Source organism: Columba livia, chromosome 1 (genome assembly GCF_036013475.1).
Source record: "Columba livia isolate bColLiv1 breed racing homer chromosome 1, bColLiv1.pat.W.v2, whole genome shotgun sequence".
Classification (NCBI taxonomy): Eukaryota; Metazoa; Chordata; class Aves; order Columbiformes; family Columbidae; genus Columba; species Columba livia.
Window position 1 is genome coordinate 71,838,557 of NC_088602.1, and position 121,896 is coordinate 71,960,452.

The window sequence follows — 121,896 nt, forward strand, 5'->3', positions numbered from 1 at the left end:
GACCTGGCATCAGCATCCATTGGCAGCTTCTTGGGAGGCTCTTGAAAAGACACGGCTTCTCACCAGCCGCTAGCCACCCCATTTCTCTTTTCTGATCAACCACATCCCTGCAGAGAATATTTAGCTTTGAAACCACAGCGCCAGCCTCCAGCGCAACTTTGTTGCTGTTGGGGAGGCATCCCAAGCTCCTATCACTCGGCTTCATTTCCCCCATGCAGACTTAGCCCCACTGGGTTTGTGTCGCAGGCAAGACAAACAAAGGCAACCACAATCTTTTTCTGTGGGTCATGTACGCGCTCCTAATCCTCCATCAGCCTTGAGGGAAGAAGCTGCCGCTCCCTACCTGAGCTCATGCTTTGCTCCAGCCTGTCGGGATTTTTTCCTGACATGCACTGTGGGGAGGCAGCGTGGGGTTTCATCTCTCTTGCTCTCCAAAATCTCTTGGAAAGATCCAGCTGTGATTTCTCCCACGCACAATCATTCAGAAGATTTAGTAAAACAAAGCCCATGCTGATGGGGAAACAGCCACAATTCAACTGGCATTAGTTTCAATGTAAAAAGGACATGGAGCAAAACTAAGAGGTTGCTCAACCTTCTGATCAACACAGGGAGAGTAGAGGGAGCCGACGGGCATCATCTCCCAGGAGGGAATACTCACTGCTTAGTGACTTGCATCGGTGATCCTGCAGTTTCAGAAGCTCTATGAGGAAGGAAACACTCTCTGTCAGCTGCAAGGGAGGATGTTTTGAAATGCAGAGGAAGAAGGAAGCTTCCTCCAGCAGAGGAGAGACAGGAGGAATGCAGGTCTGTCAGGTGGGGAAACAGTGTAGCATTTATAGATCTAGATTCACTTCTTTTGTTGCCTGACCTTCCCTGTGACTTCAGGCAACACGCCATAATCTTCTTTGAAGAATTTTTGAGTATTTTCCACATGGACTGGAAGGGCCAGTGCTCAGCATCCTAGCAGATGGTCTGCCTGTCCACCTGCTCTCCATTACCCAAGCTGGGGACAGCACAGCACCACAGGAACATGGAGAGGAGGCCCATCTAGAGCAGAGACACCTTTTGTTTGCAATCCTTTACAAAACAAGAAACACCCCAGCCATGCAGAACATGTCACCATCAAGAAGACTGTAGTCAGCTCTGAAATGATGCAGGAGTCTCATTCCAGAAACCAAACCGTTCTTCACCACTCTCCCAATCCTAAAATAACAGACAAGAAAGGAGACTGATACCACTGCTGCAAGATGTTATAAGTCTTTCCAAACCATCTGGCCAACAGGCAGAAGAAAAGCCCTTGCTGAACCATAACAAAGAGTATAGCATGTTCACTCTGATTCAAACCTGGTCTTGTAGCCCTTCTCCAAAATTATGGAATATCTCCTTACCTTGTGTGAGTCAGCAGGAACAGATGGATTCTCCTTACCCTACGTGAGTCAGCAGGAAAGTGGATTTCCATGGAAAGGAGGAACAATTCCCACAGATACACAATAAGATGTAACTGTACACTTTTGGTAGGCATACCCGTAGTAACCTGTTAGCCAGAAACATGGGCTTCAACAAGATATCTGAAGAAACAGGCTTGCAGTTTAACTTTTGACAGAGAACGAGCAACGGGATGGGTCCTTGTTTCAAGCCTATGCCTCTAAGACAGGCCTCGGAGATTTATTGCCAAATGTGAAACTATTAGCTGAAGCTAAACAATAGAATCAGGAAAGTAATTTGAACAATTACTTGTTATACAAATACTCAGGTTTCAGAATACACAGTCAAGAACTGATGCACCTCTGAGGGCTACAACATGTATGTAGAAATACGAAGTCAGAAAACTGAAGGCTTAGCTGTACACTGTGTGCCACCACAAGGCTGCTCACATTTGCCTGGCAGACTTCCCAATCTCATATGAGAAGGAGTGTGAGAATAAGCTTTTGCTATCAGATTGAGACTTTTTTTTGCTTGTGCGATTGGGTATAGCGGGGTTGTACATCCAACTTCAACTCACTGTGGCGCATGGATGTTTGGATTCTGATTTTTCATTACCAACAGGAACATCTCTCAGCTGATTCATGCTAAAAGCAACAGGGGATTTTTGATATTACCACAACACATCATCTTCCTGTGCCGGCAAGGGTTGTTGAAAATGACCAATGTGACTTCATAAAAATATCAGCACGCGTGTGTGTGGTGTGTGGTCTGTTGCTCTTCCACACTTGTGTTCCCTGTGGTTTCTGGGCACACAGCAGCTGTCTGCCCACGGCAGACCATAAACCAAAATACAGGTTAGGAAACCAAGAAAGTGGGAGAGGATCCATGCATGCACAGACATAAGATTTCACAAGGAGCAAAAGATAAATGCCTGGACAGACCTGCATCCAGTTGAGGTCAGCTAATATTTGTGGCTGAATCAGTACAAAAGAAGTACATTAACAGGAAAAACATCAGTTCCTTTCCTTCAGAAAGAGCAACAAAGTGTCGGGCACAGGAAGTACAGGTTTAGATTTTCAAATAAATGTCACACAAACTTAAATCAAAGAGGAGAAGGAAAAGCCTGGGAAAGTGGGTTTTTTTAGTTCTTCCTGTGCTTTGCTATGTATAAAGGCAAGGTTTTGCCTTATTTCTACACTTGCAGTTTCATCAAAATCATAGAATCATAGATCATTTTGGTTGGAAAATACCTTTAAGGTCATCAAGTCCAGCCATTAACCTAACACTGTCAAGTCCATCACTAAACCATGTCCCCAAGAACCTAATCTATGCATCTTTCAAACACCTCCAGAGATGGTAACTCAACCACTTCCCTGGGCAGCCGGTTCCAATGTCTGGCAACCCCTTCCATGAAGAAATGTTTCCTAATACTCAATCTAAACCTTCCCTGGTGCAACTTGAGGCCATTTCCTCTCATATCACTTGCTACTTGGGGGAAGAGACCAACACCCTCCATGCTACAACCTCCTGTCAGGTAGTTGTAGACAGCGATAAGGTCTCCCCTCAGCCTCCTTTTCTCCAGGCTGAACAGCCCCAGTTCCCTCAGCTGCTCCTCATCAGACTTGTGCTCCAGACCCCTCACCAGCTTCATTGCCCTTCTCTGAACTCACTCCAGTCTGTTATCTCCTTATAAATACTTCACCAAGAGAAAACAGTGACAGGATCCAGCACACAGGAATTAATTTCTCCAGCATGAACATGAAAATATTTATTTTAAGTTGTTTTTCCTTGAATAATCTATCCCCCATCTTCCTGCATGTAGATCACTTTTTCCACACCTGGTGGCACCTTTCCAAGGTCCTTGCACTGCTTTAAAGTGCTCCTATCATATTTAATGGGCTCGGTGGAAAAAAAAAAAAAAAAAAGAAAAGAAAAAGTGAATGTTATTTGTTTCTGCATTGCTCCTTTACTTCTGGTGCACCAGGTTTACAAGCAAAAGGGGAAAGGCATTCTAGATAAACTGGGGATGTTTTTGCCAATGATCAACTGCGAACATTTTTTTCTGAGAGCTGAAGGATGTTTCCCATGTGTGATTTGAGGTTGGGACAGTCTTTTCAGTTTCCAGTTCAGCTTTAGTTTTTTTCCATTTCTTTTTTGTCCAATTTTAATGTATTTCTGGGTATCATTTCAACTTTGTTCCTCTAAAGGCAGCTTGTATGGACTCAGTGACCCTTCGCTACTCCACTGATGGTCTGAGAGAAGGAGCAGAGACCTCTGGCTGGGAAGGATCTGGCCTTGGGGATGGCAGGCAGTGAGTCAGAGGTAGACTCATTCCCAGCATTTCATGCTGAGCAGCAGCTGCTGGGAAGTTACTATTTCACAGGCCTCCTTCTTGGGGATGCTTCGATCCTGCCAGGTTTTAGGGCTAATACTGAGAAACCCCGTTTCAGCATGAAGTGGCACAATACAATGACCTCCATGGATAGCTAGGGTGGTAACTTGTGCTACCAGAAACCAGATATAATCTGAACTCTTCCACTGTGCTCAACCTCAGTCTGATAGCCAGCGTGCACCAAGCACTCACACTGACAGCTGGCAGAAAGGAGAGGCAGCACTTATGATAAAATCTTGTAAGTCAGGTCTTGCATGTAGAGATCTGGCACTGCACAGGAGGCATCAACACCTTGAAGTAAATATCTAGCATCATCTTGCTCCCTATATGGTCTTCTCCCCAGTGCATCAGGTTAGGGATAAATCTGTGAAAAAATAGCTTTAAAGGACTCATACCCCAAACTCACCTCTATCCTGAAAACAAAAGCTAAAGTCTGCTCAGGTTCACTTTTTGAAGAGCAGAAGAGAGGATGGGTCAGAGTCCGTGTCCTACAATCCCACAGGCTTGTTCCTGGAGAGTCCTTCTCCTTGCCAGCCTGGGGTGGTGTCTCTACTGACTGTAGCCTGCCCACACGCCATGGGATTTTCCTATCAAAGGATCCCTCTTCACTGCATTTGCTGCTTAGCCAGTGCTGAAGCACTATCATCTTATTTGCATCCATCATATGGCAGAGGTATTACTACCTTTAAAACAGTGAGCACAACCTCTATGCAAGATCACAGCCACTGAGTTCAACATGGCTCAGCCAGAGCAAGGTCTGAGCAAAGTCAGCTGCCTTCCAGCAGCAGCCTTGAGAATCAGAGAAATTCATATCTAGGGAAACCCTGATTAACATACCAGCTCCTTTAAAATCACAGTGCTTTTAGGAAGCAGACAAGATGTTCATATGTCTCAACCTATTTCAAGAGAGCTTTTGCTGAGTAATTCTTCCACAGATTAGTTTTCAGCAAGATGGCTTAACAAAGCCTCCCGCATCATATAGCAGTATGCAGTGATCCCCTTTGTCAAACAGAACCTTCTGTTTTTAAAGAAAGAGAGAAACTGAGAATATCACTCTCATTTTTTTAAGATACATTTATTCTGTTTTCAGAAGTGTAGGAAACTGACTTCAGAAAGGTAGGTTGGGTGATTCAACTGAGCCAAGCATCTTGGTAGTCACTGGTTTCCCCTTCTCTCTTGTCACTTCCTCTTTTGTGGGATTTATTCATTTTGAAAGTGTAGAGTAATGCCTATTTTAAAAGATAAAAAACACACAGACTTGTGTTTTTCTTTCCCTTTTTTGAAACCAAACCAGCTGCCAGTGGGTACTGGAGTTGCAGAAGCCAGGTGGAGCTGGAGGAACAGAAGCGTCTTCAGGTAACCTAAGCACCCAGAAAGGTACAACCTGCCTGCACACACAGTGCTTCTCTGTCTCATCAGAGAGAAACACAAGAGTAGAATAAGATGAAAAGGCAGTGGAAGGGGCAATACTAAACAAATACCCTTGAACCAGCCTGCTTCAGGGTTTAATGCCTAGCATCCAAAGTGGGGCAGCTGGTGTATGGGTAAGAGGCTGCAGGGTCTGAGCCCTGTCCTTTTCACGCAGGAGTTCCCCTGAGCCCTTTAATGCCTGGCAATGCCTGTGCTTGCACCTCTCACTCAGATGATTCCTCCTCCTCCCCATGTCTGTTTGCGTGCCATGCCAGTCTCCTGCCCTCAAGCAGAGGCTCACCAGCAGCCAAGCACTGCAAATGAGACTGACTCAACAGATCTGCAGGAATTGCTCCGCACACCCACATGAGAGGATGGGGAGGTTCATTCTGTTGCCAAATCCTGTCTCTCGCTGTCCTCAGCTCAGCACCCAGCTCACCTCCACAGTGTGAATAAACAAGCCCCTCTCATGAGTCAGCAGCCACCACTTCCAGCCACAGTGCAGCAACGTGAGCTGTGAGGGGGGATTCACTACCCCTGATTAGGGCCATAGCCTCCTTCTGGCTGCTTGTTATGCACCTTGCCAATACTCTTTCTGAGAGAGGAAGACAAGACTTGCTGTGTAAGAAATGAAGAAGGGAGAAACCTCAAGGTGAGCTGATGGGTGGAAGCAGGACCCAAATGGAGACCCCAACACCCCCAGTCCAGACACTCCTGTGCCAGGAAAAGAGACAGCCAGCGAGGGAGGACAACACTCCCTCTTCCTATGCCATGTTCCCAGAGAAACACCAGGCCTGTGTGGGGCTCACTTGGCTGCTACCAAAGCAAATTGGAAAGAAAAGCAAATAGGAGATGCTTGCTATGCTTTGGTTCAGGTTTTTGTGTCAAGTTGTGGCTGCCTAGCTCCTCTCTCCTGCACACTTCCCTGGTGCTCCTGTCCCAGCTCCTGCGGCTGCTGTTCCACATTTCTCTTCCCTCTCCAGTTACACAATCAGCAAAGCTCTTGTTAGAGTGTGAAAACAGCTATTGTCTGCCACACCACCCAGATGTATCAGATGCAATGATTAAATATTTTGCAAGACCTCATCCTCTTTCTGTGTAAGTCTGGTTTAAATGAGAGCAGTTTTCACCACCTCCGGGGTTCAGCAGAACATTAGTGGAAATAACTCCTCAAATCTGGACAAACTCTTCCAGCCTTGCTTTGACAGGTGTCTCCTGCAAATCACATTAAGCATGTCCAGAGAGAGATGTGGTGTCCCTCAACAATGCTGCAAATGCCAACCCTGACAGAAACAGTGGAGGGATGAGCTTGGTTTCCCACCAGGCTCCCTTTCCATCCCCTGCTGCTGCCAAATCCTGCTCTTCCCTCTCCACCACACTGCAGGCACAGTCCTGTGGCTCATGTGCACGTTAAAGCCACTGGAAGAGCTGGAAATCAGGCCCTGGTTGCTGTTTCAAGGCAGACCTGTATCTGGAGCAGCATGCTGAACTGCAGCCTCTCCACCTGCCACATTTGCAGTCTTGTTTGTGAATATGGGTGTTTTGAGAGGAGAGCTCATCCTCAAGCCAGAAATTCATTAGGGCAGTGTCAAGCTAGTTAGGACAGTAGAGATCTGCTTTGGCCAGCTCACCCTCTCCCTCGGATGCAGTCAGGCATGAAGGGTTTAGATTTTAATTTAATTAACAAGCAGGATATTTTCCTGCAGTTACAATGATTTGCTTTCATCAAAGTGTGATTCAAAAGTTTTCATGCCATGCAGCTGCTGAAAGGGAAACCCCTTGACACATCTTAAGTAGAAGACACACTCCAACTACATCATCTCTGGCTAGTTGGAAAGGAGTCCAGAAGCCTCCCACCTGAAGGTTAGTTGCAGGAATGCAAGGAGACCACTGGTTCCTGATTACGATTACTTGCAGAGGGACATTCCAGCATTTTTCCCTCCTTTCTTTCTTTGAAAAGCTAACTGTGAAAGCCTCACTGAGACCATCAGCTAGTTTCCACTTTGGTAGGTCCTGAGTGCTTTAGAGTAAGAGAAGCTCAAAGATGAACCGCAGGAATGATACATCTGATAATGAGAAACTATAGATTCCCCACTCTCCAGTAACAGAATTACTCTTACATCACATACAGAAGAAGTAACTCTCTGAGCTGTGAAATGTCTTGTTTGATGCTGAAACAAGGAGTCACCCTAATATGTAAAGATCACAGGCAAGAACTGAAATTACTTTGGTTGACTTTCACAGAGCCTTGTCACAGAGCCCATGGAAATCCAAACACAGATGTCAGCATTGCTTCCATCATATGCAATATCATTCTGCGACTTTGAGTGTCTGAGAGCTCAGGGTCTACTTTAACTGCAGCAGATACCCTAAGATTTGCTGCTCTTTCCCTCCTCCACCATTTAGAAGTACCATCAGGCACCTTCCCATTGCTGGGGTTACAAGCAGATTCTCTTGTTTCCAGCCCAAAACTACTTGTGGTTCATTTCACTGCTACTCACTGCAGCCTGCTCTAATTCTGAAGTCAGGGATGGACAGGACTTCCACATCTTGTTGTGTCAGCTCTACAGCTTAGCATCCTAACATGCCCATAACCTGCTTTTCCCCTTAATGTACTGCAGTCACAATGTGCTCATTCAAAGAGTTTAAATAGGCAAACGGGGCTCCTTTCATCTCTGGTGGGTTGCAGATAACAAGCTGTTTTGCTGGCAGATCGAGTCAGGGCTTCATGTTGTCTTCCTGCCCAGCAGCTTGCCCTGTGCACTCATGCTGAGGGCAAACCCTCAAACCTCCAGAGCCAGCTGCTTGCTTGAGGGAGGGGGATCATGCCTCATAACACACCAGAGAGAGCTGTCACACTCACAGCTGCCTCCCTCTGGCACAGAAGCATTAACCAGCAAGAAGGCAATGGTAATATCTTCCTTTAGCAAAGGTGGCTTAGAGTGAACTTGCCTTAAATTGTAACTGAGCAAGCAATATTGCTTAGCCAGGTATTTAAAGAAAAAATTAAAAAAAAAAAAAAAAGCCTTTTCTGAAGCAGCAACCAATTTATAGTTCAGCTGTTGCTCACACAATTGCATCTTCATTTTGAGGTTATTAGTTTTGAGGTTGAAGACTCTTTTGTGCAAGATTCAGATGGGAAGTTCACTTCTAACATGATAATATCTTTGAGCTATGACGCAGATATTTTATCTAAGTTAGACAAAGCATTGATCTCTAAGAGGAAGGTGCTTTTGGCAAGCAGAATTTCTCTTTTTCCACTGATGCAACAGAAATTGTGTTTTTAAATACTCCCTAGCATCAACCTAACTGAACATGCATCTCAGACCACAATCTTGAGACACACAAAGAATAGATGAACCCTTGTTTCAGGCCTCAACAAAGATTTGTAGAATTGTGGGGGACTACAGTGGGTCCGTGGATTCCCTGACGGAGGGCGTGGGAACACAAATTAGCCTTGAAGATATTAAGGCTTACCCCTGAGAAAGGTGGGAGTAACAGAGTATCCGGAGATGTTAAGGATGTACCCGTGAGAGAGAAAGGAGTGAAAGAGTAACATTGATGATAGCGAAAATAACCAATGAGATGTTACTGCTGTAACTTGTAACCAATAGTGAAGAGGCACATGAATTGGTAAAACTGTGTAAAAATGCACTTGTGGCAATAAATGGCATCTGCTACTTTCATCCTGGAAGAACTTGGTCTATGTCGTTTGTCCGTCTCAACCACGACATAGAGCAATGTTCAGCATGTTGCAGTTACCCACTTCACAATAGTGAATGTATGTAAAAAGGCCTTCAGGTGGAAATGAATGGACACAAATCATACATCAGACATATAGAAATGTAAATGTGGGTTAAAAAAGGGCACGTGGAGAAGGGATGAGAGGATTGTCACACCATCTTAGGTTAATTTTAGACTTGGGTGCTTGTACCAGCTCAAGGCAGAGTATCCAGAATGCAACTGAGATCCCCAGAGCCCAGGTTTGGGATGTGCCTCTCCAGGCAGGCTACACACCTGTGCCCATGGCACAGCCACCACCTCAGGTGCCTGCAGTTCTGCAAAGCAAGATGCTCCCAGGCCCAAAGAGTTTGTCGTGTAAGTAGACTACTGGTTGCAGAAATAAAAGACACTTTGCTTATGGCACCTTACAGTGGAGGATGTGAAAGCAGAGCTTGGAGCTTCCAAAACTCTGGTCTCTGCCTGGGGTGCCACTGGGAGATGTCCAGCTCCACACCTCCACCCACCTGTACTTTGCTGGCTGAAGAACTCTCCAAAGACATACCACTAGCCCATACATTCAGTTGCTTTTTTGAGCATTGAGACCCCATCTGCTCAGCAGCAAGCAATGCAACATAAAATTGGCTCCCAGCCAGTCTTACCTTCCCTGCCAAAGCCTGTCACAAGCTGCAACAAACATCTAAATGCGGGCAGCTTCAGAGGACCACCAGCTGCCTGGCACAACACCTCTTCTAGAGAGGTGAGGGTCTAGAGATGGAGCTTCACCCAGGCCAGCATACTCTTCCTCACAGCTTAACAGGAGCCACTTTTTGGGGAGAGGTGAAACTGAGCTCTACCTTCAATCAGCTGCCAGCCTCAGCTCCTCTCTGGGATGCACAGGTACTTCTCCCAATTTAAGATGCGGATATCAGGTGTTGGACTGCAGCCAGAAAAGCATGCCAAGGAGCTTCCTTTTCAGGAATAAACATTATTTTCTCCAGGCCATGAGCTGGATTTAAGCCACCCAGTTGCAAGGGTGAAATTCATTATCAATGCCCAAATTACTTACTAGCATGTGCAAGTTTCTTTTTCATCTCTGCTACGTACACATATACTCACAATAGCAGTTCGTTTCCGCCACTCCCAGCAGTACCTGCAAGCATAGTTCGCAGGCAGCAGGCACAAGAAGTAATGTTTACAGCACTCACAAGCTGACCAGCAATTGCTACTGTCAAGCATGGCACGCAAATGTGCAATGGCACAGTCTCTGCCCCTCAGTGAGCCATGGCCAGACACCATCATGCTGCAGGGAGGCCATTTCAGAGATGTCAGTGCAGATGGTGAGCTGGCCACCCCTGAGCTGGACACAGCATCTGCTGTCAGCTGCCTTTGGGAGACTGCATAGAGCTGCAAGGTGAACAAGAGGGGCAGAAGAAGTATGCTTGAACTATCTGACCCGCAGACTTGGCACTGTAAGCCAAGAAAGGCTTGCTTGCCATAGCAGAGCTGGTTGATGCATGGAGGGCAATCCTGACACAGGAAAAAACCCTAGCAGAGGCACAATGAAGGGCTCAGCGTTTAGTATGACCATGGTAAGCCCCAGAGTCTGTAAGCCCCAAAGTCCCTGAGCCTGGAGGCAAACTGTTATCCTGAATATCCTGGACCATCTAAACACTAGGTGAATGTGAAGAGTGTGGAAATGCCACAAACCTGCCAGATTCCTCCCATGATGATGGGAAGGAAACTGTGAGGGAACGGTGCACTGATTTGCAACAAGTCATCTTAATTCCCTGCCATGGTGCTTAAACAGAGAGAGCTTCCCTGGAGCACGTGTCAGGCCTCTGAGTGTTTATGAAACAAAAGCCATTGGTGTTTCTGTCATTTGGGACTATATCCCTGTTGCTGCTGTCAAACAATGAGAACTGGTAGGACTCTATGGAGATCTGCTGTTTCACATCATCTAGAAGAGTACATTTGAATTACTATAGCACTGTTTTTCTCACATAACTACTCTATATGATAAAACTTCTAATTAACTGTATGGTAAATGTGATGGGAAGACTCTTCTTCTAATTATTTCTATACCTTTAGGCAACAGAATAAAATCAATATGTACCAAGAAAACAATAGTGAAAAAGCATCGGCAACTTGTAAATTAACAGCATGATGGCAGATGAAAATGCCTTCGCAAATCAGGATGCTGGTGAAACTGGGCTGCAGATATGTGTCACCTGCCAAAGCCACCTCTGCTTCCTTTGGTATGGCCTCACAGCCCTCTCCTCCACAGCTCCTCTGGGGAGCCTATTCAAAGTAGAGTAGGTTTCCCTACACTCTGTTGTATTGAAAAGTCTACACTAACAGTTGCTTGCTTTAACTCTACTGGAACAGCCCAAAGGTGCAGAAATTACCTTAGAGACCATGCAACTGTACTGACATTATTTCTCACAGGGGAATCAGTTCTTGGATTTAGTCATGCTTGTATAAAATTAGGGTGCACCATGGTGTAATTCTGTGACCTCTCATTAATAGTACCTATTCCCACATGCAAGGGAAGACCAGATCTAAGGATTTTAGTCCAAAGGATTGTCATTTCAGACCCTCTGTTTTGTTGTGCCCACTTTCATAATCCCTGAGAGGATCAGCATTTCCAAAAGCTGCTCACAGCTTGGTTGCAGTTAGGCACCCAAAACTTGAGTCAACCTAAGAGTTACATATGCTTGAAAGCCTTAGTATGTTAACTTTGTTTGTTGGCCATGGAGTTAGTTTCATTGATCTGAAAATGAGATAATGATTTACAAAACAAAACCACAACCACTTGTTAGCTGTAAGCATCTTCATATACACTGCATTAGTTCAAATGTGAATTAGATGGATTAGACATGGAAATGCAGCTGAAGCATCGGGTGCTGGTGGAGCGGCCTTCTCTTCCAGACTCCTCCTGTCAAGTCCCATCCTGCCACATTCCCATGCCAAGCTGGCAAGAGCCCAAGCCCTGCCAAGAGATACAGCCAGATGCTGCACAAGAAGGTGCATGCAGAAGGCATGTCTAGTGAGTATGCTCTCATGACTAACCTTTCATTTCTGCGATAACACGCTTGGCCACCTACGCAACTAGCCCTCTGAATAAATACTTTGCTGCATAGGTTCCCATGAGCAGCAGACCGATGGGAGAGCAAGATAAGCGATAAGATTTTGCTGTCGCTCTCACAAGGGTTTGCTAGGTCTGGACTATCTTTCAGATCTCACACACAGATCTGGTAGCTATGTTTTCTACCTGTCATTTCAGTCACATCCACTGCTCCACTACTGAGGCACCAGACCACTGCCTTTGTTCAAGCTGGACATGGGGAAGAAATTTTTTACAATGAGGGTAATAAAACACAGGAATAGGGTGTGCAGAAAAGTAGTAGCTGCACCATCCCTGGAAATATTCAAGGCCAGGCTGGACAGGGCTCTGAGCAACCTGATCTGATTGAAGATGCCCCTGCTCATTGCAGGGGGGCTGGACTAAGTGACCTTTGAAGGTCCCTTCCAACTCAAACTACTCTGTAATTCAATACCAGCACATCACTGAGCTCCCAAAACACCCACATGAGCACAAGCTGCAGCAGGGCAGATAGGGTAGCACAGTGAAACTCCTTCCCATTAGACCAGAGGTACAGACCCGTCAAGCCAGATGGGCCTTTCATACCTAATGTTCAGCAGCCCATACCTGGTAAAGACACCCTTCACCTCCTTTCTGCCTTCTCTCTCCCTTCACAGTGTCTCAGAACAGTGTACTTTGACAGGCATATCTCATGGACCATACTGTCACCACACACCAACAAAAGCCTTTGCAGCAGCTTCCAACAGAAGTTTCCTGGCTTTCAAATATAAGATCACAGACTTGTTCACAAGCGTGAGTTTACATCAAAGGAAGCTGTCAGCATAATTGCATTAACTGGCACAAGATAGGCACATCCAAGTGTTGGCTTTTCTATCAGCACGTCATTGCTTCCATTTCCTCTGCATTACACTCTCAGCACCATGGGCAAAGTAACCTACTCATTGCTCCCAGGCCCTGAGCACTGTGGGATCGTTTCCACAGCACATGATGGGCCAGCTAGGAACAGCCATGTAAAAATCCCTGTGTCCCACACTGGAGGTCACACTTCTGCAGAAGGGCAGTTGGACAGCCTGCCCTCACCAGGCACCAGGGAAATAAAAAGCAGAGGAGCCCTGCAGAAGATCCAGGACCATGTCCATGTTAAGAGAGAGAGTCATCCTGTTGTCACGGGCATGGAAGAAGCCAATCCTCCAAAATATATCAGGTGTTTGGGAAAGCCCCCACAAGTCTGGGAACAGTAGGATCCCAGTGTGGGCTGGACAGGCAGACAGACAACCTAGGCAGGGAGCTATGAGGCTGCAGGCAGGGACTCGCAGAGGGACCAGCCCTGGAAAGCAGATTGACAGGGGCAGCTTTTAAATTGAGTTTTCTGATGTCTGCCATCACTGAACAGTGAGGGGCTGGTCTGGAGGAGGCAAGAAGGATCTGGGAAGCACTGGTAAGCATCTCAGCCACCAGCACTCTCTGAGTCCAGGCTCTGTGCAGGAACTCAGGTGGACTACCAGAGCAATCACAGGCAGCTTTATTTCTCAGGGTTCTTTGAGCCAGAACCACCTCACCTCTTTTTTTTTGTTTGTATGAGAAGCCTCCTTCCCCTGATATCTTTAATTAAGAGGGTTGTGTGTTGTTTTTCTTTTACTGTGTGGTAGCTTTTATCTAACAGGTATATGTAAAAAGTGTGCCTGGGGAAAATCATATTCATGGGAACAAACTTAGCAAAGCCACTTTAACCCGGCTGCTTTTTTAAGAAGCACCTTAGGGCAATCCCTTGAAGATATTTATGCTCTTCTGGTGAGTTAGAGGCTTTTGAAAACTCCCACTAGTCCTGTTTCACTTTATTACCCTGGGTACAAGCAGTGGGAAGCGACACTGTCCCTCTGCTCTCAGTCTACAACATTCATGAGGAGCTGCTTTAAAGCAAGATGATGAGCTCTACCCTGCAAACTGCTGAGGGCCGCAGTCCCTTCCAGCACCCAGGGAGCGCTCCAGCAGCCCAGGGGCTTCAAATGTGATTGTGAAACTCCTACAGATCTAAATATCTGCATAAACCACTGCTGACGAGACATCTTGTGGCTACATTACATAGTTCAGATACACATTGCAAGCATTGTTTGTTTGGGGTTTTTTTTTGCTAGGGAAGTTGTCAGTTAGGCATTGTGATGTCTAAATGGTGCAACTTGTGCTGGCAAAACATAACACAGCTGGTACTGCAGGCCTAGAAAAACCCCAAGAGGAGGTTTTAGGTTAGGACTGGAGAAGTATAGGGGCTTTTTGCAGTAATTTGTCTTTCTTTTTGGATAACACCAAGCTGCAATATTATTTCTATTAATATATTATAATCAAGTTTCTATCAAAATTCTATACAAGCTAGCTTAAAAGCTTGATCCAGGTCCTCTTGAAGTCCACATCAAAAGGGTTTTCAGGAGGGATCAGCCCTAGACCTCAGACCCATGACTTTGTGAAGGAGAGACCCACAGCAGAAGAAAGGGGAGGTGTAATCAGGGTGAATAACAAAACCCTGTTGCCCATTTCAACAGCATAAAGTATTCAGACATTGGGGGCCAGCCCCATCCCTCTTCCCAATGCTGACCTTTCCCATACCAGTTGAAAAAATTCCCCACAAGACCAGCTTGTAAACTCAGTACTTCAAGAAAAAAGAGAAAAAGACAAAGAAAAAGACGAAAAAGAAAAAGAAAAAGAAAAAGAAAAAGAAAAAGAAAAAGAAAAAGAAAAAGAAAAAGAGAAAAAGTAGAAAAAGAAATAAAATAAAAAAAAAGAAAAAGAAAAAACAAACCAAATAAAATCCAAACATCTGGGTGGTTTCCCTTCAGGTGCCTGAGCGAGGGGAGTTTTCCAGCCACAACCCCAAATATTTTCCAGCAACCCCAGGGGCCAACACGGCTCCCTTTTGACAGGCACAGCAGGGCAGGCAGCTGGGAAGTCAATGGTGGCTCTTCAGCAGACAAAACCTTGGGCTGCAGGGTATAAGGGAGCAAAGAAGAGTGAAACTAGCCCAGCATAGCTGCCATGAACCCAATTTGCAGAAGCCAGCACAGCCATGCAGGACTCACTGGCATGTTTTCACCGTCTGCAGAGAGGGCGCCCTGTGGGGAGAGGTAGAGAGAGAGGACCCATTTGACATCTTTCCTCAGTTGATGTTGGTGGAGCTAAAAATAGCCAAAAAAGGGCAAAAAAATAGGCTAGGCAACTTCAGTTCAGGCTACTTCACCCAGCAGCTGCAGCACAACCCTGCGTATGGGGAAGGAGCTGTGGTGTGAGGGCCCCACTGGCATGGCTGCTGCTGGGTGTTGTTGCCTGCGCTGCACCCAGACAGCAACAGCTCTCGGGAGAAACAGTCTCGAAGCACTTCCAAAAAATGCATGCAGGGCCTTGCTACTGAGGAGGCTACGGCTAGCCCCGGCCAAAAGAAACACGCTTGCACGCCTGTTCCCCTGTCTACACCCAGGGTGGTGCCAGGGTCAGTACTCTCTGCTCTTGGGGCACAATCACCCTCCACATGTGCCCCACTGGGATGCTCTACACTAGCACCTGGCCACAGCACCAGGAGTACAGGGGGGCAGTGGTGGGGTACAGGTTGCGACCCTTGAGGCAGGCGAGCTGCAGGAGGGGAACCTCGCCCTCACCATCCCAGTACCATGGCTGCTGCCATGGGGCAGGATGCAGGATGCTCAGCCGGGTCCAGTGACTGGTTGCTTCCAGATAACTCGCCTTGGGGATTCTTTGGCATTTCCTATCCTTTTCTTGGCCAGTTACTTCATCACAGTGTTTTTCCTGCTCCTTTTCTGGTTGCAGCACATGCTGTGAGAGGGAAGAAGCAAAAGTACGGAGCTGCTTACAGAGACATTACAGATCCTCTCTGGCTGCCATGGTGAGTTGAGATGGGTATTTGCTCAGTGCATGGGTATTCATTCAGCACACAGTCATCATTGTTATCTCTGCAGCCCCACCAACAGCAGCCAAATGCCCATGCACAGGCCATTTGGGTGAAAGTAAACAGCAGAGTGTGAGCATGATAAAATAAAAACCATCAAACATTCACGCGTTTTTCTTGGCTTTTATTCGCTCTGCAAACATGAATGACTGAGGCAGGTCTCTTTGACTGTTGTTAAGCCAGGAAACAAAAAGGGCCAGGTCTGGAGGCCCAGCGTCACAGCACAGCTTGATCCCCTGCAGCCAACCTTTCTCCCCCTGGCAAGGAGATTGGGACCCATCCCATGCTGCCCTCAGGGACAGCCCAAATGGACATACTACCCCTGTCCGTGCTGGGTCAGCTCTGTGCTCATCGAGGCACCACGCTGGCAGCAATCCAGGGCTGCTGCTCAGGGGATGTCCCTGAGCCCACTCTGGCCCTGCTGCCATGGCTGGTGAAGATGTAATGGTTCTTACTGTGTGTGTGTTGGGCATTTTACATAGGGGCCTCTGGAGAACACTTTGGGGGCCCTTTGCAGTCCAAATCCCTGTCTGGCAGTGGTCTCGCATTTGTGATGATACACACACACCTCTTGCACTCACAAGCACAGCAAAAACTATCCTATAGAGCCCCTTGCACTGGTAACACCAAAGAAATCTCCAAGCAGCACAGACTTCACAAGAGGCCTGGAGCATCTGCTGGTGTAACCCAAGCACCACTCCTCTGACAAGGATTGGGCAGGGAGTCTGCTGAGGTTTCCAAACTACGATACCAAAATACAAGTATGTAGATATTGGCCACGTTAGGGGTTTTGACATAAAAGGTGGAACAGAATTATTATTATTATTATTATTATTATTATTATTATTATTATTATTATTATTATTATTATTATTACTACTATTATTAAATTGTCTGCTTCCAGTCTTACTCTGGACTACACACATAACAGAAGGATATTCCTGTCCCAATGAACTGCTCAGCTCATCTCAGACCACAAACTAGCAGCCCCAGGTATCACAGATAAAATCACGGCTGCATAACTTTATGTTCTACCACCAGCCTGGGCTGTGTGGAACACGTATCACTGGACTAAATCTCCTAAAACACCTCCAGCCCAGTGTTATATGTCTAAGTGTCAGTCTGCTCTCAGCTGTCATATCAAAGGGCAAATGCCGATGGGAGAGAGGCAGAAAAGTGCAGCAGAAAGGTAAATAAAGGGAAAGGCGTTAAGAGGCTCGCAGCTGCCCTGGTATAAAAGAAACATCTTTCAAGCTGATAAAAATAACGTTACAGGCTCTGATAAGAATAATCTCCCAGGCTCTGATAAAAATACAATGAGAGTGAGCCTTTTACAATACAGCATTAGTGAACCACAGCCCCATCCTGCCCAGAAATACCCTTTCTAGGTGTCGCTTTCTTTTGTTCTCCAGCAGCACAAGCACTAAAAAGAGCTATTTTAGCTTCCCCCCCCCCCCCCCCCGTCTAGCAAACTTGAGCAGCACAGCCAGTAAATGACTTGATGGGCTCCGCCCTATTGAATATGGAGCATTTCACTCCAAAGCAACTAAGGCATGCAAATAATTACATTGACTTCAAATGAAATTATTCCTATGTCTAAGTGCTCTACTGAATCAGGGCCAGGGTGCTTGGCACTCTGGAGCATCAAGACTTGAATGTTTTAGAATGCTTTAAGTGAGAGGGATTGGTTTGGGAAACAAGGGGGAGGAAAGTGGGCAGGAAAGGAGTTCTCCCACTGAATAATAAGTCAATTAATTCTGAAGTTTGTGACAGATACAAACAATGAGAAGAATAATGGTGGAAGTTCTGAATCTGCTTGGACATTTGTGTTAACCATGACTTACCACCTCATATCTACATTGACCCAGAAACTGGACTGGCTATGTGGTAAGCAAATTGAATTAAGAAATCCCGTAGTAGCCTACACACAAAATCACCTGCTTTCTCTTCCTCTCTCCAACACAATACAAGAACGTATTCAGCCAACCTGCTTTTCTTGAAGGGATGGGATGACTTCCCAAGCTGAAGAAGTTAGATACTTTTTTGGGGGATAGAGCCGAAAGTCCGTAAAGCTCCATGAAGCCAGCTAAGTATAAACACCTACCCATGCACAGGGGGGGACACCTGTAACATGGCGGGTACAGCTCAATACCAGTTTTGCTGGGTAAGTCACGTTCACAGCAGCAGGTGCAGGGATTGCTCCCCCAGAGCCATTGTTTTGGCTGGAAGGAGCAACACAAGACCCCATGGAAAGGACCTACTGAGCTGGGCCACAGCTGAGTGCAACCTGGGTGTTTGGCCAGTGTGGGAGCAGGTAAAATTAAGGACAACGAGAAGTGAGAATGGAAAGCCATAACCTCAGCTTCATGCTGAAAGGTCTGGAGTACCCTTCACCATGTTATGCTCCTAAAAGACCTCATGCCAACAACCTGGACACACCGGCCAGTTCATTCCCAACCTCTCCCAACATATTGCTGGCTTCCTCCTGCCCTAACAGACATACTTTGCACTTCTCATGTCTGATCTCAGTTTATTCCAAAAACAACAGATGAAAGCCAGCAAGTATTAAAGTAAATAGAAGTTTTGCTCTCAACCACATTTGGAGCAGAATTTGACCCAGAATTAAGAGGACACTTTCTACTGGGGATCCAGCAGGTTTCTGATGCTGTTCCAGTAGCTCCAGGAGGCACACCTGCTCTTGGATCTGCATGGCAATTTCTGTGGTTTGGCCACTGAGGAAGGTTTTACATTATTTTTAAACATTACCATTAAAAACAAGGAGCTTTTTTTTCTCTTTTCGCTCCACTTCACTTGTTTTGCAAAAAGTGTAGACAGAACTGAATAACCATACAGATGACAAAGCCATACAGAAAATATTCTCAGGGTTGTGCCCAGAAAATATTCACCGCAGCTGGTCAGGACGCAGCTTCAGCCTCTCACCCAATGCCCCCTCCCCAGCCACCCACCCCCTGCCTCTCAGGACCAGCCCCAAGCAAGATAACCACAGCAGAATTTGCACCACTGCTGCATGTGGGGTGTTCCCAGGGGATGCCAGGAGCCTCTGCTCTGTGTTTGTGCCTTGCTTCTCCCCCACTAACCATAGGAATTGAATGGCGGGTGGTACCAGGCTGATAGACCCCATAAGCTTTGCAATCCACCCATGTTATTGTCCCATCTTACACAGGGAGAGTGAGGCACAGCCACTGACTCATTCCACATCACAGAATCAGGCTGGGGAGGAGGCCAAGGCTGTGGTCTAATGCTTCTCATCACTAATCTCCGGATATGTCTTATGCTTTGACCATTGCATAAATAAAATCAGATAACATTTGCTATAAATGACCAAACTAGAAGTGAAAACATTTATAACAACATATAAAACTTCAAGAAGTGGTATTGAGCAGCCGTTACAGCAGTTTTCCACAGGAGTTGCCAGTGGTGCAGAGGACTATTCCAGTTCACAAGTCATTGTGAAATAACTTTGTAGGATATGCCTGCTATAGGAGAGTTAGTCCAGGTACCTGGATGAAAACCAGGGTGCTTAAGCCATTGAATATGATTTTAACAGTTTCGGATAGTAAAAAAGATGCAGAGTAAGCATGTGTGAAATGATACTCAGACAGTCACCAGGAACAACTTCTACCTATAATAAGAGTGGTGTCAGGAGTGGAAGCCATGGTTTTAAACCAAAGCAAAAGTGACAGAAAAGGGTATTTAACTCCAGAAGAAATGCACCTTCCGATATAACCTCCCTGTGGCAGGAACACAGCACCTGGGGAATTTGCAGTCCTGCCTGCCACCAGGATATAGAGAGCAATAATAGTTGAGCAGGTCATTCCTGCCCGGGAGCTGGCAGCGGGGTTGAAATTGGACCCCGGCATTTGCGTCATCACCAAACAATTAGTAACTGCTGCAGGTAACTTGGGCCACCAGCCAGGTCTTTTGAAAACCTCTGTGGCCGGATAAGGGCTGTCATATTCCTGATGTCAACACTGAGGCTTTGCAATGAACTTTGCATGGTCACGTAAGAGCAGCCAGGCTGGTGGAGAAAAATGCCTGCCAATGTAAAGAGCTGCTCAGGGTGATGGTAGGATGGATTTGGGACCCCACGGAAGGAGGCGCCGGGGCCAACTCGCTTCCCGCCAGCACACAAAGGTCAGGTTACAGTGGGGATTTCCATGGCTAAAGGCTTACAAAGACAGCTAACCACAGTCACAGACGAAGTACCCACAGCTTGATGATGCTCATGTTGGCCAGTAAAAATCATGACACAGAAGACACTCTCACTGTTAGGGTAATTTTCAGCATTTTGCTGATTAAACTCACTGAAAAGCCTTTTCTTGGAGTGGGAAGACCAACAACGTAGCAAAATTGGGACCATTATGCTTTGATGTTTTCTATAAACAGGCAATTTCATTATTCACTTGAGATCCAAAAGGAAACATTTCTATCACATATTGCAAGTTGGCCAATCCAAATACCATCTGTGAGATGTGGTTCCTCTCTGGCTTAGCAGCTCTTCACTTCTCCATCATTAGGTAGATGCACCAACAACCAGAAAAGGTTGTTGATCTCTCAGAGAAACCTGCAGACCCCAGCTTTAGCCCTGTCAAAGAGGCAAGTATTTTTTAAACCAGGTAAATAGGAATTTTTTTGTACAATTTCAAAAACAAAGAAGGAAAAGATAACATTACTGCCATTTCCACCAGATGTCCTTTTGGTAAGACTTGGATAAATGAAATCAGAATTCACTGCCTCCATAGGGAGAGATGTGGGGGTAGACATTCAGGGGATTTTAGGCTTCTAGTGTGGCAGTGAGTTACGACATCAGATGCAGAGGCATCACTGAGCATCAGAGACACATGAGGAGCGTGAGCAGGTGAGGCAGGCTAAGCACAGCAGCTCTCGGATTGCCTAGTGCAGCAGAATTTACAAACCAGGGCTTTTCAGGTACTGATTTTTTTTCCCTCAATAACAAAACGTCAAAAGTTGACTGGGAGACCAACTACAGTTCATTTAAAATTTCTCTCACTCCAAATCCAGCTTCCCATTAAAAATTATATAATGTTACAATTCAAAAACACTTTGGTAGAAGAGAGGGAACAAAGGATCAACTACCCCAGTCCATATGGATAAAAACAGTAGCCAGAAATACTGCTGTAGATATGTGGTAGAGTTAGTCAATCTCTCTTTCAGGTCTTAAAATAATCCTATTATTAGCTTGTTAGTCTAGTCCAGCTATTAGCTTGTTAGTCAGTTGAGCTCATAGGCAAGATAATCACCAACTTTCATGGCTTTCAGATTAGATCTTTAATAGGGTTTAGGTCCTGGCATCTGCTACCTTGTTTACAAATGAAACCAGAAAAAAAATTCCTCATAAAATAAGAAAAGTAAAGGAATATAAATACTACAGAGCTGGAAGGGAGATCAACTACTTAATAACTCCACCGCTTTTAGTAATAACTCCCATTAGAAAAAAAAATGTTATTAATGTGCATATGCTCACATTAATTCTAGATCCCTCACACTTATTACCCTTAGATGTTTTCAGTGGATTAAGTCCATTGCTGATGTAATAGTCTGGAGCTGATTGGAACTCATACCTACTGCGGTTTGGGTAGGTTTTTAGGTAAACCCTGGCTTCCTGCTGTTAGGCATATCCCTCTTCCCGGAGCCAGATCATGAAGACAAACTGTTTGTTTCCATTGCTTTGCCACTGCTAAGCTGCATTGTCATAACATCCAGACCCAGTTCCAAGAGGCAGCAAAACCATAGCAAAAGCCAGGATGCAGGACTGTGCCAAGCAGGCTTGATGATCCATAGGCTGCATGTGGAAGTACATATTTATTTTAACAGAGAAAAGGTGCATTGTAAGAGTGCAAGAAGTATTTCTATGCCATTTATAGAAGTTAGAGAAGGGGAGAACAAGAAGGTAGAGAGCTGTTGGACTAAGCGATTAGCGCCTTTATTGAACAGACCTTGTATCACTGCTCTTATTTTCCCAGCACAAAAGCCTTTGCTTGGGGAGCTAAAGTATATGCCCATGTAACCTACCATTAAAATAAAATGTATGTGCAGATTAATGGTAGCACTCACATGCCAGCCCAGTGTCAAAAATTACCACGTGTCCAAACATCAGCTATAACCCCTGGACCCCTTGTAGTAAAGTAACAGGATAAAAGGTAATCCAAAGCAAGTGGTAAAACCAAAGTTCACTGCAGCCTTGTTGTTACACTGGAGACCACTGCACACATCCTTGGGGCCATGAATCAAGCTATATACAGTAATCAGAAAATATCAGTCCAAGTGTGGAGAGATTTATGCTTAACGGGAAGACTTAACCTGAGCTAATAACACGAAAATGCATGCCTGTTAGGAAGATCTCTCCAGGAGCAAATAATGAAATTCATTTGATGCAAATGTAAGCCCTTATTGAGAAATGCAAACCAGATATTGCATGTGCATTTCCAAATCAGCACAGGTATTTCTACTTTCATTTTGCATATATCCCCACAGATTTTTAGAAGAGAGACTGAGTGCACCCTCAGCAACTTTACTGATTATACCAAACTGGGAGGAAGAGTTGGTACACCAGAAGGCTGTGCTGCCATTCAGCAAGACCTGGACAGGTTGGAGGACTGGGCAGAGAAGAACCTAATGAAGTTCAACAAGAGCAAGTGTAGGGTCCTGCACCTGGGGAGGAATAACCCCAGGCACCAGTACAGGTTAGGGACGGAATTGTTGGAAAGCAGTACTGCAAAGAAGGACCTGGCAGTTCTGGTCAATGACAGGTTGACCAAGAGCCAGCAATGTGCACTTGTGGCCAAGAAGGCCAATGGTATCCTGGGGTGCATTAGGAAAAGTGTGACCAGCAGGTCAAGGGAGGTTTTCCTCCCCCTCTACTCTACCCTGGTGAGGCCGCATCTGGAGTACTGGGTCCAATTCTGATCCCCCCCAGTTTAAGAAGGACAAGGAATTACTGGAGGGAGTCCAGCAATGGGCTACAAAGCTGATTAGGGGCCTGGAGCACCTTTCTTATACAGAGAGACTGAGAGAGCTGGGTTTGCTCAGCCTGGAGAAGAGAAGGCTGAGAGGGGATTTTATCAATGTTTATAAATGTCTCAAGGATGGACGTCAAGAGGATGGGACCAGATTATTTTCAGTGGTGCCCAGTGATAGGATGAGAGGAAACAGGCACAGACTGAAGCATGGAAGGTTCCATCTAAACTTGAGGAGAAATTTCTTTACTTTGAGGGTGCCAGAGCACTGGAACAGGCTGCCCAGAGAGGTTGTGGAGTCTTCTTCTCTGGAGACATTCAAAACCCACCTGGACACATTCCTGTGCGATCTGCTCTAGGTGAACCTGCTTTAGCAGGTGAGTTTTACTAGATGATCTCCAAAGGTCAGTTCCAACCCCGGCCATTCTGTAATTGTGTGATCTGTCTTCATTTCACTAGTCAAGACATCCTCAGCATCTTGTCTTTTTATGCACAGAGTGGTTTTGTCTCATAAGAAGCTGTATGTGCTCTTTGTCTCTTCAAGTATCCAACATTTCTATTTTCCATAAGGAACAAGTCCTTTTTTACTCAGTTCAGGCAAATTATCAAGGGAAAGGGATGATCTTCATGAACTCCCAGTGCTTTTATGTAAAAAGCTAAGGTCATTCTGAGCAAATATTTTTCCACATAAGAATTTTTTTTCCATTCCAGGGTTACAAACCATTAGCAAACCATATCTCAGTTGGGAATTCAGCCTTGTCAGAAATGAAGCACATGAGTGCCTCAAGAGTGAAAGAGGGTACCAGGGTTTCAGCTGTACCCACAATCCATAATTTCTCATTTCATTTTCCCACATCGGTCCCACTGGGGGCCCCCACTGCCTGCACCAGCTGGGTAGCAAACACCTCTGGGCTCCCCCAGCAAAAAATGGGGAGCAGCGTGGTGCCCAGAAACAGGAACAGGAGCCCACCCACCACTCCTTTGGTGGGATGTGAAACACATCCCAGCTGCCCAAACCTTCCTTGCATGCAGCCATGTGTCCCTGGGCTGAGCTCTGCCAAAGGGAGGGCTCCCCATGGGCAAGCTGCCTCCCCAGGCAGCGCCAACCATCACCTTTTCTCTACCAGTACTGACTGACTTGTTTGTGGAGTTGAAGTTGCATATTTGCTGGGACTCTTTATTTCCCAAGGAAAACAGAAGCATGACTGTGACAGAAGTTTGTCTGCTGTTATGGAAAAAAACACGTCAATAGAGAAGAAATAAGCAAGTAAGAAGACATCAATACAAAAAATATCTAAAAATAGCACACTATGGCTTCAGGGAAGCAAATGCAAAGAGCTAAGTTTAAATGAACATATTTTTATTCTGCAAATAAAAGAGCAGTTTATTCTGCTTCAGTCCAAAAATTTTATCAAATAGCGTGTCACAAACAGCAGCAGCTCCACCTCAGTAATTAACTGTATAAATACATACACATATGTGTTTAAGTATATATGAACACTCACATCACCAAATATACGGGTATAACTTATTGGTTTTATGTATTGTATAATAAAGTTACCTGCTCTTGATTTCTTTGCTATTCCAGCTATTATGCAGAATCCCAATATTTAAGTGATTGTATACCATTTCAGCTACAGAGCTGATAGAAGCACCCCCCACTGAGCACAGTCAGGGTTTATTCATAATTTGTACGAAGGGTTTTTTACCCCTGGCCAGATGCCACACGCTGTCCAACTGCAAATGCAGACACTGGATGTCAATTTTGTAAATGGATATTGAGCAAGTTAATAGTACATAAACTCCTAAGGCCACTAAGGAATTATTCTGAATGGGCAGAAATGAGTCAGTCTTATACCAGGGTGAGAATTCGTAAAAGGCACTGATTTGGTTTAAAACAGGAGAATAAGTTCAAACCTTCTGATATCTGCATGATCATTCAGCAGCACTGATTTTGACAGCATGGAAAGAACCTGGGACAAGATAAAATCTGAGTCACTCAAAACACAAGCTCGCTCTGCAAGACACGTCTGGAGCTCACACAGCTCCTGCAGCCCATGATTCAGCCCAGCTATGCAGAATTTTGTCTCCATCCAAATTACCCCAGCGCACCAAACACAACTGTGATGTGCAGCCAGTGGCAGAGCCAAAGTTGCGACATGACGAAATGACCTGCCACTGTGCTGATCAGCCAGCTATGATTTCTGACACAGTCTCTGGCTGACCTGCATGTGGCAGCTTTGCTGAGTTTTTCCTGAAAACCGGAGAAGAGGAAGGCACACTGACTAAGCAGGAATCCTGCACCTGGGTTTCATGTGAGAACTAGAGCAGGAGCTCCCTGAAGCTTTAGAAAGTCAAATCAGATAGGATGCCCAGCACATTGCCACACTGCTCCCTGTCATCCTCCTCGGCCTGAGGTGACATTCTGAGGTGCATCTGGAGACATCCAAATTCTCACTTTCCACATGCCAAGAGCCAGCAGAAAGAGGAGCTCTGAGAGAGAGACATTTCACACAGGATCAGTGTTGAAGGAAGGGAAATACCCAGTCTAGCAACAAGAACATCACCCACCTACCAAGAGAAAGATGGATCAGCAAGTAGGAGTTCACAAACTATGTGAAACCTTGATTTATTGGTAAGCTGCAACAAGCAGACTGGGCAGTTCATCTCCTAACACATTCTGCTGTTCAGGTGGATACCCCTCACATCATTTGCAATGTGAAAAAGTACTGATGCGGAGCTGATGCAGAGCTCCTGAGCTCATCGATAGGAAGGACCCAGTTTCTTCAACTGCGGTTTTACTCTGAAGAGTGACTACCTCGAAAAGCTACCTTCCCTCCATGGGCTGTGTCTCTGTGGGGTGAGTCAGAGTGCAATAGACATCTTCAGTGACTAAGTTTGCATGGCCAGATGAAAGCAACACAGTAGGTGCACTCTACATCCTGAGCTCAGAGCCCAGCCGTGCCTGGGGGCCAAGACCACCCACCCCAGGACAGACTTGTGCCTGGTGGTCCGAGTGGCACACCAAAAGCTACGCCTCCTCTAAGGAGCCTTTCATTTTCAACTGTTTTGTATTATATTTAAAGCAACTCCTTCTATTGCTTCCAAATGCTTTTTACCTTGTGATATTAAACACAAAAGAAGTCACAAAAAGCACACCATTAAAATGCGTGAGACCCAATTTTTGCTTTGCACAACACAAGGAAATTATAAGAATAAATCACCACAATTTCTTAATAAACTGGGTGTTCAGTCTTCAAATGAGAGACGTGGCAGGTGTGGAATCAAGCTCTCCCATTTTCTTCACCCTGCATGTACCACATCACATAACTGGGTTACCATGGATAACAAAATTTCCTCTAAAGCGTCAGGTTTTGGTCCCCTCCAGACCCACATACAGGGGCAGTGGCCTGAAACAATAGATTACTATCCCAAAGACATGTCATGTTAAAAGTCACCTGAAAGAGGAGGGAAAATGCAAGTTCACCCCTTTGTAGAAGAGGAGACAGTGGGATTCCTCAGCTGGCTTCTGCTGTTAAGCATCAGCCTTGTCTGCCATGGTTTTCCCTGAAGGCAGCAGAGCTAACACAGAGAAAAAACCCTGCAAAACAGAAGAAAAATCTTGTTGGAGACCTTGTTTTACTGCATAGCTCGAATACCTGAAAATAATTAGGGGAAAAAAAAAGAAAAAGAAGTATTCTTGCTCTAAAATAAAAACTCGTGGATTATCCAAGAAGGCTCAAGGAAAACTAGTAAATGTGCTGAATTCTTCATTAAGTCTCTGAGCATTTTCCAAGGAGATCTACAGACACACACTATGTGTTTTTAATGTAGCCAAGTTATGAAAATGGAAACACTTCAGGTCTCAAGTCAGTAGTGTCCGTCTTAACACATAAACTGCTGTTACTGTAGCTTGAGAATGTCATCTCTTATATTTAATTTAAAAATCCTTTAGAGCTTCTGAAAGGGAAAAAAAAAAAAAAAGCTCAAAAGTGGGACACGACGACATGTAAAACCAGAGGGAAAAAAGCATTCTGCTAAGCCCCTTGCTTCAAGCTTAGCTTACTGGACTGGCAAGATCAGTCTCCACTTACGTATCATGGTGACAAAAAAGAAGCGGGAAAAAAATATGAGCCTTTGTACAAAGTCAGATCTGTCTTAAGAAACCAAGAAACACTTGATTTTTCTCATCTTCCAGCTCACCTTTCTGTTCTTGGGTGATGCTTTGGAGGACATACACACGTTTATGCTATCCTCACTTATGGCCTTCACTGGGGGCTCATAAAAATTAATTCAAGCTTTAGTCAACTCACAGAAGCATAGAAAAGTTGAAACCGACAGATGAGGGCTTTGACGTGCTGAGATTTGACAGTGGGCTCAGTGGCAGAGCCAGACACAGCTGCTGAACACGCGGATTTCATAGCTGGAGAAACATCCTCATTGGAGTTCCAGCAAGGGTTTCAGTCGGGGGCCGGGGGGAAGCCTTGTGAATCACGATGGGTGCATTTCCAAGGGCTTCTCAGGGGATTTACAAGTCTAATCCTAATCGTAGTTTACTCAAGCATGGCTGCTAGCAGAGCTGCAGGCACACCACCTCCTCTTGCTCCACCCTCGCATCCCCCAGGCGAACATCCAGCTCTGAACCATCCCTTGTGCCCATATACCCACATCCCTGGGCTCCAACCCAGCATTCTTATCTGCTTCCACTGTCTGAGACCCGGCCTCATCCCTCACCTATGGGAGCTGGGAGCTGCCCACGCACTCCCTTCACCACCAGCTGCGACCCATCTCTGGAGTCTGTGAGTAGGGCTTTCATGCAAAAGGCATAATAACATTTACCCTCTTTTTGTACGCAGTCAAAGTCTTGTTGGATCTGCTAGTTAGCACACAGACGAAAAGCAGGAATGGCCCCTGCTGCTGGAAGGACACAGCTTGCATCTCCCTTTTCTCCCCATTATGGCCCTGATCTAAAAATGTCTTCTGGCATCAAGACCACTTTAAGGCATCTGAGATGCTTAGATGAAACTTCAACCCCCAGTGCAACACTCTCCTCGGGAGGACAGCTTGCCCAGTGCTGCCTAACTCTCAGGAGATTATTCACGGCCATGCGAAACTGGGGAGAGAGAAAAATAAATATGAGCTCATGTCCACTGGTTTAAGCAAAGAAAATCTGACAACAGTGGCGTCACCTGCACAAGGACCCCAGCCAGAGCTGCAGGAGGCAAGAGGAGGGGGAACAGCCCAAACAGGCACTAACAATGCAGGCACACATGCACCAAGTCCCTGCTAGACAAGTTCAGCTCATGCCTCCCTCTCAGAGCAACAAAGAACAGCCTTAAAACCTGCTGGTTCCACCCTGTCCCACAAAATATTTGCCGTAGTCCATCTTTTCTGCAGAAAAGAATATTTTCGGGCAGAAGAAGGTGGTTTGGTTCCATCATAGCAAACAATTTCTGAGGTATATCTTCCAGTTTCCCAAACAGCTCTAGGAAATTGTAAGAGAAAGCACCCAGCAGCCATTCCAGCTGTCCTTCTTCTAGACAGTCAAAGTCAGGTGCAGCAAATACCATGGAGGCAGCAAAATGAGTCTATTCTGGGCAGAAATCAGCAAAAGTCTGCAGTTCACCGCCTTGCACCCAAACCTAAACAGCAGCATGCAAACCCCTCAACTTCCCAGTCAAGGCGGGCAGCCTGCTTTGGTACTGAAAACTGAATGAAATACTTTCACGGCCCTCGCACAACCGTCCTGCTTGGTGGTATCTGTGCAGCCATTGCCCTCCAGTCAGCCCAGCACTTACTGGAGAGAGGGAATAACCTCGAGCACTCGCACGGGATTGACCCCTCCTGGACTTTCACATAACACACGGCTTTGTGGGCATTTTGAGAATCATCCCTCATTTCAGTCTCAGCAATCAGGGAGGAGAAGTAGAGCTTCACCATACCAGCACATCTACTGGGAGGGAGGGATGGTGCTTGAACCAAACGTCTACAGCTTCAGCCACAAACTGATCTCCCTCAGCAGGTTTGCGGGTGGGGAGGAAATATTGGTATGAAACATGCTGGTGAGAAAAAAAAATCACCCCAAGAATTTGGGCAGGCAAAGCAAGGTATACAAATATTTTTCTCTGAAAACCCTATCAATGTAATTGATAGAATAAATTGCCGTCATTTAACATTTAACAGCTCTCCAGATTATTGCTGACAATTCTGTTTTTTTCAGCAGGATTACTCATGCTGTAAATTGTTACACTTGAAATGAGAACCACAATCACCAGATTATCATTAGTCTAATTAAAACAAACCTAAGTATTTCACGTGATATATATGGTATGGTACTCATGTGCCAAACATCAAGGTACAGAGTGATTTGGAGTTTATATTGACGTCAGTTTTTTGCTTCAATCAACATTTACCTTTTAGGTCAATACATTTTTATGTTTGCCATAACAGAAGGTAAAATCAACATGCTTATACCTGTAATTATTTCACTGAACTCTTTCAGTGTTTGAAATAACATTTCCAGGCAAAAGGGAAAGCTAAATACAAATGCACAGTAGCTTTACCCGGCCTTTCAGTTAAATCCAGAAAAAATGCTATTGCAGGGCTGTTATCTGGAAAAAATTGCCTTGCTCTTTGCCAGCGCTGGCACAGAATATAAAACAACATTGCCAGTAATATTAAATACCAGTAATAGCCCACCTGAATAGCCGGGAGACAAACATTCAGTTATTAAAAGTGATGGTACAGAATTGCCTCATTAAGCCCGGTAGCTTGCTGTTTACAATGGGCTACTGCCAAAAGAAGAACAGAGTTTTACAGCTTTTATTGCTATTGTCTCAGTGCATTGAAAAAGTAGCCTGTTTTCAAAAAACCTAAAAAAAAGAAAAAAAAATTAATCAACATGAGGTATTTGAACTCTGCAGCCATTATTTGATTCAGCCCTGCTGAGATAAGTAGAACAAGTGTTCATCTGTTTGGTTTATACAATAAGTAAGTAAACTGTTTGCTTTCATTTACCACACTCTGCTTGTCAGCGTTACCCACACCAGTTCAGGTGCCGATGGAGGAAACAACATCTGCCCAGGGACGGATGATCCACACCATGTGTGCCGCAAAGGCCGGTTGCAGGTAAACCATGACCACGGGTACCAATGGCTTCCTTGCCACTGCCATCCCAGGGGATGATTTCATGTCCCCAGATGTTCAAGCTTAAAATGTGCTCAGGATGAGGAGAGTATGTAGAAATCATATAAAATGTGCAGGCATAAAGTCACATGGGGCCTGCCAAAAAAATATATACACACACTCACATGGTAGATTTGTTGGCAGGATCTCTCCCTCACTCTTTCTTTCTCATATGTATATGTATATATGCATATATATGTGTGTATATACATATATATGTGTGTATATATATCTTTTTTTCTATGCTATAAGTCTTCCCTGCAAGCCTAGAGTTGCCAAAACCTCCTTTTGCTGGCCTTTCTCCAAATTGTTGACAAGACAAACAGCTGTTCTTCTCCAGCAATAACAGGGGAAGGAAGACATGCTGTACATACTGAGGTGGGGAGAGGAGAGACCATAGTGGAGAGAAGGGGAAAAGCACAGGTAAAGCACACTCTGAAGAGTGTGTCTGGGAGTTTCTAGGCATCTCCCTAACACAGTCTGTCCCCATTCTCGGGGTGGGAACACTATGTCTAGTTTCTCTCTAGGCTGTGGGCATGGGGTGTTTCAGTGGCTGCCCACGTCCAGGGCAGAGCCCCGATGCCAATACTGGGGCTTCTATCATGCAGCACCAGTTCTGCACCTCCCTGCCCCCATCCTCATCCCAATTACAGCTCCTCAAAGCAGAAGGGAGGAGGAAGGTCAGTGTGCTCCTTTGCAGCCTGAAAATAAACATTAAGAAACCATGCAAAATTGGCTACTAGCGCACAGAAGACAAACGCTGTTTCCCTCACTTTCTAGTAACTCACTACCTTAACGGCCAAAGATAGAAAATTAGCCAGTGTGGCTTCCACATTAAACCACATTGGGGGCTATGGCTTAAACCCACTTTAAAGAAACTAGGCCAATCATTTTATGAGTCGTGGGAACTGTTAAATTGGGCTATCCCTTCTGCTTCATACAATTGCATGAGGACTGATATTGTGGAGAGGTTTGTTGTGTTTTTTTTAATGAAGGCCTTACATAGCTCTAGGTCAGGACGTTTGCATTTGTGAAGATTACATTGAAAGCATAAGAAGCGAAAGAGCATGAACAAACACAGCAGTGTTTTCATCTTTAAAAAAAAAAATCTGTCCGTGGGAATATGGTACAAGGGACTGAGAAACAATGGTTTCTATTTCCAGCTCTGCTGTCAACTTACAGGAGTCTGACCTTAAGCAAATCATTTTACTCTGGAACCTCATTTGCTGCCTCAGGTGTACAGAGGCTCATTAGTACCCTTACTAATGAGCTTCATATAATCATATGCAAAGCACAGCATTTTAGTAGATTTTGGAAGACTAAGATTTCTGAAGCCCTTTGAAATTCAAGATGATGTAGATATGTAAAGATCTCCTTCTTGCTCACTTGCGCTCTCTCACACACACTCTTTCCAGGTGATAAAGACAAATTCCAGTTAAAAAGTTTCAATTCGCAAACACAAACAGTGTAAACTCAAAGTCCAGGTTTTGAAGTTTTATTGCTTTGGAACAACAGTGCTAACATATACACTCAAAAGAAACCCAAACAGCAGCAACTTACTGGAACAGTTGGGCTTGAGCGAGCAGTAAAAGCCTAAACAATAAAAGGCAATAAAAGCCTAGACAAAGTTGAACTTTGGATTACATGCCACATTGAGTTATTGAAATTGACAGGTAATTTGTTTATTTCTTTGACCTGATTTATACACTCACTGTATACCTGCAGAACTCCTCCTGTTCATGTGCTACTTTTATACTTCTTGCCCTGTTGTAGTCTCCAACAGTACAGAGGCAGTCACCTGCTATGAGTGCACAATTGCATGCCTGTGTCTTTTATTAAATTAATTGGTACAGGTGGAAAAAAAAAAACAAAAAACAAAAAACAAACTAGTTTTCATGCCTGCAGCCTCAAAGCAAAGACTGACGCAGTTCCCAAAAGAGCGTCTTGTTTTTTCACAGTTATAACAGTTGGTCTAATGAAAGATTTTAGCTTTACCTACAAATCTTATCCACCCAGTGTCCTTTGAACAACACACTTGTAACAAAATACCAGGATAAAAGCTCTGACTTCTTGCTCCTCCTCACTGGAAATAGCAGGTGTACAGGTTTGGGCTGGAATAGAGTTAATTTTCTTCATAGTAACTCACATGGTGCTGTTCTGGATTTGTGACCACAGCAGTGTTGATAACACACTGATGTTTCAGTTACTGCTGAGCAGTGCTCACACAACATCAAGGGCTTTACTGCTTCTCAGGTTGCCCTGCCCATGAATAGGCTGGGAGTGCACCAGAAGTTGGGAGGGGACACAGCCAGGACAGCTGACCCCAACTCATCAAAGGGATATTCCACATCGTATGGTGTTGTGCTCGGCAATAAAACCTGGGGAAAGAAGGAGGAAGGGGGGATGTTTGCAGTCGTGACATTTGTCTTCCCAAGTCAGCGTTACGTGTGATGGAACCCAGCTTTTCTGGAGATGGCTGAACACATGCCTGCCATGAGAAAGAGTGAATGAATCCCTTGTTTTGCTTTGTGGGTGCATGCAGCTTTTGCTTTACCTATTAAACTGTTTTTATCTCAACCCACAAGTTTTCACACTTTTTCCCCTCCAGTTCTCTCCCCCATCCCACTGGAGTGAGTAAGCAGCTGTGGGAAGCTGAGTTGCACACCAGGGCTCACCCACAGTAGCAGGCTATTTCTAGGAACCTATGTGTGTCCACAAAAGGCTGGAGTCCATCAGTGCTGCTTTAACCAGAGCAAACTGTAGTTATTTACACTAGTTTAAAAAGTCTGAAGTGGGAGGTTGAACATTTTCCAAAATTGAATTTAACTGCTTAAAGGGAAAATTGAAATGAAAATCAAGGGGCTTTCTAGAAAGTGTGCCAAAAATCTGTCTTCCAAGCAAACTGCTGTGTCCTCATGCAAAGCAATGTCTCATTTCCCTGGTGAAAGGTATATCCCACTGATTTTTACTGTCCTTGAGTCTAAGCCAAGGCTCCCTACAAATGGCTCTAGTACAGTGTGCTGGTAAGTCTCTCCTGCACAACCAGATACATGAAATCTGAGAATAAAATAACTCTTATCTGCATGTGGAAAGCTAATTTGGACATTGAGCATTGAGGCAGGACTCAAGTGATCCATCTGTCACACTCACACAGCCTCTCCTCTCTCTCTCTCAAAGCCCCCAGGGAAGAATTGCAGCCATTTCATGGACATGAAGCTAAGGCCCTGGTGTCACATTTTTTTAGGATATGTAGCTACACTGCGGAGAACCCCTGATGTCCATCAGGTGCCTTAACCCTCGTGGGCACTGATCACTTCCAGAGGTATGTCCTGGGCAGGCTTGTCCAAGCCTTCACACCTGGGCATGGAGGAGAGATGTGCCAGTTTCACCTCTGTTCTCCACTGGCATGGGGGAGCTCTCACTGCTCAGGGAGCCACGTGTCTGCACTGAAACCAGAGCACTTTCCTGGGGGAGAAAAGAAGGATTTGCTGTAAGAAAAGCAGCCAGAGCAGCTCTGTATAATGCCTCAGGTCCCCAGTGAGCTGCAGCCTTCCTGCAAGGGTATCCTGGCTATTTGAGGGCAAGGAAAAGTGTTGGAGGATAATTACAGCACTAGGGAATTTGTCCCAGTTTGTTTGGTGCAAGCTTTGCGCACGTGAAATATTTGCTTGGTTGGAGGTTTCGTGTGTTAAAATTAAAGAGGAATGATATTTTTGAATGATAGATGAGGCAAAGGTCCACTTGACATTTGAGATTTTGATAAAGTAGCAGAAATACAACCATTTTGCAGAAGATTAAATCAGATTCTTATCTCTGATCAGTTTTCTATCATTTTTTTTTCCATTGAACCTAATTGCATTACTTTGCATTTATCCTTGGGTAAGGAAAAATAAAGTAGATTTAAGCTTTGATTTAAGAGAAATTGGGTAAGACGAGGAGGTTGAAAGACTTTAGTTATAGCCTTGTCTTATGAACTAACTAGATTTGCTCACCCTTTGCACTTACCATAACCACTCAGAAACACAAGGAAAGATCTCCACACGTTTCTACAGCCAGTCCAAAACCCCACGTCCTTCCACATGGCAGAGGAGCCACAGAGCTCCCTTTGGGATTTTACTACCTCAGGAGCAGATCTCAGACCTTCCCCTGGATACAGTGGGCTGCAGGGCTCCTGAAGCCAGCATCACTTTACCTCAATGGGCTGAGCAATCCCCAGTGCAACACCCTCACCATGTGATTTGGGGAGAAAGCAATAGCAGCACAGTCGTTGGCTTTCTTGTCCCACCACCTTCCTTCCTGTACTGCCTGTCATCCATCCGCACGCTGCAGGGCTCGTCTCTCTTAATGGCAGGAGTTGTCCATGAGACAAAACTTGACAGTGAAGCAGCTGAGGTTAAATATCATCCCTTTAAAAAAATTATAAAAGGACATGGAAAGAGTTACTGAGGCCATGCAACACCTGGCAGAGCCAATGAGGTGGTGATAAGTGAGAATGGGCATGAGGCAGGATGGGGCAAAGCCAAGCATCTCAAACTGTATCCCTGAAGCAGTCAGAGTTGGGGTCCATTCTCACCACTTTCTGATGTCCCCCATCCTGCAGAAGCAGGCACCGGTGCTTGAAACCCTGGAGGGGTCAGTGTCAAGCCCTCCTTGGTGGAGACAGGGATTTCTGTTCAGAGAAACAGCCTTCAGGAAAATAAAATTTTGTTCTCAACCAGAGGCTGTTATCTTGCCATGGTTTCCCTCTCTGAAACAAGCCTATTTAGTACTATTGGCACCCACCCCATGCCAGCACCCACAAGAAGCTATGTGCAACTGACACGGGGACAGTGCTGGAGGAGTCGCTCAAACTGCTACCAGGGGAAGCAGACAAGCCTGAGGGCCCAGCGCCCAAGGGAGAGGGTGCTGTTGGCACCCAGCAGCTCAGCAGCCTTTCCCACGGAGAGAGAGGGGATCTGGCAGAGCTCCCATGCTCCTGGCTCTGCCCGGTACTGAGCTACCCTTGTTATGTGTGTTTTCTCCTGGGAGGGGACTCCCTTACTATATTTGTGCCACTAAGGCAATGTCTGATTTTTTAAGAAACATCAAAATGGATTTAAGGCATCTCAACCCCCCAGCCAGCTATGCCAGAGCCACTCCTCATGCTGTAAACTGAAATGGAGAGGAGACTGCAATTCCCCTTCCTCTGCTGCAGAAAAATATCCTTTACTTTCCAGAAGCCAGTGTGGGATAGGGCTGTCAAAAGTCCCCATACAACTTGCCATTACTAACACAGTTGTGTTGCCTACTTCTGGAGCCAGAACTGATGCTGGGGTGTTTCCTACCTCCCAGGCCCAGACAACTAACAGTCCCACCCACTCCTAAATTAAGGGAAGGCTTGTTCCCTCTTGGGTGCATGAGCTGGCGCTGCATGCATTTGCATGTCTTCTGATAACACCCAAAGAGTTGCTTTCCCAAAATCCTCATACTACAGACACCGGGAGTCTAATGTGATTTTTTGATTATTAACACCAAACTTGGTCCCAACATGCAGACCTCTATCCCCATGCATGCCTCATGAGCTTGTATGCAGCTCCGGGACAGGTTATGTGTGACAATATGCTTTCCCTCATAGGACAAACAGCACATGTTAGCCCTTCAGCCTCAGCCCTCTCCACACACTCACACATACATTTGCACAGACAGCTTTGGGAGTGGGGTCACCACGAGAGAGCACCTTGGGGTCTGAGAGCATCCTCCTGGCATCACTGTCCCAGGCAAGCTTCTGCATGATGCTGGGACATGGGAGGTGCTTTGCTGCTCCTCTGAGAGTCAGGGAAGGAGAGGCAAGAGAAGGTTTATAAGAACAGTCCTCTGCTCTTCCCACTGCTGAGGATCTCTTTCACTTGCACCCGTGTCCCTTCCTCTCCAAAACAAGATCTAGGTCATCAGAAAGTAAAGAAAAGCAACAGGGAGAATGGGAAAATGGAGCAGAGCAGCAGCGAGAGCCAGGGCCACGTCTGGGCAAGGCAGGAGAGAGCAAGCCGAGCCATGTCCCCGAGAGCTCCAGGCTCACATCACCTCACACCCACTTCTGCTGGCACAAGCAGGGGCCACGCTGCTTGCACTGCCACCGTGCCAAGGCGTATCTCCCCACGCATGCCCCTCCTGCTCTTCACCCATCCCAGCCCAGAGAATGCCAAAGCAGACGGGCATGGGACTGCAGCCACATGCAGGTTTTAACTTCATTCACCCACCTTCTACTCAGCAGCCAGGTCATCACATTTGCAGCTTAACCATCAATCACAGCATCATTGCCTGTCCTCACCCCAACCAGCCACAGGGCATGAGGGATCTGCAGAAAAGGGCACCCTACACTGATGGTGCAGGGGTTTTTTTCTAGGGCATTGTGTATCATACAGGCAAAATGATCAGGTATTTCCAAAACTGTTTTGTGAGGCCTTCTTTTCTGGCTAGCATGTCTTGTGGAGAAAAAGAAAAAGGCAGTCTTTAACACCACTGGATCACAGAGTGCTGCAGTTGTGACCTCTGCAAGAGCAGAGCGGGAATTCCTCCCCCACCACCATGGGTATCGCCAAAGTGTTATCAAGTTATGCACCAAAAGAGGTTGGTGGTATTAGAAACTGGATATGAGGGTGGCTACAGGAGTTACAGTGTTTCTCTACATTGCCTTACCCCCAGGACAGTTCGACTTGGAAAGGCATTTCCAGCAGGGCTGACAGGCTTGGAAGTTGAACTCCTATTTATCAAGAGAATAGGCATTTCACAACGGCTTTCCGACAAGGACATGATAGTTGGCAACCACACCTAGAGAGGCTCTTTCTGGGCTTGTCGCAGTCTATAAGGGCTCTGCCAGCCCTGGCCAAGGATGGTGCCCAGTGGGTGGAGGGGGGCTGTGTTGTCCCCTCCACTCACAGCCCACCAGGATGTCCCCAGGCAGCAGCACCAGCAGCAGCATCCCACCTGCTGTGGTACAGTCGGGGCAGCACAGGGAGAGATGGGCACCACTCTGGCTCTTGGGTACATTTCCTCACCGAGGGAACCGTTTCCACACAGGAGTTTTGAGAACTTACTAAAATTTATCCTTAAGTCAACAATCTGTTGTGCAAGAGGCCCTGTGAGAGGTAACAGCAGCTGATAACTGCAGTGATGCTACAAAAGGAGTGTCAGAAAGCCGTGTGCCCTGCTCCAAGATATCACAGTGTTTTTACAGCTTATCTCATGCACCTGATGTATTTCAAAGGGCCAAATCACCTACTTCCTGGTGACCAAAGAAGTTAGCACTTTATTAAGAGGGAGACCGAAGATAGGCAGACAAAGACATGCAGGGAATATATTGCTTTTTTCTTTTTTTTTTTTTTTTTAAAAAAAAAAAAAAAAAAAAAGGATAAAATATAACTTTCTGTGGGAGACATAGTCTCCCCACAGGAAGAAGTAGAGGTTTGTTTTAAGCGGGTTTATTATTTTTAACATTACAAGCATTTTGTTTTAAAGGAATGATGTTTCACCTGCAAAACCAGAGTTCATTTTATTTCCACCCACGACTCATTAATCAACCTCAAAGAGCATTTTTACAATAAAGAGATACAATATTAGTTAAACTAAAGACTTACATAGGAAAATCATTCCCGCAATCTTGCTGAATGCTTGAAGCAAGTAGACAGGTCCTGAGAACTGACAGCTCTGGCTGAGAGGAATGAGGACTGCACCACAAAGGACTCCATGGTCCCAACAAAAACCCCCAGCCTCACCAGCCTGTGTCAACAGCATCGATGAGGCACATGACCTAGGCCACAAAGATATGGCACAGCAAAGAAAACACTTATGGGTGCACACAGACAGCAGCTAGAAATTTTAACTGCCAAGTTTTGGGAAAGAAATGGCAATGCCAAGGCATTTCATGGTCCCTGTATCAAGAGGCAGGGTGCAAAGAAAGCCAGAGAGGCTGTTCTGGATAAAATCTCACACTCAGGGTGGGCAGGAGGGTGATCTGCAGGCTGTGGCCAGCCTATAGTGTGGGTGAGTGACAAGGTACAAGGACTGGGGGACTGCACGAGCATTGGGACCTGCACACCAGGGAGAGAAGCAGGCACTTGACATTTCAGCAACGGGTGATGACCAGAGGAATTCGAAGAGAAGGCTAAGATGGTAGAATAGGTTAATTCTAGGCACATCACCAAGGCTTGGCCGTTTCTAGCTTTGACCACTTTTCTCTCCTCTTCTGGTCTTCCTAAGTTTCAATTTGCCTTCTCCACAGCCAACATTTCAGTAGTGGCAGACAAAAGGAAACACATTGGTGGTGCTAGAAAGGAAAGCTTAAGCTTTTAGGATTTGCACAAGTGGGAAAACAGGCAGGGGAGAAGATGGCTGCAACAGTGAGGCTGGGAATGGATGCAACTTTGGGAACAGCAACATAGAGCACGACAGAGGGGGTGGTGACTGGAAACTCAACGCTGTAACAACACGAGAAGCCTGAGCTGGTTAACAAAGGCAACTAAATGTGAGGCCAGGATGGAGACATGGGTCTGATTAGTGCTCAGGTGGAACCAGATGAGGAGGTAAAGCAGGCACAGCAGGAGACAGAGGTGGAGCACTCAAAGGCACCAGGAGAGACAGGATCTGACTGCCCAAGCACAGGCATGGTGCTCCAAGGAGGAGACTGAGCAGGAGACAGGGAAAAGCAAGTACCAGAGCTAGACATGGTGGACTGAACACAACAGGATGGAGACCCTTGGGAGCAGCTCAAGAAAAGAGGCAAAGAGCCATCAGTACCAGTCTTGAGTAGAAAAGTAGGTCTCAGAATGAAGTTTGGCAGCAAAAGGGAGGAGGAAGTTGCAACGTAATCCCACCAAAGTAATTGGGACACCAGCAGAAAAAAAACCAAACCACTCCAAAGCAAGAAACAGGAGAGATGGGAGAAACTAGGCAGGTGGAGAACACCAGATCATGTATAAAAGGAATCGACCAACATCCTCCAGCCCCAAAAAGGTATGCATGACACAGGCTGTGGAGGCCCAAGGCAGCAAAGAGCTGGTGGCACAAGACAAGACAAGAGAGTTGTGGTAACACCATAAAGGCTCACAGAAAAGGGTGAGGATGATGCTCCACAGTATCAGCACAAGACACAAGGAGATAGGGAAGGAGGGGCAGGGAGAGACGAGAGAATGTCCAAAGCAAGCTGAAAGCAAAGCTAATGGATTTAACAAAGGCACATGGGTGTCTCCACCAGTATGGCAACACTAATTAAGAGGATGTGGCACCAAGATATGGTGGCAGCAAATAATTAAAGGTTGGTAAGAGGCAGTAATTTAAGGCTAATAAGAGGCAGTAATTTATCAGGAGCCAGTAAGAGTAAAGAGTCCAGGAGCAATAAATTCAACAATGGAGTAAAAATAAACAGGCAGAGCAAGAACCAGAGCCACCAGCATGGTAACAAGGACAACAAAGCAGCAGTATATACCCTCTGTACACAAATGGAAAGCAGCTGATGGAGACCCAGATGGAGCTGATAAGCCTCCTCCCTCTCCTTATTCAAATCTTCCCCAAATATCCATCTGCGCTGGGAGGCCTTTGGGAAGACATCAAGCCAGTGACCAGGGAAGACACACCTTTTTGAAGTAGGGCCCCTATTGCACTTGTCTCTCCACCGGGTGTCTAGACCAAGAGCTTTTCGGGCACAGAGTCCACCACAAGATCCCTACTGCACGTGGGGTAGACAGGGTGGGGATGGTGGAGAGGCATTTCCAGGGGATGGCAGCCACCAGTAGATCCCTGAAGAAAGATATCATTGCTAGGCTTGTGGAGCACAGGTAGCATGAGGAAGGGGCAAGCGGCCTTAACAGTTGCAGCTGCAGCTAAGGAGCAACAACCAGGCACCTCCCTGGAGAGTAAAAGACCATCCTCCCATGACTCCCAGGAGTCGACTTGGGAGCAGGAGGGCAGGAGGAGCAGGCTGCCTTCCCCACAGCTCTTGTTGCATCTTTCAAACAGCTTCCTAGAAAGCACATAAAGCTCATCAGCCATGCTCCTGATGCTCCTGCTCTGTCCAGCCCAAATGAACAGGAGACAATTGCCACTGTCCCTGCAGCAAGGATACCTCTCATTCACTCATGTCCAACGGCCAAAGCCAGACACCCAGAAATAATGCACCCACCCCATTGCTCTCTGCATTCGAGCTTGAAAATCACAGTCCTTATCTCTGGCTGCTTCAAGGGGGTCACTGCCTAGTGACTGGACACTGGTGATCAGGTTTGCTCCAGCACTCCCTCCCATCAGCTGTCCTCAAGCTCAGCCATGGCCACTCCAGCCCAGTCTGCACTTACAGCTGAGGACACAAGATGTGGAAAGAAAGTGATGCCATGAAATTAAGAGAAGTGCCTTGAGACACCGATGCAGAGAGAGCGTGGGAAAGAGACTAACAACATTCATGTTCATCAGGAGACAGATAAAACCACTACAATAACAGAATTTCATTATGACAGCTAAGGAAGAAGAAACAAAAAAATCTTTGTTTACTGTGTCTATAATAAAGTACAAAGGTATCTGCCTTTGCCCTACTGGTTGCACAAGCAGGTTTCAGCCCTGGGTGAGGGCTAGAAGTTGCTTAAGTCCTGCATGTCATTTTCCAGGGAGCAGATAGGCCCTTTCCAGCATTAACTCAGCCCTCTGTGCCACAAGGTGCACACAAAACACCTTTCCTGGGGTCCTCCTTGTTACAGGAACAGAAGGAGGAGACTGCAAGATTTATGAGTTCACATAGACTTACAGATTTATTAATTTATTGAAAGAAAAAAGGGGAGGACATGAGAGTCCTCACCAACAGCCAAGGATTGTGCTTCATCCTTACTAGGCATGGGAGAGTCAACATGGGTGTTCATTCTCAGGACAGTAAACCTTTAGAAACCTGAATTTTATTCCCTCTAGAGCTTTGGGATTTTACTACAGGTCTTTAGTAGTGCATTCAATTTGCAAATCCAAGGGAATAGTATGGGAAAAGTTTCTATTTTTAACAAAAGAAAGTAAAAACTTCTGAAGTAATGAAGTACTGGATAAAAAGATTCATCTTCTTGAAAGAGTTTTGCTGCTTTATGTACTCCCACACAATACGTTTTACATACTTACATTTTGCATGCATATATACATACAATTCTCCTACAAAGTACAAAAATAAATTGATCCATACTATAAGCTTACTCTACATATGCATTATTTTTATTCATAGATGTGTGTGAGAAAGTTTGAGAAAAGGAAAAACCATACTAGCTTGCAACTAGGGTCAGGGGCAAGGATAAAAGCTGTATATTTTAGGCAGTAAAGCATCCTCTTCTATCTGCTCACTTTTAGAGACACTTCTTTTTCCCCCCTATTATTTTTGTTAAATTAAGTGCATCTATTCCGAGCACTAGAGCAGTTGACTCAATTGCTTAGTTACCTCCTGGTGAGTTATCCATGTCCTGTCTTTCTACCCTTATCCCAAATGGAAGACTTATTTTATGTAGCTCAGTCAGAGCATTCATGGTGATGCCTTAAACACTGTTAAAAAGCCATACCAGTAAGATAAATATTTCTCAGTTTGAACCATCTCCTTTTTTGAGAAATCCATTAATGACTAAGCATGTTTCATGATCCATCTTTCAAAAAATGTTTTTACATTATTTCACCTCACATAAGAAAAAAAGTCTTTTGTAGTTTTGCCTCAAAAGTTCACAAAATGCAATGACTAGAGACACAGATCTACCTCAGAGTTCCCTGTAGTCACAGCATACTCAGTTTCCTTCCGTGCATTTTTTTTCTAGTCTGGTTCTGCTTTTTCTCTTCCTGTTCCAGCAGTCTTGGCTGAAAAAGATGAACATTTTCAAGGAAAAGGAGTTTTCAGCTCAGTCTTGAGTCTTGGTCTAACTGATTTGAACAGTCTAGCAATACTAGCAGTGAGGAAAAGCAGTATCTCGGGCAGGGTCTCTGATCAAAATGAGTGCAAAAGAAGACATAAACTAAACATAAATGACCTACAAATCAGCCATCGCTCACTACATTATTCAGCAAATTTAGAAAGAGCAGGCAAAGCAGGCAACTAGAAGGATAATAGTATTGCCTTTGGATGAAGTTCCTGTTGTTCTTTGAGTATCTTCAGATGAGCTTCTTTCCTTTTCTCTGCCTCTGGTTTCTTATCTAGCTGATGGGATTAGTGATTATTACCGGCTTTTGAAGCCACCTGGTAATCTACTGATGAATAATGATAACAGCCCACTACCATCTTGATGGTTTTCCTCAAATTGCTCCTGAGACATTTCCTCTCAAAACGTACGTGGGCTGCCACTGGTGACCCTTTTCTTACTCCTACACAGTATGCCAAACTGTAGTGCAGCAAAAAGGACAAGGTCATAGGTAGCATCATAAGCACCTCTCAAGATCCTTCACTTCTGTGACCTCAAATTTCCAGTTCTTCTTATAGAAACCTCAAATTTATTGGCATCACTTACTGGGCTGGTTTTAATGGAGTGAAAGTCCTTAGGTAAGGACCTGTGGTCTTCCTGAGGCTAATAACAAGATGTACCTGCTCAGCTCCACAGTGTTTAATGGCTGGCCACAAACACCAGTGTTTATGTAGCCCCAGTCCTCTTTGATGGCAAGCCTGAGTTTGAAGCTTACAGGACACCTCTGGGCATTCCCAGAAAGGCCTTGAGAGCCTCATGAGCAGTGACTGAAGGCCATCCCAAGGAGCCACAGACTGAAATGATACAAGGGTAAAGCAGCTGGTGAGGGGCCTGGAGCACAAGTCTGATGAGGGAACTGGGGCTGTTTAGCCTGGAGAAAAGGAGGCTGAGGGGAGACCATATCGCTGTCTACAACTACCTGAAAGGAGGTTGTAGCATGGAGGGTGTTGGTCTCTTCTCTCAAGTAGCAAGTGATATGACAAGAGGAAATGGCCTCAAGTTGCACCAGGGAAAGTTCAGATTGGATATTAGGAAAAAACTCTTTGCAGAACAGGTTGTCAGGCATTGGAACAGGCTGCCCATGGAAGCTGTTGAATCACCATCCCTGGAGGTGTTTAAAAGATATGTAGATGAGGTTCTTGGGGACATGGTTTAGTGCCAGTGTTAGGTTAACAACTGGACTTTATGATCTTGAGAGTCTCTTCCAACCAAAATTATTCTATGATTCTAACTTCTATCTCTCTCCCAGGTCGAGTTGTTGGAAAGAGCTCAGCACTACTGAAGATATCTTTTATTTGGGGCCTAAAAGCCAGCCACAGGCAGCCAACATACAACATTTGGAACTATGGCCTACCACAGTACCAAGTGTTACCTACCGTGGTACCAGAAGATCACATATGGGACTGAGATCATCTGAAGAGAGCTACAAGCTTTCATTAAGCATACATGAAAGCACCTCTGCACTGCATCCATGTGCAGACATTTCACTCAGACTGTTCGCAGTCTGACTCACAGCCCAGACAAGTTTACAGAAGCAATGAGCAGCTTCTTGCAATTGTCTGCTCCCCCTCCTAAATGTAAAGCACCCCCTTAGTCAAGTTTCCCTCAGACTCTCTGACAAGCAAAGGGGAAAGGAGAAATTTCACCAGAAACTAAGGGGAAAACCGCGTGTGAAGTCTAGGTTGGTTAGTGCAACAACCACTTTCTCAAAACAGCCTAGATTGACTTTTCAGAGCTAAGAGTGAGGTTTACCAGGTAAAACAAAGGTTTATTGAGTCAGCCTCTTAATCACAAGAGCTGAAAACAAATATACACTAAACAAACACAGCCCAAGATATGTAACCTTTCTCCAACAAGACCAAGATAGCTGCCTGAAGGAAAAACCAACCCCCAAATCTAACTATTTGAAAAGAGACAACCACTGGTGTAGCATCTCTGCACTACTGTAGTTCCCAATTTCATTAGTGCTGCCTTGAGTTTTTTGCTAATGATGATCTGATCTAAAGAAATACTGTAAGATTAGACATTGGACCATTAGCCAGCATCATTCAAGAAATTTTACCAGGAAACAGAGCTGCCCATATGGCCTTTGTGTACAGATGAGCATTCCCAGATAGCAAGGCCACCTGTCATAAACAACTTCATTCAGGAGATAGTTCTGTCTCATTTAGAGGCACAAATAGGAGCAGTCCATCCCTTGAGCAAACTAAACCTTTTTCCTTTCAAATTAGTATTTAATCTTCGAGAAATTCAAAGATGCTAAGAGAGGCTTCCTCTCAAAATAGCAAAATGCTGTCAGGTGAGCCCCCACTGCAATCCCAGGGCATTGGGGAAGGGAGGTGGGATGATACTTGAAAGGTGCCCTGATTTTCGGGAGTGCCGCTTGCCTTTCTAAACTGAGGCACAGGCCAGTGTCTGTACCAGCAATGCTGGTCCTCATCCTAATCATGAAAAGTGAAAGGCAGCCAGTATAGAAGGCTGGATGACACTTAACTTGATTAGTCAGTTGTATGATTCTCGGGCAAAGACCACCACCAAACAGTCAAGAAAGGTAATAGATATCAACAGAATAATTTGTTTTGAATGCGTTGAAAGACCAGGTCAAGTTTTTGTCAGGTACTTAATTAGAGGAACCTGTTCTTTATCTTCCCATGTTCACTGCACTTTAATCATCCTCAGCATTTCCCTTACACAGGAGAGACATATATATATAAAAGCAAACTGTCAGGCGAGAAGAACAAGCAGTGCATGTCATATCTTTGAAGTTGCTTCCACCACACCCAACCTCTCTAAGAATGCACTTCCTGGAGATGTTTTCTTTTTCTGATAAAAATATAAAATGAGCAACAAATGTGGGAAATGTACTTTTTCCATCCCCAGAAGCAGAACACATTTCTTGTAAATCATGGATTGCCACCTTCCACAACTCCAGACAGGTGGGTAGCCCACAAAAGTCAAAAAGCAACCCTTTCCTGAGGTTTGGCTTACTTAGGCAAACAAATCAGAAACAATCTTGGGAACAAAGCTTCATGTGTCTTAATACCACTACTCAAATCCAAGCCAAGCCTTTTCTCCCTCTACTCCAACCAGAGAAATAAATGGTGCACCTACATCAGCATCAATAAAAGCTCTTCAGCGCTTTCCACGAACCTTAAGTCTTTGGGTAAACACTTTTAGCTTGCTAAATATTTAGAATCACTTGCCCTTCAGTAAAAAGGGATGGTTTCTAGTAAACAGTTGTATGAAGTTAGATACACCAAACTTCCTAATATCAGAGGAGAGAAAAATGAGTCAGAGTAGGGATGCCTTCTTGAGAAATTACCCATTGATCTCTTCAGACATTTAAATTAGGCTCTAGGCAGATTAAATTAGCTTCAAACTCTTCGGTCTACCCTCAGGAATTTTCTGACTTGGGGTGTCAGGCTTGCCCCTTCCAGAATGGCACAAGAAGTGCCCCTGAATATGTCACACTGCTTGTTGAGTGCCTTTCATCAGCAGCACCTGCTCTCTGCCCAAGCATTGACTGAACACACACTTGTGCTCTGCCAGCCTCACAAGCCCAAGGCACTTCGTCGCTTGGTGAGATGACTCAGTCAACACCACCCAGAAAGGAGCACGAGGCAGTCAGATCAGGCTGATCTGAAGGGCCAGAATTTCTCATCAACAATTATTTTACCTGTGTAATCACATCTTATAAAGAAAATGGAAATGAAGTGGAAAAAGCACTAGAAGGCTCCTCATATATATAAAGAAAAAAAAAAAAAAACGAACACCACACTAAGGCAGAGTCACTTGCAGGGAGAGGTGCAGACAACAGCATCTTCAACACAATCTAGGCCCTATTAGCTGTTCATATAAAGAAGTACAACTTCATCTTTGCATTCCCTAACTAGAAATTCATTTTCAGTCTCCATCATAACTTTCTGCTCTTATCTGCTAAACAGCACACAGCCTACTCTCTCCATCACCTTACCTCAACACCAAAAGCCATTTTTAAGACTTTCAGGGATGAGATTTTGCACAAAGTAGTAGCAGAGCAAAGGATCTGCAAGCAGTACCCTGAAGCACTCAGCTGGCTGCAAGATCATTTTCCTACATTTTCTTCTTATGAATAATGCAACCAATAGCAGCAGAGCCAGACTGAACCCATGAGCCACTAAAAGCCTAACTATAATGATTTGGGTAAAGGGTATAATCTAGTCTGGTATCAAGTCTGTGAGAGTGTCCCCAGGGAAGTAAGTCCCCATAGAAGAGCTGAGAGCAGGACAAACCTGCAGTACAATATTCAACCTTCAAAACAGATGACTGCCTCACATGGTTAATCTCTTTAGTAACCTTCTAGAAAAAGGTCCTCCTTCTAAGTGTGTATCCAGGCCCTCTCCCCATCAACAAATAGCTGAACAATGTGGTAGAAACAAGATATCTCAAGGAATCACATCCTGTTGTCTGTAGTGTACTTGGTGCCATCATTAATAGCCTCCAGCTCTCATGCTGGGGCAGCGAGCAGTTCATTCTGATCCAGTTTCTCTGGCCCAGTATGACTCTGCAGGCCTGTCATACCTGCTGCCAGCCATCGCTTTTGCAACTGAAGCCCCCTCATCTGCTCTGTTGCTCCCTGCAGGGAAGCTCCTCCAATCCTCTGGGCCACTTCCAAACCTAACGCATTCATCTGAGGGGACAGCCAAACCACACACAGTTGTAAGTCGGGGTGGCCAACAGGTTTATACAATAGCATGGAAGTGCTCCTGTTTTCCTTCAGTTCCTTTCCTACAGATCCTAATGGTTCATCTGCTTTTCTTGACTGTTGCCATCTCACCAACTCAGTGCTCAGCAAGGACCATCTGTGATGACAGTTCCTCCTCCTGAAAGGTCATGGCCAGCTCAGAGCCCATCTTTTTATTTGTGAAGCAAGGAGATTCTTTCCCCATGTATAGCCTCATCTGCTCATACAGACTTTCACCCATGCTAAGGTACAGCTTGTACCCCAGCTGTAAGAATTGAGGACCAAGGCAAGGAAGTCAGTGGGAAAACATGACTTTGTGAGAACTGGTATCATTCGTCCAAGTATACAGGGATAAGTGTTCAGGTAACTACCTGCAATCTGGACAACCTGGTGACTATTAACTCTATTTTGTGTACATCTACTGAATACACATGCAACACAACCACATGGTGCATGGTACCCAAAACACACAAGCAACAGCTTCAAAACCAGCATCAAGAGGAAGCACAAACAGCAGGAAAGATTGCATTTCATCCTTAACAAATGGACCTTCATCAGTCTCACAGTATTACTGTGCTAAATCAGCTTTATCTCAAACTTGAATTCATCATTTGTGTAACAGACAGTAAGCATAAAAGTGTAATTAGCATGTTTATTCAAACACAAGTTACATGAGACCCTTCAAGAAATACATCACAAATAGGCCTCCACATATCAGATTTCTTCACTTAGCTTGTCTACAAGACATACTTTGTCAAAACAGCACAATCAGTCTAATTAAACAGTTATGGCAGAGAATTGCCTGTGATGCAAAAACAGTTTAAGAGCAAAGACCATACAGAGAACATAGTACTGGATTACAGCCTAGCATGGATCATTCAGAAAGTGATAGGAGGAAGTTTTCTCCAACAGAACACAAGTATACAGCATCATTAGTATACATTTTGCATTAACACCCATAATTATTAAAAATAGAAAAACATTAGCTTCAAATATTACTTGACTAGCCACTATACCTATAAGGTAAAACCATAAATGGACTAACTCTGTTTAGGAGGTGAAAAACAGTAGATCTCTAGAATTAACTAGAGCCCAGTTAAGCAAACTACTTATGCATGTGCTTAAGTCCTACTAACACAAGTGGGGCTTACACATATTGAATTATTATAATTAACATGGAGAGATTTCAGCATGCATCAATAGTTAAAGTCCATGCTAAATACTTTCACTGAATCAGGATCACATTCCTTAAAGTCCAGCAAAGTTATATACACTATAAAAATCTTTAACTTTTCTCACTCAATCTATTGTCCCACCAAAAGGAAAACCTCTACTGGGTACAAGAAAAACTGCTACAAGTCCTCTAAGGAAGCATGGCTTTTCATGTTTTATTAACAATTCCAAAAGCATGCACAAATCAGTGCTCAGGACAGTCTATCTTAACTGTCCTTTCAGTTTTCAGTCTTTCAAAACAACAGATTTTACTCAATTCGCACCAGTATAGTATTAAAACTGTATATGCAATTTGAAAGTTCAATATCAAGGAACTTGTTCCTTCAGTTCATTCCCAGCAATCAATAGATTCTTAGAACTATAGAGCTGTACAATAATGCCAGTGACTAAATACAATCCTGCACAAGATACTGGAAAAAAGCTAAAAAGTTACATAAATAAATTTTCAACTTCAAAAATATGATTTCTCTTGCACTTAATATTTAAGTGTTATTAAAAACACAACAAAAAAAACTCTGTAATGTTAACATGTATCATCCCTCTCTAAATAAAAATATTCCCTGTAGTATTGTCCTTGTTTGGAAGTTATCTGTATGGCTGTTTAAATAAACTCAGTCTTGCCATCGCTATGAAATCCAGGTATCCGGGCAAATCTTCCACATATTTGGGAATGAAACATTCCTGTTTGCTCAGACGAATTTGATTGTTGAGTTTTGTTTGTTTTTTTATTTTTTTTTAACTCTTATATAACCCACTATATAATAGTGAACAAAATACTTTTGTTTCACAGAAACAACTAACATTTGCCCACACTGGGCAAATGGTCTATTTACAGATACATTAGGACTGCCTGACTGACAGTGAGTGTGAGTTGCTAAACTCCAAGAAACATGGAGCTTAAAATGGCGACACTCTCTGCTGAATCGCCTTGCCTTTTAGGATACGTCTTATCTGGAAAACACAAAACCACAAAACATTAGTGTTCATCATCCTAAAATGAGTCATAATCTGAAGGAAAAAAAAAAAAACCACACAAAAAACAAAACACACCCACAACCTGGACCCAGTTCTGCATTCCTCATTTATCTAAGCCTAGGTTTGAGTTCAGTTCCACCAGAACTGATCAAACTTTACAGTATTTGAACCAATGAAGGGCAACAGAATTACTCATTTGCTTAAGTTATTAGCTGCTTGGGTCAAAAGTCATTTTTCATCATGTATTTGTATAGTTCCTAGGAAAAGGGGATTTTCTTCATCTGTTACTCAGGCCTAAGAACTGCCATTACTAACTATGACAAGAGCAATAAAAGCATGATCTCGGGCCACACTGAGACAAACAAAAGAAGGGATATTATCTCCAGTATGTTGCAGGGTTACAAAGAACAAACCTAGCTGGCTAAGAAAACCTTTTGAGATGGAAAAAGTAAAAGCTACAAGTGAAAACTAATTTTAGTTCTTAGTATATTCTGCCTGATCCTGACATTAAAACCAGAGATCCCTGAATTAAACTGCATTTGCTCAATCTTTTCCTTAAAAGCTGCAACTCAAAACCCAAAGGAAACTTTGGTAGAGGAATAAGGCTTTTGTGTAGATTGGGACAGATGGGAGTAAAGGAGAGGGCTGGTTTTGGTGGGTTATTTTTGTTTGGTTGGTTTGCTTTTGTTTGTCTGTTTCAGGGGAGGTGGAAAGAGGGCTGTTTGTTTACCTGTTCTCCTACAAGGCCATCAGGAACCAGATGAACTGGCTGCTCATTCTCCAAGTTTCTGGCACTTGGATCAGCTCCCTTTCGCATTAGCAGGCGCACAGCATCCAGCTGGCTCACCCGATAGTGCAGGCTGGCCGCTACATGCAGTGCTGTGTTGCCATTGTAAGCCTGGAGAAGACAGAAGTAACTCCATGAAGAAAAGACAGGGGCACAAGGTTCAGGACACTTGTGGTGCCACACTTGTGCACATCCCATATCACATCTGCATTCTGGAAAAGTCATCATACCTTTGCATTGATAAAAGAGAGGCAGTTGGGCAGCTCCAAAAAGAGACGAATGAGCTCCAGGTTCGCTTCTTCTGCTGCCAAATGTAAAGCCGTGCGACCACTTTTGCGATCCTATCAAAAAAGAACTGTTAGTTTTCCCTGAAGGTGCTTCAACCTATCAAGGGTATAGATGCAGACAAAACAGGAAGCAGAGTAACTGCAGAGTGTTGAGCAAACATATTAGCACTACAATTAATTGAACGTCAATCTGAGCATATATTTAAATATGTAATGAACAGTGGACCAGATCTCATTTGGCACTTGAGCTTACACAACCAAAATAATAAATGTTATACTAAGTTAAGTAACGATCTGACCCTGCACAGACATAAATTGGACAGGGAAGCACTTTTTGACTAGAATTTGCAGTTCAAGAACAAGGTATCATCAACACCCTATTATTACAGATACCTCAGAGTGCTCCAAATATCTTTATTTTAAGACACAACCAGCTGCAGCCAGCATAGCATCATTCTTAATCCAGAAATTAGACTATCACCTCCCTTTTCCTCCATGGTTCATTTGCATTGATAATACCTTGTTCTGAATAAATGCAGCATTCTCATTCCACTTGGGCAAATCAAACTGTAGAGCGGCTTTCAAATTAGTCTTCTTCCTTTGTAATAAAGCTAAAATGTGATGTGGCAGAAAGGGACATGTTCTGCTTCCACCTTCTCTCTGGAACTGGCACTTCACATAGAGCTGCTGTACTTACTTTTGCTTCAACAGATGCTCCCATTTGTATTAAAATCCTGATGGTTTCTACCAGGCTCTTGTTTCTCAGCAGAAGTTCCTGGACCTCAGGGGAGTGAGGTGGCTGACTGTTTTGCAGTTCATGCAGCACAGTATTATGGGCCAGAACAGCACAGTGCAGTGCTGTCAAACCTTAACATAAAAAAATAATAAAAACTCAACATACATCATTAATTAACAAATGCAATATACAAGTATTGACAGGTTGCTTGGTTTGAAGGGTGGTTAAAGGAACTTCTCTCCCCGTCAAGCCAGGGACAGTTCCACATTTGTGACAGTGATTGTTCTTGAATGGCTCAGGATTTGGGTTGTCCATTGCCAGAGTGGTTAAGTAGCAACCTACTCTGAGCTCTCAGCCAGCAGACAAAAGAATCCGTTTCTGATATACATATACATATATACATATATATATATATATTTTTAACACATTATACTTTAGAAAGAGTTGTTACATGGAAAACGGTTCAATTAAAACAGCTCTCTGGTGTCAGAGATACTGGTTGCTGTATCCACCAGTGTATTGCTGGCACTCACATGCTTTCAACAACCTATTACCACCTACGCTCTGCACACCAAACACGGTAATCACATGTAAGAGGGAAGAGGCCCTGACAGGCACAGACTAACCATGTTTTTATCTGGCAGATATGCCAATTGTAATGTAATCTCAATTGTAAATGTAAATTTCAACCTGGCAAAGATATACTCAATTTTATTGCTTCTCAACCCAGGATAACATTCACATCAGCAGCCATAAAACATAACATCCAGTAACTCTGTAAATTATAAACTTTTAACAACTCACCATCATAGTTTGTTGCCTCAAGGTCTACATACTGATTGCTTCCCATGGCTCCCTTTTGGATTGCCTACAAAAGTGCGAAGATGCATGCATTTAAGCCTTATCCAAACCACATACTGCTTTCTCAACTTGTATACAGTCTCACTGCAACGAATTTGCAGTAAATAATTGCATTAAGAGACTTATTTTTTTCCTAAGCTAGAGGATTCCACCAAATTACTTAAATGCTGGTGAGAACTTTGATGTGAAATTCAGTTTCACTTTAAGCCATTACTGTAGAGCCCTGAGACATTCACAAGGCTACACAGAGAAAGAAAGTGAGGAGTGGTGTTCTCAGAGTTTCCCCAAGAGGACTAATATGAAATATAAGCACTAACAGTCAGGGCAGAGCTACGCCTTCATGGTTCTTACCTGAAGGACCTGGGCATGCCCCTTCTCAGCGCAAACATGCAAGGGTGTTCTACCCCAGCAGTCTGTGGTGTTGACTTGAGCCCCCAAGCTAACCAAGTCCTGCACAATGAGATGCTGATTGGCAGCCACAGCAACCTGGAAAGCACTCTGCAAACATTGAGAAGAAAATTCAAACTATTAGTCATCTGATCTCCAACAGGAAAGAGCAACTAAAACAAATAAAAAGCCTAGCTACCTGGTATTATTTAAGCAGTGATTATGAATACCAGGAAGCCAGGACAAATGAAGCAGAGCACATAGTTTTACCAGCTCAAGGTGATCCCAAGAAGTATTAATAGCCCAAGGTTAATATTAGTATGCAGGTTAAATCTTGGGGTTAATATTAAATAAGCCTTTCACCACATCTTCCTCAAGGTCCAGACATGCAGAAGCACTCAGGTACACAAAGCAGGTGCAAAGATTTTTGAGAACCTCACCTGGCCATTGTGCTCTTTAATATCCAGCATGTGCATGGCAGCCATCTTCCTTGCAAGAACATAGGAGAGAGCTCGTCTGCCCTGGGCAACCGCAATGTGAAGGAAGCTGCAGGAAAGAGGGGAAACAGTTACACTACCAGACAAATTGGAGCTCAAGTCATAGCATAGATCCAAACATATCAGAGTGGTGTTGCATTGCCAGCTTCAGACCTTCTCTGAGTTACTGAGCCAGGAATACAAACACCTTCTTCCCAGGGAAATTAAAAGCATCTAAATTAGAATCTTTTTCTCCCCATTTACAAGATAAAAGTCTAATGATAAGTACCTGAAATTAGACAAACACCTTAACTACTCAGTGTGCCACAACTTTGTGCAGAGCCCATCAGCAAGACCATGAGTTTCATTTGATTAGCAAAACCACTGCACTCATGACACACAAACACTGATAATAAACAGCTTCCATTACAATCCTGTGGCCCACCAAAACCCAAACATTCCCCAACCTTCCACATCAGAAACACAGAGATAAACAGCACTCACGTGTCTCCATCTGAGTCTTTTGCAAGGAATTGGTCCTGAGAGATATTAGCCAGTTTGCTTTCCTCCTGCTCCACTTGCCATTGAAAAAATGACTTGCCCAGCTGTGTCGTGCTTCTGGCAATGTTTTGGTCAGGTAGAGAGACATTCAAAGTAGACAAAGAGACACTGCGCTCCAGACTGCCACAGACATTATTGGAAATCAAGCTGAAGTGTGGAGTATGGGGGCTGACATCAGCCTGTTGGTGGGCACTGGCCAGTGGCTGGAGGGGAGCAGAGATGCCCTCTGAGCCTTCAGAGTCGTTCAAGAGGGAGGAGAAGCTCTGCGGCTGGCAGTACTGCAGTTCATGGTTCTCAAAGGTATTCTGCTGGTAGCCAGGAGACTGGTCACTGGCAGCAAATGGCCTGTACTCCAAAGAGGCATCCGAAGGATAGCTCTGTGACAAACTCTGGTTTTGTGACGGAGGGAACTGGTAATGCTGTGGCGCATCAAGCATATGCTGGGAGGTGTGATCTTGGAATGCTTGGTACTTCTGGGGTGAGGAGAAAGCCTGTGTTACTGGGCTCTCCTGGTACTGTTCACTGGGCGAGCTGTGACTGGAGACAGCGTGCAACCAGCTAACCTGCACCGTGTTCAGAGAGATGGGGCTCGACTCGTTCTTGATGTTTATAATGTTCTGAAGCAGATCGGAATTGCTGTCACACTTTGGGTCGTTTTTATGCATCTCTTCCATGTTATCCATAGAAGTTGGCGTCTGTGGTGGTGTCTGTCAGGAAAAAATAAAAATAAAAACAAGCCCCAGAAAGCTAGAGGTAAAATTTTTGTCTGGGTGTTTCTGATCACACAAAGCAAACTAAAAAATAAAAGCACAGGTAAAAAAAATAAATTACAAGTTTACCAGGAGGTGTGAGTGAACATTCGCTTGGCGTTTGAAAGAAGGTCCATCAGAAAGGAGCTCGGGAGCCTTTCTTTTGCCACTGTGACCTAGTATGTTCTTCAGCTCTGCTGAAAAGAAAAACAAATTTAGAATGCATTTGGAGGTTACTCTTACAGCCAACTTTTAAAATCTTATTGCAATATATTTTTAAAGAGGGAGTTTTTACCTGTGTACTGCTCGTAGTTCACCAGCCCTCCTTGTGCCTTTTGAGAAAAAAAAAAAAAAATTATTCTATTATTATAATGTTATTTCAAGGGAATTAAAAAAAAAATAGACAAGTAGAAAAAAACAGAGACTTGCTTCTATAAACATAGGATATACCTTAGAGGAATTATAGTACACAATTGGCTAACCCTAATGTAATTGTTTTTAATTAATGATAGGATTTGTACGTAACTTAAAATGAAAATCACCCTTTTTCTTAAGGCTTTTTAAGCTATTTGTTACAATACCACAAAACTCAAGAAAATCTAGAATGATCTTTCTGAGGTCAGAGGACTTCCTTTCAAACATAAGTAAGCCAGTCAATTTCATACTTCTTCAATGCCATGAAAATCTCTATGCAAAAATTTTCCTGTAACACCACTTATCTAGGGCACTTGCAAACACACACTCAGAAACACTAATCCAGAAAAAAAAAAAATCCCCTTTAATCTTCTTGGAAATTCCTATTTTTTTTTTTGGTTTCTATCTTTTCAGACTGAAGGGGGTCTGTCTTTATACTGTGTGCTCCTTACAGAGCAGCACAATAGCGTGGCAAACAATTCTCTTTAGAGAAGATTCCCCAATTCTTACAGCGAATGACCTCATTCAAGTTAACAGGGAGTTTCTGTGGTTTCATAACACAAACGTATCTTTAACCAAACACCCTTTAGAAAATAAAGCTTAGTAAGGACATTTTTAAGCGCCTCCTCTCCCACAATAAACCTTCTCACTAATTTCTTCCCAAGCTCTGTTCTCCAATTACGTATTGAAAAGGAAAAACACCGACTCCATCCACATCAGATAAAGCAGCAAACTCGCTTCTAGCATTATCACACACCTTTTTTTGCCAGCTTCAGTAACCATTGAAAGCAATTATGTCAGTGCTGAAAAATGCTGGTTACCTTGCCTTCCTCCGTGGCGGAGCCCGAGGACATCTGTTTGCTGCTCCTGAAGTGCAGCAGGAGCTCCTTCACCGAGTTCTTCACACGGACCCCCTGGAAAGGTCCTCTATGCTGCTTTCCACCCGCCATGTGTTGGTCAACTGTTGAGATATGAAAACAAATCCCGAATTTAAGGCACCGACTCCGTTTTGACTTAAAAAAAAAAAAAGAAAAAAAAAAAGCGGGGACGCTTGTGAAAAACAACCTAAATCCCAGGTTTCGCTGACAAGAGCCGAGGCGATGCTCTCTCCGCAATCTCACAGGCGTGGGACTCCCCTTCTCACCCGGAGACCCCCCCAGGCCGCTCCCGCAAGGCTGGAAATGCCCCGGGCGCGGGGCACGTAGCGCCAGCGAAACGCTACTGCCCGACGCTGAGCTCCCGCTTTTCATCGCTTCGGGGGCTTTTAAGCCCAAAAGGGTCCGCGACCAGCTTCACTCCCGGTAGGGACGGAGTGGGAACCGCGGCTCCGCGCCCCCCCCTCCCCGGCCGCCGCTCCGCGGGCGCAGGGGACCGGGACCGGGACCGGGACCGCCGCCGGGGCACGCCGTACCTTGCAGCGCGGGGCGGGCACCGCCCCGGGGATCCCTCCGGCCGCCGCCGCGGCTGCTCACCGAGAGGTCCGAGTCGGAGCCCGGCGAGCCCGGGGCGGAGTGCGCCGGGGAGCAGCTGCCCTCGCTGGAGTGGGGCGAGGCCCCGTAAAAGTAGGCGAGGTTGATGGGGCTGCTGAGTGCGCCGCCGCCGTCACCGCCATCGGACGCCACGTCGCGGCTGCTCTCCACGATCATGGCGGTGCCGCGGGGCAGCGGGTGGCGGCGGAGGAGAGCGGCGGGCGGTGGAGCGGGAGCGGGCACGGCCAGGGCTCGGAAAGCGACGCGGCGGAGAGTGGGGGGCGGCGGTGCTGGCGGCGGCGGATATAGAGGCTCCGCCCACCCCCGCGGGGGCGGGGCTGGAGTAGGGCGGGGCCGCGCTTCCCGTAAGGGCGACGGGAGGTGGCCGCGCCCGGGGCGGGGCGAAGTGGGCGGGGTTTAGTTCCCGCCCCGCCCGGGCCCCAGCCCCCCCGGAAGCGGGGCAAGGGACGGGAGGGGCCGGCGGCAGCGCCGCACTCCCCCAGCCCGGGCGTTAGGCAGCGCCCCCGCGGCCCCGCCGGAGTGGGAATGATGGGTGGGACGGGATGGGGATGAAGGGGATTGGGATGATGGGGATAGGGTTGGGGTGGGATGGTGATGATGATGGGGATTGGGATGATGGGGATAGGGTTGGAGTGGAATGGAGGTTATGGGGATGATGGGGTGGGATGGGGATGATGGGGTGGGATGGGGATGCAGATGGTGTTGGGGATGATGGGGATGGGAGTGACAGGGGTAGGGTTGGGGTGGGATGGGGATGATGGGGATGGGGATTATGGGGATAGGGTTGAGGTGAGAGGGGGATGATAGGGATGGGGATGATAGGGATAGGGATGGATGCCACCTCATACACTGTCCTCCAAGATTACCCCTGGATGCCTCCCACAGCTTTCGCAGCCCCCACTCGCAACACATGCAACCCCAAATTTCCACTCTCTTGTGCAGCTGCAGAGATGGAAACCACAAGCATCGGTCTCAGGCCCCCACCACTGCTGATGCAGGCTCACATCCCCACACACACATACCCTCACCCCAAGTGCGACAGCATGGGAACATTCACTCTGCTCCTGCCAGGTCTCAGCTCTGGGGTTACAGGCTTGAGAGAACAGGGATTTTTGGTCATGTGAATCAAGTAGGCAGCACCCAGAGAGAAGGGGAACGTGAGCAGTTATTCACAAAGAGATGAGTCATCTCTTTTTCTCTATCATCAGAGTGTGTAGTAGGCAGGGGGCAGACACAGAAGTTACTTTGGTTTTAGATTGCACCATGCTGTGGTGGCAAAGCCTCTCAGTCAAGACCGACAGGGAGAAACAGGTAAGCAACACAATATCGAAACAAAAAGTGGGCGAAACTGTGTGCCTGTGATTACTGTTAGCAACACCGCTGAGTTAATACCCGTATTTACAGGGGAGACTTCTCAGATTATTAGTTTTCAAACAAATATCTCTGCTTTCCTTGTTTCCACCGAGGTCACCGTCTTCTAAAATACGTGCATGTGTTTTTGTCCATGAGGTTGCAATTAGGATGTTTTTAGCACCACAGCTGCCCCAAAAAATACGTAGTAAAGCAACACAGTATTTCTGAAGTATATTATGCAAATTGGAGGTCTACAATTTAGATTATTGTACATGTTTTAATTGTATTAAAATACATGGGACAGGTGCAACATGAAATTATATTAATCAGCCCGTGAGGAGGCAGGAGAGAATTACTTTATATTACTCAATTATTTTTTCCACTGTCATGTAAAAGAAGGGTTTCACTGGGAGTTAGCCAGGCAGTTTTCTACTCAAAAGACTGTTGTTTTGCACCATAGATTGAATTTACGCAGTCACAGTATAATTTGCAAGTGTAGCCTATAAAATGAAATCAGATGCCAAGTAGCACCAGAAGTAGCATAGTCTAATAAAGGTAAAAATTCACTTGCTCCCTGATCAGCAGCTGTCACCCAAGCACACATTCTTCCTCATTAAACAACACTCTTTATGTAAGTCAGTGTTTGTGAAATCAGGTTGTATGTTTTAAACACACAAGGAGATGGTTCTCTGCTTTTCTTCAAGTCTTAGATCTCCGTTACGATACCTTAGCCTCCGGTAGACACTTCTAAGTCTCTCCTTGTTAAAAAACACCTTGCTGCTTAGAGACCCTTCAGCCCCTGAACGCTCTTTGCACACTCAGTAGCTGATAGGAGGACCTACAACCCAGCTTTCCAAAAGCAGATCTGACTGATCAACCTTTGCATTTGCATCCCTCCCAGGTAGCCAGGAAAGCCAGCTGTTGTAACCTAGCCAGGAAGGCCTCCAACTACTGCAGCAAATAGATCTTGTCTTTTAATGAGCAAATGGTAATGTGAATCTGAGAAGTCTATAATCCAGAAAATTAGATTGGGCATCATAGTTGCCTGCAGTTCCCTTAAAAATGTTGAGACGAAAAGTGGATTTCAAACAGAAAGTGTATTTTTCTCATCATAATCCTACTGTGTTGCGAAAGGCCCCTAAAGCACACATAGACAGGGACAAACGGCACCTTTATCCTTGCTATTCAGTAGCAATTTTGGAATGGGTTTAATCGAAGATTAGTCTCTACTTATGAATGAAAACTATTCTATAAAACAATTTAATAAGGTTTTTGTCTTAAAGAGGGTATGGAATTTCTTTTTCTCTTCTATTCCAAGGTTCCTGCTCTCCCGAAGGCTGACTTCTGACTTGGTCTCTTTTAACCAAGGAAAATCCACTTTGGGCAACACTCTGATACCTCAACTCTTACTTGTTTCATCAGCGACATCTTATTTATCAGGTCTTCTGGCATAAATCTACTCCAAGTCAAAGCAGATTAAGACAAGTCTAATTCCACCGAGCTCTGTAACAAAGGGCTCTTTCAAAAATACACACACCCATCAGTTGCACAAGATGAGCTGGCTCCCAGAAGCCTCATGCTCTCAAAGCGCTTCTATGCAAGTTACTGGTAAATTATTGCTACATCTACAAATTGTAATTATTAATGCTGTGGACCTTGAGCATTTGGGTTTTGGCCCAAACACTACGTAACATCTGTGGTGACCCAAACCCTGTGAGGCGCCTTCAGCCTAAGAAAGTTCCTTCCAGGCAGGGTGGTGACCAAAAGTGCTTGTCACCTCTTCTCCTGATGGGAAACCTGGCACAGTCCATGCAGACAGCAATCAACTGGGGAAAAAGGGGGTCAGCTGGGAAGGCGTTGTGGGGCTGTGGTGTCCAGGGTGTTGCAGCTTTCTTTGGCCAGGCTATGACACAGCACAATCCATCAATCTCCACAGCTGGAGAAGGCTGTGAGGCAAGCACAGAGGAGGATGCCTCAGCTCCTGGAGCGCTGCCTTGCTGGGTTTTTATTGCACCACCTCCATGTACTGGGATGTATCAATAATGCCAACTAGTGGCCAATATTAACAACATTTATCCTGAAAATTTTCTCATTTCCCTCTGGAGGTAGTGAAATGTGATTGTCTTGGAATCTCGGATCACTGCAAAAATAAGAAAATGTGTTTTGTTTCCGAAGACTCTGTTCCTTCCCCCTCTTCAGAGCACAACCTAGACAAATATTGTGGAATTAAAGCTAACCACCCTTGGTTTAGGTTATGTCGATATACTTGATTAACCAAAACAGATGTTGAGAGTGTGACTTCTGCACAGCCATGAGTTACTTTGAAGGGATCTGAAAACTCAGTTAAGAGCAACTACAACAAAAACCCTGTTCTCTCAAAGCTTGCACTTGCTGGGTAGCTGTCTTGTTGCAAAAGTCAGAGAGGCTAAAACACAACACCTTAGACTTTCACCACCAGCTAGGCTAATCTAGGTCATGTGTCTCCCTTTTGCTATCCTAATCAGAGCAAACACAAAGATGAGCTGGACCTGCCGTGCAGGGCTTCCCTCTGCAGTAGGCCTCCAGTAACTGTGTCCTTTCTACACAGAAACAGTAGAGCTACTGCACTAATTCAAAGCAAAATCAAGGATCTTGCTCAGTGTTTTGGAGTTTTTCTGTTAAAACAGACTTCCATGTTTCCAACACCCTTTCTATTTGGAACCATGGTATTTTCTCTCATATCTGGACTCTCGTACTGAGAACAGTATTTCAATAGCATTATCACAAACTCAGACTGAGGGAGTCTGACATTGTAAGGCAGCAGAGGGGATACCAGGCAGACAGGTTGAGCACTCTCAGCTCAGAAAAATCTGAGCTGCAAAGCTTGGGCAGACAATTGTTTATGCTTGCAAGTACATCTTCCCAACATGCTGTGCCAACTCCTGTAGCTTTGTGTGTAAGTGATCACTGCCGATCTAATTCCTGATGTACTATAACTAGTCCCTACCTCCATATGGTCGAACAATTTACCCTCATGTCCTGATACCAGGATTGGTAACAGTGCTCTTACGTGAGCTCAGTTCTTGGGTCACTGATGAAAGAAACTAGCTCCTTTGGGCATGGTTTGCTCCAGGTCAGCTCCCTAACGCAGCATGGGCAAGACTGCCAGTTGTCTCCCTCTAGCTTGCTCTCCAAAAAGGCATCCTACATCCTCTCCCCCTCAGAAAATCCTCTTGAAGCTGTAGTTTCAGGTCACACATGCAACGGCTGGAAAGTAAAACACCCAAACCAATGAACAGAAGATGCACCCTGGAGGGCCCACATGGGGTTCAGAAGAGACCAAGGCAAAGTGTTATTACCCTGCATGGCTGTGGCTGGTCTGTTGCAAGGAAAGGGCCAGCCTTTACAGTATCAGCATGCCTGCACTGCTTGGTCCCTGGGGCATGTACTGGTGTGAATGTTTTAGGAGATGTAGGCTTTAAATAAATACATACATAAATAAGTAAATCAAGGCCAGCAAGTGGAGCTTTGCCTTCCCTGTAGAGCTGCACGTAGTCACCCTGCCAGGCACGCAGTCCCTCCTAAGCGCGAGTGAGGAGCGTGCCAACTCTCAAGCAGCCCATGGTTCAGTGGGTGTGGGAGCAGAATAAACATCTCTCTTCAGGCCATCTCCTAGGCAGAAGTGTGGGCAAGGTTCAGCCTCTTGGTAAAGTGGCAGAGCACAAAATACTAGTAACAAGCACTTGCTTTTGCAACACATTTCTGGAGCAGTAGAACTTTTGTGCTATTTCTTAAACTGGAAATAAAAATAGTAATTTACAATCCAGTTGCTTAATGCAAGTGAATATTTGCTGCATGGATGTCAAATACTCCTTATTCTCCAACAGGTGTAATTAGCCTCCTGCTGCAGACTGCAAGTCAAGGTGTGTGAGCTCTGCAACCACTCCTCTGACGCCAGCAGCATTTTCACACAGCATGCAAACCCCTTGTAGAACAGCATCGAGAAAAACAGAGGTAAAAGCTTAGTAACTATTGCACTCCTAGAGGCAGTTCGGAATCAATACCTGTGTCTGCTTTAACGGTTTAGGAGACTGCACGTCAGTAGGTTGGAAACGGTCCATGACACTTTTTTCCTCTAGGAACCAGTACAGAGGATTCAGTGTTTCTTCCCTCTTTGCTACACTTGTATTGCTACATTCTTCCCAGATGTTGGTCTCCAAGACTGACATTCTGGGATTAGTCTGAACTTCAAAAGGGGGCATGTATAATTCTTCATATTAAAGGAAAACTCAGACTGTTTATTTAACATATAACTTTTGGGGCTTGCTCTTTTGATCCAAAGAATGCCCTCAATTCTGCTTTTTTACTCACAGGTTGTTTGATATTTAAAAATAAATTAATAAATAAAAAAGTAGGTTGCTCCTAAGTAGATCCTTTCACACTGTGTACATGAAGCAGCTGAAGTCAGTATGAAGGAAAAGAAACCTCGAACACAGCAAGTGTTACAAAGCTGGCTAAGTAGATCTGATTTCTGTACAAGTAAACAGCTCCCTTGTATGTACACCTTGAGTTTGTGGACATTCCTCTCAATGTACTCACTGCCCCAATTGGTAATTTTTCCTCATAAGCTCACATATCTCATTAGTTCGTTAATGCCTTGCAGTAGGAATGCATGGCTGAGAAATACACGCAACCGCTGATGTCACAGCATGTAAACGAGGAGCAGAAGGCCATTTCCCCATAGCAAAGGGCAACATCATATGTCACTTGTTAAGGACACTGTGTGTACATAGATGAGGTAAATAGCGGATGTTCTTCCCTGGAAATACTTTTCTTGTTTTGATGTTAGGTAGGGAGTTAGTGCAGTTTCTCAGCACTGTTCAGGACTCTCAGTGGAGGTTTAAAGGGGTGAACATTGGTTTTCCTTGTGACTCATGTTGAGGACCTTTTTCCTCTTAACTCAGGTGACCAACTTGGGCCAAAAATTGTTATTCTAAGCCCGCATTAATTTTATTTTCTGCTGTCAGATATAGAAGCCTATACTGTTGCCACAGCTCTGGTGGACTTCTGTTTCAGTCTTCTTCCCTTCCACAAACAAAAAACACTTCAACTACCTGTAAAACAAAATCACTTTCTAGCACAGACTGTGGAGCTGTCCCAATGCAGCCTTGCCACTGAACTCTTTAGTACAGGAACAAGAGGAAAAACAGCTTTATCTCGGTCAGATCAACCCAGAAAAATATTATTTTTCAAATTGCAATCTACCCAGAACCCTGCTTTTCCAGCCTCTCCATTTATGTGTAGTAATGGATAACCTATCTAAGGTTAAGGTTGCCAGACATCCAGGCTTCCCAAACACACGTTTTTTCCACTCAAAAACATTGTCCAGGCAGATTTTGAAAACTTACCCACTTCTTGGACACAGAAAACCTGTCACATCTACTACACAGCATATCTAACTGTGTTGGCCAGTCCAGAAACCCAAGGCACACTGGCAGCACTCATGGAGATCACCCATGCTGTGATTGTGTAGCAGGATTAACACCTGCAGGAAGCCTCAGCATCGATATGAACAATCCTACACAGCCTCTGAGCGCATCCTCAGCTCAGTGCTGCACAGATTGGCGTGCAGGAAAGCCCGGGCAGAAATAAGACAACCACAGTAGAAGACACTTGTACCATGTCAACACTGCAAAGTGAATTAGAGTGAATTCCCTCATCTTATGTCTTGATCTTATTTCACTGTGTTTTCCAGTTTATAGAGTTTAAATGCCTTCAATTCAGACTTCCATTCACAGAGAAATCCCAGCTTTCTAAACACATGGCTGTCTGATCTTAGGAAAGTCCTGAGACTCAGCTGTAGAGCTGTCCTCCATTAGTCAGACAAAAATTCAATAAACAGGAAATTTTCTCATTTTAAAAAGCACCTAAACCAAGGCAGCCACATAAAATTTTATTATGGTAGGGAAAACAATAGGTTGCTTCCAAGCATCAGTACAAAACTTTCCTGGTGCTTGAGATGAGTTGCATATAATAGGACAGCTTTTATCTTCAGTTAAATGTGTACAGTCATCTTCAACGTGGGCAGCATCACTCGATCTATGGTTCAGAATTTACTGCCACATGTAACTCAACCACAGATGCCCTATGTCTGCATTAAGGATATTAATATAACAGAAAGAATACTACTACCATGTTCTTTCTTGCTTCTGCAGACGTAACAGCCAGATGCTGCACATTTAGAAAGAAATCCATGAAAGTAATGACAAATTTACTATAATACATAAATCATGCATGAGTTAGCATAAAACATCAAGGAAGTTGAAAATGAACCCTTTGATTTGGTGGGGCACAGTACAAAGCTCTGTTCCCAGGCCTTGGCTCCCTCCTCCAGTTCTCAGCCAGGAAAAGACATCAACTACAGCCAGACGCATCCTGTCTAACAGGACGCCACTCGTCACAGAAGCTAGCCCTTGGATGGTTACGTTTCCTTCCAATTTCCTGCCAATTTCTTAAGAAAGCAAGAGTGAAGGCAGCTCTTCGTTCCACCTTGCATGTTTTGTCTCAGGAGCTTGTGACTGGGAACACAAAAAGTCACACAGGGCTTTCTCAGCAGCACCATCAGGATTTAGTTTTGCTGTCCCCAAAAGCCTGAGGTGAGAAGCAAAACCAGGTCAGCCCATCTGGGCTGTGGCAGGAGGCAGAGCCAAGGGGCAGGATGGGGCTGCGCCCACCACCCTGATGCTCAGGGCAACCCAAGGGTGGGGGAAAGGAAATTCTGATGCTGCCTGTCCGCTGGCACCCAGAGCCAGAGGGCATTTCCTCCCCACACACACCCTCCTCCTATCCACTGCCATGAAATGCAATGGGAAACACGTGGCTTGCTGTAAAGAAGGTTGATAAAAGGTCTAGCTCAACAAAAAGAAATCACTTGCCTCGGGAATCAAGCTGATACTAGAGTTTCATTTGGAGCAGAAATATGTGCCTTCTTGCCAGTGTCCTCAGGTGACATTTGTCCCTGACTGATGAGCACCCTGTGTGGCTGAGGGAGAGCCCTGGGTATCACCCTTTCTCTAATCCCCATGTGCCTCCAGGCAAGTCATGATGTCCCAGCTTCCATCTGAAATAATTCCAAGCTACTCCTCCCCAGCCACACACAAGTCTCTGATGATGTCATGGTACAAACATGCCCCCAAATTTTGGGGGTCTAAAATCCAAACCACATTTCATGCCCTACAAGAAGCTTAGTGCTGAGCTGCCTTCCCTGCCTGCCAGATACAGGCACGGATAATGAACCAGGGTGCTGCATAATCAGCCTCATGTGGTAAGCCAGAGAAACCCTCACCAGATGATGAAAATAAGTTTATGGTTTGGTTTAACAAACCCCTTAGCATAAAAAATTTTAAAGTGAACTTCAAGTTCATTAAACTTACTACTTTTCATTCCCACAGATCTTTTGCTAAATTACAAGATAGTAGGCATAGACCCCTATTTTTATGTTTCCCTGTGTTGTCTCACACTGCACCATGACAATTTACTCTGATCCTATTGAAGCTGGCAGGCTTGTATGCTGATGATGCTCTGCTATTCCAAAATTACTGATGAGCTGCCAGAAAAAAAACTGTAATCACGATTATGTAAAACACTCTCTTTCACCAACAATGTTTCTTCCATCCAGTGCTCTCAGAGCTTATCTTTCCATCCATCCATCCATCCATCCATCCATCCTCTGGAAAGCCACTATATCCTCCCCTGAAAAAAACAGGTTGTTTAAAGAGAGAATTTCCCGAAACAGGTAACCTATTTAGAGGTATTTTGTCCCTAAATCCATTGTGGGCTTTCAAAAATCCCACCATTCATTGTGGTTTCTTCACACTTGGTTATTACCCATTACCTTCCCAAAAGCCAGCCATTCTTCCATACCCAACGCCAAAATACACACAGAAAGTTACAGTACAAGCCACTTGCAATGCTGTTTTAAGTCAAAAAATGAGAAGCCAATATTGTTCCAACCAATTGCAGACTTTAAGCAATAAAGTGAATAAAATGGAGTACCTTCATGTCGGAGGAATTAAGTTGGAATTAGCTCTGCGGAAAACAAGCCAATTCTCTGCACCCCACTGGCAACCGATCGTCCCTTATGGCCACATCTGAGTGAATGGTGAATGACTGAAAAGTTCCTCTGAGGTTTAATGATATGAAACAGAGAAACAGCAGAGAGGAAACTTTTTTCCCCCCCTCCCTCACAAAACTCCTGCTTACTCTTGCTTTCTGGTCACACACACACACAATAGATGCCCTGAACAACCCTCCCCAAGTTTATTACAGTTCCAGGCTGAGTACCCACAGGACTCTTTTTATTGCAGCGGGTCACACACCACTTATCTTTCAGCCCTGGTTAACCGGGGCGGTGAGGGAATGTTGTGACATGTGAGAGGAAATGGCAGGGTGGAGGAGAAGGGTGGTATGAGCGTGGCTCGCTGGACTTTTTCTGCGTGGTGGAATTTCCCAGGCGGGGTAAGCACTGGCAGGGACATTCCCCTGCCAAAGAGGCTGGCAGGAAACCCCAGGCTGGCGTAATGCTGCCAAAAAAGGGTCTAGAAGAAGCTGAAGCAAGTTTCACAGCAAGAATAGTGAGAAACGGATGTACAACAAAGGGGCAAAGAGAAACATGTGGAGTACAACATGGCAGGGTTTCTTTCCTGATTGGGTCAGGTTCTCCTCCTGCATGGATGGCTGCAAGCTGTCAAGCTGCATCTCATAATCCTTTTATGTCTTAGCATGACAGGGTAACCTGGACAAGCAGGTGCCTGTGTAGTGGCTGCATAGGAAGCAAGAGAGAGGCCATTTCCCATAGAAAAATCAAAAAACAGCTCCAGCCTTTGGGAGGTGAAACAGGGCAAACGCCTCTCCTTGGCAACTGCCTGGATTTCAGGGGGATTTTGCTGCCAGAAAGGTCAGAATGAACGAGTTTCAGAGGGGCTCGTGTCAGCTTGAAAGCGCCATACAATCAGCAGCCTGATTTAAAAGGAGGTGGGGCTGGAAAGGAGGAAAACAAAAATTAATATAAGGAAAATAAGTACTCCCCTTAGTCAGAGATATATCAGATGTAGAATAATCACCTGGATGCAGTAGATATGATAACCTCCAGCATGGAAGAAGTTTCCAGGATCTTCCTAAAAGGTGAGCAGATCTATCTGAATCATACTCCCTTTTCTTCTCCTTTCAGCAGTGGCACAGGCCAGGATTCACCACACTTACCTAACATGGTGAGCAAGGACAGGACACTCAAATCTCAGAGCAAACGTCCCTCTGGCTTCAGCGCTTTTTGTTACCCCCTCCTGAGTGCAGTTAACCTATACAGTTCCAAGTGGCTGGCACCAACAAGATAAAAACACTGAACAACTTATCATCCTGCCCACTGCATCCGCAGTGCCTCCTGCACTGGAACATCGATGCTAAAAACAAACAAAAACCCCTCAGGCTTTACCCTCACCCTGCCTCAGCAAGCTGAGCCAGAGGGAGGTAGGAGGGAACACCTCCTTTCAAAGGTGATCATTGTGAAACCTTGCCCCTGCAGGCAGGAAACACTGCGTGGGCTCCATCTTCCTGTTCGCGGATGTATTGTAGCGCTGGAACGCCTTCAACTGATAATCTTGATGGGCTCAATATTTTCCTTTGAAATAAGGGCAATTTGTTCCAGACCAGGCTAATATCTGATTGTTTGTTTACTGAAGGTCCACAGTGCCCTCAGTCTTGCCAAACACATGGCAGGGCAGTGCCCTGGCCAGACCCTCACCCTGCTCTCTCCCAAAGCAACTGTGAAGCAAAGCCGGCAGCTGTGGGGATGTGTGACACCTCTGGGTGCCTTCACAAAGGTACCAAGACCTCTTTTAGCAAAGAGAATGGGCTGCAACCCCAGAGAGTCACAGATGTCCCAGCATCACAGTTGGTAGGAGCAGCACTTGGAGTACCACTCAGCTCATCCAGTTTGTCCATCCCTTTCTCCCCAGGTGTTGCTGCCTCTTAAATTAGGGCAGCTCAGGTGTAAAGAAACAAACAGAGGTACAGAAGGGCAGAGTAACAACACCAAGGCCAAACAGCTGATGTGTGGCATGGCAGGATTAAAAGTCATGGCTTCAGTCAGAAATGAAAATATCTACTTGTAGCAATATTTGGTGCACAGAAGAACTGGGACAACAGGACATCAAGAAGAAATTTGTTGATGTATAGAAAGTATGTTGCAAACAGCAGATACGAAACTGTTGGAATTGGAAGATATACATATACTGGACACATTTTACAACAATGTAAAATAATTGCAATATCTGCTTGTTACTGTAGCTTGAGGGTTTTTATCAGCTGTTTAAGACACTATCTTTTTTCCATAAAATAACTTTTCTTTTTCTATTTTTATTGATCACGACAAAGGCAAAATTGAGACACAGCAGAAACAAATAATAAAAATACAAATACATGGGGCAAAAATGAAAAAGGTGGAGCAGAAAGCAAATAACCCATTAAAAGGAAGAGACAACTAAAGACAAAAATAGCTGCCAGTGGAGCAAGTAACAATTCCCTGAGAGAAGCTGATTCAGGCAGAGAAAGAGGGCAGGCGGGACTGGAAAGCGTGACTCACTCGGCCCAGGGAAAACCAGATGGTAGAAAGGAGTAGAAAGAATTGAGTGCAAGATGGTGAAGGGAGGGGAAAAAAAAAACAACCAAACAAAAAAAAACCCAAGGTGAATTTGTCATGGTTCTTTCATTGCAGGTACTTTTTGCTGTGTATCTCACTTGCTGAACTCCAATGGGCATGTCCCGCCTGGAAGCTCTTTTGTGAGATCCTTCAGAGCGAGCTGCTGTGTTGCATATTACTAGTCCTGATCATCGCAAACAACCCACAGCAGAGATTTCAAGTGAAAAGGGAGAGAGCCCCATATCAAACTGAAGGAAAAAAATATCAAAAAAAAAAAAAAATCACAGGTTCATACAGAGGGCCAAGCATGAGGGCACCAGGTGTAAAGCACTTGTTTGTTTTCAGAGCCGGCCAAGGGAGAGAGAGAACAACAAGTGAAGAAGCAGGACAAAATGTTCAATGGATGCCTGAACCATAGAAAACTGGCTGCCATAGCATGGTCTTGCTGTCAGATCACAGAGTCTGCTAAATTTTCCATGTTGCAGGAAGAACTAGCTTGAGATGGACTGTTCTATCCCAGTAAAGTTTACTTCTCTGGATCCTTTTGTGTCTTAGAAAAACAAACAAACAAACAAAACCCACCACATATTTAAGATAATATTTAGGGGAAAAATAATTCTCTGAAGGACACTCCTAAGCCAACCTGAGAGTTATCAACATCTGTGTCATCAACTGACTTTCACTCTAAAATGAACTCCAAGTAAAAGAGCTTCATCCGGTTGTGTTTGCGATATTTGGTTTCAAAACAATACTACCCAGGAGTTATTACAGAAAGCAAACCACCACTAAAACTATTACATTGTGGCTTATGTTTTCCATTTGAGAGTCAGCCCAGGCTCTTTTTCAGTGCCTCAAAGCCCTCTTCTGGCCACATTCATTAAGGATTGGCTGATCTATGAAGCCTATGCTAGATGACACAGTCAGGATGTCGGGGAGGACACGTACTTTCACTTGGGCTTAGTGATGTGCTCACTCTGCATCTGAGGCTCACACAAAATAACTTGCATGCTCTTAGTTCTCTTAGCATCTTCCCACATAAACCCTCTCTCCCATTCCAGGCAGAGAAACCACTGTGCAATTCACCATGACAGACTCACAGAGCAGACGAGCTTATTTCATCACAAGAGGCTAGTAACACCAACAGTGTTACTTTGGACAGGATTTTAGAGAGTCACCGCCCAGATAGGAGCTACGTTACCTTATATGAGAGAGTTCAGGTCTGGATGATAAGAATCACGATGAATTAACATTTCAGGAAAGGCTCAAAGATCCATATTTAGGGAGATACTAAAACTTTTCCTTGATTTCAAATATATTGGTCTTGCATTGTATATAGGATAGGTAATGTTAAAAGTTATATAACACCTTGCTAATTAGGAATGCAGCTCTGAACCATGGGTTGAACACAAGAAGCCTCATTCCAACCAGATCAGAAACCATGTGGTCCCAGCTCTTTGCCAGCCCCAGTGAGCCTCCTATCCCTCTGTCCAGCAATGTGAGGCTCAAGCCCCTTCCTTGCCAAGTACCTGTGCCATCTCAGGCAAGTTACATGCCTTCTCCGAGTCACTACAGGCTTCGAAGCGCACACAACACACAATGAAAGCCTGCCTGTACACTCCTCCTTATTCTAATTATAAAGGCTTTGGTTTAAAACGTTCCCCCCACCAATGGTATCTGTCATGTCTACAAATGTGTGAAAATCTAATACACATGGCTTCAAATCAACTGTAAGCAAAAAGTTTGGAACAGTGCCTAACATATGATTGCTATGCAATTGCTGTCGGGGAGGGAGAAGAGGGAAAACTGTTCCTTTTTTGACACATTTGGAGAAATATATGTCTGTATATTTCAGTGTGCTACATCAGAGGAGTGACTCTGTCCCAGACAATTGAAATTGCCTTTGGAAACATCCACATGACCAAATCCCTGATCATCTTCCTCTCCCTGGTGTCACAGAACAAGACCTTTGCACGCTGTCTTTCCTTCGACCCCATTCCACCCTTTTTGCTTCCCTTCTCCTTCCTACCCGTCACTTCCATTTCCCCTCTAAGCATGCCAGAGGCCTGACCTCACACCACACTGAAAAGCAGCTCACACTTTGCAGCCCCTCTCCTTCTTTGTTGGCTAAGTGGAGGCTGGAACAGGTGGGACACAAAGGCAGTACACTTCACTTTCAGTTTCCAGAAAAAAAATGCTGGGAAAAAGGTATTTTGCTCTGTTATCTAATGTCTGGCAGGTGGCATTGCCAAGAGCAGGCTGGGGCTCGAACTCAGCTCTTTGTTTTAGAAGAACATAAGAGCAGCACCCTAGATGACACCACATGGCTGTTGTCCCCTACCATTCCTGCTTCAGCAGTCACCATCAAATGAAAAGGGGAACAGAAAACCAGAACAAACACTTCACAATCCTGCCTCAGTGTACTCTCTTCCAGTTTCCAGAAATACATAGTACAGGGATTTTTCTGAGTCAAGCAGGCTATTTTTGGCCATACATACAGGAAACCAGTACACAGGGCAATGCAGGCTGCTTCCTTCTTCCCCAGCTGTGAATCTTGGCTGCAAGGTAACTCCAAGACAACCCTGTCACCACACCCCAACTCCTCCACCCTGGCCCTCCAGCCACCCCAAAGGCTCCCCCCACCCTGCATTGTGCAGCCACTCTCCTTCTCTCCCCATGACCCCACAAACTCAGCTCTTGTGCTGGCACAGCAGCGGGTACACAGCCTGGTGCCACACGGAATGTCCTATGGCCCCTGGACGCAGTGACTGACTTGCAGCACAGACCTCTCCTCAATTTTGTTTCCATTACTTACAGTAAAAACTGCTCGCAAGCTAGGGAAGCAATGACCATGTGGCATCTCCTCTGCTCTTCATGCTGCTTTTTTAAAAGAAGTGGTTTAAGGACATCCTGTTGGCCAGATGAGTTGCAAAAGCCCTCACAGGAGGAAGCCCAGGTTGCGTACAAGCTTTTATTATGTGCCAGGCCTGATACACTGACAACAGGGAACATCAGTGTGCTGCAGCTCTAGGGCTAGTGCTAGGCTTGTGCTGGTTGCACAGATCACTCCCCTCCAACTACACATTATCGGGGTGGGGGGAGACACTTAAAAATCACTTTTTGAAATTATTTTTATCTATAAGCCACAGTGTGAAACTTCTAATCAACACAAAACACAACAACGTAATCGGTAAAACTAAGGGAACTACTATGCAACTACAAAAACTAAGTATGTGGGGTTACAGCAAAAAAAGATAAACTCAGGCTAAATCAGATTAAACAGCTTAAGTAAATTTACCCTCTTTATCAGGAACTTTTTATTCTTTGAGCTTTTTGGTCATTCAAATGGTTTTCCTGATCACAACAGGAAGTAAAACACATTAGAGCCTTCTTCGTTTTGTAATCATTTCAATAATATACATATAACAGAAAAAATACCTTTGAAAACAAGTTATTTTTCTAACACACAGATATAGAGCCCTTTGCTGCTACCAACAGGAAACAAGAGTCTTCCAAACACTCTGAATATATACTAGTAGAACTTAAGCATGAAATGATCTGGGCTTAACAAGTAAATGCTTTATACGTTAAATTTGCATTTGTTATTGAAGTTTTTTGCTGTTACTTAAGCTGTCATGAGTGGAACAATATTTTAACCCACACTGCTGCAATAAAAACTAAGCAAAGCCCCAATACCGTCACCATTCCCAGGAGACAGCTTCAAATCTTCCTTTTTTTTTCCACATACACATGGAATTGTCACCTGTAGTACATAAAAAGTCATACAGACCTTTCTATCAAGAAAAGCTCCCATTTTTAAACACTTACCTGTAACATGTAAAACAATGAAAAATGATAATTTGAATGTCGTAAAGCAGAGCTGCCATCGCACTGCATAGCAGATGAAATAAGAAGCAACTGAAGACTTGAAAACAAAGGGAAAGTTCTGCTTTTTGTCCTCTAGTTTCATTGACAATTCAACTAATGTTTTTATTTGATTTCCAGAATGAAGAAATAAGTTTAACATAATAAATATATGAAACAGGATTCTCAAAATAACCAGGTGCAGAATATCACCATGCAAGTCTGATCTATAAAATGGAGTTTACTTGTCTTGTAAATAAATTGCTCAGAAATCTTCTAAGAAATACCATAAAAATGCAGTCTTTTTCACCGAGATTTCAGTGAGCTGGATTTTGCATAAATAAAAAGGGAAAAAAAAAAAATCTCTGTATTTAAAAGTTAATAATCAACAGGCTCAGGACAAGAATGAAAATATCAAAAATAATACAATTTCTTCCCTTCAAGTGAAAATAATGGGAAAAAAATGAATACAGGGCTTCAAAAAATCTTGTGAAACAAATTTTTACATGTAAAGGAAGATACTTAACTGGCAACTGAGAAATTCCTTTCCAGTCCTGTTTTACATTAAGTAACTTGAAAAATAACCAACTTCTTAACCTAAGTCCCCATTAAAATCCATTTAGAAGCTTAAAGGTTTAGAGAAACTGATTTAAAAATATTTTATTGCTTCTATGTTTCCATATACAGCACACACACAACTAGTAACAAGATGAGAATAGAAATGAAAAATCATCCATAGTTCAACTGAATGACATATATAAGCACAGCTGTCATCAGTCCTCATCTTAAAACATGAGTAAACCCTCAGTTTTCCCTTTTCTCCTCCCTGTCTCAATCAGAATGCAAAGAAATAAAATATTGATCCTCATTCCAAATAAACTGGCCATTTCCCTCATTACCTAAAAGTTAATTCATCTGTTATTAAAAAATCAACTGAACTAATTTATAAGGGAGAGGTTCTACCAGAAGGTGATTAGGCATCTTTGCTAGTAGCAATCCTGTTCTCTTTCCTTCAATTGACAAAACATTCAAAAAATATATTCTTCTCTATCTCTTCTTGACAGCTGACAGTGATTTAAAATTGCTGTTGAAGAGCCTTGGTGAGAGCTACAACATTCAGAGAAGAAACGTGCTGCCACAACACTTTCACACATGATATGGCTTTATGAGGAAAACCAAATTGTTAGTCCACCAATTAAGTAGTTTCCTTCAAGGTAAAAGTTTGAAGTCTTATTTTCATTAACATTATTTGGATAGATTTGTTATTCAGGATGAAAGCCTTACACTCTACCTATTTTAAAAAACACACTTGGAAAAGATGAAAGGTCATTTTGCATTGCAGTGGTTTACCTTCCCACACCTGAATTGGTGTGGTCTCTTTTTAGCAGAGGATAAATTGCCATTCACATATTAAAGTAAGAAATAGTAACCTAAAGCTAATGTATGGGCAGATACTATGTGAGGCTGTTGTCAGTAGAAACTGGCAAATCGGACTTCCTTAATTCTCATTTGAAAAGCTAAGAATAAACGCTATTTCAGTGTACACGACTCCCTCGGTCATTTTTAAACACTTTAAAGTCGGTAAGTTTATAGATGGATGCTCCTGCCAACTTTTACGTGCTAAAAGCATTAGCATTTGTTTTTAAAACACTTCACAGTTGTCTTTTAAAATGAACAAAACAAAAACTACTGTTTCTGTAGCTGGTAGCATTAGCCCTCTTGGGGCTCCAGCAATAAGAGCACAATCTTCCTAACATAGTAGCAAACCTGGCAAAGAGTAAAACATCTCTAATATTAAGACATTTCCATTATTCCATGCTGTGCGACCTACCAGTATGCCTTACTAATTTTTAATCTTCTAGGTTTACTCAAAGTCTCAACTTCCATGTTCTCCTTAAGCATGACAAGCTGCTTCAGAAGCACTCCACTCCTGTTTTGACACATTTCTCAGTAAAGGCACAGGTAAAGACTACACTGTTGGCCTGAGTGAGACATACTTATTTAAGATGACACAGAATGCTTCTCTCATGTTTAATTTGTGGGCTGAATTTAATCAAAACTTTGTTTTCAGAGTGCCACTACTTAAAATATAGACAGGCTCCATCAAATTAGCAGCAGAAAATGCCACACCAAGAGGCCCAAGAGCCACCAGCTTTCACACAAGCAAAACTGCAAACACGTACCAAGTACCTGCACGAAGGGTAACCCTGTGTGCCTTTGGCTTTTGGGTGTGAATTTTTTGACATTTTTGTATTGGCAGCAGCAAAGCTCATGAATAAGTGATAAAACTGCCAAACACAGAAGTGGCATCATCGCAAGTCCCTGAGACTGGTATGTGCCAGTCACTGTTACCCATTGCCAAACATCATCAGGCACATCCAGGTCACTTGGCTTCTCTGTACAGATGCAACGTACGAATGATGCACAAGAGTAGTTGTCAGAAGCTCAGCTTTGCAGGAGCATAACGGAATAGCTTTATCTAATGGAAACCCTTTCATTAGTTATTTCAAGCTTAAAGTAGACAAGCCTGCAACTTAAACTTGCAGAAGCTGCCTGAGACAGTGTCTTCACTGAGGTCATAATATACACATTTCTGCATGACAGATAAAACAAGAAGTAGACAATGTATCAAAGCTCAAAGAGATTCAGTAGTACAGGAAACCAAACTATAATGCCGTCTATTTGCATTATTTAGCAGCTATCTGTAAACACCAAGGATGCCTACCTAGTGTACTCTAATAAATTTCAGCAAATTCTTGATGACTTAATGCTATAGATATTTTTATTGTGCTTCCTTGCTTGATATTAGTGATTTTGGTACACCCCCTTCATATTTCTGATTAGGACTTTGAAATAAGAACAGACACTGTGCTTCTCTGACACACAGCTGGAGGGGATCTCCCTCAAACTCTGGAATGCTGAAAGAAAGACTGCTCCCAGAAATCTTTCCCAGGTTTCATACACAGTTCTGAGCAGCAGAATTGGTGCTGTATGGATTAAATTACACACACACAGTGCAGACAAATAGTAAAGCTAATAACCCACATAATTTCTTACTGAATTCTGTCAATTTAATTTAAGGTGCTCTCTAATAATCTCAGATATGAACGATAAGGTTGAAAGGAATCAACTCCGTAGGAAGATATGGCCTGAACAGTCAGCTCCTCTTTACCACACTTCACAGCTACCCAGAGTTAAGGCCACCCCACTTATACTGTATGCAAGTACAATAACCAGAGTTCTTCCACACCACCCAGCATAATCTGATAGCTCTGACAAAGAGCAACTTAACTGCAGCTATAGAGAAAGATAACATAGGGATAACCACTTGTGCTAAGTTTGCAGAGGGCACACATAAGATAAAAATACATCTATTTGATTCTTAACAATGACTTCTTTTGGGTGCAAGTTATGTGGCAAGTAATGAGCCAGAGACATCTCCCAAGCATCCACAAAGTGCACAGCAATTCCTGAGAACATTTTCCTCATGATAGAGTCGAGCTGAAAGGAATACCAGTCACTGTTAAAGAGGCTCACTTCTGGCCCAAGCTCCTGAACATTAGCGGTTCTGATGACGATTAAAGTCTTGGGGCTGCGATCCAGCAGTTGAATAACCGATCTCCGAATGTTCCTCAGCCGCTGGATGTACACTTCCACAGGGAAAGTGCTGAAGTGGGACCATATAGTTATGGCGACCACCGTGTTTCGCCCACCCACAATGCCGTTCAGTTCGTTGGCAATGTAGCGCAGTTCGCTGCTGAAGACTGTTGAAAAGCGAATGGGTGGCCCGTGACAGCGGAACTTCAGTAGGATATTGTGCTTCAGGTCCACAGACATGAAAGGGCCCACGTTCTTAGGACTCCCCAGGTTAAATTCCACTAGATCTGAAAACCCAAGAGCAAGCATTAGCGAAAGAAAGCATGAGACCAAAACTATCAACAAGATGCTACAACTACAGTGCAAAAGTAGCAACAGGTTAGGAAACCTGAACTTAATACTAAGAACTCTAAAATTAAACAGAAGATGAGCATCACGCATGCGCTAGCTGCATATTTCAGTGGGGTTTATGGGTGCTGAAATTTTTAAGACAGCACACTTCAGCTTCACAAGGCTGTCAATGCCTTTTTCAGGTTTCCCAAACTATTTTCTTCTCTCTCTCACAAACAAGAAATTTTCCAAATAGACTCCTTCAGTCATTGTTGCCCTATGAATTCAGCATTCATGGGAACCCTTCTGGCAACTCTAAGAGTCCATTAAATTTAAATATGACTTCAACTTGTAGGCATTAAGGAGTCTTAAAATCTTTGTTCTGATACAGTTTAACTGCTTTAAGGGTAAGGGAGGAATATCTATTTGGCTACTGAAATTCTGTTTTTTTCTGTTATTTAAGTTAAAATAAGGGAAATACAAGAAAGGGCCCAAACCAGATCAACAGAAAGGGAAGTCATTTGCTACCTCATTCCAAAGTCACTTGTGTGACTAGGATGCTTCAAGGCTTTATGCAAGCACCCTAAGTGACTTCTGCTGTGCCCCGCAGGTGGCCACGTTAACTCAGAGCCACAGCAGCAGTCCTCATTAATGAAACATTTTACAAGGACAACTTTGCAGATACCTTGTGGCCCCGTTTCCAAGGCTTACATGTTTCCAATGTCTGCTCAAACATCTGACTAACTGCCTTTCTGCCAGGACTTCTGCTCATGTTTTACCTTTTCCTTTGTTTTGTCACTGTCATTCAGTGAGATCAGCTCTGTGCCTGCAATGTGAAATATAAAACTTTGCAAAGGTCTTTAAGGACAAAACCAATTTAAAAAAAAATAACCTGGAACAAATTCTGTCAGATATTCAAACCACTGTCTTATTGTAGAGTCTCCAAACAAGTGGACTACTTTTCCTTGTAAGCACGTGGTTATATCATCTGACTTGTTAAAATGATGGATCCACTGTGTTCTGGACCTCCACTGGTCTTCATAATAATAACCAGAAGGGGAAACTGTGGGATCTTCAGCTCTGTCCATACTGCTTGAATCTGGAAGAGAGAATTCTTTGAAATTAACATACAACAAAACTAGCCTCCATAACCTTCATGGACATATAGCCAGTGATGTATGAATGTCTTCCCTAGTTTAAAGCAGAAGAGTATGATGTACTGCGTATACTCAAAAAGTTCAAGGCCTCATGCTTCTCTGAGCCCAAGTATTTCATCCCCTGTTTCTGCAGCAAAACCTGCAACTGCTGACAGAGTTGGTTGACCAATTATAGTTTAATTTGATTTAAATTAAATGGTATCTCTGATGAGAAAGTAAAAATTAGTAAGTATCTGACATCTTTGACATTTAGAAGTTCTCAATCATGGATGCTTGCAAAAGGTACAGAGGAGCACAGGCAGAAAGATCAGCAGAGCACCTTCATCTTCCAGCCTGGGTTGGATCCCAGAACCCCGAGGCCCCACCATCCCTCAGCTGCCAACCCCTGCAACACTCTGTGCTGAAGCGCATGGCTCCTCTCCAGTGCCCAGCCTGCCAGCAGCAAGACCACTGTAGCTGGGCCTGCTCTTCAGGAGCAGCCTCTGCCCCTGCAGCACAGGACACCAGCCCCAAGGTGACAACCTGATCCTACTCATATTTGCTTAAAACAAACAAACAAACAAAAAACCAACAACAACAACAAAACCTCACACAACACACACACATAAATCCATCCATCCATGGAAGAACACACACACTGACACTCCTGCTCCAACCACACATGCTAGAAGAGTGAAATTTGAATCATAAGGACTCCAAAACCAGGAAACACTAGAATTAAAGCTGCAACCAAGAATTTTATCTGTGTCCTTCAAATGTATGAATTATGACAGTCTCCAATTGCACAGATTTCATACTTTCTCTCTGTCATCCAGCCCCTTCCATTTTCACTGCCTGGGACAGGTCGCCCTCTGAGGAGTAACTAGAGTATACCAGAGAAGCTGTGTTCTGCCGAACAGTCATTTAAATGCAGAAGTTGAGCAATACATTGCAGCAAGAGCCAGAGATTATGGGAAGAGAGGCTGCAATCTCATGGTTATGTCAAACATTGCTATATTTATCTTAGCATCCAGCATAATACTAGTGCGTTGACCTTCCATTAGATTGTTGCAGGTTCTTCCTTTACCACCTGTGTACTCAGACACCTAAACCAAAGAAGCACAGAACTGTTCCCTGGCACAAACACCAGCTGTGTGAAGCTGCCACATCGAGCTGTTTAAACACTTTCACTCACCTTGGCATGGAGACTACCTGCTAAGAACAATCACTGCCCTGTCCTAACTTGCAGCTGTTTGGGAAAGCACACATTGCCACAGCCAAAAACCATGCCACGGACCATTCTAACTATGTAAAAGTACAGGCAGTGGAATTCCAGGGCCCAGAAGCATTCTCTGGTACATGCTTCATTATAACACCAGTTTAGCCAAAATCTAAACGCTCAAAAAAATCAGGCCATAACACCCATTCCTAATAGGCGTTTTTGTCTCACTGTTTCTATAAAATATTCTTTTTGTCTTGCATTTGTAGATGTCAACCTCCTTAGACCTCACAGGAACACTTTAAAAAGCAAACTACTATTATGTTCGTGGAACATAAAGCCTATAATTACAATTACCATAGAAAAAGCCATCAGAAAATTTCATATTTGGATGATTGTTTACATCAGGCAACAAGGACAATGAAGGAAGAAAACAAACAAACAAACCAACCAACCACACTAGTAACGTTGACTCATCCAATATGTACGAAACAGGAATCCTACAAAGCAAATGAAAAAAAAAAATCCCTTCATGTGGTCATGTAATTAAAGGCTAATTCATAATGTGAATTCACAACTTCAGTTAATTTGTTTCTTAAGTCTTGATGTAAAAACAATTCAATTTTTTACCTTTTAAATTGATTCTTAGGCTACAGACATACGTAAATAAATGGTACTAGAATAACTTTCTGGTGCCTCACACTAAACCTAACATAAGCATTTCAAATCTGTGTACAGTATCACACCAGTTTTGCTCCAGAATTCAGAAAGCCACTACTTTGAGATTTTATAGAAGAGAGTAAAAGCTCCAATCTGACTAGTTACAAACCAAGAATAGAATAAAAGCTTGTATTTCAGAAAAATCCATACATTCACAATCATACTAATTTATTAAGTTTATTTATTCAGAGACTGCTCTTCCTAGAAGGAATTTCCATGAGGAATACTGTACTACTCCCGTCAACCCTTTCTAACCCAGCATTAATCCCCAGGAAATGCAGGCAGGCTTTGATCATCTGTAACTCCTGAAAGAAGGGCAACACAATTGAATTTCAAATTGGCAGCAGTTTCCGCGAGGAAATATCCAAGATTAAGAAAAGCAACAAAAAATATGTCATCTAAAGGATCAGAAGAAAGAAAGCAGGGAAATGGCTACTGGCCTAATAATAGCACTCTGTTTTTTTAGTGAAAGCAAAACTAAAAGCAAGAAATGCTGTAAATTGTTTTCTATTACGACTTTATTGCTCAGGTCAGGAACTCTACCTTTAAAGTCTCCTACAACCTTATGGAAAAAACATCTGAAAACTTTTCAATTAAGAAGTAGTGTGTAGTGTATCGCATTTTATGCAGGCTTTTTAGAGGCACAAAAAGCATGCACATGGATATGAAAGAGAAAAAACCTCTAAATTTAACTTAGTCTGCAGTGTCTTTTAGTTCTGTTTTCAGACAGGGTACAGAACGATTAGGTTCTCATCCACAACTGCAGGTTCTTACATCCTGTGGTAACAAAAATCACAGTAATACTTAAATGCAAATTGTCAAATTCTGTTAGACAAAATTCTTAAGAAAGAAATTAAGGAACACCCACAGCTGGTTTTGCTATATTAACTTGAGAGTTTCGTGAGCAGTTACTGCAAGACATTTTACATCTCTAAGTAAATGCTACAAAAAAGGCACTTTTGGCAAGAGAACAAACTTTTTAAAAATACTTTTTTGCTAAAAATACTATTTTTATATGGAATTTTAGACAATTTTGTTATTAATACTGAACTTACTGTAACACACAAAAGCCTTCATCTTCTCAATACAAATTTAAAAGTTAATTTACATTCCATGCTATGTAAACAAACAAATCAATTATTACTTCATGCCTGTTGGTTTGTATTTATTTTTTTTTAATAAATTTAATTATGAATTACAAACACAAATCTTATAAAGTTCACTTTACCTGTAAATGCCTTGGGCTTTACCATCACTGAATCAGGTCCACTGGAGAGTATTGGCCTTTTGATGTTCACATCACTTGAACAAAAATTAATAATAATATAGTATGGCTGTAAAATTTGAAAGCAATATTAACCTCATTTTTTCTTAACCCACTTCAAATAAGTACATAGGATTCACAATAAGAAGTTTTTACTTCACGTTTACTCTACTTCCTATAGCTGAATTCATTCTGTTTTAATTTCCTTGAGACCACTATCACTGTCCTGAGTCAGAATTCAAAGTTTCGTAGCGCTAGGACACAAATGTCCTTCACGCATTTACTGGCACAAATCCAGATAAAGCTACCAGAGATCTGCAAGCAGCTTTGGGGGATTTACCACAAAGATGGGGCGTTCCCCATTTGTGGTACATGCACCACTGCCAGGACATAAACCACTTGAAAGGGTGATTGCAGCAGCAGGTCCCAGCTCTCCATTGGTGTTTACCACAGTAAATGCCTCTGTGGAGGCTGTTACCACTGCCAGGCCCCATAATCCCACATGGAATCATAGAATAGTTTGGGTTGGAAGGGACCTTCAAAGGTCATCTAGTCTAACCTCCATGCAATGAGCAGGTACATCTTCAACTAGATCAGGTTGCTCAGAGCCCTGTCCAGCCTGGTCTTGAATGTCTCCAGGGATGGGGCATCTACCACCTCTCTGGGCAACCTGGGCCAGTGTTTCACTACCCTAATCATAAAAAATTTCTTCCTCATGTCTAGTTTGAATGTCTAGTCTCATAAGCCATGTCTAGCCGTATGCCATCACACAGAAAAGCATGGGGCAGTCCAGCACCACCACCATCCCTGGCAGTTCTAGCTCTGGCCCAGGCTAGCAGTGGTGTGTTCTGCCTCTAGACAAGATGGTGGTACCAGCCAGTGTCCAACCAACTTCAGAGATCGTCATCAATAAGGTCTTTCAGTAGGACAGCAATTTGCTGAATGTAGAAACAAAGCTCATCCCCTCTGAACACCAAGAGACCTCTTAAGTATTTGTGGACATCAGTGAATTCTGATCAGCTTGTGCTGGACACATGTCACTATTGTACAGCTGTGATGCATGTGGAGATCTAATACTAAGCTCTCCTTCTGTCTTTCATTGCTGTTTTAAAGAGAATCCCTGTCTAATGTTTTTCTGTAATAAACAAATTCTTTTGAATTTCTAGAAGCCATTTCAGTCAAGGATCTCAGAACTGAACAGAACAAACAAAAAACAAACAAAAGAAATTTCCCATTTCCATTTGGAAACATCACCAGTCAATATCAGCCATATCTTACAGGTGAACTGCCTGAGGCACAGGAAGTCCAAAGACCCACTTGCAAACTTGATAAGGAAAAGTCAAGAAAACAATTACCCTGAAAATTTATTTTTTATTTCTGGTGTTCAGTTACAAACATGCACACACATGTTTTTAATAAAACTATTTGGAGCTACTCTAAAATCTTTCCCAATCTAAGCCTCAGGTGGACGCACTGCTGAAACGCGTCAACACCTGTTCTGGAGAGCAAGGTAGTAGCTTACATCTACAACTGTGACACTACACAGTAGCTGACTTGGTCTAATTTCAGCTGAAGGTATATACAGGAGCAGTTCTATCACGTCTACTCATGCTCTAAGAGATGGTGGGGTTTGTTTTAAATGCTGAATACAGAAGAAAAAGATGACTCTGAAACTAATTTAATTTGACCCTTTATATAACATGCACAGATCCTTTCCACACAGGTACTTCTCAGTAGTTTGTTCTACCAGGTGTTTTCTTCATGACTGACTTAGAACTATTCCAAAGATTTGAAAGTTATACCAAGCAATAAAGAACACATTGCATTACACATAAGATGGCCTTGGTTGAGGATAAAAGCAACTGCTATTTTGTGTAAAAATAAGCCCAGAGCCTGGACCTTTTTAGGTAGCTCAGACTTGGCCAAAAATACATCTCACAGTATTGTTACTGATTTTGCAAGTGTAGGTGTGGAAACAAAAAATAAGGAAACAGTCCCCCAAACCACCACCAGATTTAGACAGCATGTTCTTGTGAAGTTTAGCAGGTGCACCAGGGCTGAATTCAAAACATAGACAGAGAATTACACTGCAAGTTTCTTTAGCTTAAGATTACTGTGTTCTTGCACGGCTGAATGGAGGGGAAGAGAATATTCAGCACCTCACATCACACACCTGTTCCTGCAGATACACAATACTTCTAAGGCAACCTGTCACATTTCAACAATAACCTAAAGTTTGTCTTAAAAAAAAAAAATCACTGGACTTGGTGTGTATATAAATTCAACAACATACATACCTTTGGAAAAAGAGGCTTTCTCCTTGTGTCAGAAGACCTTTTTGATACCCACCCTTAGCATGGCTGATTCGGCTGGCACAGGACAGTTTTCGGGGCTTATAACAGAACCATGGCTCACCCGTGTAGAGATCTGTGAAGTTACAGACCGGGAGGTCTCCAGGCAAACAAACATTGCACTCGGTGGTCTCTGAATATCTCCCAGACTTGAATGAGCTTTTGAAATAGACCCTGTCTGGCCTTTCTTCTCGTAAACGCAGGAGGACTTGGATCGCTTCACTCGGATGGACAAGTGACACAGAAACTTTGACCTCTCCTGGCCAAAGCAAGGTAAAGAATACTTTGTAAAGGCCGTCATGGCAATCTACAATTTTTCCTGTTGCTCCCGCTTTCAGCAGAGGCGAGTGAATTCGTGCCTGTAGATAGTCTCCACCATACTTCTTGGGTTTTCCTTGGAAATTCTTCATGCGAACAAGCACCTCCAGCTGATCACCCACCTTGAAGAACCCTCTGGGTTTCACAATCACAAAGTCACTATGTGCAGGATCAGTGCTCTGCATAAAGGCAATTTTGCCATCAGGGGGTTTTGGCCACTGTATTGCAGCAAGCAATGATTCCTGTTCTGCTTGTTCTCTTTTGGACAAAACCTGCTGCTTATACCCACAGTAAGGCTTCCTGCTAGTTTTGGTTGTCTGTGATAGAGAATGCTGGACATTGTTTTCTGTTATCCAATTTGATCCCGAAACCGCATCATCATCCAGGTGCTGGGGAGAAAAAAAAATACCTGAAATTGTGCTATTAAATGAAACACTATGAATAACCAATGCTTTGTCAGGAAATTATCCCAAGAACTGGGCTTTACTTTACTTGACTTTGAAGCTGACCAAACAGAGCACCTTTACTAGAAGAGAAAAATCTATAGCTTCGACCATTGGCTTTCTAACGAAACAGGTGGGCAACCTGCAGTTACCCTGCTCTGGCAAAGACAAATATTTTCTCTGGCAGTATTTTAGCTACCAGTGCATATAGCAGTACTGTGGAAAAAATCACAAGATGTCATATGATTAAATAGTAAATTGTAACTCATATTTCATTTTCTTACCGTAGTAACATCTTAGTCTTTGAGCATAACGAGGTCTAATAGCTGTCCAACATACTGCAAGAAAACAGGGCTTAACTGAGACATTACGCTGCAGATAAATCTGATGCAGTCCCTGCACTTGCATTAGCAGCTGCAATCACTTATCTGGTCCCGCTCACATTGCTTCTTAACTAATTACCTGAAATGTTAGTTTCCCTATAATGTACAGATTGAAAGAAATGGAAGAAAATAAAGGAATGCTTCAGGGGCAATGAATTAATGAACTGGTGGCAAGTAAAATAGTATAGGACAGGCTAGGACTAAACAGGAAAAAAAAAGTTGTTTAAGATTTTAAGATCTATGTAGAGCTTCTTCTAGAGCCAAATGAAACACAACTAGAGAATTCCCTAATCCACACAAGAGTTTAAAATCTAAAGTAGTTCAATATAATGCTTGATTAAGAGTGTCTTCTGCTGTAACTTGAGAACAGTGTCCAAAATGGTATTTTTATGCAAATTACTACAGATACCATCTTATTCATGGTATCACACAATTTTGCAGGGTTGCATTAGGGAAACTTTAAAAATAGCACAGTCTGACTCCAGAGCTACCTGTGAAGTTTCTAATCAGCAAATCCAAACTTACATCTCAATTATGCAAAAAAAAGCAGTAGTTAATGAGTACTTAATTATCAGGTATATATAGTAGACCTTATCCATAATTGTATTTCACAGACAAGCAAAATACAACAAATAATTTTTCAAGTAAAGATTAAAATTGTACAACATGTTATTCACATGGCATCAGAAATATGTTAGTTTAGATTTGAAAGATCACTAAAAAATTAAAACTACACTATTTGAAGTTTTTAAGAACATCATTATACTTACCAGTATCCTAGTGTTTTCCATTTACTTCCTCCATAATTAACTGCTCAGTAATGTACTAAAATTCCAAGCACTTATATTAAACCCCTATTAATTGTTACAAACATTTCTTAGTCCATTGAAATATCACCTAGAGTACATGTTCATACCACATAGGTTTTGCCCCACTACATTTTATTTGAATTTGCCAGTATATTAAATCCATTTGAAGAATACAGAGATTCAGCATACTTTTTTAGAAGAAAGATAAACGTAACAAGCAATAGAAACACACAGGCTTTTGAAGCCTGTTACATAATACGTTGGTTTTGATCAGCTTAAGAGTAAGAGGATAATGAACACACTTGGTTGTAGGATAGATACAAAAAAATCTTCTCTGTTTGATACCCATGTTAACTATAAAATCTGAAATTATAAATTGTTACATTTTAACTATAAAATGTAAATTGGCAGGTACTCACGTGTACACAAAATACTATTACCTCAACAGAAGCTTTTGCTTCTGTTTTACATTTCCACCCAGAATTTAACAAATTTTCCTGAAGGCCATCTGGGGTAATTCATAATTATTTTTATTTTCCATCATAGCAGGCAAAAATGCAAACATATGACTGCACATTACTTTTCTTAATACAGTACACTTCAGGCAAAGCTGAGAATGAATCTCAGGCACAGTTCTACTTCAATTCTTGCATACATGCATTCTTGAATTAAGCCAAGCTTCTATTTTTTTATACCTTTACAACTTCTTTTCACTTGCTCATGCATATACATAACACAGAAAATACTGCTGGGAAATATTTTTAAAAGTTAGCTATATATTTTGATGTATCCAACAAGATGGTAACCATATCTCAGCAAAAATATTTAAACATTTTCCTAAGGAGAGGTAGAGAGGGAGAATACACATGTTTGATGAATTCTTGTGTTCAGTGTAAGCTCCCAAGAGAAATTTTCTATATTTCAGTTGGTTCTTCAACGGTTGGTACTTCAAGGGTGGGGGGCTGGCCATGGAAAAGAAATCCTTTCAAATGAAAAAGAGAGATGACCATCTAAGAAAACCTTAAAAAACAGACCTGTCACTATTTTTAACCTTCTAGAAATGTCTTCTGCCTTCTTAACCTTCTATAAATTTCTTTCGCGTTTTTAACCCAGCGTCTCTCTCAGACATTTAGAAGATGTCATTTATGGCCTAGCTGCCCTTTTTGAAGCCTTTCCAAGGGTCTACCTATATCTTCCAGGGGGAAACGGTACAGGGAACACCAAGCCAACAAACTCGCACATTCAGAAAACAGAGCAGAGCACAGTTGCAGGTCTCTAAAGCAGTCCACCTAGGCAGCCTTCTTAGCAAAGCACAGGGCAAAGCTCTTCACTTTATGCAAGCTGAGGTCCCAGACAAGCACTGTCACTTCAGCATCTCCAGGTTATGACCCATTAAGCAGAACATATCATACCACAAATATTTCCTCAGTCAGTCTTCAAGGAGAGTAAAAAAAAAGTCTCTATGAAGGTAAAAACAGAGATTCTTCAACATCCTGAAGGACCATTCTTTCTGCAGTGTCCTCGCTCCTCTTAACTGCCCTCTCTCAAGCCCAAACAGGACCGTGCATTACTACATAATTATAAGCTTACATATGAAAGTAAACTACATCATGTATGCTATTCACATGAGAAATTATTGCAGAGATTCCATTTCCCAGTTAAGGCAGGGAAAGCTTCAGAGTCAATTAATAAATCAAAGATCCTTGACTGGAACAAGAAAGCTTTCCAAACCATCTTTCTTTCTCAAGTGTTTCCCAGGCCCAACTCTAAGCAAGTGTTCAAGCTCTCCCAACCCTATTGCTTGCCCTGAGGCAGGTTTAACAGCTCAGCCGGTTCCCACTCCATTCCCTGTCCTCTTTCACTGGCATTTCCACATCTCTTTGGCTCCTGTGTGCTAAGACACACAGAGCCCATACAGTACTGTGGGCTCTCTGTTCTAGTCAGCAGCCAAAATAAACTTACTTTGAGGAGGGCAGATAAAGAGCATTTCTCAATATTTCTCAAGAGTCCTCTTCCTCTATCTTATGACACAGATTCTTTTTGTTTCTAATGGAATCTCCATATTGAATAACCCTTGCTTTGTTTTTTTCCATATATACTCCATTGAGGATGTCTTGGTTTCAAATGCAATTCCAAAGGTGTAGAGGGTGGAATGTTGGTTTGTTGGGTTTGTTTTTTTGGTTTGTTGTTGCTTTTCATTTTGGGGGAGGATGGTTTTGTATGGTTTTTTTGTTTGTTTTCAGTTTGGGTTGGTTGGTTTGTTTGTTTGTTGGGGGGGGGGGGGAATTTTTATTTGCTTCTTTCTGAAGTTAACCAGAACCCAAATGTGATCACGAAGTAATTTAATGGATGTTTGCCAAGTAACACAAGCAGGACAGAATGGATTACAATGTTAATTAAGCACAAACAAATCCACAAGCTGTTCCTGGTACATGAAAATTGTCATAAAAAGGGAAAAAAAAAAAAAAAAAAGAAGATGTATTTTCTGGAGAAGTAATGAATGTTTCAGCTAAACTACTGAGCTTTTAGCATTCTCACTGCCAACTAAGCAAAAATTAGATATAACATAAAGTCCCACCCAGGCAATCACGCTCTCAAAAACATTCTAGAAGGGTCACAGGGTGCTTGGTTAGATCTGCAGTGAACACTTGTACTCTGTTAAATGTGATAATATTGGTGGCTGATAAAATTTGTGGAGTGTTTCAATTGCTGCCGAGAAGGTGGAACTCTCATCCTGAAGCCCAGTATCTTACACCAGCTGTAACCCCTAGCTTGGCCGAGTATAGTCAGAACAACTGCTGCAAACCTGCATATGTCACTAACATTAGAGCAGGAAAGATCACAGGAGACTCCTGGGTGACAGGCATGGGGATCCGGGGAAAAGCTGCAGTTTGCCCAAGAGAGTCTTAATTATGCAGCAAACAATATTTGAAACTGAACACATACCAATTACTGAAAGGTCAGTCCCCTTATTTTCAGTAACTTTGCACTCTGAGTACTCTATTCCTATTTGTTGTCTAAGACAGGCATAAGATTAGTTCACTGTCTTTCCTGATTCACAGCACTGAGTGGGTGCTAAACTACTCTAAATGTGAACGCCCATCCTAAAAAGCCATCACCTGACAGACAAATGTTCCAGCAATAATCTGATCGAGATGATACAGTCATCTTTTGTAGGCACCTGCAATTTAACAGCAAAAATGTTTAAAATGTTCGGTTTCAGCTGTTTGATTCCACACAACCCTCATTCCTCCAAGAAACTTCCCCTCTCCCCATACAACTCTCTCTTCTAAGTATTTTTAAATAAAAGAATGCTCACAATGAAACCTGTAGTGGTTCTGTCACTCTAAAGGCAACTGGTACAAATATACAAACTCCCCTGTATCCTAGAGGCACGATGTTGCTCCTCAGCAACAACCTGATACTTTATGAGAAATTATTGAACATTTTATCTGTCTGGCTGCTTTGCAAAAACAAAAAACACCAAAACCCCCACATTTCTTCTGGTACTATAACTCAGTGGTCAGCTCTGGACCTCAAGGGTGGAGTTACCACATACAAAAAGTAAATTAAACAGTAAGCAGGCTATCAAATTGTTTTGTGGACAGCTTGATTTTTTTTTTTTTTTAAACACAAGGTAAGAAAAATAAAATTCTGACATGAGTAGGACTGTTGGGAGAGCATCATTAGTAGCTTAAGAATTCAAGAGAGAAGATTCCAACATGAAAAAGTTTAAAATCCTATAGACAAAAAGCAGGGAAGCTAGCTGGGGGCTAGTTGATAATTGCCTTAGCTCTGTAGCTTTAGCCAGCTAGATTAGATGATTTGGGGATGAAACACATACCTGATGCATTTACAAATGTGTTTTCAACAGTAACCAACAATAAACCCTGTTTCCAGAGCCTGAACAGATTTGGTTACAGACATTCCGTGAAAGCTTTCTAAGACTTTTTGTGGCTTTGATCTCTGACTGAAAAGAACCAGTGCAGATACCTATACTAGACTGCCTGGAAAGCTAAACTACAGACAGATACCAAAGCAGGTCCATTCGAAAAAGTGGCAACAAAAGGGGTTAGAGTTGCATGTTACAGCATAGAGATTTAGCAGTAAGACAATACCTAACTGAGATTAGAATATCGGATACATAAAGGTCAACAGAGCCACGTAGATACTTAAAATGAATAGTGGCAAGGAAAAGCACAGAGTGAACACCCATACTGCATTTTTCATTTCATTCTCAAAGTTCTGTCAGAGGCCTTTTCTCTAAGAAACATAATTAAAAAAAATAAAAATAAGAATAAAAATAAATAAATATATATATATATATATATATATATATAGTCTAAGATTCAAAACATCAAAACTTCTTCATCCAACATCCAAGGACAAAAAGAACACAGAAAGAGACAATAATAAAAAAGCTACCTTCTACATTACACAGAAATAATCATGCTAACACAAACCAAAGATCCATCAAACACAGTGTTTTGATTTCCAGTAGTTTCCAAGAGTGAGTGTTTGGGAAAAGAATACAGCCCAGACATGTTGTGATACCTCTTCCTGAAAACTTGATCCAATTTCTAGCACTTTATGGCTTAGAGACTTATTAAACACCAAGGTGGACATCTTTAACATTTAGTATCCCCTAATGGATATTTCCCTCTATTAATTAATCCAGACTTTTTGAATATATGCTTTTAGCAGCTACACAGTCTTACTTGGGCAGCTTTGCTGCTATCCATAAAAACCCAGCCCTGCTTCCTTTGAATATGGCATCTGCAGTTTTTATTCAATGTCTCTCCTAGTCCTGGAATAGGTAACAAACATTCATTCTTTTGTTATTGATCTTGTGCCACTTGTGATTTTAGACCTCTCAAAGAGCTTCCTTGCCCTTGTCTGAACCTCTTTCAATGCAATTATATGCTTTGGGGAGGAAGAGGGGATTTTACAGCCCCTCTTTCGAATCATTTCATTTGGGCATCATGAGCCAGGAGAAAAAAAACAAAAACAAAAAAACAACCAACCAACACAAAAAAAAAAAAAACACTCTGCAAGCAGGATACACACAACTCAAAAGCATAAAGCAATTACTGATTGGCTAACATACATAAAAGATAGCTAGAATTTAACAAGGTATTAGGCTAAGCACCATTATTCTCACCCAACAGGTGCCACACTGGATGGTCTGGCCAAGCAGGCAGCCAAGGGGCAGGGTCACCCTCCAAGGCTCCCTGGAACAGGACCTTGGTGACTTTCTCTCTCTTGACTTCAGTTTGTGGTTATTGATTAACACGGTTGGAAATTAGGTCTGCACTGAAGTATTTATATAAAATGTCTGACACAGCAGAAGGAAAAAGGAAAAGGCAAAGAAAAGTTCCATCCGCAGAGGCTCAAGATCAACTAGCCAGCTAACAGCTCTGCAGGGAAAGACTCAGGGATACCAGTGGACAGCAAACTGACCATGTGTCAACAGCATAGCTCTGTGGCAATGAATTAACAAAAGCACAACCAGCTGACCCAGCAAAGGGATATTTCTCCTCAACTTGACCTTGGTAAAACCATATCTAGAACACTGTGTCTGGGTTTTGGGCACCCTGTATCAGTCAAACTGGAGAAACCAGCTAAGAACCCCAGAGATTATTAGGGGACTGGAGTAAATGACCGAAAGGAGACAGACTTTTTTTTTTTTTTTAAAAAGTCTGAAGATGACCAAGAGGAGATCTAACTGTAGTCTTTCACTACCTAAATGTAAGTTATAGAGCAACTAGAGCCACAAGTACACACTAAAAGGAAAGAGGCAACTTCCACCCACATGCAAGAGAAACATTCTTCCCTATGAGGGAGAGGCAGCCCTGCAACAGGCTGCCCAGGAAGGTTGTGAAACCCAGTCATGCTCAAAGACCGTCAAAACCCAACCCAACAACACCCTGTGCAACCTAAGCTAACTTTGAAGTTAGCCCTTTGAGGAGGGTGTTGGATTAAACACCTCCAGACATCCCTTTCCGTGCGAATTTTCTGTGATTCCAAGTTGTAGCTAAATGCTGCCACAATTCGAACCTTACACTCAAAGGGGAATAATGTTGCTCAAGCCTTCTTGGAGGAGAAACAGGTTTCACTTACCTCTAACTGAAAAAAATTATGGACCAGTACCACAATAGCCAGTACTGCCATAAGCAGGCAGAAGATTTGCAACCTGAACGAGTCACGCCACATTGTCCGTTCACGTCTTTCCCTCCCATGTTAGACGCTGCCATGACTTCCACTCGCCACAAACACGAATCTCATTTCGTCTCAGTAGTGCGCAAGAGAATTCAATTGACTTCCACTTCATTCCTGCAAATGCATTTACAAAGCTTATATTAAGTCCCCAAAATATTATTAAAGTCGAGTTCAACACTGAAAGCTTTTAAATGGCAGAACTTTGCACGGCAGCAACTATTACAACAGAACTGTAAGTCAGGACAGATTACTGCGGCATTCATTTTACCAGTACTATCAATTATGTTACTTAATTCTCTTGGGCATGTCAAGGCAAAACCTCATCATAAAGCAAATCTCACCTGTAATTGATATATATAAAACAAACAAACAAAAAAAAGCACAGGATTTCTTTCTGGCATCCAAAACAACCAACCACACTATTTATCCATTAGATCATACTATCACCATGATGAGCCCAAGACTTTAAATAGAAATTTGTGGATTTAGACAACTCCTTATTTACCTAATTATCAATTCCAATAAGTTGTTATTAAAGACGAAGATCCAAAGCAAATCTGGATAAGCAAGATAAAAGATACTTTCTCCGGTTTTCTGCTACGGAGAGGGGGAAAAATAGCTGCAACACTAATCAGTTAAACAGGAGATATCTAACAGAGTTGAGTGCACCCAAATTGAATTTCAGAAATCTTCTGTAACGCTAGACTACATCCTCTCTGTTGTGTTTTGCTTTTGTTTGTTTTTGTATAATTCCTTTTACCTCATGTACTCTTATGCAGGTCTAATGGTAAAAAAAAGTAAACTTCCGGGAAGAACGCAAGGTGTTGTTCTGGGTTTCTTGTTTGTGATTTTTTTTAAATGAAATAAAATAATAGTAATGTTTTTAATAAAATGTAACTTTCATGAATTATAATGTTTCTTTGAGGTTCTTTGATAGCTAATCCATTATAAAACCCAGAGACTTAAAAACCATTGATAAACAGTTTTCACAGTTCAGTGTTTGTTCATTAGGACCTTGTATCTTTCTTCTTTTTTGACGCAGCCATTTTGCAAGCAAAAAGGTACCATTCCTGCAGAAGGAGAAGCTCTAAACTTGGAAACAGACAACAGATGGCAAGGAGAGACAGTCAAAAGACAGTAGTCTCTTCAAACCTAATATTCCCAAAGCAGTGTTACTCATACAGCCATCCACCAAGTGCAACAACATAATCAAATGATTAGATAAACTTTGTATAGCTTTCTATAAATAGTGTACCTCAGGAGTTATACTCTTTATTAAGACTATATGAAGAATACTGTGTAAATTTAAATCAAACATAATGATATATTAAATATCAAAATTAGCTAACTAAATCATTCACTAAATGAACATAGACTAGAAAACTGAAATATATTACTGGTATAACCAGGACAGTCTCAAAATAGACCACACATGAAATTGCTTTACAAGGTTTATAGGGATTATAACTTCAAACGCTTCGCTGAGCATTACAGAGATTGTATTTCTGACTCATGAACAAGCACTGAAAGAGCAAGACGTTCTTTAAAGTAGAAGTATCAAACTGACAAAATGCAACCAAAATGCCGCTATGTTGGAATACTGCACTAAAATAAAGTATTAAAAGCGTATAAAACATCAGCTTGGGTTTTAAACAACAACTGATACTGAAATGCTAATTTAAGGCCAGATACGACCATTTGAGGAACAGAAACAGATACAGTAGAGAAATAGGTAATTCCCAATTTTGTTGCTCAAAATTCTCTTCAAATCACTGAAAAGCACAAGACACCGAAAATTAATAGAACGTAAAAATGTAATTTTATATACCTAAGGAAGCCACAGAGGCTACTTCCAGGTATTTTTGTTCAAATGTTTTTGATCAAAATTTTCAGTATTTCTGTAAACATCATATGTTCTAAAAAAAAATAAAAATCAAATATACAGGCTTAGAGCTTTCTTTATACTAAAGGCCTTAACACACTTCTAGATCAATCATTTGCAAGTAACTATCTAGCTCATGCTTTATATAACAGAAGCACATAACTATGTCAAAAAGCCTTAGCCTCTTACCCTGTTCTTGGAGCATTCTCTGAAGCCATCCATGCAAAAGGCCAATAAAATAACCCTGGAAACAACACAGGAAAAGAAATAATGTATATATATATATATATATATATATACATACATACACAGACACAACTATTTTTAAATAAAATCTCATACACTAGTGGTTCGCTTGCAGTGATACAAAATGACATGGCAGTTAAGATTCCTTACCCATAAAATTGATCTTGTTTCTACAATAATCCAGGGGTTTTTTTTAAGTATTTTAATTTTTTTAAATTCAGCCCTATACCTTTGAGTTTTCTGCTATTTATTGTTAAGTATTACTCCTCTCAGCTATGCTCGCTATTATTACATGCCTCATTTTGCCCAAGGTTTAAAAACAAAAGCTCAGTGATATTTTTATGAATAGTCTTCAAGTTCTCTCATGCTCAGTTACAGGATTGCTTTCTTTGATTGCTTTTTTTAAATCACTAAATTCTGTCAGCTCTCTATCCCAATACTTCTCTAAGCCAGCTGTGTTACAAAAGCACATATCAGTGCAACTACTTCAAGGAACTGCCACACAAATCACTAAGGCAGATGAGCCACTGACTCTGGCGATGGCAAAACCATTTCATTGAGGCATAAGGTTTCCAGGCCAGACGTTCCCGTGACTGCAGCCACAGAAAAATCAGATTTGCTACTGGTTTTCCTAATTCAGCCTTGCTCCCTAGGATCATGGGATCATAAAATGGCCTGAGTTGAAAGGGATCATTGAGTCCAACTCCTGTCCCTGCACAGGACAACCCCGAAATTCACACAATGTGTCTGCAGGTGTCATCCAAATGCTTCTTGAACACTGTCAGGCTTGGGGCCGTGACACCTCCCTGGAAGCCTGTTCCAGTGCTCCACCACCCTCTGGGAGGTAGCAGCCCCCACAGCAGGCTGACATTCAGAGGTCGGCACAGATGACTGGCAGGAGCTCCCTGCAGCAGCAGCTCTGCCCCGGGAAAACAAGCCGGATCCCACAACGCCCCATGAGCCACGGCCACGGAACGTGCACCCCAAGCAAGGGATGGGGGAATAAAAAACAAGCAGAAAGTGCCGCTGCCGGAGAAATAAATGTCGCAGCTGCATTTTGCTGCCCTTGAAGGTACTTTTTACCGCGCTCTCCCGACCCGGCCTCCGCCTCCCACAGTGCCTCGCACCCCTCGGGGGAGCGGCATCGGCTGCCGGCCGCAGCCCGCAGCCCCGGCAGGAACCACCTTCCGCCGCCGCCGCCGAGATAAAACCCGAGCGAGGCATGCAGCGTGGGGCCGGGGGACCCGAGCAGGACACCCGCCGGCCCCGGCAGCGCTCACCTCTCCCGGGCACCCCCCACGCGAAGCCGCCAGGCCTCCCGGCAACGGCCCCGGCCCCGCTGCCGCCCCTCCCCAGCGCCGCTCCGGCTTCTCCCCACAGAGTTTCCCCCAAGAACCCCGACACCCCTCCTCCGCTCCGCCAGCACCGCAGTCGCAGGCCCCGCGTCCCCTCACCAGAGCCCCCGCGGCCCCCGGGGCCAGGCGGCAGCCTCGCCCCCGGCCCGCAGGCGTCTCGCTGTATATCCATCGGCCCCGCCTGCCGCCCCGCCCCCGACACGGCGGGTCGCGGCGGCCGCGCCACCTCCCGGCCCCGCCCCGCCCGCTCAACCATCGCCCCGGCCACCTGCAGCGGCCGCAGCCGCGCCCGGGCTGCGGCACCGCGGGGCCGGCCTGGGAAGGGGCGCAGGCCGCGGCTGAAGGACCCGGCCCCGGCCGGAGAAACTCCCGGTCGGACGTGGCGCGGTTGTGCAGCGGTGGTTGGGCTCAACCGCACTGAAAACAGTGATCCTGAGGGGAAGAAAAAGAAAAAAACCCGTAAAATCGCACAGACACTCATTTCTGGGCATCCTTTTTTGCCGAGAAAGGCATTGCATAATGAGAGATTAAAAAAAAAAAAAAAAAACAAAAAAAAAACCAAACAAAAAACAAAAAGACCCTGTAATTTTTGACTTGCAGCAGATGAACCAAAGAAAACAGGATGTAGGGAGGCTGGTGCAGAAGCCCATGTTGGTGACCCAGGTGACATTACCAGGCTCCTGTCTGGGACCTGCCCTGCCACAACCCCAGGCAAGAGATAAGGCTCTGACGGGAACCATCATAGTTCAAACATTGCTGAGTCTGACGTGGGAAGGAGCTAGAGAAGCTGTGTCTTGAGCATCAGGAAGATTATGAGTGTCATAAAAAGGGTGAGTGACAGGAGGATGGAGCCAGGCTCTTACCAGTGGCAAATAATGATAGGACCTTCAGCCTGACCTCCTGAAGAGTTATGGTTACTATCCCTAAAACACACAGAACTTATAATTAAAAGCAGAGTTTTAAAGCCCTAGCTCTACTCCAAGAGAAGACAGCACTGCTCCTGTCTTTGAAGACCAGAAGTCGCTTTAGCTATGCCTGTTACTGTGCTTCAAATATCTTCATAGAAGAGCAAAAAGGAAGTTTTTATGCAAGACACATAAAAACCTCAGCTTATTTTTTCAGTGTAATCAAGTGGAAGCATATAGTAAAGAGTTAAAAAAAATACACCCTAACCTCCATGCGTGAAATAAGAGTTAAACAAAAAAAAAAAAACCCAATTTTTTTTTAAACCTTTGGGATGACTGTCCTGCAATAAAATACAATTTTTACATATGTTTGAGCTCCTGGACTGCTTGTCTGTTAAAGTCCGAAAGATGTTTAATTAGTCTTCGTTTATTTAAGCCCACAGCAGGTATCTGACCAAACCGAAACAGCAGGAGAGGGAGCAACACACTTCGCAATTGCGTTTCCCTTGATAAGCCCGCAGCCCAAATTCTCTTTCTAGAAAGCTCTGAAAATGTGGCAGTATTCGGTGCAGTTTTAACACAGCAGGGAGTTAAGAGCACGAAAGAGTGACAGAAACGAAGGTCTGCAAATCACGTGTACCACTTGCAGTGGCATCACCCGATCCATCGGTGCGTAAATTACAGGTGCCCTACCCACACTCCTACTGCCTCCAGCAGGGACCTGCGGCCAGTAGGTGCCGCAGCTGCACCAAGCCAGGAATGCTCCCGCTTACCTTGCCACCACTGTCTTGTATTTCTAAACTTTTTATCTCCAAAAGAGCTGGCCCTCCACTGCTAAAGACAATGAGCATTAGCTGTAAGAGCCAGGACCAAGTACAAATTAATGTTTTCAATAAACGTACAAATAATTTATTTGAAAGTCAAAACTCAGAGATACAAACAAAATATTTAAGGAACAATAAAACCAGAAATGTACACACTTATAGAAAATATACGAACTGTACCAGTTTAACCACCCACCATTCTTTACAGAAAATAGTGAGAAGTAGAAAGACAAAACATTGCCTAATTGTTCTTTCTTCCAGATTCTAGTTTAGAGGTAGAATACTACTGTGAAAGACTCAAAAAAAAGTTGATTCAGTAGAATTATGCTACAGGTGAATTTGGCCCATATACTTCTAAATGTAATGAAGCTCGAAAAAAAGTTTCTTAATGAGAGCTCTTACACAATAAAATTTGGTGTGGCACTTCCCAAGAGATAAAGCACCTTTCCTGATAAATACTGTTTTATGCTTTTGCAAGTAAAGGATCCTGTGCTTCTTCCACTACCAACATAAAGAAAGCACTTAAAAATAGGCAGGAAGTCCCAACTTTTTGGCAGGCATATAGAATGCAAGTGTTTCTCAGTAACCTGTCCTAGAAAGCCAAACAGGAGGCGGGGTGGAAATCAAACCAACTATGAAAAAAGACTTTCTGAAAGACTTCATGAATACGTGCTGCTTACTTATTTGGATGGCACAGTCCTCAAGGAAAAAAAGTTAATACAACATGAAAAACACCAAGTCTCTTTTATACCAGCTAAAAGCAGGGGAACTGACCAGTTTTTATATTTTATTGTCATTTAGCCAGTCTCCACTAAGTGCTACAATTCTATCCTCTCAGGTAAAAGTGTATTTATGCGAGACACACACTGTAATTTCAAGTCCAGTGAAAAGTACCCAGGTAGTCTCAAAGGAATGTATCTTTCACTTTTTTGTTCAAACCACCTGCTAGAAGTAGAAATTAAGATTTGCGTTCTACAGACAATATATACAAATCCATAAAAAACAGGAAGAATTTGCAAGCTCAATGACATACAAATATTATTGAGAAAAAATACACATACTTGTTCTCTATATACAGACAAACTGGCTGCTAAGTGCATTATTTACATTGCTGCATGCAAATAGTAGGATCTATGGTTTAAGGAACTTAACTATAAACAAACAGGCTTTTGCAATTTAGTTTAACAAGGACATTCTCAAGTATTTGCTGAAAGATACTTGTGTTTTAGAAGCAACAGCATAAAATCTGCAGTCTTAATGCCTTCTTGGTTTGTGGTATAAGAACACTTTCGGAGATGTAAATATGATAAAATCCCAATTTCGACAGCCAGTTCACAAGGATTCAGCTTAGGAATGATTCTGCTTCTTGTAAGGAAATGAAAGCAGAGTTAGGCCAATGTTTGGTAAGTTTTAAAGATTCCATCCTTGCCACATATAATTTGTTTACAAAATAGCACCACACAGGAACAGTCATCAAAAAAAAAGAAAACAAACAACAACAACAAAAAAATCAAACATCACAGTTGCTGTATTCATTCAGCAGCTAAATCTCCCATTCATTTCAATGACAGTTTTAGGTATTAAAAACAGAGTTGTGACCATTAAGCTCAGTTCATGGAAGAAGGCAGAAATATAAATTTACTCTCACCAATGAGGCATTGCCTTGTGTTTTTCTTTTGTAAAGAAGTTATCTAACAGAGAGGAGTCAATACAATCCAAACACCTTAAAAAACCCCTTGAGATACAAAATGTGAACAGGCCTGCTTTCATTATATTCTTCTCCCTTTCAAATACCATCTGGAACAGTGTCTATAAAATATCACATACAGCAGAAAATGCATTCTTGATTAAAAGAAATATAAAAATAATTGAGAAAACTGAAATGGTAATACCAACTCTTTCATGATTGCTATCACAGACTAAACCTGAAAAAGCAGACAAACGCATTTCCTCCTTCCCCCTTGTCCCTACCTCCAGAAAAGCAGGCAGAAGAGTAATTTCTGCTATAGACCAGTTGAAAGAGGTTTGCATGTGCCAGCCGCCTCATTTCGGGCAAAACCAGCTGTGTGGCACAGTCTAAATAATTAGTCAGAGATATTTAGTTGATTTTTCTGAAGCAAACTAAAGCAGTGCTAAAACTGTACTGACAGCAGAGCTGACAACATTGCCTGACAACCAACCATTAGTAATCTCTGCCATCAGCACTGGAGGGTCAGCCCAGGACAAACTGAAACAAACAAGCTTTCCTCCTACAAAGTATGTTCTTGTGTTGAATATGAAACCTTGCAAAAGGAAAATGCTGAAAGACACACAATATTAACACAGGAAAACTTCAGACATGGATTTTCATATATTAGGCCTTCTGATTCCTTTAAAAAATTTCAATCATCTCCAAAGGGAGCTGTGCATCCCTATCCAGGTAAAGTAATATTATGTACCTAGATTAAGAAAGCTTACACAAAGACTAAATGTTATGCCATATATTAAACTACGATATTTTCATATCATGACTCAAAGCAGACTTAAAGAAGCCATTTTTAAGCATATATCCAGTTTGATTCCTTATCCCTCCCATTATGTCTTTCTCCGTATGTATTTTAATGGTTGGGATGAGAATATTTTGTGTATATACAACCTAATTACACTTAACCCCATAAAAACTAATCCAAAACGTCAGTATTCTTTGTGATTTCTGTATATTTAGGCAACTCATCTTCTCCACATGCAAGATACTTTTCAGAACATTAAAAAAAACCACCTTTCATCTTTCATAGCTTCCTCAAAAAAGAGAGATAAAGCTGAATATATGTTGCTACGAAGTTTGCTATACATTCATAGAAACCTTTTCGGATATGCAGGCTGCAAGTTAAAAAAAGCCAAGAGTTGACCTAGGCATTAATTAAAATAAGTCATCTTGTGTTTCTGTTTGCAAGCCCTAATAACAAAGGAAATGTAAATAATTTTTCATGGAAGCCCTAGATGTTTAAGTTTCACCAAGTTTTCCCCCTTCAAACCTGCAGCACAAGTGACAATAACACAAAACAGCAAAATACAGAGTCACCCAGCAAGTAAAATATTTTTATCAAGATAGTGATTTAGTTTCTTCCAGGTCTTGCATATACTAATACAGCACTCTGCCACAAAAAAAGAATTGACCATTTATTATACCTAACCACTGCCTCCAGAGTGTAAGGTCCAACCACTGTTTCATAGAGAGGAATAATTTTTCTCAAACCCCAAAAAAAGTCTTCTTAAAGGTTTACACAAGCTTTTTTTATAACAGATTGACAACCAAAGAGCCAAATCCTATGAACTGCTGAGATCTCCAAGCATGGCAGATTTAAATCCAAGTTGAGAACCTTCAGAGGACAAGGGTATGATAGTGTAGACTACCTGCTTCTTTGCACAGTTAATTAGATGTTGTGACACATTAATGCACCTGTACCACTTTTGATACCCATGCACGCTCATGGTCTGTGATGTAACTATGAATATGGTTATGCTACAAATGTGCTGTAATTAGACTGAGTTGAAAAAATAGCACGTTAAGAATCTACCACCTCAGTTGTCCTGTCTTTTTTTAAGATGCTCTCATGTATGCAAGGCACAGTCAAATGTCAGCTTGACTGCAGCGACAGCTCTTTTGAGAAGTCAGTGCTCTAGAACTCGTTTTTTTGAAGGATGGGGAAAAAGAGATGATGGCTACTCTATACACAGAGGCAAGCTTTATTCTTCCAAGGTGAACTTCACCACTGGGCAGATGACTGGTACAAGTCCATTACACCATTTATATTCTAAATAAAGTCTATTCTGAGGCCCCAAGCGGATACTGGCCTCATGCCAAACTCCTGAGTAGTGGTAAATTTCAGCTCATAACTTAAAGTAGACAAGCAACCAAGGCTTCTACAAAAATTATATTATTTAACATGGTAACATGGCCATAAGAGTCACTTTAAAACAGCACCAGCTGATTTTAATGACACTATAGCACCATAAGTTAACCTGTAGATTCTGAGAATTATAACATGCATGTGTCTTTATATCTGAGAAGTTAATATTAGCAAACTATTGAAACACTGGCCTTGCAGTGCACGTTGCAAAACACAGTACTGGCAAACTGAACTAACCTTTAGAAGTCACAATATCAACTTCTATCAGTTTCTATCACAAATCACATGGCAAACCAGATTTCCCTTGCAACTTTTGCAGTATGCTGAGATACCTGATCTTTTTTCCATTAAAAAAACAACACAGCAATGGCTAGGCAAGATATAAATGCTATTGCTTGCCCAGTGTTTAAGCGGAAACCATAGCCTAGGTAACTTAGCACATTTGCCAACAGGGAAGAAATACAGCTTTTCATCTACTTATCATCAGAATGTCAAATACTGGGCATACAGAGAAGAACACAACAAACCTGATGTCAAAGAATGGTTTTAAGTCATGGCATTTGCTTTTAATATTTATACCTGTAGACAGAAGTAGTTGTGATTCATCAAACACATTAATGTATTGAAAGCCATGCAGATCCAAATCCCAGTGACTTTAGCATCCTGGTGGAGGCAAAAGATGTGTCACCAAGCCTGCTGCTGTAACTCAGCAGTGCGGTCTTGGAAACCATGTTCCCAAATCACACGCCCTTTTGAAACGTGTATTTAGTAAAGGCTGCTGCTGGTTCCACTTTAAGTCTTACCTGAGAAAGTGGGGAAATTCGACCCCAGGGCAAACAAAGGTGAAAGTTTGTTTGAAGCTCCCTAAGGTCTGAATGCAGTAAGTCCTTGTTTCAGTGCGTGTGAAAATGACCTAATTCCTAGCCAGCAGCTTCAAGTAAATGACAAAAAGAAGTCACTGACTTAGACACCAGTTTCATGGAATGCATCTTTGAAACACTGACCAAACTATTCTTGTTAAAGTCAAAAGAAGCCTGAAAGGCAACTGCTTTCACCTGTCTCATCAGGCTGTATCCATACACACACACACACTGCCTATATTGACTCAATTTCTTCCCATATTGTTTCCTTCTCTTTGAAATAACTCAATCCTCCTTTTAAGAAAAAAATTGAAATACTTGCTAACACACTCGCCAGAGTGAATTTACAGCAAACACCCCTCCCCCGCCCATTCCCAATCTTCAGAATTAATTTAATGGAAGCCAGTTATTAGGATATCAGTTTTATGTTTTAAAATAAAGTGCATAATGACTGTCACTGAGAACTTTGCTGATTTCAGGTTAGCATAGTGTCAGTCCTCAGCAACATCAACAAAATAGTAATTAAAACATAAATTAGTAACATGAGTCAAAATCTGAAACAGCATACATTAAAAATAAGTTTTGTATAAATGGCAAAAAGAAAAACAAAGTTAAATGGAAGCCCATGTCCTTTGTGGAACTGAGACTACTATACAGCTATCCCAACATGCAACACCTGAAATGAAGAATCACAGTCTGCTTGCTTCCCTTCTACTATTCCCGAATTCAGTTTGCAGCTTTCTGGTGTCTGACTGATTTCACCTCGGGCAGGGGAAGATGTGTCTTGAGGAAGATCTACAGAGACACCATCAGATGAAGAATCTTGGCTTTCTGCTGAAAGAGCAATTTGTGGCCAGCTACCCTCTGTTTCATCATTGCAATTTGTCCCTTCATCAGCCTCTTCCAGTTGCTGAACAGATTTCAAATACTGTTGTAACAGTCTGTTGTCCTGCTCACTACTAGAGCTCTCTTTACTTTGCTCTCCACGGCCATCCTCTACATCTGAAGAATACGCAGAAACAGGATTACTACATGGTCTGACAGTTTCCACTGAAAGAGAGCTCTCAGTTCCTTCTGTTAAACTCTTTTCAGAGCTACACGAGTCACCAGCATGAGTCTGATCAGCCATGGCAGAATGAAAACCAGAATCTGGGAAATGCAATGTAGACTTTTCCTGAAGAACATCACCAGCTGGAACCAACCAAGCAGAACTAACATCTGGTGGGGTTTCTTGCTCAAGTATGGATGATTGAACAGATGGTTCAGATGGACAGAATGTACTGGCTGAAGGGATTTCAGGTTGCCACATGGCACCTACATTTTGTGTCACTGAAAGCTGCCATTGTTGAAGGGACTTCACCTGTAAAATACAGAGAGGATTTCATTATAAAATGCAATTAAGAAAGTATTTTCTAGAGTATTTCTTGCTATCAGCAACAAATTTCTAGTATAAAATTTAAGACCAAGTGAACTAACAAAAGATTTGCTATACCTTCAGGGAAAATATGTTCTTCCCACTGTTAAATAATGACTTTTAAATCTACACGCCCAACAGTGACAGAGCACACAAGCCTCCTAGTTCAAATACCTGAAGAAAAAGGAATCTGCTCTTAAAAACAGAAAGGCTGGGGAACCTTTAAGAAATAACCTATGCTTATTTTTGGAAGAATAGCTTATTAGAACATGTATTATTAACTTTTCTGCTTCAGAAATTAATTGCTCACAAGCAACACAGCTTGTCACAGTTTCATTTGCCCTGGTCTTTTAGCAGTTGCATCATTTTTCACAATTCTGCTACATTTCTTTAGCTTCTCTTGCATTCTGTCCTCCTCCTTCCACCAGGCTATAATTCAGGCTTTTGTAACAAAACCAGTCTTACTGTGCTAGTACTTCTGAATGTTATTTCCTCTCAGAATAGCAGTATAGCAAACAACACAGCAATTAGATTCCCGTAAGCCACCCAAGTCATCACTGGAAAAAAAAATGAACCATATTCACTACCTCTTCAGGATCTACTGTATGCTTTTCAAATTCACATGTAAGCAGAAAACTAAGAGGACTAAAACTATTTACCTGGTTCCAAAGAAACCTGACAGCTTCCTCCTGTACAAGCCTCTGAATCTTATCTTCCTCTCTCTCTTTTCTTAGTCTGCAAGAACACACATGCAAATTTATGCAGCCTAAATAAGCAACATTTGAGTAACGAGATCAACGAGAATACATAAAAATGCCTACTTACATAATAGTACTTTTGAAAGATACAACAGAACCTAACATTAAGACAGTACTGCAGTCTGGCTTTCCTTCAATATTTAGCTGCTGACTTGAAGTTTCTTTTTTCAGAACTACATTAAGATTCTGCTTCCTTTTGCTGCAGCACATTTATTGACTTGCCAATACCTTAAGTGCATTTTTGTAAAATGAACTTAACTTCATTTTAGGTAGACATACTTCTTTTTCCTGCACCAAAAAAAAAAAAAAAATGCTTCTTCATTTCAAATTATGGTCTCCCCATCTGCTATCACTTGCATGTAGGTATGACGTGTAAGCATTGCAAGTTTCTAGAGGTTCACTGAGAGCTCAGCTTGATTCACAGAAATTTAGTTCCTTGTGATAGCAATAGAAAACAGCTAGCCGTGCTGCCAGTCCCCAGGCTGATCCAAAAAGATGTTAACTAAATCCACAATTTATATCTTACAAATTGACGGACTTTGAAATTGATGTCTTTCAAACATAGATTCATAGGATGAAAAAAATACAGAACCAAGCACAGAATCACACTTTAAAACTGTATCATGCAAAGCAAAGATAATTCTTTTCACCAGAAACGAAGGAATAACTGTCAACAGGGACACTTCATTTATAGAGTCTGTAACTGCTAGAGACAAGTGAGGGAAAAACAAAACAAAACAAAACACACTTAGCAATTTCAATTTTGGTTATGCAGTGAAACATGCAAGTCCTGCTAATACATGAATAAAAAAAAAAATGTATTCTAACCAAACCCACTCAGAGAAGGCACTTTGAGAGTATGAACAGTTATGTGCATAACTGTGTTTATCTTACAGGAACCAACCCTTTACTCTAATCAGAGTTTCATATTACCAATGCTAGGTTCTGCTGCATTTATATCAAGACACATTTATAACTGTTCCGAGGTATGCTGGAATGATGGTTATAGTCACTCAGATTTGAAAATACACAGCATGACCTCAACTTACTTTTCTACTTCATCAGTTAAGTAAATGATGTGCTCTTGCATTCTGTTTAGTCGAATTTCGTAACGCACTTCCTTGGCTCGTGGATGGTAGTTCCTCGTGTAAAATCCTCTCCAGCAGGCTTGAAGCTTGGTAGCTGCTTTGGTCATTCTTTGCAGTTCAGCTGCACCTTGATCAACAGCAGCTGGTGAACCAGAACCTTCTACTGTCATCTGATCAGGACAGAGAGATGTAACCCCCGATTCAGCACCTACTGAGGTGCTGGGATGACTGCGCAGAACTTGGTCTTCAGAGGATGCTGAACAGTTGCTAGTGTTAGCAGTCAGGCTAGCTGTTGCTGGATCAGAAGGCAACAGCCCACTCTCTTTGATATTCTCTTGAGTTTCCACACTTCCCACTGCTCTGCTCGAGCTCTCTCTTGTAACACATGAAGCTTCTTGCTTGTCAGCTGTTTCTCCACTATTAACATCTCCAACACATTCGATCACTGTGTCATCATAATCTTCCGAGCCCAAACTGATTCCATGTAGCTTCAGGTCTGAAGTAGGAGACACAGGAGATAATCCTGAAGCAACTGGCATGAAAGTAGACTCTGAGGATAAAAGGCTGCTGTTTAGTTTGTCTTCATCTGTCTGTATATCTTCAAGGTATAGCTCCTTGTGAAATCTTCTTTCAAGAAGAAAAGTGTTCTTTACTGCATAGGAATGATCATCATTTCCGCTCGGTCCAACCCAAGAATTCTTCTGGATGATAGGTTCTAGACAGGCAGAAAGTAATATTCAAGAGTGTCACAGTATTTCAATAACATAATTTAATACATAGGGGAGACTCACAATTTGTTTTAGGTAGTTAGAACCCAGGTGTGTAAGAAGATCTAAAATGCTAGTTATGATAAGCACTATTTCTATATAACGATAAGGACAATAAATAAATATCACTGTAACATCCAAAAACTTTGCAAATACTGTGTACAGTAAATAGCACAAACTACTTTCCCTTGAAGAAGTTACACTGCTATCAGATGGCACAGTCCAAGTAATAACTCTTTAGTTTATTGGATCGTGTTTTTCACCTAACAATTTTACTAGTATTTCAAGACATAAATAACTATAGAATGTATTTTTAGAAAACAAAGTATAACTTCAGTTGAAAATCTCCAAAAATCAACAGAATATATAATAACAGGGCCCTGTTCTGAAATTTTCTCCATGAAGTTATCCATGTAAAGAAAAAACAAAAAAATTCTACAGGTTAGATCACAAGTGCAGACTGGCTTCTTACCACTTTCAAGAACTATCTGTGGTGGCTGGGCTGGACTGCTGTGTTCAAAAGTAACTGGCAGTGTTTTGTTGGGAGTAGAAGATGTAGGTAGTCCTTCATTTTGGTTTTGATGCATCAACTGCCTCTGGTGGAGCCTAAGCACAGAGTTTGAACAGATTTTATATTTATTTTAAACTTTCTTAGTACAGAAGACACCTGAAAAACTATCAACTACTTTAAAGGAAAAAAGTGATCAAACCATTCTAAACAAGGGCCTAGTTATGCAGATCCCTGCACCCACAAGACACTAACAGGACTATTCACAGAGCAGGGGATGCACAAACTGCTCCTGTTCCCCTTCCTCCTGCCCTTTTTTCTTTGTTACATGTATTAAAAAACAAACAAACCAACCACAACAACAGGCAATTCTGACTACAGGCTGAAAACCATGAAGCGTTTCTACGCACAAGAGAGGCATGCAGTTATTTTAAGTGTCTGCTCTGGGACACATCACGCTTGTATGTGTAGAGGAGTTTGAGGAATGGAGGAAGTGTCTTCTATTTTTGAAAATGACTGAATCAAGGGAAGGGTCTCCTGTTACTAAAGGTACAAAATCCTCACGCAAATCAAACATTGCCACAAAAATAAAATAATCTGTTACAAACTGAGAAAACACACAGGTTGTTTCAGCCCAGCTGAATTCAAAGATCATGAGGTAGAGATCAAGTCAAACCACCTTATAAATCATGTATATATGTGCACATATGTATATATTTATGGGTGGGGATTTTGAGGGGTGTATTTTTTGGTGAGAGTGTTTTTCTGATCTTTTTTTAATTTTTAAGGAGTTACATTTTGCAAGCCAACTTCCTGAATTTTCCCCAGAAACATCATGTGAATGTCAGAGCGCTTAGCTAGAAATTACAATGTCAATATGCTTTTCTTGTACCTTCTCCTCTGAAATGGCCCCAGTTTTTCTATAATTTCCTCCTGGAGATCGATCTACACTGACAAAGTATACAGTAGCTCCTTCCAGATGCTCCTGAGCTTTCAGCCCTTTCGATGAGATACCAGCTTTCTGCTTACCGTAACACTTTTGTTACCCAATTTTCTACCGCACTAAGCCACTTACATAGCCTGCTCCTTTGAGCTGAGTCTTCTGCTCTAGTCTGTCAATAAGTCCTGTATTATTACATTTTCTGGCCTTTAATCCCAATTAGTTCACCTCTTCATGGGAGTAAAGGGCATCACAGTAACTTTCCCCATCTACTTGCATAGATCTTGGCAAAACAGCTACTGCTGGCAGAACTATAATAGCAGGCTCTAGAGAGGCCTCTGCTGACAGACCCAAGGTGCCACATAACAGAGATCATCAAGGGCATCATAGAAAACTGTCCCTCAAAGGACAACCTTAGCTTTAAAACCAAGAAAGAACACACAAACAACAACAAAAATGGCCAATACTCCAGTGTGCCACAATAGCTTTCATTTATAATTAGAACGAAAGTTAATCCAAGCTCCTTTTTCAGGTTTTCCTCACTCTCCATGGCAAAAAAAAAAAAATAAATCTCAGTAGGTGGTCTGTTTACTTTAATCACAGTCCTAACACAAATCACCTTCCATGTCCTACAGAGCACAGAATGAAAAATAGAGAATTTGCCCCTAGGTGCCCCAGCAAGCAGAAATACACTCCTACTGCTGCTGTCTTGTCTTGCATTCCCCTCTGGGACACATCTTGCACCTCCATTACTCTTCCCATCTCCTGCCCTCACTGTTTCTTTGAAATACTTAAAAGGAAATCTTATCATATCTAACACATCATAAAACATATAAATATGTTCTCAATTACACTCACTAACAGGAGAGAAACAAGAAGTTCTCACCTTTGCTTACTCAGAATTTTTTCCAGTTTGGCATCCTCTTCAGTCTGGAGACCGTATGTAGATATAAGAGGACAAACAGTAGCCAGGTATTGGACTAGCTGAACATGCTGCCCAGGTCGATAGGATCTTCCTTTACCTTGACTGTAGAGCCATTCTGCTTTCAAACTGTTAGAAAGGGGGAAAATGATCACCATTAATGCATGGCATAAAACTCCTAACTCTCCTTTGACTCCTGTTCTTCTAGTGGGTACCTAAGAGCTAATCTACAAAACAAAAAGTTGGAACATGTGCAGTGCCCAGAGGAACTGTGAATTTCATTTCAGAATAAAGCATTCCCTCATATAAGCATTGATGAAACAAAAAAAAAAACCTCTGACCAAAACTGTGCAAAAAGCAAAACTCTGCTTTATCTGTGTGTAGTCTTTGAGCACTGAAAACACATTTGTGTCAATGAATTTATCAGCAAAACTTCCACAGAAGAGTTCACACAAACATGAAGAATATGCACAGAGAGCAAATCTTGCTGACAGTATTCAACAACTTAAATTGGTTTCGAAATTAAATGCTCTTTAGTGTGAGAACATTTAATATAACATATCTGTACACAAAAATAGAGTTAATAAAGAAATCCCCATTAGTCATGAAAAAAAAAAAATCTAGAATTCTTACAGGTAACTCTTTGAGAAAGTCATAACATGTTATAGTGAAACAGAATTGGTTTACGTTTGACCAGAAAGGCAGCTTTTTATTTCAGTAACAAGCAAAAAATGAGATGTTTATGTCCTGGAATACATTAATGTATTGGACTAGAATGTGTTTATACTGGATAATATTTAGGTTTGGACTATTTTGATGTCAAGAACTTTAAGACCACTCTACTATCATACAGATATCATAGTGATACGACCACAATGACATAGCAACACGTGATTTGAGCACACTATTTGCCTGATTAAAAAAGTGCCAAATCTAGAAAGGCCCATTCAGCTTCCCCCATGATAACAGCTTTAATGTCTGTTGATTGTCTCATTCTGCAAAGTCAGAGGCTATAAGCTTGGAAGGGATAAGACATCACTGATAACTTGCTACCACAGTTCTGCTTTGTAAAAGTGCTGCTGTGAAGTAACACAAAAGAAGCTTAACTTTACACTGCTACTTAAAAAAACTTGCTTTCTTAAATAATAACAACAGTGCAACAGATGAAAAATTTAGCAAAAGCAACAATGTTAATTGGCCTGTATCTCATACGGTCATTAGCAAGACAAACAGAATTTCAGATCATTAGCACTTCTCCATTTTTTTTATTATATAAAAATGCTATGTCAGCTTAGCCAAACTTTATTTAGTAATCTTTGAGATTTAATACTGTCACCTTTCCTTCTGAGAAATCACATATCCATCAAGAACTTTAAGGTTCAGACACCAGCTGACAATATATGGCCTGTAGTCAAAGCCAGGGATAGAAGGTGTGGCCATCACACAAGGATTGTTCATAATCGACAACTGTTCCAACTGACGAAGAGAGGCCAGGAAAGAAACCTTGAGAAAACAAGATATATTTGTTAACTGAACAGAACCCATTAAATGTTTACAGAATACATCATATTTATCCTAGTTGAAGCTAGACATCTCACACAGACCAACATAATTACAAATACCCTGAAAATCACATTTGCTTTTTGAACATTAACATCTTCAAAGGACCTTCTATAAACTACTGCTATTTTCCATGTAATTCTCCTGTAAGTACTATAGCCCTTGGAAAGTAATAGCTTCTCTAAAAACCTAGGAATGAGGCTTTACGTATAGAAAACTTCCGGATGCAAATGGTGGATGAGTCAACTAGGAGAGGAGCGCTGCTGGATCTCATCACTAACAAGGAGGGTCTGGCTGAAGCGGTAAAGGTTGAGGGCTGCTTTGGTTGCAGCGACCATGAAATGGTGGAGTTCAGGATCTCATGTGGCAGGAACAGAGTAGCAAGCAGAACTGCAACCCTGGACTTCAGTAGGGCCAACTTTGGCCTTTTCAAGCAATTGCTAGGGAAATCCCGTGGGAAAGGGTACTTGAAGATAAAGGGGCCCAAGATAGTTGGTTAGCATTCAGAAACTGCTTCTTCCAAGATCAGAGCATCCCGACGTGTAGGAAGTCAAGAAAGAGAGCCAGGAGACCTGCTTGGTTAGACAGGGAACTGCTGGGCAAACTCAAGTGGAAGAGGAGAGTTTACAGATTATGGAAGGAAGGGCTGGCCACTTGGGAAGAATATAAGGCTGTTGTCAAAGGATGTAGGGAGGCAACTAGGAATGTTAAGGTCTCCTCAGAATTAAAGCTTGCGAGAGGGGTCAAGGACAACAGAAGGAGCTTCTTCAAATACATGGCAGATAAAGCCAACACTAGAGGCAATGTAGGCCCACTGATGAATGAGGCGGGTGCCCTGGTGACAGAAAATACAGAGAAGGCAGAATTACTGAATGCCTTCTTTGTCTCTGTCTACACTGCCAGAGGCTGTCCTGAGGAGCCCTGTACCGCTGAGGCCCCAGAGGAATTCAGGACAATGGAGGAGTCTGCCTTGGTTGATGAGGACTGGGTTAGGGAGGAATTAAGCAACCTGGATATCCACAAATCCATGGGTCCAGATGGGATGCACCCGTGGGTGCTGAGGGAGCTGGCTGAGGTCATTACTAGGCCTCTCTCCATCATCTTTGCCAAGTCGTGGGGAACGGGAGAGGTGCCTGAGGACTGGAGAAAAGCAAATGTCACTCCAGTCTTCAAAAAGGGCAAGAAGGAGGACCGAGGTAACTATAGACCTGTCAGCCTCACCTCCATCCCTGGGAAACTGATGGAACAACTTACCCTTGGTGCCATCTCAAGGCATATCAAAGATAAGGGGGTCACATTAGGGGCAGTCAACATGGCTTCACCAAGCGGAAGTCATGTTTAACCACCCTCATAGCCTTTTATGAGGACATAACCAGGTGGACAGATGATGGCAAAGCAGCGGATGTGGTCTGCCTTGATTGCAGTAAAGCATATGACACTGTCTCTCACAGCATCCTTGCAGCTAAACTGCGGAAGTGTGGTCTGGATGCTCGGGTAGTGAGGTGGACTGTGAACTGGCTGAAGGAAAGAAGCCAGAGAGTTGTGGCCAATGGAGCAGAGTCTAGTTGGAGGCCTGTACCTAGTGGAGTGCCTCAAGGGTCAGTACTGGGACCAGTATTATTCAATATATTAATCAATTACTTGCATGAGGGAACAAAGTGCACTGTCAGCAAGTTTGCTGATGACACCAAGCTGGGAGGAGTGTCTGACATGCCAGAAGGCTGTGCTGCCATCCAGCGAGACCTGGACAGGCTGGAGAGTTGGGCGGGGAAAAAATTAGTGAAATACAACAAGGGCAAGTGTAGAGTCTTGCATCTGGGCAGGAACAACCCCAGGTTCCAGTATAAGTTGGGGAATGACCTGTTAAGAGAGCAGCGTAGGGGAAAGGGACCCGAGGCTCCTGGTGGACAACAGGATGACCATGAGCCAGCACTGCGCCCTTGTGGCCAGGAAGGCCAATGGCATCCTGGGCTGTATTAGAAGGGGGGTGGTTAGTAGATTGAGAGAGGTTCTCCTTCCCCTCTGCTCTGCCCTGGTGAGACCACATCTGGAATATTGTGTCCAGTTCTGGGCCCCTCAGTTCAAGAAGGACAGGGAACTGCTGGAGAGGGTCCAGAGCAGAGCCACGAAGATAATTAAGGGAGTGGAGCATCTCCCTTATGAGGAAAGGCTGAGGGACCTGGGTCTCTTTAGCCTGGAGAAGAGGAGACTGAGGGGTGGCCTCATTCATGTTTATAAATATGTAAAGGGTGAGTGTCATGAGGATGGAGCCAGGCTCTTCTTGGTGACAACCAATGGTAAGACAAGGGGCAATGGGTACAAACTGGAACACAAGAGGTTCCACTTAAATATGAGAAGAAACTTCTTCTCAGTGAGGTGACTGGAACAGGCTGCCCAGGGGGGTTGTGGAGTCTCCTTCTCTGGAGACATTCAAAACCCGCCTGGACACATTCCTACATAACCTCATCTAGGTGTTCCTGTTCTGGCAGAGGGACTGGACAAGATGATCTTTTGAGGTCCCTTCCAATCCCTAACATTCTGTGATTCTGTGAAAAGTACAGTATTTCTATGAATCCAGTTCACTACAATAGGCATTGAGATTTTGACAAAAAAAAAAAAAAAAAGGTAAGCCAAAAGGCTGGAGAAACCCTATCCTGTTTTGAAGATAAATGTATTACCAAAACAAGATTTTTCTTCCAACATGGAAGCCCAACTTACAGGTTTGGGTGCTACTTGTATTTAAAAACCCAAACAACACAACAAAGTTAAAAATCTCAGGTAAAATATTTGTTTCTCTTATATAGCATTTGAGAAATAGGTTAAACAAGACACGGGTCCAAAAACATTAAGTTGCAACAAGAACAACTCAAACCTCTGCTCTAAACACCGGCTGCAGAAACCCTCTGCAGCAATTAATCAGCTCAGCCTTCAACCTTTGGACAATCATGAAAAGCTCTCCATGAATTTAGTCCTTAAAGCATACTTCTGACATCCTTGAATAATATAAAAACAAAATAAAAAAGGCAAAGTGTCTTTCAAGGACAAATTTTAAAAGGTATCACCTAGCTCATGCAGGTAATGCAAGTATAATTACATATACACTACTAAAAGTTACTTCTATGAACATGGGTTGTTTCAAAGAAGAGTGTCCATTTTCAGTTACATCCTCAAAAGAATTATCCAGCTATCTGCTTTCAGTCTGCCTAAAGACAAGGTGATATATCTTCTGTATCTTACCTCATTTAAGTCTCTGATTTCATTTTCTGCCAGAGAAAAAACAGTCAGATTCTGAGGTAGGCAAACAGGGGCAGTGCGAAGTGAGGTTATAATATTTCCATGTAGCAACAGAGTCTATAAAATAAGCATACAGTGATGAAATGTATGTTTGTTCAAAATCTCCACATTTTTTGTTCAGGCAATACCTGCACAATACACACAAAACAACTAATTAAGGCTTTCTAGTATCATCACAATTACTTTTGTTTATCCCAGAAAAAAAACCCTAACTTTTGTATTTTAGAGCAAAACCTTCTCATTTTAAAATGCAGAGCTGAAGTATACTCACAGTTAAAAAAATATAATTCTTACATGCTTCCCCCTAGAAATTATAGTGATTAATTATAATGCTTTAAGAGTTAGTGTTTGAATAATTAATGCTTTAAAAGGCAGCAATTTTCAACGAAAATTTCTTTATACAAATAATGTAACAAAAAGAGAAATAAAATAGCATCTACCTTCAGTGACGTAAGCTTGGAAAGATCGCCTAATTGAGCTATGTTATTGTCTGACAAATCAAGATGCTGAAGAGATAGACAGGAGTTGATTTGTTCAATGGCCTACAAAAACAAAGAAGTCAATTACTCACAGTAACTCTTTTTTAGTCATTAAATAAAACCAGAGAACAATAATTATAAATTATTTTGAAAGCTAAATAGCACCGGTAACCCAAAATGAAAAACATGTGTGCACACACTTTCATATTACAGATAACTCTTTTCCTGTTTTGGAAACTAATTCCCAATTCTCATTACATTTTGATAGTAAACCTTCTTTTTTTTTTTTCTCCCCCCCAGACAATTCTTGCCCAAAAGTTGCCCTCTTCTGTTTCCTAAACCAGTAGACACAAAACATCAATACTTGTTCAAATCAAAATCAGAAATATATTCGGATTTCTTTGCAGCACTTTCAAAACTTCTTTAACACTAGATTCTGGAAAATGTGTTAAGACTAAATACTTTACCTTAAGGTTATTTCCTGCTAAGTTCAGCCATTCCAGGTGCACCAAATCCTTCAGCCCTTCCACGTACCCAATACTATTGTGAGGCAAGTTTAGCACCCGGAGCTTAGTCAGTTTTGCTACACCCATCATTCGCACCAAACGATTGTTTGCTACAGAGAGCTGCAGATTGACACACAAATAAAACAAATAGTTTTAACTATTAAGCTGCACAGACAGAACAGGCTTTTATTTTCAATGGTTAAAAATCTAATCCAACAGGAATTTATTCAATCTACAAATTCCATTTTCAAGCAAATAACACAGACATAAAAAACTGCAAGGGCCATGAAGTGAACTACTGATCAAAGAGAGCAGTCTTCACACCTCACTCTGCAAACTTAAGAGGACATCCTCCTAGCAACAGCTGAATAAAGGAGAATTAATGAGGAATTACATCATACGAAAATAAAATTTTAAAATCAGAATTGCCAAATCATTGTGTAAACTGTTTCACCGTCCCCAGTGTAAAAATCATACTTAATGACAAGATGGCAGAGGACAAAGTATATTTCATATGATTCTCAAAAAGGTCCTGCGCTAATAGTACTGTAAATCACTTTTTAAAGGATAAGCCCTGATTAAACGTACACATTAATAACATGAACATCAAGCTGGCAGACTGGTGAAGGTTTGTTGTAGCAACAAACCCCACCTCTCGCATCTCAGTTTAACTTGTCTCTAGAGGCTGCTAGGTGACTTCAAAGTTTATCTGGAGCCACTTTTCGTGAAAATTAACATGGACATGTAAAGCTTTGCCCCAAAAGGATTAATACTCAGATTTTTGCAAGCACCCAATACCCTCACAAACTTAAACGGACTGCTGGTAGTACTAAAATTAAGGGTAAGTACTAACAACATCAGGGGCTACATGACTCAATACATTAACAAGACTACACAGAACCCTCCACCTTCACATTTTCTTATTTGCTATTTTTCTATTTGAACCTAATTCACAATTGCTTTTTTCTTCTCATAAATTAAGGCTATTAATCATCTCCCTTCTGTGAAGAGTTCTGAAATCCAAATGGAGAATAGAGTTCTGTATGCATGTCTGGATGCTTACAATTACAGAGAGGAAAGACAAAACAAAATTATTTTTAAGGTCACAAAGCTCAATTATTCAAAAGCTAAGTACGAAAAAATGGGTTATCAGTGAGTTTTATAAGTGTTCTTATGACACGTCCCCATTAGGATTTATTTAGTTCATTTTCAGTTACCTAGGTAACTAGCAATACAGCCTCCCCCACTATCAACTGTAGAGTTACACTGAAAACAAAGCTTTCTATTTTAGTTAACTATCATTTATTTTCCTAGGAAGACAGCAACTGCTAATTTACTTCAATTATATAATATGGCCTTAAAGCAGGAGTATTTTAATTAGCATCCTAGTACCATTATTTCATAGCAAATCCAAGTCAAGTAACACTGACCTGCATCAGATTCCTGCATTTCTCCAGGTGTTCCAATTTAATTATCTGGTTTTTGTCCAGAATCAGAGTATGAGTATCAGCATCACAGGGTAAGGTTGGGCCCAGTTTTTGCAATCCTTGACCTGACCAGTTGACTACCAAACCTCCACAGAAAAAGGAAAGGGGAAAAAAAAAAAAACAAAACAAAACAAAAACACATTAGACTAACTGGTCCAGTGACCAGAAGATACGGATTCCAGGCCCCGTCTCAATAAAGAATTCAGGACAGTCAGTAACAGATCCTCTGTATTTCAAAGGAAAAATATCATTAGCCAAATATTATTAGCCTACACCTCTTTTTTTTTTTTTGAAAGTGCGCTCTAGGTTCAAACTCAAAGCAGATGTTTCAGCCTGTGAAACAGAAAGTGACAACCTTCTGTTGACAGAAGTTGGATGCTTCAGCTTCAGAGAAGACATGAACATAAGATTCAGTCCTCTATTTAAAACGTGCTATCAGATATTTTACGACATACTTCCTTTTAGCAGTTTGGCTGCTGCAAAACCTAATCCTAAGTGTTTATCTTAGCTTCATGGGTAGGGAATGTGTCTAATTTTGAGCCAAAGATTCCACTCCAGGACTTCAGTGGCCAAATCCTTGAGTGAATCTCATCTTGGAATTTTGATGCATGTGTCCCCAAATTGTATCGATAGGCTATTCCAGCAAAGTGCCTCGTGAAAAGTCAGAACAAAGAACCAATTCATATAGCCATACTACAGTATGGGTGATATTTGGGCAGGAGTAAATTGTAAATAGGCTAGCATATCATTTAACTAACAGAACACACAGTTAAAGTGTTCTGTACAAAACTCATTACTATAAAAAGCTAAAAGGAAAACATTTGCCATCTACAGGGAACATGAATCACCGGGTACCCACGAAGACACTTGCTAATAACAATTTTCACACATTAAGCCTCTGTTGTAGTGCTGCTTCTTCTCTTACTATCTGCTCAGTAAATAATGCTGCCTTTTCAAGTAGCACATTCCAGAATAGTGTTCTTACCCTAATGTGCACTTCATATGGATATTCTTACAGTTTACAGGGTTTGGTTATGTTAAGGATGGAGACACACATTTTTGGTGTACCATTTTGTCAGCTAGAGTATATGCTTTTCTAAGAAGCATCTCTGATGACATTTATTACATATCCATTGCTTCTCAAATCCACAGCCACCTGAAGATCTCTGAAGACCAGCAATACAGAGCCACCAGAAAGAGTCACACTCCTGCCTTTGCACATTCAGGGAGAAGGCACCGTATGTTTCTTACTTAAGTAGTCAGCTCTATAATCACTTGGTCACTTTAACTAAGCAGGGAAATCTTGCATCTTCCCATTTATCCAAAGGCTTGATACAAAATTTCACAATGGGCCCATGCCCACCAAGGAGAGTGGTTGAGACCCACAGTACAGAATCACAAGAATAATCCTTGTATTCATGCACATGCAGTGCCCCATTCAAACTGGGGCCCCCGGAATGTGGTCTTACACATGGTTCTTATACCTTTCAAGCATTCAGGTATAACATGATTTGACTAATCGCTACTTAACACACACACACACAACCACTTGCAAAAAAACTACAGTTCTGTATTGTCATCATGCACCTGCTTCTCTATTGATCTAGACATCCCTGAAGTCAGTCTTGCTATAGTTACTTATGCTGGCACTATCTTGGTTGTCCAGGGGTATCCTTTTTGGGGGCCTCGGAGAAGCAAAGGTCCCTAGTTGAAGGGGGCCTGTCCTTCTCCTCCTTGCTGGGGTCCTTTAGTTTGCTTTCTAAAGCATGACTACTCAGCATACAGCATGAATTATATCTATATATATATCTTTATTAAGAAAGTTAACATTATTTCATACCATAAAGACTAATTGGTATAACATTTTGGAAATTAGATTTTCCTAATAGGTTCTCAGTACCCAGGAAAAAAGTTTCAGAGCTGCATATTACTCACACAGCACCTATGTACACTTACTGAGCCCTTAAGCCTTCAAAGCCAGACCTGCACACAGACCTGCCATTATAACACACCGTCCTTTCAGACTCAGCTACAGGAAGCAAGAAACTGCCCACTCTCTGCCTCCCAAGACCTCTGTACACTGTACTGTAGGAAAAATGGGCCATATTTCAACTCCTGGCCTACCTTCTACAAGACTGTGAGCAAAGCCCTGGTCAGGTGCCCAGGACTCAGCAGGATGAACAGCCCTTATCTGCATGCTCTGTCCATGCCCAGACCCAAACTGGTTGCTGGGTGGCAACCCTGTCCCTGAGGACGGGCTGCACTCCACACCAGTCTCCTCGTCCCCTCACTGGCCTGACCGCTTCCAGCCCTACCTGGGGACCTCAGGTGCCGGCTGTATGCGCGGAGAAACGCGGAGAGAAAAGAGGAGAGCAGCCAAGCTGCCCCCTAATCCCCGACAGGAGGGGGCGCACCCCTACCCCCCCAGCTCCCCCTCAGCCGAGTGTCCCCATCACACATGGAGGGCCGCGAGGGTTTTCGGGATTTGTAGTCCGAATCCCGCGCCCGCTGCGCCCGTTTCGCACTGTCCGCACTACAGCTCCCACAGCGCACTGCGCCCCCGCCGCCCAGCGCCACACAACGGAGACCCAAACAAACCCCCGCCGGCCCGCAACACCCGCAACCCGGCCGCGCAGCCCCCGGTAGGCTCGCTGCCTTGGGTGCTCCCCTTACCCCCTCCACCCGGTGAGACAGCCTCGGTCCTCGCCGCAACCCCCGTCGCCGACATTCTTCCCGCTTGCTAACGCCGCCAGGCAACCGAGTGCTGGACGCCGATTGGCTGCCTCGCTTCCTTGACGAGAAAACTGTGTCTTTTATTCCCGGTAGGATGGCAGGTCCCACATATGGAACCGCCTAGCGAGATTTTAACCGAACAGTGGAAGGTCTGGCCGGCTTGAGCGATCCCGTACGACCCCCCACCCCTTGCCCCTCCGGCTGGGCAGGCGCTGCCCGCCCCGCCCCGCTCCCTTCCCGTCAGGCGCTGTGCGCGGGGTGGAGCCGTCCCGGCGTGCTGCGCGCGGCGTGCACTACGCCGTTTCCCGTTATCCTCCCTTCCTCTTCGGCCTGGCCGCCGCCCGGCTCTGAAGCGCCGCCATCATGAAGTAAGTGCCGCGGCAGCTTCTGCCGCCCCATCCGGGGCCATCCGCCGCGGGGAGGCCGCCGGAGGGCTGGGTCTTCCTCTTCCCTTCTCCTGCTCTCTCTCCTAACTCTTCTCTCCCGCGCAGGGTCGAGCTGTGCAGCTTCAGCGGGTATAAAATCTACCCGGGCCATGGGCGCCGCTACGCCCGCACCGACGGGAAGGTGAGACTGGGGGCGGGAGGGTGCAGCGGGGGGGCCGGGGCGAGCCCCGTGGGGAGGGGGCAGCCGCGGTGTGGGGCGGCAGAGGCTGGCAGGAGCGGGCCCTGCAGAAGGGGGAGGGCAGCAGGTCTGAGGGAGAGGCCGGCGCGATGCTGGGGGAAGTGAAGGCTTCGCGGTGGGGAAATAGGCGGTGTTGCCCGGGTTCTTCGCTGGCCTTTGCTGTACCGTCTGTTTGAACCGCTCGTGTTGAGCCGTGTATAGGGAATACCATCGCACTGCAGCCGTCGGTGCCTGGGTGTCATGGCTGCTGTCAGAGCTGGTTTGCGGGAGAATCGTGCTTGTGCTGTAGCTTTGGTTTTTGAGTCGGGTTTTAAGGTTGTAGTTTGGGAAAGGTGTGTTAAAGCATCTGGTCTAAACTACCAAAGTTCTGTAGAAAGTACTATTTATTTGTATAGTGTCTAATGCTGAGATTTGCTGAAGTAAACAAGAGGACTTGCAAATAATTTGAGTATGGATCATCGGGATAAATAGAGAGGAGAGGCTTTTCAGGCTCTCATACATGTAGGACTGACTGTCATAAATAAAAATACACTATTCGTATCTACAAAAGGAGGGATTAGGGTTTGGATACCCCAGGACAGTAGTCTTGCTGTACAGAATCTCTTGAGATGATAGCTAAGTAAATGGACCAACTGAATCCTCAGGTGCTCTTGTTGGAATCTGTTTATACTTCAGACTTAATTTTATGGTTTATAATAAACTAGCCTGTTGATTCCACTTGTGATTGTAGGCAAGAAGCTAAGTCCAACTGTGCAAGAAGGAATAGGGTGGAATATTGGTCTCTGTTCTTATGCGAAGTTTTGACTTGCTTACACGTAGAGGAAGCGCATAGCTATTTGAGGACAGACACTTGAGAAGTATGATGCTGGCTATGGCTGTTCATGCTTTGCCTCGGATACAGTGCAGCACTGGGTGCAAGTGCTAATTTGCAGTTTCATCGCAATGAAGCAGCTTATTTTTTGTGAGATGAAAACGAAAACTGTAACATTCAGCTTTATTGTAAGGGAACTAAATTAGGCATGGAAAATTTCTTAAAATGGAATTCTTTTTAAGATATCAGGTTAATTGACACAACAAAATCCTAAACTTGAGCTTTTTTGAAGTATGTTCTAGAATTTTGGGTTTTCAGGGCTGTGTAAAGAAATATAAAAGCATCACTGTTGAAAACGCTGAATCAAGTAATTACTTGGTATGTTACCATAAACTGTAGGAATGTCTTTTGTAGAAACAAAGCTTACACAAAATATTTTATCTTTCCAGGTTTTTCAGTTCTTGAATGCAAAATGTGAGTCTGCATTCCTTTCCAAGAGAAACCCCCGTCAAATCAACTGGACTGTTCTATACAGGCGTAAGCACAAGAAAGGACAGTCAGTAAGTATAGACCAACTAATGCTGCTTGAAAATGTTTCAAAAGATATGGTCTGTTGGAATAGAGGTAAATTGAGTATGTTGCTGTTTAGCAGAAGCATGACCCATATAATCAGGATGAAAACTGGCTAATAATGGTACAAATATGTGTGCATTTACATGTGTTGGTATGTTGCTTTATGTTTGAAAGCTAACCAGTTCAGCAAAAGCATTGTATCATATCACTTCTTTGAGGGCTCCCTCAGAACCGCAGTAGGTTCAGTTGATTTCAACACTTCTATGAATGGCATATGTTTTAAAAAATTAATTTTGCAGAAGGTGGGTAATGCTGTTTAATATGTAGACTTTCTAAAAGCTTGGACTTGAAAACTTTCTGCATGGTGATACTGTGGCATAGAGCTGAAAATCTGGTGGATCATTGTTTCCAAACAGATGCTTTGGGGGTTAAAGGGTGGGGAACTTTTTATGTACTTGTTGCGGTTGAGACAGACAAATGACATAGACAAAGTTCTTCCAGGATGAAAGTAGCAGATGCCATTTATTGCCACAAGTGCACTTTTATACAGTTTTACCAATTCATGTGTTTCTTCACTATTGGTTACAAGTTACAGCAGTAACATCTCATTGGCTATTTTTGCTATCATCAGTGTTACTCTGCTACTCCTTTCTCTCTCACTGGTACATCCTTAACATCTCTGAATACTCCTTTACTCCCATCTTTCTCATGGGTAAGCCTTAATATCTTCAAGGCTAATTTCTGTTCGCGTGCCCTCTGTCAGGGAATCCACGGACCCACTGTAGTCCCACATGTACTCTTCTTGAAAACTTTGGGCTGTAACTTAGTAGGAGGTCTTTCCTATGTAGCTGTCATTGTATGAAAAAGATAAATTAATAATGCATGTAGCATGAGGTATTTTCACTTCTCTTGCTTAAATTTGCACAGCAAAAGAGCATTTGGAAACGCTTACATACATGTTATAGGTCAGTGGTTTTTACCTGTTTGTTTGAAGAAAGAAAGTTGATGCTCAATGGCCTACGGTGCTGCCCAGCACTGTGATTCCACTTGGAACAGGTGGGAATTGTCTTCCTTTCAGAAGATTCTATCAAAGCAGACTTTATCCCTCCCCCCCTTTTTTTTTCTGGGAGTTATAGATGGCCGACCTTCTGACGTTGCAAATGACTTTTTTTTATACCTTGCAAAAATACATTGTTCTTTTTTAGCTCATCATCTGTGTGGGAAAATCAAGAAATTGGCTATCTCTGAAGAAAAGAGTAAAATTCTGCTTCCTTTTAGAGTTTTATAATAGTTTGGATCTTAATAGGAGTTTGTTTCTATGACTGTCTTCAGCCTTTTATTTAAGGTCCTATACTAATTGTCTGTCTTCATCTTCTGCCATTTTAGGAAGAGATACAGAAGAAGCGCACACGTCGTGCTGTTAAGTTTCAGAGAGCGATCACTGGAGCTTCTTTAGCTGAGATTATGGCTAAACGAAATCAGAAGCCCGAAGTACGAAAGGCACAGAGGGAACAAGCTATTAGGTGAGAAAACAGATAAACTTTGAAAAGCCTGGGATAGCTTAATTTATTAACACTTTTCATACAAGATCTTAAACTCTAGAGGAGCTCCATGGTTTTATGAGTGTTTTTGTGGGTTTGGTTGTGGTATTTTTTTTTTTTAAATCTGTATGTTTGGAGGGAATACTGGTTTCTTCTTGCCCTCTCCGTTTGTGAAAATATTGTTTTAGTCACACTCAGTTCTGCCTTCTCTGTAATAGTCTTCCTAGAGGTACTGAGTGCAGAGGATAGATCTGAAATAATGCATTCCTTTCTTGATCTTAGGGAGCTTGTACAGTGCTGAGACAAACAGTGGATGGCAGACATGAATAACTGTTACCTTTTTCTGTGAACTAACAGGGCTGCAAAAGAAGCCAAGAAGGCTAAGCAGGCAACCAAGAAAACAGCTGTTTCTGCTGCAAAGGTAAGATGCAACAGGTGGATAGAAATAATGAAATGTAATACACCGTGTCTTAATGCAATATTCTTTTGCAGCACTTAATTGGCAGTTCCATTCATGTTTGGAAGAAGCGTTTGCTTATAGATTTTTGATCTGGAAGCCAAGATCTTAACCAAACTTTTGTACTAAAGTTAAACGTACCCAAACAGCTAAACAGAATGACCCTTTTTTTTACAGAAGAAATAAGTATTACAGTAAAACAACTTTCTGACCATATGTCAAAGATTCTTAATAGCTAAAAACTGGTCTGGATGTGACATCTTCACTATCTATGAACTTGGTAACAATATTTTGATGAATGCTAGCATCTGTTTCATTACTTATGAATTAATGCCGTTGGCATCATACACGTTGTAGGCTTACAGTCATATGTGTGTAACAATCTGTTAACGTGATAATAATCTCATAGATTATAATTCTAATCTGATGTAAGTTGTCTAATTTCTGTCCAAAATTTTAAATACAAAGGGAAGCTTTAGGGACAGCAAATAAAGTGTTTCTCTTTGCTTATACTTTATTATTTCTCTCCAGGCTCCTACAAAGGCAGCACCTAAGCAGAAGATTGTGAAACCAGTCAAGGTTTCTGCTCCTCGTGTTGGTGGAAAGCGCTAACTTGCCAAACTGTTAGTCATGCTGAATAAATATCTCACTAACTTTCAGAACTTGTGCCATGTTCTCTTCAACTGTGTGAGATATGGTTATTTCATAGATTAATTTTCTTCAGTATGTCTGGTGTTGCAGACTCAAAAACATCTTGCCATAAAACATGTGGTTTCTTAAGACAATATGAAGCAGCTGTTCTTCTGCTTCTATGAAGCAGCTGTTCTTGCTTGAAGGACAAAACAGTACAAGTTTATTCTGCATCTATGTCAAATGGCATAAAAAGGGTTTCTAAGTTCAGAAATGCAAACTAAAGGCTGTGTGAAGCAATAATGTCTGTGACAGATGCATTTCCTGTGTTGTGGAATGCATATAGCAACATGTTGTATAGGAT

General features: G+C 42.9%; 4 protein-coding genes across 7 annotated transcripts; 1 reads left to right on the forward strand and 3 right to left on the reverse strand.

Moving 5' to 3' along the window:
• Positions 1-47,482: 47,482 nt before the first annotated feature.
• Positions 47,483-56,069, reverse strand: NFKBIZ (NFKB inhibitor zeta). Of its 3 annotated transcripts, none has more exons than XM_065061646.1 (12): positions 55,722-56,069; positions 55,132-55,271; positions 54,192-54,228; positions 53,987-54,090; positions 53,091-53,854; positions 52,551-52,656; positions 52,075-52,221; positions 51,667-51,730; positions 50,824-50,993; positions 50,070-50,180; positions 49,783-49,950; positions 47,483-49,028 (listed from the first exon to the last, which is right to left on the reverse strand). In XM_065061646.1, exons 1-12 carry the CDS (start codon positions 55,954-55,956, stop codon positions 48,975-48,977), a joined length of 2,100 nt encoding a protein of 699 aa, XP_064917718.1. In that variant the 5' UTR covers positions 55,957-56,069; the 3' UTR covers positions 47,483-48,974. The 3 variants fall into 3 exon arrangements, with proteins under 3 accessions (XP_064917718.1, XP_064917711.1, XP_064917725.1); XM_065061639.1 differs by having other exon boundaries at positions 53,987-54,093; XM_065061653.1 differs by having other exon boundaries at positions 53,987-54,093; positions 55,783-55,923.
• A 16,254-nt stretch (positions 56,070-72,323) lies between these two features.
• Positions 72,324-94,189, reverse strand: NXPE3 (neurexophilin and PC-esterase domain family member 3). Of its 2 annotated transcripts, none has more exons than XM_065061666.1 (7): positions 94,061-94,189; positions 92,550-92,604; positions 90,380-90,592; positions 82,253-83,013; positions 79,920-79,993; positions 76,509-76,715; positions 72,324-75,573 (listed from the first exon to the last, which is right to left on the reverse strand). In XM_065061666.1, exons 3-7 carry the CDS (start codon positions 90,470-90,472, stop codon positions 75,023-75,025), a joined length of 1,686 nt encoding a protein of 561 aa, XP_064917738.1. In that variant the 5' UTR covers positions 90,473-90,592; positions 92,550-92,604; positions 94,061-94,189; the 3' UTR covers positions 72,324-75,022. The 2 variants fall into 2 exon arrangements, with proteins under 2 accessions (XP_064917738.1, XP_064917741.1); XM_065061669.1 differs by having other exon boundaries at positions 92,550-92,601; positions 94,059-94,158.
• Positions 94,190-95,750: 1,561 nt separating this feature from the next.
• On the reverse strand, positions 95,751-117,068 carry CEP97 (centrosomal protein 97). Its single transcript, XM_065061636.1, has 11 exons — positions 116,837-117,068; positions 114,107-114,249; positions 112,638-112,796; positions 112,132-112,233; positions 111,635-111,748; positions 108,174-108,340; positions 106,802-106,966; positions 104,940-105,073; positions 103,662-104,415; positions 102,514-102,589; positions 95,751-101,800 (listed from the first exon to the last, which is right to left on the reverse strand). Exons 1-11 carry the CDS (start codon positions 116,889-116,891, stop codon positions 101,090-101,092), a joined length of 2,580 nt encoding a protein of 859 aa, XP_064917708.1. The 5' UTR covers positions 116,892-117,068; the 3' UTR covers positions 95,751-101,089.
• Positions 117,069-117,120: 52 nt separating this feature from the next.
• RPL24 (ribosomal protein L24) lies at positions 117,121-121,564 on the forward strand. The gene is made up of 6 exons (XM_065061762.1): positions 117,121-117,264; positions 117,388-117,463; positions 118,781-118,891; positions 120,291-120,427; positions 120,803-120,866; positions 121,434-121,564. The coding sequence occupies exons 1-6, from the start codon at positions 117,260-117,262 to the stop codon at positions 121,512-121,514; spliced, it is 474 nt and encodes a 157-aa protein (XP_064917834.1). The 5' UTR covers positions 117,121-117,259; the 3' UTR covers positions 121,515-121,564.
• Positions 121,565-121,896: the final 332 nt, after the last annotated feature.

Coding starts and splice junctions, on each gene's coding strand:
- NFKBIZ (XM_065061639.1), bottom strand. CDS start 55,956: ATGATCGTGGAGAGCAGCCGCGACGTGGCGTCCGATGGCGGTGACGGC. Junction 50,181..50,823: donor GAGCATCTGTTGAAGCAAAA/GTAAGTACAGCA, acceptor CTTTTTTGATAG/GATCGCAAAAGTGGTCGCAC. Junction 49,951..50,069: donor TCTCTTTTATCAATGCAAAG/GTATGATGACTT, acceptor TGTCTTCTCCAG/GCTTACAATGGCAACACAGC.
- NXPE3 (XM_065061666.1), bottom strand. CDS start 90,472: ATGTGGCGTGACTCGTTCAGGTTGCAAATCTTCTGCCTGCTTATGGCA. Junction 79,994..82,252: donor GAAAGCCTCTTTTTCCAAAG/GTATGTATGTTG, acceptor TTTTTGTTCAAG/TGATGTGAACATCAAAAGGC. Junction 75,574..76,508: donor TCTGACAGAATTTGTTCCAG/GTTATTTTTTTT, acceptor TTGGGTTTTCAG/ATCTAGTGGAATTTAACCTG.
- CEP97 (XM_065061636.1), bottom strand. CDS start 116,891: ATGTCGGCGACGGGGGTTGCGGCGAGGACCGAGGCTGTCTCACCGGGT. Junction 112,234..112,637: donor TAGCAGGAAATAACCTTAAG/GTAAAGTATTTA, acceptor TTGTTTTTGTAG/GCCATTGAACAAATCAACTC. Junction 102,590..103,661: donor TTAACTGATGAAGTAGAAAA/GTAAGTTGAGGT, acceptor GTGTTCTTGCAG/ACTAAGAAAAGAGAGAGAGG.
- RPL24 (XM_065061762.1), top strand. Junction 117,464..118,780: donor ACGCCCGCACCGACGGGAAG/GTGAGACTGGGG, acceptor TTATCTTTCCAG/GTTTTTCAGTTCTTGAATGC. Junction 120,867..121,433: donor CAGCTGTTTCTGCTGCAAAG/GTAAGATGCAAC, acceptor ATTTCTCTCCAG/GCTCCTACAAAGGCAGCACC.